The sequence below is a fragment of the Calidris pugnax genome, unplaced genomic scaffold, assembly GCF_001431845.1.
Source record: "Calidris pugnax isolate Ruff unplaced genomic scaffold, ASM143184v1 scaffold24, whole genome shotgun sequence".
NCBI classification, from domain to species: domain Eukaryota; kingdom Metazoa; phylum Chordata; class Aves; order Charadriiformes; family Scolopacidae; genus Calidris; species Calidris pugnax.
The window spans coordinates 19,279,458-19,423,636 of NW_015090922.1; positions in this window are offsets into that span (position 1 = coordinate 19,279,458).

The following is a 144,179-nucleotide window of genomic DNA, read 5'->3' on the forward strand; positions in this document are numbered from 1 at the left end:
TCAAAACCTGTAGGTATCAAAACCTGTCAGTGCTTTAGGAGAAGACTGTCCCCATTCAGGTAGATTCCTGTGCTGGGTTGCAAGGTGGTATTATGTGGTCATCATAGAAATAGTTTTGTAAATGTTTCCAGGTTTGAACCCTGTCTGGTCAATTACCAAGTTTTTAGCTGATCTGATGAAATAAAAGTGAAATGCATCCTCTTATACATATCTGGGTAAAATCAACTGGTTTTTTAAATCACTAAATTGTAGCACCAATTTGGAGAACTAAAAGAAGACAACTAATTTGCAATGAAATATATTTGTGGGCTGCACCCTGTTTGACATAGTGACTACTGTAACTGTAACATAACTTTCTTATTTAATTAGGAAGTTTTTTCCTCATTTTTCATGTGTACAAATAAGCAAGATCAATAATTTAAAGGATTTTAAAAGACAAGCCCAGCTTCTAGATAAGAAGGAAAGAGGATCACATTGATGATATACCTTGTGAATTTCACTGAATTTCACTGAATTTCACTGAATTTCTAGAGTTGGAAGGGACCATAGAGATCATCTAGTCCAACTCCCCTGCTGAAGCAGGATTGCCTAGAGCTAGAGCATGTTACTCAGGACTGCATCCAGGCGGGTTTTGAAAATCTCCAAAGAAGGGGACTCCACAACCTGCCCTTGGAATTTCTGATAGAGCTCATAAGGCAATATGATAGGACCAAGAAAAAGAACCAGAAGTACATTGTTAGGTTAGAAATGGATGACAGGTGATTTACTAGATTGTCCAAAATGCTGGTAAACTCAAGTGATATCCTTAAACAATTGGTTTTTTGCAGTGAGATGCTGATAATATAACAGCAAGTCCGAACAAATTTGAAAGCTGTGACACTCCAGAAAGGATAATTCCCCGAGCAGAAGACAGTTTCCATAATCTAAATGCCAAGTAAAAAAAGCAACCTCTGGAGTTTTTCATACAGCAGTTGACCGAACGAAGATATATACTGGGTGTATATCTTAGCTGATAGGTAAGGAAAAGATCAAGCACAGGGAGTCAGAGTGCCTCAGACCTAGTCCCCAGTTACTGAGATAGTCTCTAAGCATCTTATTACACTTTTTATTTTGCCTAATTGTGAGCTTCTTCCAGAAAAAGCTGCATGAAGACATGAATAATTATGGGTTTTTTTCCTTTCCTACTTAAGTCGGCAAAGTTCAGCGTAAACCCAACTGAAAAGTGGGCGAAACTTGGAGGAAGGGGGAAAGAAAAAATTGTTCCAAGCAGGGAAAGGACATTTTGCATACAGCAAAGGAATCTTCACTAGGCAGTAAGTCCACATGACAAGCCCTTACACAGTTCTCCTACTTTACTCCTGACTATGAGCAGTGTGCCTGAGGTTGAGGCTATGGCTTCACACACTCCAAATTTCCTCATCTTGGAGTCTGCTGTATAATGCTACATTTCTTCTTCTTTTATGAAAAAAGCTGGGGACAGGCCAAGCCCTCAGGCACTTCTTAGCCCATGGTCCTGTGGGCTATCTCATTACACTAGCATCAATCCAGTTGTCTACAGCTATGTGCCATCTTGCAGTACATGACAGACCCTATATGTGACAGGGAGCCCTGTGACCCTGCTGTAGCAAGAGACTGTGGTGTTCAAAATTAAGTCTCCATCTCGGCAGGTACAGCAACAGCCAGGCCTGTCCTATCTGTAATGCAGATTTCAAGAATATGTTTTTATACCTTGGTGCATCTGAAGATGGATGCACTGCTTGCATACCCTTCTGGGAGCTGTGGACACAAAGCAGGTCTGTCTACAGACAGATCTCAAATTTATGTTTGAAAAGCAAAGTGAATGGTGCTCCAAAGGTGGCATTGCAGCTGATCTTCCATGAAAGCCCACGTTCCTTCTGTATTATCACAGAGATCCAGCCATGGCAGGATGGCTGTATGTCCAGCCCGTGAGGTCCCTCATCTTAGTTTGATGCTAAGCCTGCTTTGAGAAAATGCTAAAATTTTTAACCTCTCTTTTTGGCCTAAATTTTTCTAGCATGGTTATGTGAATGGTTGGTCACTATGTTATGGTCTCCACTGTGGCACAGCAAAATGCTGAAATCCTGCTTTTTTTAATCACCTGATGGGTTCCACATGGTCACATTATGGTCAATACTTTAAATCAGATTGATTAAGTTCCTCCACCTGTGTGCTTCAAATGATTTACTGCAGTTGAAAGTGTAAGAACTCACAAGACAAGCAAAATTGCAGAGAGGAGCTTCTAGCAGATGTCACTTCAAGGGGAGCCACCAATCTCCAAAACAATAGGAAATAAGTTATTACATGAGCCAGCCAATACACACGACATGTTGATTAAAAAGACATTGTCTAGCATAACAATCGATACTCTCAGTGAATTAAATCCAATATGAAGACTAACTTCAGTTTCCCTTCTGTGGGAAATTAACATTATCAGAACCGAATATAAATAGGTGAACGGCAGATGACAGATTTCGTAGACCTGTTTAAGGTAATCTCCTTTTCAAGGTTTATTTGTTTTTTAGCACTGTGCTTCCCTTAGCATCACTGTTAACTATTTGCTAGAAGATTCCATTTTTTTTTCCTTCAAGAGCTTTCCTTGCCAATCCAGCCATTCAGTCTCATCTGGCTGCGATCATGCTTTCTCATGTTTAAGTTTCTATTTCTTTCTTCTACTTTTGTCTTTCATTTAGAAATATCTAAGACCAATATGCCACTATAAATAACACACTGGCTCCATGGATTTCTCTCTGGTAATTTCTTAGGCTCTGGGATGCTTAATTATTGGATTTTGTTTTTAACTTGTCTTATGGTTGTATTACTATTTTTCAAACACAGCAACGAAAAATACCAGAGCAGTTTCCATTACAAACATGAACCATTAGCAAAAATGTTTTGCACCTTGGTAACGCCTTCTGTTTCAAATGCTGTCCCACAAAAAGCAAGTGATTCTTCATAGGGTAAATTTTGGAAGTGTGCAGAGATGAGAAGAATCAGGTACATGTGCTGAGCACATATAATTGTGCTTGTAGGGTATCTGAAATTTATTTCCATGCCTAATCTTCACTACTAACCTGAGCAGGAAAAACTAAAGTCACTACAGTCAGGCACCTTTGCATGTGTTACTTCTGATACCCCGAAATACAAATAATAAAAAGGACTGGTTTGACTTTTGTGTTGTTTTGAAAATAATAAGAGGGAAAATGCAATCGTGTGAATGATGTAATTTCATTACATAACAGCGTAGAGGTGGAAAACCTTGGTAAAATTGTTCATTGGTTGAATTTTTGTTAGTTCATTCAGGTTTAGTTTCATATTTTAAATACTACTAACAGACACATACAGACAAAACCCTCCAAATATATATATATGTATATACGTATGAAACAGATAGACTGGCAGTTACCTGGAGTAACAGACTGCCACAGGCATAAAGCTTCTGCCAAAGCGCTGGAAGCTGAGGGCTGGCCACTGCTGCTGGTGCCAAAGGCAGGGTAGGGGCACGTGGGATGGTGCCTGCTGCTGCAGGACTGTTTAGTGGCAGCTGAGCCAGTCCTGACTTCCCGTGGCTTGCATCTGGTCCCCAGTGCTGCACCCCTCCTGCAGCAGGAGGCTGAGCCAGGGACCTCAGTAAAGCCTGGTGTGCTCCTTGGCACAGGTCTGGATGTCCACTTACAGAGATGGCAGCTACATGAAAGTCTGTTGCCTCAGTGCCTGTAACTCCCGTATTGCCTTGCAGAATCAGCTGGATGGTCATGGCCCTAACTTCCCTCCACAATTTTATTTCTCTGGTGAGTTCTGACACTTTCAAATTATAGTCAGTCATTTAGAGCACACAGATGGAAGGAAATTTAACTGAATTTATTTTCAGGCATACAGACCATAAAGGCATTCCCCATTAGGAAGGAAACTTCAGGCTTTCAAGCTCTCATTTTGTAATAACTGGGACCACAATCTACTGACCATGCATTTTAAATAACATCCCGGCTCCCTCCTTCCTTCCTGCCTCTTTTCTTCCCAAGGCAGGACTTGTGCAGCCACAACCCAAACCAGAAACCTCATTTAAGGGAGGTGGAAAATTCAGCTTGCTTAAATTTCTGAGAAGTCTTGCACCACCTCTGAATTCATCATCCCATCATACCTTTTTATATAAAAGGCAAATGATGGCCAGTGACAAAGCTGGTCGTGTTATGAATAAAACATCCCAGACAACAAAATATTGCAGAAGCAAAACATCTACTTTTTATTCCCACTAAAAGTCCCTCTGTTAAGTGTATAAGCCCATTCTGATGATGCATATCATATACAAATAAAGTGAAAATTATATTTCAGGGGTTTTTATTTGTTGGAGACAACTTTTCTGAATGAGCATAAGAAATGTGAATCGGGTAATGTCTCAGATTCACAGGAAGACTTGCTTTCCCAGGCCTGACAGATTTCCTTGACTTCATCTAAAATGTTGTGTCAAGCAGTTTCCCTTGGTACCCTTCACCTTTCCAAACTAACCTTGTCCTTTCAGCCCAAGCCACGTGGTACACTGTGGGAGAAGTCTCAGGAGAGCCTGGCCACTGCAGTGCTCCACAGGATACTTGCACCCTTCCTGAAGATGTGAAACATGACAGGGAAGGAAGAAGAAGCAGATGGATAGAAAGGCTGAGCTCAGTGGCTTGACAGAAAGCACTTGCCCGTGCCACCAAGGGTTTTAGAAGAGTTTTTCTATCCTTGTGGTGTTTTTGCATGCACCAGCATTTGCTCTGACTGTAGTATCACTATGTTGGCTATGAACAACATGGAGAAAACAAACAGGGCTCAAAACAGTCACTGAAAGGATATTGCTAGGAGTCTGAATAGGAGTTACGCAGAAGGTAAGGTATGTCAGGATGAGGATATGCCTGGACTGACTGGGAGAAAGGGGCCATGAGGCACGGACAGAGGAGATATAGTGTGGCACCCTGGGTATCTACCCCACAGCTTTGGCTACATATGCAGCCCCCAAAAGGTGGGGTTTAGCCTTCCAGGGGGTAGAAGCTGCTAACAGGAAAAGTGAGGACAATTTTACAATTTTCAGAAGATTTTTGTAGCTAGGTGTTTGGAGCAAGTGGATACTTCAGAGAGCTCACAGCCATGATGAAATCTTTCTGTACTTAAAATTTTTTTACTCAGGAAAAAAGGGTTTTAAAGATGTAGTTTGGGCAAATGCTCTATACTTTTGATGCTGAGAGCAGCTCCTGACTTTTCCTCCCTTTGTTCCCTGTACTCCCTGTAGCCCTATGGCTCCCTGTCCCTTTAGGCATTGGCGAAGCCTCAAAGACAGGGAATCTCATACAAAAACTGTAAACGAAAAGAACAACAGATAAAGGCCAAATGCTTTTAAATGAGTTATTCTTCATGATGTTTTTCTGTCATGTGTAATAAAGTCAGCTGCATTCCTTGTCATCTGGATGTGTTCCAGGGAAATGCAACTTGTCACAACAAATAGAATAACTGGGCAAGAAAATGGTCTTTTCAGGCCACTTCCCCTTGGGATGTTTCATTCAGTTGTTTCTTTGTGTGTTCACTTTCAGGTAGGTGTGTGAAAATTCACCTTGCTCATCCCAGTATTATATCTTACTGCTATAAAGAAGGGATAGCCACTGGGAAACTTTCTGCTTCTAAACAGTAGCAGGTACTTCATGTTAAGTGATGGATTTTAACTCCTAAGAAGCTGAGAGATGACTTCTGTGAAGCTTGGAGGCAGAGCAGACTTGGTCCTCCCAGATAAGGTAGAACATTTGGGTCCAGCTTCCAACTCTGGTCCATCCTTGTCTGTGCTCCTGGGAAAGACACTTTGCTTTCCCTGACCAGAGCTCTCTTACAAGCTCAGACAGAGATAATGTATTGACAATTGTATATAGCACTTAGCTCTGTGGGTCCTTAGACCTATCCAGGGCCTCTTGACACTGTCATAGCACAAAACATTAAAAAATAAAAAAATCACATGAATCAGATAGTAGTAATTAATTTGATGACTAAATAAGTTGGTGTTGCATTGTACCTATTAGACAAAGCTGTGCATTTATGAACCTGAATTGAAAATATGTTTTCTTACCCAGCTGAGAAGCTGGATGTATTGAAGTTCTTTCTGTGTTTCACATGAAAGCTTTTGTCCTGGATGTGATTACTCTGCATTCTCTTCTGACCATTTATTGTTATTTATCAGGCATTTCTGAGGTGCTCTATAGTAGCCCAAGTCATAGAAAATGACTGTGCTTGCTCAGCACCTATAACTACAGAACAGCTGAACAAAAGAGGGAACCTACTGTTACAAAGCTTACAGCTTGTGAGCACAGAGCAGTGCAGACACCATCTAAAGGAGCCCAAAGTCACTGTGGATCATCAAGGTAGGCAATGGTCTCCGTTAATCTTGTCTCTGGGAAAGGGAAGAGAAGCTGTCTGACAACAAAAGGATCACAGGTGCCTAAGGACTATTTCCAAGGCCAGACTTCTCATTTTCCCTCACCTGCCTAGATATTTCCCCCTTCAAGAATCCATGAGGAAGGTTTTGTGTGAAGTTTTCTTCTGTGCTCTCTTTTTTATTTCAAATGCTTTCATAGTCCCTGCAGTCTCAAATACAGGATGTGTGGTCTTGTAACATGTCAGGAAGATCACTGCTTCATAACAGAGACCTGTTACACTACTTTTGCCATTCCAGATGCTTGTGGCTTCAGAAAATCAAGAAACTCAGAAACCTTCAAGCCATGATGGACAAATGTGTGAAGATCCAAATGCTAATATTGCTTATGAGTCACTTGATTGAATTGCTGGGGTGACTTTCAGGGGCCTTTGAAGGGACCTTGACATTTTCCACACATTAGGTGTGACAACAAGTAGAGGTGTACGCCTGCCATGAAAGCAGAGTCCAGGGAGTGTATTACCTAGAGTGAAGTAAATAAAGGTAATACCAGTAACATTGTTTAAGAGGAAGCTATTACAATTCCCTATTCTGACTTGCACAACAAGAAGCACAGAGTCTAATATAATCACTCCTGCACTGGGTTAACCCTTTACTTAATGCTCATGGGAAGAGAAGTGGTCAGGTCGTAGCCTGTCTAGACGACCTGCCAAGCTATAGGTATAACTAAGTCAGATCCATTGAAGAATTTGCTTAGATGTGAAAAGACCTGACCATTTTTCATAAGCTTTACAAGGAAGCCAGTAGACTGGAATATATAAACTGCAAAAACTAATCACTATTTTGTGTAACAATGGTATTGACATGTGCAACTTGCACAACCGAGACTGACAGTTCTAAGAGTAATAGCACCAGAAAAATCAGACAATCGCAGATCATAAAATGTTTAGGTAAATTTTGATTTATATGATAAACCAAATAAGCCTTCAACTTTGTATGCTATCATAAAGAAGGAAACAAAACATGGGAGAGGAGAATGAATACAGTAGAAATATGGAAGAGAGAAAAATAAATGCAAATGCAGGAAAAAAAGTCAGAATATGTTTGATAAAATATTCAGATGGCTAATTATCCTGACAGTCAAAATTTTTCCATTATTTTCACTTTAATCTTACTGATGTCAAATTTCAGCCATAAGCCATTGAGTTTTGCTTTTAGACAAAATGCAGGGTTTTTTTTTCTGTTAATTGTGAATAACAGTATTGCATGAAAGCCTCTATCAGAGAATTACCTAGAGATGCAGACTTCCTTGACAGAATGATGGAGGAGACATCGTGCTATTAAAAACAAGGACCTTCATTTTAAGCTTGACATAAATGATTTGGTAAACTGTCAGGGAAGATACTGAATAACTCTGAAGTGTCCTTCAGAAGGGTAATTGTGATGAAACCAAAACCCATGGAAACCTTGTTAAGAAAGAAGAACAAACAAGCTCCTATGGAACTAGATAGGGGCTTAATCATGCTCCAGACTTGATTGGCCTAAGAGCCGGGTTGCTCCAGCTGCAAATTTTCCTCAGCAGGAGCCTGTCCTTCTCCCTGTAAGTGCAAAAAGAGCCCAGAGTCTCACTGGTTACGTGCCAATCTGATGTTCCTAAAGCTTTCCAGTGACTGGTCAGCAACTCAAGTCCTGCTGGATCAATTTAACAGAGCAAGTATGTTAAATTCAAAAACTGTAGTAAAAAAAAAAAAAAAAAACTAAAGAGAAAGATGAAAGGGAAAAGAGAAGATACTATCTATATTGTTGAGGAACGCATTAGGTGGATACATAATGTAAAATTACAAGATTAATAAGTTAACCATCATAAAACCAACGGCATCTGACTGGAGGAGGCACTCAGTAAGCCATCTGCTCCTCCTCCCAAGCAGACTGTGGAAGCAGGAGCTAGATAGGGGCTTTGCCTGCCTGCTTATGGCCCACAGACTTGGGCTAAGCTCTGGTGCCAGCCTGCTGCCCAAACTGCAGGGCTGCCTGGGCACACCAAGAACAGTTCGAGAGAAAAGTTTTATTTTATTTCGGATGTGTTAGTGATCTCCGCCCCTGAGGATCTCTGCTCCCAGGTTGTTGCTCCCCACCTAGTGACCTGCAGCAAAATTACAGGAGTTTCTGGTTTTTTCCTGGAGGATGTGCATGAGCCCTACCAACCTAGACCCTGTTTTTTGTTTAGGCACTTATTTTGTACCTATAAATATAGTGAATGGGTGAACAACATATGCCCTGGATTAATTAAGCTATGCAAAAACTTCATTAAGCAAGAAACAGATCTGAAGAAATAGCCTAAAGAGACATCTTGTACACTCCTGTTTATCCTTTGCTTATGCCGTCTATTTAAATGTAACATAGTTTCTTCTATGTCAAGTGTAACACCGAATAGTTACAGTTCTTATTGAATAGAGCCTGACCTTTTGCCATAATGGATCATAAAGAAGATATCAATCAAATTTTCGACTAGACTGTGACTCATTCTTCATTTCTTTGAAAATATCTGTGCAGTGGAAAGCAGGTTTACTTAATTTGTTTTGAAGACATGATTAACTAATACATTTGAAGCATGATGGCAAACTGGGTTTTCAGATGCCTAACTTCTACATTCATATAAAATGCTGTTCATGTGCAGGTCTGCTGGTGTAGCTGTCTGAGTGTGCAAGTCGCTTGTACTTAAATGGAAGTTGTGCTTGAAAGCCTGAACCTCCATTTGGCTTTTACTACTTAATAAAATAGTTCAATGTGCCTTATATATCTGCTTTGCTGCTTTCAAGGTACAATAAGAATTATTTTTCAGCCCATTAACGTCTTGTGGACCTAGAAGAATATGCTTTAAGTATTTTGATGGCTTACTTATGTTTTAGTTGTTTAAATTCAACTTACTCGTTTAGGTTAGTTTAACACTAGTTATTCCATACTCATCTACATAGAGAGATTTTTATTACTTCTGTTCTGCTCTCTCACCCTGAATCTCAAGTCAAATATCTAAGCAAAGTTAAAGATATTCTGAAGGAGTTAGTGATAAATCTACGTATCACAAATATGTGCTGTAGAAAGATTATGCTATTCCTTGCCTTTTGGATGTTTAATATTGGATATTCCAGAAGGCAAAGCTATGTGGCTCAAAGAGTTAAAGTCATTAAGGGTCCATGAAGGCTGTATGTCTGCTGAGTACCCATTTTTTGTAAGGATGCCTTTGGCACTACACTGGGGAGCTGAGCTACTGCTCAGAGCCAGTTTGTGAGCCTTAACTACTTTATCTGTATCTCAAGATCCATCAAAAGCAGCAATATTTTTAGGTATGAAGTGCCCTTAATGTTCAAAATGGTTTTGATACAGAAAAGAGGAAAAGGAAAAGGAAAAGAAGAAAAAGGAAAAGGAAAAGGAAAAGGAAAAGGAAAAGGAAAAGGAAAAGAAAAAGAAAAAGAAAAAGAAAAAGAAAAAGAAAAAGAAAAAGAAAAAGAAAAAGAAAAAGAAAAAGAAAAAGAAAAAGAAAAAGAAAAAGAAAAAGAAAAAGAAAAAAAAAGAAAAAGTAAGAAAGAGGAAGGAAGGAGGCTTTCCAGTCAGTGTGCTTTCATTTGTGATGTAGCAGTAGGAGCAAAGGGTCCTTTCTGGGGTTAGAGTTACACACCTTTTAAGTGAAATGGCAGTTTCCTTAGAAGTGTGAAAACTAAATTCACACATTGAAGATTCTTCTTATAAATTTTTCTGCCTCTGTGGTTTCCCAAACTTGGTAAATGAGAGCAGAAAACATCAGAAATGATCAAACCTAAGCCTACAAAAAAATATCTCACATGCTTAGAATATGTGGGTTAAAAGCATAGTCCTACCCATAAGAGCAGCAAAGCTATAAAATTTGACTTTTGTTAGGGTCAGGGTTCAGGATTTTATCTGCCCTGTAGTGAAGGTATTTGAAATGAAATCATTAGGATGTTAAATATGTTGGCAAATGACCCCATCAAATACAATGCAATTTAAACTTCAGCACCCTTAAACTAAGCCTAACTTCTCTGCTTTTTCAAGGGCAACTGTTTTTTAGATGCTGTCTATTCAAACTTGCTCAGGGTAGGTGACTTTTAGACTGATGTCAGTTTGACATCTGTACCCTTTGCTAGCATTTATCAAGTGTGACCTCAGCATGCCAGTGAATGAGGACTCACTCATCTGATGTATCCGTTGCCACTAACTTGTCCCACTTGCTTCTAGCTTTGAGCTAAGGCTCCAAGCAACTAACTAGTTATGAGGCAACATAAACACCTGCATAGGTTTGCAAAAATATGAAGGAGCAAAATAGATATCTGAAGAGATCTGTGAGCTACATATCAGCTGAATAGAAAGACTTGAAAACGCTGGTATTTTATTAGATGTTTAACTGAGCATACAGAATTATGCTCAAGTACTTAAAGAGATCAGCCTTTGAAGCTGGGGTCTAGCCAAGTTCCTCATAGAAAAAATTGAGAAGGAAAAAGTGTATATGATTTTAAAATACAAGTAAAAAGCTAGAGGTCACTAATGTCAGAGACACAAATTAATGCTTCCTGTCATCAACACGCAGGGAGTTTAGGGGCCGGTATGGGCTCTAACAAAACATCGCTGATAAAACAGAAAAAATAATCACTTGCTTTCTAAGACACATGTATTTCAGTTACAATAATGCTACTTACGTGTGTAACAGGACATATTTACAATGTTAATGATATGTCAAAGTAATATTTGAATATTCAAATGTGTCCTATAATGCATATAATACACGTTTTTCAAGGTATGTCTATCGTTTTGGTCACTAGTGTTTATTTTTTTACACTCAGACAAATATTTTATTTTCTTCATGCAAGAAAGACGTTTAAATCATAAAAATATACCCAGCAATTAAGAAGTGAGGTAGACGAGAATATTGGTAGAATGGGAACACGTTTTTCACATTCTATATATAAAATAGATATTAATGTCTCTGAAAACCTGAAGCTTTTTTATTTCTACTATTAAAAGACCCTAGAATACGTAATATGTTAAAAGACTCAGAATAGAAACTACGTAGCAGAAGCTGGAATACCATTTTGTAAAATGTAGGACTGAATGGTAGAAGGCATTTTGAATATTCAAAGAGTTGCTGTAGATACAAGAACAGGCAACAATTTACTTAGCACTTTAAAAGGTAGACTGCCCTGACTTTGATATAGGATGAGGCAACATTTAGAAGCATATAATTAGAAAAGGGGCAGCCACTGTATACTGACAAAGGGGAAATTATAGATAACAAAATCAGTTGGAGTAGTTTGCTTAACTGGAAAATTAAGTGGAACCAGCTGAAATACTTGGGCTTCTTGGAAGTTTCTGACATTGGAACAAAGAGAAAGGTCCTCTACCAGGTCAGTCAGCACAGTCAATAGGACAGGAGTATTACCAAGAGATTAAACACAGAATAGCTGCAAACTGCCAATACAAAGACGGAGATCAACTCTGCTGTGTAATGTTCATTTGTGTGCGAGCTTGGAGAAACTCTGCTTTCAAAACGAATTCAATAAACACAGGCAATCTAATTTCAGTCAGTGGGGCTTCTAAGTGAATACATTATTTATGTAATTGTATGAAAGTGGGAAATGGAAAGTACAAAGCCTAGGAATCAAAAAAAAAAAAGTAACAGTGTTACAGTGAGATTGAAGTGCAATACAAAATGTCAGTGACAACTGGAATGTGTTACTTCATTTTGTTTCCTGCTATCTAGTAATACTGTAAGTATACATTGATAGTTTGATGAAATACGTTGCTCATTGGGTACACTATATGAACAAAGAAATTATAGTCTATCTAGTTTAATATTCATGTTAGATAAAATTATAAAGAATGTATAAAACTACCAGCATGTTCAGTAATGATGACAAAGATCTGTTATCAGCTTGTCATGTAAATTAAAAAGAGGCAGGTGAAACTGACAGTTTTAGATGATAAACTACAGTCTTTCACAGAGTGACAGATACCATTTCTTCTGGCTAAATTAGAAACAATACTTGAATGTCCTAAGAATGTGAGTGTGACCATTTTTGTCCCTTCATTCTTCTTTCATCAGGTTAAGTAAAAATGGAGAAAATTGTTGCATTTAAAACTTCTGAGTTAATCAGTATAGTCTACAGAGATTTCAATCAAGTCTTAATTCAACATATCTCTTCTGAAACATTTCTCTCTTTTCTTATCTGCCAATAAGAGATCTTTTAAGGATTTAATGTCCTGTCACCTTTCTATTTTTAGAAAGATGAAATTGTCTTTTTCAGCCCTTGGTATTTACATACAATCACAGAAGGGTTGAGGTTAGAAGGAGCTTCTGAAGGTCATCTTGTCCAATCTCCTATCTTATCTCAAGCAGGGCCATCTAGAGCCATTTGCCCAGGACCAGATCCAGATGACTTGTGAATATCTGTCTCCAAGGATAGAGGCTTCATGTCTCTGGGCAACCTGCTCCAGCATTCAGACAACCTTACAGCGAAAAACTCTTTCCTGACACTCAGAGGGAACCTCTTATGTTTCAATGTGTGCCCATTGCCTCTGGTCCCGTCATAAGCACCATTGGAAACTGTCTTCTCTATGTCTTCTTTACACCCTTCAGGTATTTATATACACTGGTAAGATTCCCCCTGAGCCTTTTCTTCTCCTGGTTGAAGGTCCCAGCTCCCTCAGCTTTTCCTCACAGGAGACATGCTCTATTCCCTTCATCCCAGTTACTATCAAGAGCCTTCCTTGCAGCCGCCCCCACTGGCAGCACCTTGCCACAGACATGCTGTACACCTTCCCTGGTCTTATGCAGCTGCTGTGTCAATGTTGTCCTCTCTAATTCTCTGCCCTCCAGTACCATGCCTGATAGGTAATGGGGATAGCTCCTCCTGCTGATGTCCCAAGGTCAGGGTACGCACCCCAAGACAGAAAGCTTTCTCTGAGTACTTGCTGGCTCCCATTTCTAGCAACTGAATTTAGGCACTTAAGTACTTTCTGAGGGTTTGACTCTAGATAATTTCTGGAAACTTAACCCTTACTAAGAAATTAAAAATTATACCTTCTAATGAACTTTGGTTCACTCACGCCTGGGGAGGTCTCCTTTTCATTTTAATAGGGGTTTGCCCAAGTACAAGGAGGAACTTCCATATATGACCCTGTGCTTCTGTTCTTTCAGAATTCCCAGTGCAATGTCCTCATTAGTAACTCTAGCAAAGGATATTATTGTCCCTCTGTTGTTAAACTGAGAGGAGAAGCTTGAGAAGTGCCTTTCATTTACTTACCCATTTCAGTTGCAGAGAATAATGAAGACTTGGATGACTCCGACTAGTATTAAGTTAAACATCTTTGATCTTCTTTGTTTCCCCTCTCTTTATTTCTTGCATTTAAAAAATAAAAAGACAAACTGAACCAAACAGAAAACCCATCTAATGCTGAGTCTCGTGGACAAAGGATTTGAGAATAAAGTGGAAATATAATCAGAATTACTTAAAATGTCACAGACTTCAAAATAAATAGTACTTCTCTGGATCAAAAGTCAAAACAAAGTTGTTTTTCAGTGGATCCCACTGTGACACTACAACTGCTCTTTATAGGACTGAAAGGTTTTGCAAAGAATTATTTCATCGTAGCTTTGTTATTTATAACCTTTTTTCTTTTTTCTTTTTTCCTTTTTCTTCTTTTGGTTGATTCTACAGCACCAAGGGTAAGAGACATGATTCAGAAATCCTGAAATTCTAAGTGTGGGAGGGGTTATTCCTGTTGCACGAACACAATAACTGTGGAGCTCATAGTGTGGAAGTAGAGTATAAGGAGCCACCAGGGGTAAAGCCCCAGAAGTACGTGGTAATGAAAGTGTACTACAGTGTAGGGCACTGCAGCATCAAAGAGAAGAATCAAAGGCCCTGAATTAGGTGCCTGTAGCCTTGTGATTAAGGCAGGCTTCTAGAGCACAGCAAGCATGGAACTTAATCTCTTGTATTTGTTGGGGAAATTAAACCCAAGTCTCCCACCTGCTGAGAGAGCATTTTATATAAAATCAGTTATTTTTTATGCCCAGTTCTTTATAAGAAGTGTTCCTGGCTTCCAGATAGACAGAAGTGCCTGCATGATGACTCAAGAGAGATGTCAAAATCTAGGGAAAGGAGAGGAAAGTGAGGCCGTGAAGCCTGCTTTCCTGAAGGTTTTTCGGTTGCCAATTTCTAGGTGGTTGCCTTCTCAGCCTCAGTATTTAAAGATTGTTATCATAACACACCTGTCTCTTCCATTACATTGCACTGGGATCTATGGCTCTGGCCTCTGCATGAATAACCAGCAGGGAGAGGGCAATTGTGGTAGGACAAGGAACAGGGAAAGCAGGTACCTAAAAGCTCTCTGCTGCAACTCTGACATTTGCATGCCCATCCTTTTCACTAAATCTAGTTCTTAGCTGCATTCTCCCAAAACTGAAGGAGAAGGTCAGCCTTATGTTTGAAAAATGGCCAAAGAAAGGGATCTGAACCATTCCTGGGAGAATGCTGCCACCGCATCCATTCACAGAAGTGACATCGCCCATCCTGTAGTTCTGGAGTGAACTTCTCATCATTTTTCTCCTGAACAAGACAATGAGCAGTCCTGATACCAAAGGAACATCTTTTTAAAAGAATAGGTCTTTGGAGTAACTTAAAATGAATAATAATCACATTAAAAAGTACTGATGCTTTCTCTCTTATTTCTTCTACTCCCCCCTCTTCTTAGCTTTTAGTGTCATTGAAAAGAACTGTGTTAGTTATGAAGTTATCCCTTTTGAAACCTTAGGGTTTTCTTTTGCTATCTAAAATTTTTACCACTTAATAACTCCTTGTGATTCCTTTATAGTTACCTTCAAAGATTTCTTAGCAGGATTGAGCTGAATATAAGGTTTGGGACATGCCAGTATTTTCTTTCTTTCTACATGAAGGATGTGATTCTAAAATAATTCCATTTGTTGTCATTTGCTGGTTACATGTTTTACCCTGTTGCAACCTTTTCTTAATTCTCTGTGTGTCAGCAGAAAGAAACGTATACTTGTTTTATAGTTTGGACATTTTTTTATTTTTTTTTTTTTAAATAGATTCCCCAAATCAATTTTCTTCAGCCTTTTCTCAGCATGTGAATGAGCATGAAACTCTAAATTGCTTTTCATTGCTTTATATTAACATCCTCTTTCTCTTCAGTCTCAGAAACTAAACTCTTGGATCTTTATTTTCTTCACACTTCATTCTGTATGCTGTTCTGGTCACCTCTGCATTGTTTTGGAAAAAGCCAAAAGTTTCTCACAGCAGTATAAATCACAGGAAGGTTTCCCTTGCTTTCTGAAGGATGATTATCAGGACATGCTGAGTGATCTTGCATGTCAAGCTCATAAGACCTTTACTTGCTCATTTTAAGGACACAGTAAATCAGGAATTTATCTAGCAGCTGTTTTTTAAATGACAGATACATTCTTCCAATAAGACATTTCTCTTTCAATGAGAATATACATTTCTGACATGACTATCCAGAGTGTCTTTTCTGAGCTGGGGACTGTTTTTTCATAGTTATTTTTCCATTTTTTTATGATATGGTGATGACACGAGGATAATTTCCGCTACTTCTGTTGAAAGTGGGAAACAAAGTTTTTTTGGTTTTTTTTTTTCTTTTCATCATTCCTCATTTAATTTATCATTTTCAACAAGTGAGCGAATGCATTCATTTTTATAGCTAATCAAAATTTTACATCAGTACACTATTTACCGTTACGTAGTCACACATATCTAAGGAATATGGAAAGACGGGAATAGAAATATTTGTTTGGGTGAACTGTTCTTCCAACCCAGCATCCCACCTCTCACAGCACACAGGCACCTAGGAATATTTTTTTTAAATAAATGAAGTGCAGGGATATTCACAGTGGACAATTATGAAGAACCTCGCCCACAGTGAGAAGTTTGGCTTCATTAGTTAATAAATTACTTTGTGACTGGAGACACAGCGATTTCATAAGTTACTTACTATTTTTACTGCAATGGATATGATATTGCTGATGTCTACATTACATGCTTTCAAACTGCTGTGCTTGAGCTCCAGGATGGAGCATTATCAGTTTATATTCAAACCTTACATCTTTGTATGCTTAACCTATCTTAATAGTGAGTGATAACTATTTACTTCCTTTCCTTCTCCCTGTCTCCACAAGAAATTTTCCTGCACGGCTCTCATCTGAACCAAGCACGGAGTGTCACTCGGGAGCCACATCTCATATCTGGCCAGCACTGCCAGAGATAATGGGGATGGGGCTACCGGAGGACGCACTGCCCCGAAGACACAGGTGAGGTCCCAGGCTCCAGGTACTGTGCACCACGGGAATGGCAGCAAAGGCATTCGGGTCCTCTCTGCAGTCTGATGGCTGCCTAAACCATCACAGAAATGGTGCCTGTTCTCCTTACCTCTGTAAGTACTTATATGGTTCCAACAAAGAGCTAAACCTTAAAGTTCCATGGCAGTGAGATCTACGACTACGTTTTGCATATTTTTTCCCCCCTCAGAGTTACGTTGATTGACTTTCAGTTTCACTGAAGAATTGCTTTGTGGAGAAATGTAACTTTAAAGAAAAATACCTGCATTTTTTTTCATGTAACATTCAGTATTTTATGTAGTCTTGTGATATCCTTTCAAATTCATCTTTCTCCCAAGCTAGACAATCTCAGTCTTGGCAATTTCTCATCATAGAAATTGTGCCATGCTCTTAGCAATTTTCATCACCTATTTCTACATCTCCTTTATCTCTTTTTCAAATAGATTGACCAGGATTGTGCACATACTGTAGCTGAGGGCACATCACTGACATTATAATACTTTCAGAAAGACAGTCTGTCCCATCCTTTTACATGATAATACCTTATTTTTGCTTTGGGTTTTTTTGATCACTGCTGTACAGATCTTCATTCCACAGCATCTGCTGTAAATTAGGAAAGCAGAATCCATCTGACTTGTTCAAATAGCTGCTTATGATTTGCAGTATCACCTTTAGACAAAACAGTATTTCATCTGTCATCATATTGCTCATTTGACTCTCTGGCATTCCCTGCCCTTTCATTTATCTTAGGTTTTATCTTATTTTACAAAATGTTATTTTGTTCTTCTCCTCCATTTAAGAAGCATGCTCCACACCGTTAATACAAAAACCACCCTGCTTCCAGACTGTTTGTTAAAGGAGATGGTCAACACGAACAGAGTTACTACAGGAATTTGTGGTTCAACATTGCCCATCACGAACTTATTTTGAGTTTTATTTAAGTGGTTCAGGTGTGAAAATCTGATGCCATCCAGACACCTAGCAGCTTGCCAGACCCTGTCAGCCTAGTAAAGCACTTGTATGCCCAGAAGGATAGCCTGGAGATGTGTGAAGATATAGGTGACAGAGCCAAATAGAGCATCTGCTTTTCATGTCACTGTGAGAAGTTATTCCCGGCTCACTGATAACCCAGGCAGGACTACATCTAATTACTTTTTTTTCTATTCAGTGTGATACAGTATATCCTCTTTGATTCATATGTTGCAAGTTTGTAAAACTGCTATCAGGCTGATTCTGTCTCTTCAAACACTTTTTGAGCTGTCATTTCTTTCTCAAAACCAATAGTTAATAAAATTTCTCCTCTATTGCTATTATCTATCCTAAAGGTAGTTCTGTTGTTGGGTTTGACATCTCACCCTTCCAAGTGCAATTTTGAATCAATGGGTCTCAATATCCTACCAGTGTTGTGGGATGTTTTGACATACTTGATGATTTCTGCAGCCAAACCCAAAAGTTAGTACTTCAGCTATGTGCTTTCTTGGATGCCTCAAATAAGCATCTAGTTTTGATACCCGTATTTGTGAAAGGAGAAAACACTCTGTAAATACGTCATGAAACCAAAAGTTTACACTAAGTCTACCTTTGCACGGAGTGGATTTCATTTAGATACAGTGTTTGTCATACATTAAATTTACAATTCTAAAGTCCTTAAAGGGAGTAGGAAATTTTATATAGGAGACTGAAGGAAAAAAAAAAATCCAAACCAAATGACCTCTATATTGATAAAAAATCCTAATTAGCTTTCTATTGTTTTGTATTGCAACCTTCAAGGTTAAAAAAGAGTGTAATAGGAATGGTCTAGACCATTTAGACAGCTTTTGCACTCCTTTAATTCCTAACACATGCATTGACTTTGCTAAGGCTGAGATTGGTACAGATTGTCCAGTCTTGGACATTTAAGACTCGACATCCAGACTTGTTGATAAAACCCTGATTTCCCCTGTAAGGCTATAAGCTGCTTAAAGATAATCAGTCAAAAAATCCATAGCTTCTATAGTGCTTCCAAGATTCCTTTATTCCAAGATTTCCCTTTTTTCATCTGGCAATGTTTCATGATTAAAATAAAAGCAATTTTTACAATGAACAAGTAATGGTGCTGCAATATGTCTTGGATTGTGGAAAAACTGGCATTTAGAAGAGAAAAATCAAAACTTGTGGTTGAATCAATGGAAGACTTTTCAATTGTCTTTCCTTTCAAGAACCACAGAAAAAAAAGAAAAAACAAGGCCCAAAGGGTAGACAAGAGTGAATAATGGATACCAGAACTTTTAATGCCTTCTTCTCTGTAAGTTTTAGTTAGGAGAAATGCTTTAAGTGCTGAGAACAGGGAGGAGTGTCAGTCTTGTACTTCTATGATGACATTTCAGAACCCTTTCAATGAGTGCTCTTCCATTTCAATTTGTCGCAAGTTTTACCAGCAACCAGAGCAGCATTGCTGGTGCTCCATCCTCTCTGACAATATGGAGATCAAATTATAAGTATCCTTTGATTGATTCTGTTAATAAAATACAGCTATAAACCAGATATTAAGAATAAAACCTCTTTTTCTCTGAGTTTCATGGATAGCCAAGTGTTAAATGTGAAAATTTTTTTGACATTTTTTTCAGTCAGGATTAAAATTCAAGTGAAAGAATTAACCTATCTGCCCCAATGCTCCACAGGGATTTTTATTATTCAGATTTATTCATTAGAAGACTTGCTATTCATGTTTGCTCTATTTGCTTTCATTAAATGTTTGGCATTAAATGTCTTCCTGTTGCATTGCTAACTAAAAAATAAAATAAAAAAGTCCAAGTACTGTGATATAAAATTCATATATCCTGACCAATATAAATGATGTATTCTTTTAATAGAAAACAGTAGGAAGTAAACAATAGCAGGCAAATACAAATTAAAAAAAAAAAAAACAAACCCTATACTGAAGATGTTTATGGTCACCAAAGTGTAAATTTCTTCTTATGGATACACATATGCTGCACCTGCATCATGATTTGTATTTTGAAATGCTGCAATTCTACTGTTTTTCATTCATTAATTGCATTTACAAGAACCACAGTTAATTCAAAGAGATATAAATGCATTCTTCTTCTTTCACAGGCAACAGAATAAATGTGGCTCCATGTATGATATAATACCAACCTACACAATGCTTCTATGAACCAATTAAAAAAATAATGAAAAACGGTTGTTAGTGAAAAAAAATCCTCCAACTGTTATTCCTTCAGAGTGAAACTAGTTCCCTAAAAGTCACTTGAAATTTTGTTGTTCTTTTCATTTGGACTAATTCCTGCCCGGTTGGGCGGCTCACCTGTACCAAGGTCACTGGCTTCTCTTGGGCTGGCTGCAGTGGTCTGTCAAACCATGTGATCACCACACCATTCTCCCCTCAGACTTTTCTCCTGTCATCCACAGCCTCATAGTGTCATGCTGTCAGCATCATTAGATGTCCTCAGTCAATCACAGAGGATGCTTGAGCTCCAGTGGTCAGTCAGTGCAGTTGAATAGTAACTCCTGGTAAGCGAATACATGTGGGATGACGTTTAAAGTGCTATTCAGGGAGAAGAGACGTATTGAGGTGAAGCTGCTTAACCCCCATTGACTCCCCAGCAATCTCCAGGTCAAGTTTGTTCTCATAAAACGTAGGTCAAACCATTTCTAAGCAGCCTTGTAAAAACAAAGGCTGTGTGTGGGGAGCAGCCAGCCCTTGGGTGCAGCCCTGCTGGCACCGTGGCAGGGGTACTGCCTCGTTGGGGCAGGGTTGTCTGAGCTAGCGCTAACCCTCCACCTCATCTGAATACACTTGGGTTTAAACGGCACTAAATTGGATGGGTTGTGTATCTGTCATTGGAGCTCATATTTCCCTGACCTTTTGCCCTGGTGCTTTCTTATGTCTACTCACTAACCGGTGAGATATATGTAAGGGCAATGCTGTCCAAAGACTTTAAACTGCTTTTCCAGGATAAAGAAGGCAATAATGAATCAAGCAGCATTAAAGAAGGGCAGCGAAACGGCGTTCAACCACTCTCCCCTCCCAGTGCTTGAGTAGTCATTAATGTTAATAGGAGTCTCCTCCGTGCCCCTCTCCTCCACGTGCAGAGAGCTCATGGCACGGGAAGCATCAGGACAGTGCTCTTCAGGGCACCTGTGGTCAGCTTCAGCCCCTCCACCGTATTCCCAGCAGAACAAAGGTTAGTGCAAATAGAAAATCTCTATTAGTTACTTCTTAAGCGTATATTCACAACATTTATTGCTACCTATTTTGGTTCAGTAGGATGAACCCAGCAAGGCCAGCTAAAATGAGGACCTTCTGTTAAAAAAAAAAAAAAAAAAAAAAAAGAAAAAAAGAAATCTTAAGCGTATATTCACAACATTTATTGCTACCTATTTTGGTTCAGTAGGATGAACCCAGCAAGGCCAGCTAAAATGAGGACCTTCTGTTAAAAAAAAAAAAAAAAAAAGAAGAGAGAGAAAGAAAAGCAAAAGAATTTTAAAACCAACAGTGATAACAGTATATTTCCTCAAAATAAAATTGTTAGTGTTTTCATACAATTAAAGAAAAGAAAAAATCCCTGGATTCTCTAAGTATTTGTGTAAGAGAGGTGAGATATTTTGGTCACTTCATTTGTGTTATTTTGTCACTTTTTTTTTTTTTTTCTACTCTAAACAGGATTGAGGGAAGCTCCTATACTAGTGATTACACAAATGGGAATCTGTTAGTCAAGAGTCAATTATTCTGGTCACGTGAATTTCTAGGAAATTTTACACATGAAAATATGAGGTTGCTTAAATGCCAGGGCAATCTCAGTTACTGTCTGTTGCTGTTCTTCTCAATTATTGCCAGCTTTTGAAAAAGAAAAAAAATAAATAAAACAAAGTCCAGACCAAGAAAGAAACCCACGTATGGGAAAAGGCCATTTTCCAGTGAAGATGATGCAACTCAGAACCCGATGCAGCTCCCAAGAGGAGCAAAGTGAACCTCTGGCCCAGAGCAGCTGATGGTGCTGACGTTTCAGATCAGAAGCCAGGTGAAGGTTTCATTGCTTGAGCCTTTGCCAAACATGAACATCAATTCCTGAAAAGCACAAATATTTGCTTTTAACTTGTCAATCAGAGGTCACCAGAGACATTAATGCAGATGTCAAGGACTTGTATTTTATTTCAAGTTCAGTCTTATGTCAATATTAATTTAATTGTTGCCTTTTTATTTTCATAGTTGTACTAGCATTCTTGGCAAACTGTGAAATTATTCATATTTATGTGTGCTTCATAAGATAAATTATATAATTTTTGAGAAAATCACAGTGATTTGGAACAGTATATGCATTGTAGAATCCAAATTTGCCCCACAGACCACATCTGTAAATTGGATTGCAGAAGGTGTCCCTACCCATGGCAAGGGGGTTGGAACTAGATTATATTTAAGATCCCTTCTTATTCCACCCATTCTATGATTCCATGATACTTCCCACCTTATTACAGTGTTTCTTCAAATAATATCTAAAGGTTTTATATGAGGGAAGAAGGTTATTAGTTCCCAACAGAGGAGATATATCAGACTTGCCAAGACATTCACAAAAAATCTACATATATTAATACTGTATGTATGCTTGGTCTGTGTTTTTTAAAAGAGAGAATCAGGAAGTGATGGAGTGAATAAGAATAAGATTCCCAAAGGGTCAGGAAGGAGGAAGAGAGAGGACTCTTGGCAGTAAGTGCAAAATGCAAATTGTGACTAGGAAACAGAAAGTAGAAGCAAAGAATGGGAAAATTAGATACCAATGCCTGATGTGAGGAAAAGGAAGAGATGCCTTAGGGACTTGCAGGTGGCATAACAGAAAAACAGAAAAGGTGATACCACAACTCAGAATTGTACAGGAGGGCAGGTATCCAAGCAGAGGAAGTTTAGAAGAGAGGAAGGAAAATGAAATAAAAAGATGAAGAGGCAGATGGAAGTTTAGAAACAACAACAAAAAATAAAGTTTAAAAAAAAAAAGTGTGGGAATCATAGGGGAGGAGGAGAAAAGTAAAAATAACAGTGACAAATGGCCAATCATTATCAGCAGAATCATGAATCACAGGAGCTGTAGACAGGTGCAGTACCAAATCTGTCAGGTGATTGCACAATCAGTAGGCATCTCAATAAAAGTACCGGCAGGAGATCAGTATGCCAGAGGAGCCAGGTTCATCTTTTACATGACTCGAGTGAACTCTCTAGATTCGTACTCAGAATGAAATGTGCCCCAGGAGATCGGCTGCTCAGGAGATTTCAGATCAATAAGCACCAGGGTGAATAATTGATATGGCAGTTAATAAATGGGGATTTTATGGTAATAACAATGATCTCTATGTAATGAAATCATCTGTATGGCAGCAAATCAACAGCAGCAGATGACTGTAGCAAACCACAATGGATTATCTGAGAATGAAATATAAGAAAATCATATTCCTTTCAAAATCTATTAGCCACAAACAATTAAAATGACCCCAGAAAGAAACTGGACACAGATGTTTAAAACAAATTAAATGGCAGGGTAATTAAAAGCAAGTAGATGTAGGATTTGCCAGGTTATCAGAAGTGACAGACCGGACAAATGGTGTAATATGAAGCTTGAGCTGATCACAATAAGGGAGAGGTCAGAAGAGAAAGAGATGAGGCACAGTACATCCTGAAGAAGAGCAGAGCTCACAGCACAGCATACCCAGCATGGGCCCTGAAGGCTCATGTTCTGAGGGTTGTGGGAAAAACATAACTTTGCTGCCCTGCAAACTGACAAAAATCAGGTTGGACCAGTTTTTTCACATTGTGTATTATGGTGGAGACTGCTGGCTGTTTCCAAGTCCTGTGTTGGGTGCCAGGGGCTGTTATTCTTACTTAAGAATATTTTCTGAGATCCTTGCAGTCTACTTCCCCAGCACAGCTAACAGTGAAAACAAGTGAATATATTCTTAGGTAAAAGCACGCCTGTCCCCATGCAGGGAGGTTCCCATGCACTGGTTTGCAGGCAGCAGGCTGCCACAGGGAGGCACAGAGTGCTCTGAGGGCATGCTCTCAGCACCAGCCCTGGCTCCACGCTGAAGCTGCCCATATGCATTCCCCATTTGCAGTAGAAGCAACCATCCTGCGGTGCCCTCCTGTCTAAAAGAGAGTCAGGGTGTCACTTCCAGCTTCCTATAAACATGCCCAGTCACCAGGTTCCTGACAATTGTGACAGACACTTTCATTGCTCTATTTAGTACCATTCCTGCGTGGGATGGAGAGCCATTCCTAATTCTCTTCTTCATCCCAGTAATTGGCGAAGGACATGAAAATGCTGTCAGCAGCAGATGCCAGTATTAAAATACTTCAAGGTAAAGAGAATTATTTGAGATTCAGACAATAAAAGTTACTTTTGCTTCATTCAGAGCAGAGGTTTGCTGAGAGTTTTACTACCATTTCAATCAAGACAACGCCCTCACCACGTGTGCAACGGTGGGTATTGAACCTGTATTTTCAACGTTCCCAGAGAAACTCAAATCACAAAGGGACCGGGTAAAAAAGGGAGAGCTATTCCTTTTCTCCTGGCTAATACGTGAACTGAATTGTAACTGATTCATAAAATGAAATAAATTATTTAAAGCTACCTGCAATGTTTTGTACTGAATTATATGCTCATATGATTCCTTTTTGAGATGGCAGAGAGGGAAGGGTCAAGGCCTGGGGGGAGGAGATGGGAGGAGGAGGAAAACAGCCACAAATATCTACTGTTGGTTTAATCAAAGAGTGTTTTCTGAGATAGCAGGCAAACCGAAACATTTCTTTGAGTTTTCCTGTGTCTAAGATTTTCTTCTATAACACAGGTTGAAACTGATAACCGTGTTGACACAATATTTAATAATATTTTTATAAAATGGAGGGCCTAGCATTTTTCATGAAAAATAGAAACATCTCTAACACTGGACATTTTTCAAGTCACATTTTTTGTCTCACTCTAGTACTTCCCAAGGAACATTTCTGTATTTCTTTCAGCTTTTTCGTCATCTGAACCCAGAAGTAAGCTCTGACCAGCTGAGGAACCACAGACAACTTTGCATGCATGCTGCAGGGCTTCCCAAGTTTGATGTGCGCCTGTTGCAGACCCTGCAGGCCACAGCCAGCTGCCTCTTCTGCTGCCCATGTGTGTGCCGTGCATGTGTTCTGCCCCAGCCGTGGGGTATCTGGGGCTGCAGGCAGTCAGGCGTTTATCACGGTGCAGAGCCATGATCCTCCAGGGATTCAGATTGGTACTGAAAAACAGGAAAAGAGGGCAGCCAGATGGTGGATGCCAGGGTCTGCTCCCAGCTCAGAGTGGGGTCCAACAGCCTAAAGGTCCTGCTTGTGGGAGCTGGTTGATGCCTCCTGATCTAAGGGGTTTAGACACAGACCGTGAGCAATAGGATATACTAATAAAGATCACAGAATCATAGAATCATAGAATGGTTAGAGTTGGAAGGGACCTTAAGGATAATTGAGTTCCACCCCCCCTGCCATGGGGGGTTGGAACTCCCACTAGATCAGGTTGCTCAAAGCCCCATCCAGCCTGGCCTTGAACACTTCCACTGATGGGGCATCCACAACTTCTCTGGGCAACCTGTTCCAGTGTCTCACCACCCTCACAGTACAGAATTTTTTCCAAATATCTAATCTAAATCTACCCTCTTTCAATTTAAAACCATTATCCCTCAACCTATCTCTACACTCCCTGATAAAGAGCCCCTCCCCATCCCCAAGATAATTTTTTTAAAGCATTTTCTCCACAGTCACTGTATTTCAGTCTTTTTCTGCTAACTATTCATGCAATGCAGTCCTGTCATGGGCATGTCTCACTGCTGCTCTCACACCTCCATTACTTGCTCCACAGGAAACTTCCTGGAGTCCTAATCCCCCAGTTTAACTGTGCATTGCCTTAATGGAAGGCAATATACAAGCAGCACTGTCTGGAAGAAATAAAGGCAAATAAACTGCTCACAGGAGCAATGAAGGAACCTTATACTCAAATCTGAGGAAAACTCCAGCAAAGGATGGGTCTGTCCTTGCCATAATAGCACACTATATTTCACAAAGACAGTAAAGAAACAAAGCTGACAGGCTAAATATTTCTCTGGTATCTTTAGTAGCTCCAAGCCTGATGGCACATTTTGGTTTCAGATCCTTAGAACACACATAGACTCCCTGCCAATTGATTTTTGGAATGATAAAGGGAGAAGAATCAGGCAGTTTAGGTGCTTGCAATTAGGTGAATATCAAGTCTATTAGAACAAAAAATCAAAAGTGTTAGTCTAGTAGAACCCTCTGATAGATTTAGAGTCAAACCTGGAAAGACAATTTTTGAAACTTTTAATATTCAGATGTGACCTTCAAATTTACCCAGTGACAGCTGGACTTTGCTCCCACTGGTCAGTACAAATAATCTTGTATAAGGCAGTTCTGGAAAATTTTAGCCCCCTTGCTGCTTTCCCAATAAAAACAAGCAAATTTCAAGTAAGTTTTAAAAATTGTTCCCATTTAATTTAATAGGAAAGGGTGACCTTTTTGGTAACAACCTAAAGAATCCACAGTAGAAGCACAATTCTACAGGGCTTCCTGTAAAATTTCATAAGCAAGACTGTCATTGTTTTTATTTAATTAAATCTTACTACACTCTTCTATACGGACATAAAGCACTACAAGAATCCCCAGACTCCACAGCTGAGAATAATTTAATTTCCTCAGATAAAGGCTGTCTTTCCTGGATTTCTTTTGAAAGCTTGAGAATCACAGACACCATTAATTTTGAAAGAAGTCTGTTGACGCTCTCAGAAAGGGATTCACATAAATCCAGTGCTGAGTGCAGTCATAGGGGTCTCCAAATCACACAGCTTTTCCTTCCTTATGCGACAGACATCTCACACCAGGAAATGTTAATGGGAAAGTGAAAGAAGGATTAAAACCTCGTTAGGTCCTCCTTTGCTATTAAATCCCTTACTATAGTTCCCATTGAATTTACAAGTATTTGAATATTGCATAATTGCAATTTGAATATTGCATAATAGAGAGTCCTAATAGATTCAGCTCCACTTCTTCAATTGGTGTTCTGTTTCTAGGACTGATGGGTACAACAAAGGAGGGAATAAAACTTATTATTAATAAAAGGGCTCTAATTGTCTGATCTAGTGGAGTCCATTTTGTTGAATCTGATTATTTTGAAAATGCGAAGTGCAATTTTTGCATCTGAAGTGATAAAAGTAATATTTTATAAACCTGGTATGAGAAGAAAAGTAAAAATACAATACTGGAAACACAGAAAACTACAGTATTTTCTAATTATTATTTGTTTGTATTACACTTGCAGCTGGTGGATTCAGCCAAGTTCAAGGTCACATTGTATGCTTTTCAAAAGCATAGACAGTAAATCAAGCCCATCAGGTCTTAGTAGAGAAGATGGCTAAATACAGGCTGTGTAAATCAGATGCAGAAATTTAATCAACTATGTCTATAATACCACAGCAGATTACTAGTATTGCGAGGAATAGACCATAGGTTTTCTGAGTTTTAGTTCCAGGGTCTTCCCAGACTACTTGGCTTCCATTTTTGCTTTAATGTGCCCGTTTGCTGTTGGGATTTCCATTCCCTTCATATCATCTCCTCAGTCTCAAATGATGCCTTTGCTTTTTTCATCAGGTGTATACCTGCTTCTGCCTCCTATACTGTCTTACACCTTTTTTTCAAGGGAGGCTTGTTTTCACAGCTCAATGAAACACAGAACTCTTTGTGCTCTGTTTTTAAGCATGAATATTTAGTTTTAATATAACAACTTCCTAAATTATACATGAGTTGACAGCAAGAAAATTTTTCAACTAAAACCTGAAGACATGAATGAAGGAGCAGTGCCTGGCAGATATAAAGGGTTTAAGACGGAGACTCAGTAAATTCCCTGCACACACACACGCTAATAATAATAATAATAATAATAATAATAATAACAGCAACAACAACTTGGCTGAACATACAATTTTCTCATTTATGATTCAGAACTCAGTCATTGAATGAGTGATGCAGATGTAAAAGGGCAAATCTCAGAGGAAGGATCTTCATGGGACTTATAACCATGCTTACAGGCTATGCATCCATGGTACACCAGAGGATTTAAAGCTTCATAAAAATATTTGTGAGACTGAGGTCTTATGCAAGTTTGCAATTACCAAGATATTTAGAGATGTTAAAAGGTCAGAGTTTAGCAATTTGATATATGATTTCTGTCCATAATAAACAATTATTATTTTTTATTGCAAAGTTACTTAATGTTTTAATGTGGCTTTAAATCCTTGTAGAAACATCACAATACCATGTGCCATTCCTTGTAGAATTCAAGCTGGTTCTAAACCTCCAGTCAATTGGTGGGACTATTACAGGGACAAATTTCAGACCATCTTTCTTTTCTGAAAAATTAAGCTCAAAATGTTCCAGTTTCAGAGAAGCACTGTGGAAAACCCTTTTACTGATTAACTATTCACATTATTAGGTCCCACTCTTTTAAGTACAGACTGGTCTTTTAAAGGAACTCAACATATACTTGAAGCTGATTATATGGTTATGTGATTTCTTAAAGAAGAATATTTTCCTGAGTAAGAATTTATAAAAGCAATGCAGGTGCAGCTTGCTTAAAGGTGGTTTTCTTGTTATGTAAATAATATAAATATATTCTAACTGAATTGTTGATTAGCAATGCAGTACTGCAAAAATGGTATGTGAGCAAACCAGCTTTACTGCTTGGAGGCATCTGTCCATCTTTCTGTAGAAAATTTATATATTTTTACATTAAATTTAGTCACCAAACCAATAAAATTGTTGAATATCTGTGTGATATTTGCACAATCCAAGTATGAGCTATGAATACTAGGTGACATTATGCAGCTCTACTATACATATTGCTGCATGATTAATGCCACCCTCTAGATTTGTATCGATTTACCTGCATTAACAGCAATTATCTTTGCAGACTAGTTGCCAATGGGGAAGATGTCAGAAAACTGAAAGTGGAAAAGAAGGAGCCCATCTTTGTTCAATGCAAACTCAAAAGCAAAGAGAAAAGCTAGAACAAGTAAATAAAAGCTATTTTGAAACATGTGCAATGTAATGAAGTGATAAAAATAGTTACTATGAATTTTTGAAGACAAACATTGCCCAAGCAGTCACATTTGTTTTGGCAAAGTAACTGTGCTTTTGGAAAGATGAGAAGACCGATGTAATGTATCTGTACTTAGGAAGGCTTTTGACATAACCTGCATGACAGTCCCGCAAATGGAGTAAATATTAACTAGATGGAATAACATGTGTTAATGGATAGTTGAAAAACTCTGCTTATTAAATGGACAGGTGTGGGTCTCTGTCAAAATGCCAGAACATTTATCTTGGGATTCTACAAGCGACTTACTCTGTTTTGGCATGTGTTTTTTTCTTAGTCTGAATGATATTTTTACATGACACCAAACTGCAGAGGGGGAAGAAATGCAATGTTCCTTTCTGAGAACTGAGTCTGACTTTAAAACTATCTTTATAAACTAGAGACATTTTTCCAAATCAAAAAGATTTAAGGATAAAATGCTGCATGTAGGAAATAGAAACATGTAGAAATACCCAACAGGGAAATATAGCATGGCAGCACTACTTCAGAAAAGAGCATGGTCATGCTATTGAAACATCAAATGGGTACGATTCAGGAATATGAAACAGTTGAAAAAGAAGCCAGATCTTGTTCTTGAACATATTAATGGTCAGTGTTGTATGGAAGATAAAAGAAGGCATAATTTTATGAAGCTGTAATTTGATGTCTAGTTATGAAAATCATATTTTAGGAAAGAGGGATTGGATCAGAGATTTTCTAGGAGAGAGACACAGACATTGCATGAGGTTTAATAATTCCAAAGAATAAGCAGAAGGAACTGTGTTTGTTTAGTTGAAGAAAAAGGAAGGATCAACGCAGACCACCAGATCAACCATCAATCATCAGACATAAGAGATTGATAGAAAGTTCTTTTTGTAAACTTAGGACCTGAGAAAAATCTTGTTTTCCAAAAGAGATAATTTTGGACTTCAGGAAAGGGGTTCTCCAAAACAGGAACTGTAGGTTCACCAGAACTGAACATTTTCTCCAGTTGCAACTATTGATCAGGAGTAACGTACACGTATTTAATCTTTCCTGAGAAGCATGGATTAGCTGAATTTCCACAGTTCCTTACAATTATACTTTACAGTGAAATATTTCAGATTTTACAATGTTAATTCTGACTTGCTTCTCTTTTATTTTTCCTTTTTTTTTCCTCCTTTGGTCTGACTTCCTAGTGAAATTAGGCTCATGTGACAATGTTTCCTGTTTGCTCATCTACCCATCTTTGAATTCCTCCCTTATCAATGACTTTCTCAATTCTGTTGACCACTTCAAAATAGATCGATTGGAATAGATTGGAAAGAGGAGAAAAAATCAGTGTCAGTACAGGAGACAAAGTAAGAAATCAGTACCTGGACAGGCAGGACTCGGCTTCTGGTTGCTCCACACAGCAATGCTTGGCTATCCAGTTACGTGTTTACTGGTCAACCAGTTACCATGCATATTGCTCCAGGGCAGCTCTGGCATGGCCCTCCTGTCTGGTGATGGCACCACAGAGAAGAGGGATGTGGGAGAGAACCAGGGAAGCCAAGCCACTGCAGGTTGAAGGATAAAATATCAGCAGGTCATGCTCAAGCACCCAGGTTTCAGGGCTTCACACCATTCTTCCCAACCAAAAGCCCCCAAATTCTCTGACAAGACCCAAGGGGCTGGTGTCGGGCTCCCTGCCTGCTGGAGAGGCAGATACTTGGGGCAATGAACAGGCTGGCATGGGAAGGTTGAAACACTATGAGCAGTGCAGAAAATGGCAAAAGATTTCCATTCTCTGGTGCACTTGGGTAAATAACTGTGGTCCAGCTGGTAAGAAATGCATTGGTGATTAAAAAGAGTGGGACCTTTACAGAAAATTGCTAATTCTATTTCTCATAATTCAAACAAATTAGTGGAGCCGGATTCCTGTTTTTGTGACAATGATGAGAATATTGAATCTCTGTAAGGGAGATAAAAGAAGCAACCAAGTCTAAAAACAGAATGATACAGGAAAACCACTACAAGCATAGGAACAGGCCAATTATTATAGCTGAAATTTGTTTGGAGAAGCACTGTCTCAGCAGCTTAAATAAACACTTTGGAACAACTAGCTTTACAGTATGTAAGAGGTAATTCATCTCTCAGTCTAAAATCACACAGAGACATTGATTCAAAAAGCAATTACAGCTGAAATCAAGAGTTCGCTTGAATTTGGTGCAAAAAAGAATAAGGTAAACTATGTCACTGGGTGTAATTCTAGTCCTGAATACAGGGAGGCAAAAAGGGAGGAAAATAGTTGTAACAGACAAAATTCAAGCTAGCATTTAACTATATTCTTGAGACTTAGTGTGGGAATTGCATAAGCAGAAAAGTCTAGATTTAGGGAAGATGCATATCCAATTTCTTGAGAAAAGCATAGGAAAAGCTGAAAAGATTAAAAACCTTTCAGAAAGCCTGGAAAAACTAGGCTCAGGATTGAAACTCGGTTACATCAATTTAGAAATCCAGGCTAGGAGGGGCCATAAAGGAATGTAAACAGTAGTAAAGTGTGACAGAAAAACATGAAAGGTAGGAAGGAATTTGTAAAGAGACTGAAAGTGATAAAACAATTACAAAATAATTTAATGTATAAGAAGTTGATAGCCTGAGGGAGAGTACATGAGTCTTATGAACTAGTCAAGAGTAACAGCTGCAGTGGAGAGGGTGAGGGCATAACAAATAAACTGATTATTTTTTTTGCATCAATCTTTACCTCATGTTATATGAAGAAATGTCTTCCATTAACTCCTTTTCTTAGGAAATGAGGTTAAAGTGTTATTACAGTTTTAAGCATCAATAGAAAAGGGGCCAAAACAAACTTAATCTAGAGAAGAACATGTCACCATGGCATATAATATATGCTTAACAATTTTTAAACAAGTTTTAATTAAGCAGTTCATCTACAAGTAAAATTTGCCAGAAAACCATTTGAATCACCTACATTATTTTACTTGAAGCAAATTGCAATAAGTAATTTGCATATGGATCTCCTTAGAAATATATAAAGCTCTGTGAAATTTTACTAACAAGCTAAAATCTCTATATATCTTTACACACTTTATGCAAAAAATAATTTACTTTTTTACTTGCTCTAATTAGAGTAAAATATATAGCCAGGGTTGCTCAGAAAACAAAATATCTGTGAGAAACATTTTGAAGAAAAAGTAGTACTTTGTGGAATTTCACTGTGCACATCTTCAAGGTCTTTCCCACACAACTTGGAGAGGATGATTTTTTTTAGTAGAAAAAAGCTTTTCAGCAAACTCTGTAAGATACTCCATCTCTATATCCCCCTGAATAATCTTGTATTCTGCCAAAAAACAACTTCTAATTAAAAGACCCCCACAATTAAACATTTCTACTATATTTGCTATTTCCTTGTCAATACAAAATAACTGACACATTTTTAATGTGTAATATAGTTGTGTAGACATAGAAAGTTAAATGGGTGTTGGTCATGAGTATCAGCTCATAGAGACCCTTCACAACCAAATTAAATTAATGAAAGTACTCCAATTGATCTTAATTCACACTGAAAAGAGGCTTACTAATAGGTGTTAAAAACAGATTCCTTTTTAAGCTTTTCCATTCCCATGATAGGGCTAAAAGTTTGATTCTGCATTTCCTAATTGAGGGCTCTCATGCACAAACTTGAGCACTAAATAAGCTGGGCCTAGGATGTTCTGAAAGGAAGTCATATGAAGTTGCTTTTGTAGATAGTGTATAAAAGAATTAAAAAACCCTGATTCACAATAAGAAAGCAAATTAACCTAGAAAATATCAATATATTTTAAAGTGTCCATAATTTTAAATAATAATAAAGTGTCCATAATTTTGAGTTTTCCTTTTTCATAGGTCCCTCCACGAAGGCATCCTACAATAGAAAATATCTGGGTTATATTATATGAAATTGATTCCTGTATTAAATCACTAATAAAAACTACTAAATCTGTGTAGTAGGCCAGTGTTTCTAACATGCAATTTACTGCAATATAGTGATAACACCAAATTTAGGTTTAGCAGAAAACTAGCTATAATGGTATGACAATCCTTCACATGACAGTAAAATTATCAGTTTCCTTTAAAAACCTTGGATCTGTACAAATAAATCTATATATCACTGTGCAAAAGTGTTCTTTCAGCTTGATATCAAAAACTATATGATCACAATGGAATGAAAATATTTCCATTTTCTTACCAACTTGAAGAAAATGAGGGTTTAAATTAAATTAAACATGTTTTGAAACTCAAAATCAAAAGTTTCAGTGTAAGACATTTTTTTAACCTTATGAATTTAAATTCAGGCAAATTTAGTCTTAAAATAAGAAATGAAAAATCAGAATGTTTCGCTTTTAAAATGTAGAAACAAAGTTCCATACCAGGTCATACAAGTATTTCTTAATTTGCATAGCTTAAAATACACTTAATGACTTAAAAAATACATGACTTAAAATACACTTTCAGGTGAGCAGACCATTGAAATAAAAAAGTTCACCGAGAATTACTACCGCAGTGATGAAAACTTTTACATACACTAGTTTCTTAATAAATGTTTGTGCAGCTGATCAACTGCTTCCACATAATAATTAAGGGGTGACACACATGGATATTTTCCCAATGCAGGAATTTCGGTGGTTTTTCCAGCTCAAAAGTCGTAACTTATTTTAAAACAACTGAAGTGTTACTGCACTAAACAAACCTCATGCAAATGCTTGCATGCGATTTTTTTCAAACAAATGGAGTGTAATGGCTATAATTAAATTCAATGCAGAGTAAATTGGAGATAAAGATCAATAAGCAACTCTGAAATCTCGTCATTTATTGATTCATGAGCCATTCATCTCCTCCTGCATTCCACATCAAAAGCAATTATCAGTTAATGAAATCACACAGATGCAAATCAGAAACAGGAAAAATTATTAACAGTGCCCCAAAACTGCTACAAATACAGATTTCTTTACAATTTACAGAATTTATCTTAGTCAGGAAAAATGTGATCTTGTTGTGACTAGCTCTGGTTAGGAATTTTTTGATTAAATAGTTGGAGGGTTTTTTTCCTGTTTTCCTTTTTTGTTTGTTTGTTTGTTTGTTTTTAAAGTTAACTTTCTCAAGCAAAGCTTTCTTTGTCAGAATAGAGAGACTTCAATTAACCACTCTTTAAGACAGACCCCTCTACTCCATCATAATGTACAATGTATTTCATTTATAAACATAGTCAATATTATTTAGGTAGTTATGATTGTGTTTCAAAACTTGTGTCTTCTGCAGACAAAAAAACATTAGGGCAAACAACCAAATGCATATTCAACCAGATTTAATTTAATGATAACATTTACATATATTTTCTAGGATTTATGGCATTTAATAATAAATTGTTACTACAATTAGAAAAAAAAAGAAAAAAGAAAAAACAGCAAACCTTCAACATTATAAGCTTTTAAGTTTCTTGGAAAGCATTTTTTGTGTATTGTTGCATACGTCCTGAACCAGAAAGAGGGAAGTTAACCCTGACATTCACAGTATAGCCTTCAGATATTCCAGGTATATGCATGACAAGAACAAGAAAAGAGAATAAAAAAACTCACCAAAGTGTCTTCATTCTGTGTCAGTGTATGCCTCTTGTCTGAACATATACAGATCATGTCCATTTTTGTTTCACATTTAGATCTCACATGGTTGCTTTTTTTGAAAAACAAACCAAAACCCACTGTATAACTAGTCAGATTCAGCTAGTATCTGTTATCTGACAGCATGAATTATTATTAGTAGTATAGATCAATAAAAATATTATTCTAAATTTCAATCAATTTACGGGCACAAGTTGGAACATAAGAGGTTCCACTCAAATATGAGGAGAAACTTCTTCACAGTGAGGGTGACAGAGCCCTGGAACAGGCTGCCCAGGGAGGTTGTGGAGTCCCCTTCTTTGGAGATTTTCAAGACCCGCCTGGATGCAGTCCTGAGTAACATGCTCTGACAAGCTCTAGGCAATCCTGCTTCAGCAGGGGAGTTGGACTAGATGATCTCTATGGTCCCTTCCAACTCTAAAATTCAGTGAAATTCAGTGAAATTATGTGCAATTGTATTTCTGCATTTGGCATTTTCAAAACAAGGTGATTACTGTTATCATCTCTGCTTCCAGGCGAAAAGAATAAATAGATAATTAGGTGTCCAGAATAAAATGATAGGCAAACATGAGGGATCAATGAGGCTTTTGATCAACTGAATTTTGGTTTCTTTTTTTTTTCTTTTCCTTCAAAAAAAAGTCATGGTCTTTAGTCAGAGGAAAAAACATCAGAGAAATCCAAGGTGACTGGATGGCAGTGGACAAGCAAGGCAAGGCTCTACGGGGCCCAGACTTCCAGACCTGGGGTTGTACTTCATGTTGCTGTTGCATAGATCCCTACTACCCTACACGGAAGCACCCAGGCTCAGTCTGACCCTTTGGAGGGCATCTAGGAGGAGGGTTCATTTCAGGAACTTGTGAAGGATCATTCGCCAAAATGCTTAAAAAGATTCCCAAGAGAAGCAAAACTTTGAGAGCCCCGTTACCTGCTCTGGTAACAGGAGTGGAAGTGAGAAATCTCGCATTGTCTGCCTCTGTCTCCCTTAACACCTCACCTGAACAAAATCCTTAACTGTGTCAAGTCCTTCTTTTAAAACCTGAGTTTAGCTGAATAACAAAGTTAGAATCATTCTTTTCAGATGGGTAATGAGTAGAAAGCTGTAAAAGAGAAAAGTAGTCTATATTCAGACTTAAAACAATAAAAAAAGGCTTCTTTCAGGTTTTACGTACTCTGCCACCATTCACAAACCCTTCACTGTCAGCCAGACCTATGATAAAAGTAATTCCACATGTTTGGGAATGTACTTCAATCTAATTAAAAAAAAAAATGTCCTTAAACATTTATCCATTTTGCCAGGCATGAAATACTATTATCACCAACAGGGTTTAGGGGACAGTGAAACATTTCGTTATCGGAGCATTGAAACCTTCTGAACCTGACAATGTGCTGAACTGACAGATTCAAACATTTCTATAAAACCCGATAGTTTCAGAGCATGGAAACTCCGCTTCCTTCTACTGCACACACAAGTTTTTGGTTTGGTGTTTTTTTCACTGTTGCCATTTGGTAAGTAAGGATATAAGAGGAAGTAAATCAAGCTCTTTTTTTACTATTATGCTTTGGTATTATAAGGTCAAAAAATAGTAAAAATCTAGCGCATAAAAGCATTTAACACAAGAAGTATGTGCTTAGTTTCTTGATCTCATGCCAATAATATCTCATTAAGGTCTGTATATGTATAGTTGTCCATCAGACAGACTTTAACACTTTCTTGTGAAACATCTGGCATTGGCCAGGCCTAGGCAGAGGCTACTGGGCCAAACACATCGCTGATCTGATCTGGTCTGGCAATTCCGCTGTTACTACACTATCTTTTTGATATAAACTGGCCAGTAAGAATTTCACAATATTTGGTCTCCAAGGCAAAAGATATCTCCAACAGAGAAAGCAGCTGCCCCTCCCCTTGGTTCCTTTTCCCTTTTCCACACATCCTGAGCCAACAGCTTATCCGGAAAGAGAGGTGTTAGATTTAACTGACAAGCCAGAAGGGATAGAAGTACATTTCTTGTGAAACTCGGAAGTTGTTGCTCAGAGTTTCTGATATTTTTTAAATCCTCTGTACACATCAGGGTCTAATGTAAATTCATTTTTGCCATCTACATGCTGCATATTGTGGCACCTGTAACTTGTCCTGTTTCTTGGTGTCCTTATCGCAGATTTCATATTTTAAAAGAAATCATTCAGAGCATGTTTGATTACAAAAATACAGAAATAAGTCGATTAAATATTGCACACTTTATTAATCCTTAGGAACATTTGCTCTACATTATGATCCATTTGAATAATACTCAGAAATTAATACTTTGGGATGCACAGTTAATTAGTGCAAGGAGTAGGATTCTTGTTACCTAACTTTAGTATAACTTGATCCAGGTCATCCAGGCTTTCACTCTAAGACACTCATTGCTTTTTATTGACTGTAGAAGCAACCTAGAAAATTATCTTAGATCAAGCCAGCTCTTGGGTTGCAAGAGAAAAGGGAGATGAACTGCTCTGAAAGAGAATTACATGCATAGCATTAGTCACAAAACGGAGACCCAAAGGAGAAATCCTGTATTGCTGCTAGTTGCAAAAATCAAGGTTATCACAAAGCCCATTGGTCTGAATCCTCAGTGGAGCTCTGATGATTTATGGCATTATTTGCCTTGCATGTGTTGCAGTTAAATCTTGATTTATGGCATTATTTGCCTTGCATGTATTGCAGTTAAATCTTGATTCAGCAAGGGGCTTAGACCTGCACCTGAGCTTAGTCATGAAAGCAACTTAGGGCAAAGTGCTTGAGTCTCAGAAGTTAGACACATATTTAAGTACTGTGCTTCACTCGAACAATATGCAGACTTAAAACGATGAAATAGTTTGTTTCCACTGGATCTAAAGAAATGGAAACGAGCAGGACAGGCAGGTTCAGTGATCAAATAGTTGATTAAAAAGTTTTACCATTTGAAACAGTATGCCATAACTCCTAAAAGAAAAAGCAGGGACTTTCTTCAGATAAGAAGATGGAATTTATGACTCTCTCTGCAAAAAAACCAAACCTAGGGAAAAGGCTGAAACTGTCTTAACTGAGGATGAGGCAATCAAGATAAAATAGGTAAGGAGACACAAAAATCAACCCCAGCAGAAACCTATCTGGGGAAGGACCAGGGAGAAAAGCTTATAGCTACCAGCAATTTAAAGAAAGTTACAGTCACATTAGAAGCATTTAAGAGAAAGAATTGAAGAGGTAGATGATGAATCGTTGACTGTTTCAAATTCATTGCCTGGCAAGTTATTGTGTGCCGAGCCATTTCTCTTACTTACAATTTATGACACTGTATTGAGAAGAGAGATGAAGCTAAACATGGGAATGTGCTGCAAATACATTACTAATTGCTTAGATTTTCTCTAGGCTCAGTGGTTTTAGATGTAGTGAGTGCAGAATTTGCCAGTCTGTCAGTATGGTATTTTACTTTTTCAAAAGAGAAGATGAATACTTAACCATTTCAAAAGCCAGTACTTACAAAAATATTTACATACATGTTCATAACCTACCATACAGAACTGTAAATAGTCAGAAACTGGCAATCTGCCACTCTGATGATTAATACAAGAAACAAATTAATAGTTGTCCCAGAGCATCCAGCAATTATGCTTTTCTTCTATTCTTGTTTTTGCTTTTTTATATGTTGTGGGTAGCTTTTGACCTATTCAACTATCCAAAGTCCTTTTCCCCTCTAATTCTTCAAAAAAAGTGAAAAAGTATACTAAGCTTAATAAGAGAGTTCACACAGGTGCTTCTATTAAAAATGTTGAGCTTTGAATGAAAAAAAATATTTCAGAATATATTTAAAACAAGCTTATTATTACCTAGACTTACCAGTTTGTAAAAAATAGAGAATATAAAATGACATGGTTAAATCAAAAAGCATCTCTCCTCTCCTCTCCTCTCCTCTCCTCTCCTCTCCGGTTACAATCAAAAAGCATGTCTCCTCTCCTCTCCTCTCCTCTCCTCTCCTCTCCCTTCTTTATACTGTCACATCAACAAATTTACTAGGTGCAAAATTGTACTTTCTTTCTGTTTTCTACTTTCTACAAATTTCTACAAAATTGCTACTCGGTTCTTTCCTTTGCTTTATTATCCACATTAGCCAATGACATGTTATTGACTTGCACATAGAATATTTTAATAAGCTTTAGATAGTTGCTGAGAATTGTTATCTGTACATCTCAAAATGCATTGCAAAGATAGGTGCACATTCCTAGTTGCATAACTGTAGGGGACAGGAAATAGGAAAGTTTATAATTTCATCTGTTCATCTGTCTGTTACACACCTTCACTCTACAACCTGCAAGTGTGTTACAATTTCTGATTTTAATCCTACACTAATAAGAGATAACTCTAGCCAAAACTCTGAATCAGAACAATTTCAAGACTTGTGAGGTATGGAAAATAATTGTCAAGTTTGGCCTCTTGTGTTATATAATGAGTTATATACTCTCCAAGCTCATGGAAACTACAGAATTTAGATGAAGTTTTCAAAACATGAATTCAACCTCTTATATAATTACTAACCCCAACCAAGCTACTCTAAGTATTCCAATTTACAAAGTAAAATACCAGCCCTTAACTTTTAGAGGCTTCCCTCCTCACCTTCCTAATGGTAGGATATTCTACTATTAGATAAATTTCTATTGCAGATATGCAAAAATAACATTTTGTAGCATTGAGTTCCTTTCCTTTATAACCAACTTTCCTCAGAATAATCCTCCAGTTACAGAGAGGTTTCAAACCAGAATATACTCAAACTGAAGAAAAAAGTAACTAAAATATAATTTGATTAAACTCAAAGTAGACTCTAATTTTTCCCTCTATCATTAACAAAAAGTAAACTCTTTAGTATCAGAAGCCCTGTTAAAAGGCATTCAAGGTATGCCATATGAGAATGCTGTTAATGTTAAAAAATAATTAGAACAACTTAATTAACGTTAGCATATCAGCTGTCAGAACTGTTGTTGCTATGCCTAACCCTTAATTAGTAATGAGTTATGATTGATTAATGGACCCAAAAGAGGTTTAATCTTGGTCTATGTAAAGTGTATTTTAAAAAATGAAAGGGGCCTGTACGTTCACAGACTAGTTAACCTTTCAGAGATACAGCTTTCATTTTGACATCTTCAGAGGTCAAAGGACATCCCAGCTGCTTTTACAGCAGAGCTCTTCACTTAGACAGCCAACAAGAAGCAAAGATTAGGGAAAAGTTTTATTAGAACCTAGTAATTAACAAACCCTGCATACATGCATTCTTATTAGACTGAAAATTAATGTGCTGCTGAGTCACGTTGCCATAATTAACATTAGATAAAATTTCAAATACTTTTAGATTTTTGCCTTTTTTTCCCTGCTCTTTCCTTTCTGAAGTATGCTTTTTTTTTTCAGAAGTATAAATTACAAGGTTCCCATAAAACGCTAAATTTGATCATTAAGCTACTGCCATTAGTAGGTTGTGCTGCCAAGCCATTTGCTTCCGTCTGGCAGTACTTGTTCTTTGAGACCAGAAGAGGATTCAGGAGGATAGTGTCAGAGGTGTTCAGTCTATCTCAAAAAGATGGTGGCAGCCACAAAAAAGGGTATGGGAGTAGGTAATAGAAATGAAGAGAGGCTCTAATATAGTTTTTGTTTGAGCAGAAAATGCCTAGGCTTTTCAGCCAGATACCAATGGCCTGGTAGTGTCAATCAGACTGAGTCTGCTAGACTTAGTTTAAGGATTTACAGACAATTTCATAAGAAACTTTTCACATATAAATCTAGGATAGCATCTTTTTTGGATGTTCTAAAGAATGAATAAGCAAAATGGGGATTTGCTATACTTGCAACATCTTCTGATCATTACCTGTAAGTGGAAGGGATCTAGCTGTAAAGTAGAAGAGACGGGAACACTTAGAATTTACCACCATTTTTTTGCTTTCACTATTGCTGACTCTCAGTGGCAAATAGATCATACACCAATTTTAAAATCATCATGTAAATAAAAGTAGAAAAACCCAAACATTCAGCAAGCTAGCTTGCTTTGGTAAATAGGTTGTTCTCAATATTTGCAACATCATACAAATATTATGTCATAAAACATATTGTAACTGCAGTAGAAGTAAAAAGTCAAACCAGTGAAAATATGGCTCATGACTTTGAATATTCGTTGTTTTAGGCTTCTTACAATCCTAAAGTATATCTGCTTAAAAATCTCAGCAGAATAAAAGAGTCCCTGTGTAAACTAATGTTAAAACAATGAGTCAAATTCATGTAATATATATTGGTCCACCTTTATTCATCCCTCAACCTTTTCACTATCTCACCATCACTTAAGATAACAAAGCATTCAACATCTCTATATGATTTTGTCACTCTTTTTCTTGGTTCCCTGAAGCTTGGTGCTTTTCATCTTTCATCGGTGACTTGAAATTTTCCCTCAGTTTTGGTTACAATTGTTTCCATGGCTAGTTTCCATGGGAGCCATAAATATGAAGCAGCATGATTAGTATTTTGTTCTTCAACTGGGAATTTTTTTTAAAGGCCCACATTGTGGAAACATATTCTTTTCCTGCCGTAAATTCATTTTAATATATAAATTTAAGACAAGAGTGAAAATTGTGGAGGGTGTCTCTGGGCAATACCATCACTCACACTGTTACCACAGAAATCTGCCTCATTTGATTGGTGTTTTGTCAAAACTAACTTGTTTCCAGACCATTTTTTGACCACTGATGGATGAATATTATTCAGTGGCAAAATTTTTTATGACAATATTTCTGTGAGTTTCAAACTCATTTAGGCTTTGAGAATACCTCCACTAGAGGTCTCCTCCACTATTTTCATGTGTCCGAGTGACTTAGGCAAGTTTACAAAATTGCTTTTGTCTAATAATGTGGGAAATTTTGCACTCGATTTTCTTTCCTGTTCTGATTCAGGTAAGGAACAGAGTTATGAAGAAAATTTTTCTGTTAGTGATTTTCTGTGTATGCTAGAAATGGGGAAAGATGCAGTTATTAAATGCACAAAACTCCTGAAATATGCCTAGTCCCAGAAGAGAAATGTTAAAGTACAAGAGTTTTGGTTTTATTTTGCTGTGGTTGTAAAAGAAAATTCCAAAAGCTTTAACAAAAATACCACCAAAAAAAGTAAACAAAGCAAGCAAAGCCATTTGGTTTCTTTAATGAGGAAATCAGACTGCATAAGAAGATATTACATTGATTTATAAGATGATATTATATTGATTTATAAGATCATAATACATTGATTTGTGTTTTTATGTATTACATTGATTTAAAATAAATTACATTGATTTTATCATATTTCTATAAAGGAATAGAGCCATTGTCTTTTACCTTGCATTTGGTTAGAGAGTGGTTGCGTTTACATGACATTCAACAAAGATGGGCACTAACTTTTTGTAGCGTGAGAGAGAGAAAAGTTAGGCTGGTTGACTCCTCACCCTTACAGAAAAGCTTAAATAAACCCCAGATTCTGTCCTGCAGAACTGTCATTTATCCATTTTGAAGATGAAGAGTAAAAATAAGGGGGGTGAACAACAGCTTCCAAGCCATGTAGCCAAATTAGCATTTTTATAGGAAAGCAAAAGCTTTAATTTCTGTTCTAATCCTGGTTTTCCCAGAGTTCTGGGCTATAACTGCAGACGTATGTGGAAAATAAATATGGCCAAATTCTGACCTCAGTTACACTTGTACAGTCCCATTAAACTTAATAGTTCTCTATGGGTGTAAGTGATGGCAGGGTCTAGATTGTAACTGGAATTCTTGTCAGAGCTGCTCAGCTGGAGGGGACTAAAATATGGAATGTCTTGATGTTAGAGTTTCCTGTGCTCGGTGAAAATTCTATGGAACAATTTTATGGAACAATGCATGTCTGGAAAAACAAATCCCACAGATCATTTATAATCCATACCTCATACGTGCTTAAGCATGTCATTCTCTTTGCCTCCATCCCTGGCCCTGAGGAGCCAAGGAGGAGTGTCCTGGGACCACTGCTAGTTCCACATCGGTGCTCAGGCATAGCTGCTATTTGTGAAGTATCTTAAAATTACATTTTCAAAAGCAATTGCTTCCCTTTGTCACAGCAGTTTCCACTGAGAAAATTACATCTCTATGAAGCACATCAAGCTATGGATATCCTGTGGGATTTGGGAGTGTTTCTCAAATCTAAGGTCTGGATAGTCAATTTTTTCAGTGTGGGAGGAGACTTGAGTATTCATGTCACCTCCCATCACTCACTGAGTTCTATGGGCAGAAACTCCTCATATATGAGCCACAGTGTACTCCAGCAGGCCTTTTCCCAGTCGTTTAGAAGTAAAGAGCGCAAGACAAAACAAGGCTGCCCCACAGATGAAGCATAGACAAAGCTGAATTGGTGTTATAAATTTGAAAACTTTCCAACAAGTATTTGTGCATGATTGGTGTTGGGGGCTCTCACTTGCAAGTTTTTGTCATCTACACCTGTATTATTACAGCGTATAGCTGTACAGGCAGAAAGCTACTCCCCCCCTGCCCAAGCAATTAGAGTCGTGTACATTTGGGTGAGAGCAACAGCTTTGCCTGATGTTTCCTTTATATACTTATTGGCTTGCTTATCTTTGGTGAAGTCTGTGCAGCTGTATCAGTTCCAGTTTCTGGTTGGTAATTCTGGATGACATCTGATCCAGCTGGAGTCAGTCCTCCCTGTCAGCTTGAAAAATGACAAGAGAGGGTGGAGGCTCTCCACTGTCATTCAAGGAAAAACATGGCATCTGCTCTTGTTTATACTCCTATTTCTGTTTGGTATTTGTATATCCTTTGTTTTCTGCAAAATGTTGATGTTGTATCTTCTAGTACAATTCTGGTATTGATCTTCCATTCCATGTCTGACCTCACGATATGCATATTTTTAGCAGACATGGTTATACTTTTGACATACATGGCATGATGTGCCTTCTATCATGACATAGGTGCAAAGAGGGGTTGAGGTGGCACACCTATATCCTAACAGTTATACCTTAACTAACCCTTTGAGTTTGGTTAAGGATAATTAGTCAATGCTCTCCATCGAAGTTGATTTCAAGCAAAACTGAAAATACAGTGTGTCCTTTACCAAATTTGGAAATATCTGAGGTTTGTCCTGCTCCAAAAAACATTGTAGGTTTTCAAAATCTTGTCTCTCAGAAGCTCAGCGGGGTATATCTCCCTGGCATTTTGAGTAGGGCAGCTGAAAAATTAAGCCTTTGTTTGCTCAGAAACTTGTATATATTTGCTTTGTTTTCTGCTACTCTAATACATACATATATTTCTTCTCATACTCTGTCATTCAATTTTTATTTTTATTTCTCTTTTTGAAAACAAATATTCAAGCATATTTGACATATACACCAGAAGAAAAGCACTTTCTCTGAAACTTTCTTCAAATCCAGACTTTTCTATGGATGACCTTTCCGTCTTGGTAAGCTGCTTAATTTCTCAGTTATTCAGGCAAATAAAGCTATCATATCTTTCCTTCTTTCACACTATATCTTGTTTATTTAAAATCTCAGCATCAATAAGTACATTTTATTAGGGATTTGTATAGTCCATGGTGCAAGGGGATATAACATTGGCTATGACCTCTAGGCAGTCTTATAATATAGTACTTGGTAATAAATAAAATTTATACTATTTGTTATAAACTACTCTAAGTTTTCATTACTGTACAGCTCAGGAGACCAATATGAAAACTGGAGAAAGCTGCAAAGCAACATACCAGAGGAAAAAGTCATTCCAGCGAAGCTGGTACGCTGTTGAGAGAGGAATCTCTGAGGGTGTAAGGGTGGCACTCTCAGCTGTGTCATTATGGTTACCATACCCATTTGAAAACAAAAGACAATGCTATGACTGCATATCTAAGAATTAGTGCCCTAAACTAAATTTCAAGAGGATTATTTTTATGTCAAGTTACCCCTAAGTCCCTTTGCATGTCTGTAGGGCTAATGTGGACAGACCATCCAGTGATTGGGTCAGGCTGCTGATATTGATACTTTGTTCTGTGAAGTCTCACTGCCAAAGAGATGAAATTCACTCCACCTTCTGGTTTTTTATGGGGGGGCAGGAGGTGGAGGAGTGGCAATTTGTGCATGCATGTATGTGTGTGTGCATCTGTGTGATAAATTGTACGCTGTGGTGAAAAGCCCCCCACTCAGAGACTGGGTACATATACATATAGAATGGAAACATCAGAGAAACAAGGTATGTAACACAGACTGAAAGGATACCTAATTGGAAGTAGGATGAATAATGACAACAAGAAAGGCAAGTAGTACATATGTAGAATACAGCCATAAAACTCTTCTGAAAAGGTGAGGAGAAACAGCAAATCAAGCGATAAGATGTATTTGAGCCTCAAGAGTTCATGTACATTTAGCTACTGGGGATCCTGAGCACCAAAAAAGAAGCAGGAGTAAAACGGAGGAGAGTATTCAGCAGCTGTTTACCTCTTCAGCTGTCTTAGGAACTGAGATGTCAATACAAAGAGAAATGTGGCAGAGGCACAGAGAGCCCTGCTACCCCATTTTCCCTCAGAAACCATGGGACAGATTCTGCAGCTGCAGGGCAGGAGCAGCAGAACTGCGAGGGCTCACTCTTCTCCAGCAAAACAAAGTGATATAGAGCAATGCAAAGGTGGTAGTAAAAATGCTATTTACAGCTATTTAACAAACTGCTCCCCAAATGATATTCCTCTCATACAGATGTAAATAAAATGCTGACTTTTATTATGCTGCACTGAAGAAGGCAATGCGAACAATCCCATCTAATAGCTAACAGTAAGTTGAAACACTCTCTACCATAAATTCTGTCCATTTTTACTGCAGTTTTGGGTGTGCTGATGCTGACCACAACATTTTCCAGGGTTCTGTTTTTGTTAAGGATCCCCAATGGATTTCAATGAGTTATGTGGCTAGCGCAGCTTTGAGAGCACCATTACTTGAATGCTTGGAGGCATCAGTTAATTTTTGAAGGCTATCAAAGGGATAAAATAGGCCACTAAACAATCACGGGAAGATTCTATTTGGTTTTAAGAAACTATTTTTCCCTTCTGTGACACAATCTGCTTGTCTTGCGGTCTTTCATTGAACAAATAAGCAGCTTATCCCAGGTTGATACTCATTAGATTTCTTTAATATTCACAGTAAAATCTCTGATGCCATACTGCTTCACTGGTCAGCAGTTCCATGATTTTAAATAGCCAGGCCTCTGGGTAGCAGTGCTGAGGAAACTGTTCCTAGCAGTCCTAGGATGTGCTAGGTTGATTCTGAAGAGCTCTGAGCATCCTCATCTGCTGGGGGCACCCATGGGCCTCACAGAAGGTGCCTGCTGCTTCTACTCCTCTAGATTCAGGATGGTATTCTGCAGAACACACTGGAGTCAGTGTGAGCTATTTGCAGCCACGCTGAAAGCCTGTTTCTTCAGTTAATTACCAGATAACAAATTGCAAGGTACTACACTGACGTCTGTGAGTTACATGAACTTAAAACTAGTCTGTGGGTAGAAGTGCGATTCCTGGCACCATTACCAAGAATAAATAATCATTCTTTTTAAAATCAGACCCAGTATTTGTGTCCTTATTCAAGGTCAAATGTACAATAATGAAAGAAAAGTAAGTTCTGTTACTATGGAAAAAATACTCTGAAGTGTTGTATCTTCCTTCTTCTGTATGTCTGATAAGAGTGTAAGTTTTTTACTTTTTTTTTTTGCTTCCAGTACTGCGTATAGATACATTAAAGTATGTCTCTCTCATTTGGCAATGATGTGTGAAATTGTTCATAATGATTAACCTCTGCAGGGACTTCAGCGAACAGAACTACTGCAACTTACAGGATTCTCTTGAATTCCCATGGAAATTTACTGCCTCCAAGGAAGTTTTGCTGAGGTATATTACCTGATGAAAGACGCATCTTGTAGAATATGCTCACACCCCAAAAACCATCTTTTTCACTATAACAATGGGAGACAAAACTTTCTGTATGTGCTGTAATCACTGTAATTTATTTATGACACAAAATTATACTGATTTCTAGATGCTGAGTATCTGACATTTTTCTTTTGTACAAATATTGTAGAGTTTCAATTAACTTTAATAACTTTCTAATTGCTTCCCCTGTTTCATTTTCTTTGGCATCTTTCTTCTTCCTTCTCCCCTGTGGAAAACAAACAATCATCTCAACAAACTAAAACTGTTCTTGTTGTATATGGAACATAGACTTCTGTGTCACAGAGCTCTGACATGTCCAGTAGATGTTCTCCAGTAGCTGTTTACATCCTCAAAGTTCCCTTCTTAAGAGAACATCTATAGAAGTGGTTTTTTACACTTTACATAAGTGTGTATTTTTACAGAATAATGTAGAACAGCATTTACATTAAAATAGAAGACATAAAGTAAAAAAACAAAGAACATCACAGACCTATAGTAGATGAGGATACTGTTATCAGATATATTGAAGTGTAATCAAGGCTACTGCCATGGCAAGATTTTAGGGTGTTTATTAACATCTCTGCATCTTTCCATGTATGAATTTTCTCACAAGTAAATATTTCTTATTTCCTCCTGCAAACCACTTATTCTTTCCACTATCAGCACCTGTAGGAAAACAAAAGGATCAATTCAAAATGCAATCTAACATTCTAATAAAATGCCAGTATTTCTTAAGAGCATACCTGAAGTCTAAAAATAATTATGCTGAGTCATATAAAAAAACCAACAGCCTCAGAACAACAGCACTGCCATTATAGCTAGTGCCATAGCAACTGCCTTTTAATGATTTCCCAAAGACTAAGTTTGAGGTAGATAATTGGATAAGCAACTTTTAATGTTTCTGGAAGCAGGACATAAGGAAATGCCTCTATATGAGTATCCAACAACTGCCCCCTCCACACATAATATCTCTGTCAATGGAAAAGGTTATTTTTTTAGGTGCTCTCCCTATGCGTAGACCTCATGACTCAAAACTTGTCTGTTTCACCATCTTGTGTTTGTTCAAATGTCAGGCAGATCTTTGGAGTAGTTCCGTGACATCTTACTGGCTTTTTACTGACTTTGTGAAAGACTGAACAGAAAATTGCTAATAGAAAGTCTGATGGTCAGCAGTGCACCATGGGATCCATATTTCCATTAATATCAGTATTTCTAAGCCATCAGTAGGCTTCTTAAAAAAACTGCAGATCCACTTTGGCAACCAAACTACTTGTACAAGAAGACTGACGAATGTCAATTGGACGTGAAAATGAAGGCAGATATCTTCATTTCTATACAAATGGAGATAAAGCAACTTCCAACATCTTGCTTCAGTGCATTTTACTCTCTCACCCTCCCAGTCAATGACAGAACAGAATGTATGCTTGAACCAAAGGCATGAAAGGATTTTTAAGACATCCCCAAAACCATTTGTTTACTCAGTAATGATGACACTGATTCACAATCCGTCACTCCATTTCAAAATTCTTGTAAGCATAAGATGAATCATCTGCATCAGCAAAATAACTCTGCTTCTATTCACTTCCCCCAAATCTACAACAGTCACAGGTTAAATTAACTAGTCCTATTTCCAAGTTCACCAATCAGATTCAGAATCCCACTAAACAGAGCCAGAAGCAAAGACCTTACAGCACCAACTAAACTCATAGAAGGAAACAGCTGTGTCCAAATCAAAGGGTAATTTGCTCCACAATGTAGATGAAAAATTCTTAACAGGATGAGAGCAGCTATAACAAATAGGGCAATCTGGATTTATTAGGCAATTTATTTAATTTGCTGAAAAATTGTTTTGCAGCACTCATAAAATGCAACTATTAAAGCCTATTTCCTTGAAGAATATATCAGAATTTCAGATATACATGAAATTAATATTTTGCTAGAAAATTGAAATTATTTAAGGCTAAAATTTAACACTGAAAAAATTAATGGAAGAATTTTTTTAAAAATTAGGCAAAGAAATGATTATATGACAAATATTTCCCCCACTTTATGTACAGAAAGAGAAGACAAACATGGCCTTAAATGCTCAGATTTATATATGAACTCCAAGTTAATAATACTTTAAGGTCTTTGATAGAGTTTTTCAGAGGTGGTACAATACAGATTTCATCACAATTTCATATCTAGTATTCATCTGAGCCTAAGCTTGGTTTAGATAGTTTCAGCATTTGCTTACCTTTACCATATACAGATTCTGCTTGATTGGTGAGTGATAGCAGTGTCCCTGCAGGCTGCTAATTGGATACACACCTGAAGATACTGGCAAAAAATGGCTGTGAGCTAGTGACAGGAAGCAATGCATCTTGAAGTGATGGAAGATTACAAATACAGGCAAGACTCATATATCAAATGATGCATATGTTCCCAAAAGAAAAATTCACTAGGGAGTTAACAGATTTTGGTTTAAGGATATTTTTCTTTACTTGAAAATATTGTATCATCACAATTCTCTCATGAAATGTTTCATTTTAATGGTATTGATATGAAATTAATTTAGCAGAGGTTTTTGTGTTGCTACAGAATCTCCAAATGTTCTACCTTTTTGTTTAGAAAAACTTTTTTTTCTGAAATTTGACTTTTCACTGAATCGTTTTTCAATACCACTGAAATTAGTGTTTTAAAAGTATTCAAAGTGCATCATTTGAGCACATATATACATTTTTATCATATTTAAAAATGTATGAAATTATTAGTTGTATATAATGCAGCATTTTTGTGTTTCATCCTTGTAGGTAGAAATAAAACTAGATTACTTAAGAATCTAATGGGATCAGAAAATCAAAATGATACCAAGAAGTGTATGTACAGAAATGAAGTACATAATAGGAATTTTTTTCTTCCTATGAGGAGAAGGTGAATATAATAGTCTTAATGGAGAAAATTACTGAAGATATACTTCATTTAATTACTTTTAATATTGATAGAAGTGTCTGATTGGAAGGATTCTTCAAAAGAAAAAAGCCATCTGAAAGAAGACTGTGTAGAAAGAAAATAAAATGTTTTAAGAAAAATGAAACTTACTTTTTTAAAGATTGTGAAAAACAGCAACACTTTTACGTTCTTGTTTTGCTTAAGTCTATTTTCAAGGAGCTTGAAAGCTAAAATATTGCCCTAAAAATGAAGAATATTTCCATTTGTTCAAAGATTTTGTTTTGGTCAGTTTATTATTTTTTTTGCTGAAGTTTTCCTTCCGTATGTACAAAAGTAGTATGAAAATAATATAAAAAGCTAGAAAATAAAAACAAAACATAAAAAATATATCTTTTAGGTATTTTGAATTGTAACAAATGCCTATAGAAGACATGTGTGTTACTTCTAGAAAAATTTCTACCCAAACGAAAGGGAAAAAATAATTAAAACAAACCCATCCAAAACTGTGATCTTTTTCTTTGTTTATTTTAGTGATGCTCTGTGACTGTTTATGGTGATGTCATAAAAGTTCATCATTACGCAGCCTGTTAATGCAATGTGCTAGAATCTTAATCTCTCTAACTGCCAGTTTCACAGAGGATTCAGAGGATGGAGAATGAATGGACAAAATGAATGATTACAAAATAATAGCCTAGAGAGTCTCACATTAACAGACTTTAGTACCAGAACAGCTGTCACTGAGGACTCTCTTCCTAACTTACCATTTCAGCTCCCGTTTAACCCTCAAACCATTCAAGACACTGACATCAAAATACAGTGTGAGTTGCTCCTGCAAATACAACTTCTAAGAATCTAGCAACAGTGTTAAAAACAACTGGTATGAATAGAAGTTGCAAACTTGATGCTTAAAGAAGAAACAAATATGGTGTATTTGATCAAACTATTAAAACTCTGGAAAAGTTTCATTTCACATCTCTATCTATGAGATAGAACTGATACTTCAGAGGTTTCTAACCAGATCAAAACTTTCTAAACCAAGCAGGATTTTTTCCTCAATTGGAGAAAGACTGTACTTGTGTTTTACAGGTGTGTTTCATATATTATTACCCCATGATACAGTTTTATGACTTTACTTTTATTTACACCAAACATTACCTTAAATATTATAGATTACACTAAAATATTGATATTAAATGGAGTTTTTGATCCAACAATTCTATTTTGTTGAAAAAGCTATTTTTTTTCAGGAAAAAGCTGTAACATGAATTTATTTGATGAGAACACACTATGTCAGCTTATACATAAGTTCTAAAGTTGGTCTATTTAAAGCTCTGGATATGGACTGATATGTAGCAGTTGTATTTTGCAAAAGAGATAGGCCTACCCACTTCTTTAGGTTTACTTGTAGATGATTTATCTCTTAGCTATCTGATATGTTCAGCCTTTGATTTGACTGAATTAAAATTGCAAAAGAAATATGTTTAGCTCTGCATAATGCACAGCTAACCCATACTGACCTCAGAGAAGGTAATATTCCAAAATAAAACATTCATGTTTAGACTAGCAATAGGTGTGTCCATAATAATATTGATATGGAGACGGTAGCATGAATCTGACTCCAAGGAAATATCTTACAACTACAGAGAATTTACCCAAATGTATTAGTGATAAACTAAACCCACAATTCTCAGGTTGTTCTTATAAAAGCCCGGCGTAACTGCTCTGTGCCTGTACCTTCAAGGAACAAATGAGAATTAATCCAGCATTCAGTTAGACAGTATATGAAATGTAGTCAGGGATGTTAAAATTGATTCAGTCAGGTGTAATTAAAGAGAAGAACTACACAAAATGAAGTGATTGGCCAAATAATCAAGTCTGCTTTGCCAGTTTTTACGATGCAGACTGAATCCAAAGTAAATGTCATTCTACAGTGAGAAGGGACAAAAATCTTAAAAAAGGTATGCCACTGGACTAAATACGTGGCATACTGGTGTGTTATCATGAGCTGCAGCTGTCTGAAACCTGTCAGATTACATTGCAGGAAGGTTTGCAGGTGCATGTCTGTATGTAAAAACAGCTCTATTTGCCATTTCGTTATCATGCAGCATTAAATAAACAATGTTCAGGATTGGTCTACTCAATTGCCCCATTTGAAATGCAAAATAACAATTGAAACAAATTTTTTCTATTGTTTTTAACATCTACTTGCTGCTTAATAAAAGCTTCAGGTGAAAAAAAAAGTACCTAAGGGAAAAAATGCTTCTATTCTTTTATCCATGGTCCATACATGACTGCTGAAGTAACACCATAAAGGTCTTAATATTGTACCTATAACAATTGGAAACACCACTTGTGCTTTGGAAGTAGTGACTTCTCTTGGGTATATTAGCAAAGCTATACAAGATGGAAAGGCTTAATGTTGGCTTGTCAGGGATACGTTAATTTTTCTTAGAGTTTTATATGTTTGTGGAGGGGGAGGGGGGAAAAAAAACCAAACAAGAAATTTCAGAAAGCTTTTATTGAGTCAGCAGAAATATTCCTATTGGTTTTATACTGGACTGTATACTTCAAACTCTACAGGGTGTCTAAGGCAGACTTGGTCCATGACATATTTGATTGAAGACTAGGAAGCAATTCGGAACTGGCTACTGAACTAAGTAAAAAAGTTATACATTATGTATCTAGGACTCAAAATGGGAGCAAGAAGCTGCTAGACATCAAAGGGGAAAAAGAACCCAGTTATCTCATCATCTAAAAGATGAATCTGTGTCTTGCATGTCAAGCATGTCACTGAAAGATGTCACTGAAGTAGCTCAGGAGTAAATTTTTGGTTTATTTTTATGTGACATTGCCTGAAATATTACTTAAGTGTGAAATATTAATGAAGCTACCTTCATGATGTCCATTCTGGACAAGAGTGCAAGAGACGGATAGAATGCATTACCCTAGTGTTTCTAATCTGGAATTTTAGAGCAGTTGCAGCATAATGTCCTGTGGGGATTTTTTCAGTTTTTTGGTTCAAGAAGAGTCAGTGGCAAATTGTTACCCACAAGCAGAAGGAGTAGCCTGAAGACAGTCAGAGGCTGCAATATATCTGTGTGTATTCTACAAGGCAGAAGAAAGAAGACTCTGTCCCTGTTCATCTGTACAACCCCCTAGCAGATTGGACTCCTTTGCAACAAGGGCACCTGTGTGGCCATTTCCCCTGTCTGTGCTGATGTTCGTGGCTGGGAGAGACTTAAAATAGAGACAAGGGGACAGGCTAACGTGAATGCCTGGGGAGAGAAAGCATCACAGACTTTACCTTCTTTAAAGCAAATTGTCTGGCTCTGTGTCTTGGGAGACCTGGAAAACCCTATTTTTTAAGACTAATGTCTTTTTAAGACTAACATACAGATGTTGAAAAAAAGTGTTTACATAATGCTTAAAACTTATCTAAGCTTAATTAAAGTTCTAAAACATCCAAATAGACTTGGCATCCAGACTCCTGTAGAGCATGTAGAAATCTAGCCTGATGTCCTTCTGCCCATTTTCTGTAGTTTCAAAACATTTTTTTTCTTCAGTCTGCTTCTCCCCCATGGCCAGTGAAAAAGCATCTAAAATGCTTTAGTATAAGTGTCTTCTGTATTCTATCCATTTAAATATTACTCAGAGTATTTACCTCCATGTAAGTATTCCTCATAAATTACAGCAGGTATCACTCTAATTATCTTTCCCTTTCATTTCAGTCAGTTTTCCAAAGCACCATTTTGCATATTTTACATTGAAGAGTCCCAGTAGATTGTCAGGTCTTTCAGCCAATAACCTACCCATCCCTGGATGAGGACTTTTTTGTACATCTAACTCTTTCACTTTAGTCTGAAGAATGTGCCTCTCTTGCTTGAATCTGTGCAGTTCTCTGCAAGCAATAAAATTGTAGAAATTTGTGAAATTTCTGGATTAAGAGGAAATAAGACTAACAGAGAGTGAAGCCAAGATAAAAGCCCCGCAGGGCAGCAACTTGGAAAGACTACTAAATGGCCTCATTATCTCCCATAGCTCTAGCTAACCAGACAATTAGAAACAGCCTCCATGGTGGCTTAAAACCAAGAAAAAGGGTTGGCTGGTAAAGAGGATGGAGAACATTGCAGAGCAATTTCAGGCCTATAGAAGCAGTAATGTTGCTGGTCATCAGAAAGCAGCTTGTGGCACCCATAAAGAAATGTGTTCTGAAAACAGGATGAAGTGAGCTGAGACCTCATTTTCTTCTCCAAAGGGACAGATGGATACAAAAGACCTGACAGGGAAGAATCCCAGCCCAAAGTGGTCCACTGGCCTGCTCAGTGCAGAGAATTTGAGTTGCTACCTCTGAGGGGAGCCAACTGCATGAAAAGAGAGGTTAAGCTTCCTTAAAAGCACCTTCTCAGCAGAAGTACCCAAGGGTCAGAGAAAAGCAGCAGAGAGCCTGGCTGAGCTCCTTTGGCAGAGTAGCTATCGGGACAGGGTCCTCCTGAAGGAGTTTGCTGCAAGTGTGGACAAGGAAAGATGTGGAATGAACCCATGGCAGTGTAAATACATGAAGATGAAAAGTTCTGCATTAATATGTCTCATGTCCTCCAGCAGTCTGTCATCAGATTTTTTTCTCCAATTTCAGGACATCTGTGGGTTGAGAATAAGCCACCTGTTCTGCACAGGGCAGATCCAATTTTCTCACTGGGACAATTGTAAGAACTTGGAACTATAATTTCTGCTTAACTTCTGCCTCCCAGAGGTTTTTCTACTTTATATTTGCTGCCTTTTATTTTTTTTTTTCCAGTGTGCATTGTAACATTTCCTGCTTTCCAAAATCCAATGCTCTGATCATCCAGGTCTATTTAGTAAGGAGAGCTACTGCCAACAGATGGATCACAAAAGCTTATGTGCCTTCTAATGAAACCAATCTTTCTAATTTACTTTTCCCTGCGGAATGTTTTTATGCTTTCCTTATTTCCTTAGAGTGCAACTCTCAAAATCATCTGTTTGACCATGTTCCCAGGGTGGTATTTGTGATATAATAAAATATAAACATAAAAGAAGATAGCCATGTTTAGTTTAAAAGTCAGACAGGCTTCACAGGTGTTGCTGAAGAGGCTTTAATTACTTAGAAGTGACACAATACCATCACAATTACTGTTACCTTGAATGAATATTCATGAATGGATTAGATATTGTAGTAACGCTAAGCAAACTTCAAAAGGCTTAGAGCTAAGTTCTGATGCAGAGAAGTATTCAAAGGTTTGGATGCTTATCTGAAACAGCAAACTTGCCCCAGGTTATGACTGTCATGCATGAATTTGAGAGGTTTGAAATCAGTGCAAGTTAGACCTCTGACACAAAGATCTAGGGCTAAGTCACTGACTTAACTCATGAAAATAAATTGGCTGTAGAGCATAGGTCCCCCAAAATAAGAAATCCCTGTGAGACACACAACACCAATTTTCAACCCTTCACGGTACTATTTTTCAAAGACATATCTATGCCCTTCAAGTTCAATGAAGTTTCCCACCATGAAGGTGATAGAGCTTTCTGGACCTCCCCTCTCCTGTCTCTTCTCAAGAAATTGTGGTTACGTTCCCTCCCTGCTTTCTTGAAGAGATAAGGCAATAAAACTGCATTTCATCACCTACACACAGCATTGAGTTACTTGTCCGGACTTTATGGAACTGAAGATCTGTTTTACCCAGAAAAATCAGTTCATGAAAATACCTGCAACAGGATGACTAGAAAAAAATTAATTCAAATTCCACCTGTTTGATGCAACTTAATTGCAATGGCAAAGGCCAGCTTTTATTGGTCTTTGAAGCAACAGCAATAGAGGTGCAATCCCCTTTAAATGTCCTCATCTCAGACTTGCCTGGGAAGTATTTTGGCATGAGTCCTGGCTCTGGTCAGTGCATCTGAATGTCAACTCGATCAAGGAGGATGTTATATCCCTCTTCAATGCAAGCCATCTTCAGCACAAACAGGAAAGCAGCTGTGCTTCCACTGAAAGCACATTGCTCTTTAGGTTTCACAATTGGAAGCTCTAGGAGATGCCATAGCTCCGTAGAGCTAAGTCCTTGCTGATGTCTCCTGTATTAATCAACCTTGTGTAGTGAGTTTCTGGGCCACGCCAGACTGTCTTGAAATTATTTAATTAATTGAGTAAAGTATGGTGACTGAACATTAGCCAAAGGTTTTTATCTCAGTTCTTGGATTGCAGTTAAATTTCTTTGATTGTGCCCAGAATTTTTTCAAAAGTTGTTGGATCTTCTTTGTTTACCATGGATAGATATTAAAGAGGCACCAACCTCTTCTAATACAGTTTTTTTTTCCTAAAGAAAAAACTCATTTCATTACTAATGTTTCCATTTTATCCCTTGAAAGAAGACAACAGTGGAATTTACCACCTGATTAAGATTAACGTACTTGATTAAGACTGTTGGTGTTGGTATCATGTTTCTGAGGATGTCTAGAAACTGATTCTTCAAAAAGCTAGGCAACAAAAAAAAATAAATTGTGATGATCTCAGCTTTTCAGCTTAGGAAAGGAGGAAGTTCAGAGTTATTTCCTATCTTTAAGCAATTGACTAATACCCTAAAAAATTACTTGGAATTTTAGTCTCAAAAGTACCAGCTGACTTCTTTTCTACTGGCTATATCAAGTATTAGACATGTAAAGAGGAGTCCACTGTTAAAAGGAGTACCTTAGACTTTCCAAAAACACAGTGAGGAATGGGGAACTGATTAGCGCTTATTTTTGCTATGTGAAACCTCAAGTGCATGCACTCAACAACAAGAAAAGTATCAAATTACCACTCTTGTGGCAATAATATCTTCTCAGTCTTTTATCTATTAAAAAAAATCAAAGGTAAAATAAAAGGTCAGGCTTTTGTTCATGCACAGACAGGCAAACAAAAACTCTGTGCAAACTGTTGACAATAGTCTGAATTTCCTTCCAGCAGTACAATGTCACAGTGGCTTCACCACAGACAAAAAGAACAGCCCTGAACTGACATGCAGGGAAAGCAAGATCAGGATATCACCCGTGATGAATGATACATATTCAACCAGGAGAGCTGCAGTATAAATTGACAGCAGTTTTCCCAGATGAAAATAGATAAACTCATTGAACCTTCTGGCAAGGATCCACTGTTTCATCAGTTACGCAAATCATTATTTTATTCATTGGAAAACAATGAGATGCTCCAAAATGAAAAAATTCCAGCTCCCCAATGAAAATTTAACACGCTACACATGTATTCATAAGCAGTAGAATCATTATGAGGTTTTAAGTTTCCTTTCAATGCCTTTTGCTGTTTTGATGAGGTGCTAGACTGACACAAACCGCTTGAAGTTTATGCATCACAAGTCCAGTGAGGAATTTGAACCTTATGTCCTCATGAGTTCCTGGATTCCTTGTGAGAATCCCTCAGCTAAGGAGAGGCTGCATGTGACTCTCTTACGCATCTCGTCCCTGAGGAATTTTCTTATAATTTCCAGCCTGCATAACACTTTCCACTGAATCAGCCCTTCAAATAAGAGACTTGACGTTTTCATGTCTACCCTAACTTCATTTTGTAGCTATATTTTTTCATCTGAATGCTCCATTTTACAGTTCCTTGGACATAGCAACACTGGTTTCTACACACTTATGGTGTCATACTTTTTTTTACCACTGGAAATAACTACGTCTCCCCTATTCAACATTTTCATTGCAGTCTCTCTCAAGCTGAGCCACTGTTTCCTACTGTTCTTTACATTTCACTGTCTTTCCACACCCTGTCTTGGGCAATTCATGTGTGGCACAGCACTGCTGGAGTGCCTGGTAAATTCAAAAATTCTGCTGTGGGCTGTAAAAGGGCCCCTCTCCTCCACGGTTGAAGGGAAAGCCTCACAGCTCACATTGCATTCATTGTAGTCCCCATGACAGGGCTCAGTTTGAAAACTATTGACACTTCACAAGATAGTGAAGTCTCCTTGTACCCTATCAGGTAAGACAGCAGAGAAGTAGCACCTGCAAACTAATATTTTTCTTCCTTATGTGTGTTCAGTTTGAAGAGGGATGTGAAAAAGATTTGTAATGTGCAGACCATTCCAGGTAGAGGTAGAGAAAAAAGAGAATGCTAATGGTTTCATTTGAAAAGAAAATAACTGGAAGCTAAAACTGAAATGACAATACCATCTCAGTGAGAGAATAGGATAGAAAATACTTTGCATGTAATCTTTAAGAACTAAGGTTGTGTTTGGTTTACAGCCACGATTTTAATTTGTAAACCATTTTTGTTGGCTCCAATAGGTTCATCAGCAACTTCTAAGAAACGATGAAGTAAAAAGTGCCCAAGTCAGTTGGGGGGGAGCGAAACTGAAGATTGAAAATCACTAGTTCAGTGACACCTTTTTGACTGCCAAAACTACGGCATCATGGTGGTTTTTTACTACAACACTACCTTGAGGAGAAGCTGTGTAAATTGTGCCATTTCAACTGTATTATAAGGTTGTACATCTCAGTCACCACCGTGAACACTCTGCATCTCCTGGAGAAGAGTGCAAATGAAGGGTCCCTGTGGTCTTCATCCTGTAAGTATAGCAAAGATTGAGACCTTTAGGTCTTCTGAGTTACATGCAAATTACTTATCTAACTTCAGATGAAGATACTATAGAGCACTGAAATGTTATTGATGACAAAGAGCAGATTTAAAATAGAGCTGTACATGCATGCAGTGATTCTGCAGAAAGAATAATAACTGTTTTCCGGACTGGTTTGGGAACATTTTTTGGTGGTTTTTTTTCTGTTTATTTCTTCTCCTTTGACAGGGAATGGGAATCAAGACAACTCTTCTTTGTCTTCCTATCAAAAGATACACTGATAGGGAAGACAGGGGAGTAGGAAGAGAGTGGTTCCACACTGAGATCTCCACAAGCTCTGTTTTCTTTTTTATCCAAAGTAAAATAGGAACCTTCAAAATCATACATCCAAACAAAACTAAGCCCAAATCCAAGGTACTAGAGCCAGAGAGTAGCCAACTACTGTTTTGAGCTGTGTGATGACTAGGAGACAGAAAATGAATATGAGTTTCCTACAATGTCACCATTTCTAAGCTATTGGTGAGAGTGCTGTGCCTGTCTCCTCTCCCTCCAGGAACTCTGTTGTGATCTTAGGAACTTATTCGATGAAAATCCTATTAAAAAAAAAATAAAAATCCATTTCAATTCTACAGAAAAGATTTAAATAGGAAAAAAGCTGATTTCTTTTGAAATAGTCCCAAAAACTACTGTGCTAACAAATCCACAAAAAACACTCAATCTCAGAACAGAGGTAGTAGTGGGAAACTGTTTGGAAAGACTGCATTTAATGCAGTATATTCAGAGCAGTTATTTAGGTTTCTAAGTCATATCTCTTCATATTGAACAGACAACACAAAATGTGACAAGACAGTTGTGTTTGTACATATACAAATTCAGTTTCTGGGATGTGACAACAAGGACATAGCTCACCCTGACTCCAAAGACAAGTCACTTCACTTCAGGAATCAGGTCTTCAAATCACAGCTTTGGGGTGAGCCCATGTCATCAACCACCACCCCACACTTCATAGTGCTTGATTCTAACAAGGGACTGAAAAGAAAATTTTCTACCTAAATTCCTTAGTTCTTATAGTCCTTTTGAAAAGAAGTGAGAGAGAGGCTTTTGGGTTACTTAAGACTGTTTTAAACCCCAACTTTATGCCTAATGCTCTTTAAATACACAAATGTGATATATTTGTACACATATAGAGATGTGTACAAATATATACTTTATATATATATACGTATATATACTTATATATAATATATATACTTATATAAGTTTAACTTATATATATACTTATATATATACTATGTATATAATATATACTTATATTTACTTTAATGAAGAGCAATGAAAAAGGAGTATCAAGTAATAATGAGCCTCCAACCTTGAGGTGAGAGAAGAACAAATATGGGCTTTCATATTTGAATATTGTACTTCTGTATCCTCAGCCTGGCACTGTTATGAAATGCTTATGCAAGTACATTACATTTTAATGGTAATTGAACACTATTTTTCCTTGGTTACATGTTTAAATTAATATGTAATTCCACTGGAGGCTAAGAAAGTCTGTCTCCTCAGGTACCTTGGTGCACCCAGGCTGAGAGGCAGGGCACACTAAACAGTAGCTGGGACAAATTTTCCGGAACGGCATCTAGTCTCTTAATCAGAGTCCATTACAGGTGCAATACAATTTAATTCTCAGTAATAAATTCTCACAGAATTAAATCAGGAAATAAACTGTTTCTGGAGAATAAAGTATATGTTTTCTGTATTTAGGTTCTTTTTAAAATTTCCATTTCCAAACACACTACTATTTTCACATGTGTTACTCCTGTCTTAGGAAACAAAAACATTATTCTAAATTCCTGAAAGAGAAATGCTGGAATAAGCCCTAGCAGACTCAGGTATCAGGGTATGGAAGGGAATGGGAGGGAAAAAAATGGCAGATCTGGGGGGCTTTTGCAAGGCTTGGAATCAGGGACCAGGAAAATATCTGGGAAGAAGGGGCTTTTGGGAGCGCTTCCACCCAGATAAAGCTCACATACAGAACCTCATTAATACTTCGTATTTCCTCTGTTTGCATGCAAAAACCATGAGATACACATACCAAAACATGGTTTATTTTGGCACATATACTTGGCTAAACCTTCAATAAAAATGTTGCTTAGATCATCCAGACAGATCACAGCGGTTGTCTTTATGGGTTCTTGTGGGAGCGAAGATGGTAACTAAGATTGCAGCAGAGTTAAGGATACTGAAACATTTCTAACATTAATTTCTGCTGATTTCTTGAATTATCTTTAAACTCTGATTATCTCTGGGCCTGTTTTCCTTTTTCTCAGAGCAGAAGGGAAAATAAATCTATGCTTCAAATTTAGTGATATTTTGTAGGCATAAATCAAAATACTTGTGATAGGTGAATGAAGTCCCTTTCATCAGGTCCCTTATTATTTGCAACCTATTTTCTTCGGATATATATATATCTGGAAACATAACATCTATATTTATAAACAAATGGACATCTGTTTTGATGCTGATTAAACACCCTATTGTTAATTTTTGAGGGCAAGCACTGCCAAAAACGGTGGTTCAATTGCATTGTCACTTCTTCTATAGGGATAAGGAATCCTCTTAACAGATGGACAGAGTTCAGTTTGTCAGGGACGTGATTACGTACAATTTAACAGTTTAACAGCTGTGTAGGGGCTTATGTTAATTATTTGCATGAACAGTTTATCAACAAGGTAGCCTACAAACTTTACTGAAACTTCCTACAGTAATGTTTAAGAAAGTTTTTTGCATTATTAATTTCAGCAGTTATTAATTAACAACGTTTAATTTTGCTACAATTTTCTGACACAAGGAACACTTTGAACTGTAATTACATCACATATTTATCCAGCTATTCTTTAACAGCATCTTCATAAAGAAAAATTGGCAGGAGAAGGAGAAGGCTGTTTTTCTTTCAGGCTGCTCTGTGGAAGAGTACCCCTGAAAGGAGCCAGTTCAGGAATGTCGGGATGTAAACCCAGCAGGCAACTAAGCCCCACACACTTGCTTAGTCACTCCCCTCAAAGTGGGATAGGGCAGAGAATCAGAAGAGTAAAAGTAAGAAAACTCATGGATTGAGACAAATACAGTTTAATAGATAAAGAAAAAGCCGTGTGTGCAAGCAATGAAAAACAAAGAATTCATTCACTACTTATTGACAGCAGGAAAATATTCAGCCATGTCCAGAAGAGCAGGGTTCCACCATAACGGTTACTTGGGAAGACAAACATCACCACACCAAACATCTCCCCCTGTCTTCTTTCCCAGCTTTATATGCTGAGCATGATGTCATATGGTATGGAATAAGCCTTTGGTCTGTTGGGGTCAGCTGTCTTGGCAGTGTCTTCTCCCAGCTTCTTGTGGCCTCCCAGCCTGCCCACCGGAAGGGCACTATGAGAAGTAGAAAAGGCCTTAAATCTCTGTAAGCACTGTTCCATGATAGAAAATTAACTCTATCCCAGCCAAAAATTGCACAAGGAAGCTACTTCTGATTTGCTGACAAGAAGCTCCTCAGGATACAAGAGATTAATTCCTTGCTCCATTGAAATAATCTGTATTATTTCCATTGATACCAGTGCTTTCATAATTTCACTCAAAACACTTTCTCATGTATACAAAAATGTGGTAGATTTGCTAGTGTTTTCTAGAGAAATAGGAGTTCTTAGGTGTACAGACTGTTGTCTTTCAGATAGTATTTTCATAAATATGGGTGGATGCTTTGTTCTTTTTGGCCTTCTATTACAACTCTTGCAACACACTGAAGAGTGTAGTTCAATAGCAGTAATTGGTGAAAATCTGAGGATGGCATCCCACTTTTCACTGTAAGCCTGCAGTTTGTTCTTTGTTGGTTTTTTTTTTCACCTTTTATTTAGCCAGTTGAGACTACAGCAACAAAATTCAGCTTTTATACTAAAGTGTCATTTTTAAATACTAAGAAGCCTTTGCAGCCATAGCAGAGGGGAATGTGTTGCAATTTGGTACAGTAAATATCTTCCACAAGAACTAATCTTTTTCTCGTCTTAAAAGAAACACTTTATGACAGCCAGGTAGAACAAATCTTCCAGATGACATGACATTAATTCTTGAGCTCGTTCAGACACAATACCATCTCACTTTTATAGAGTGAAATACAAAACAAATCTGCAAAAATCAAATTATGAACCTCACCACGAGGCACCATTGATCTGTGCTTCTGGGAGTATTCTGTAGATTACTCTAAACCAGCAATTTCTCACAGTGATGTGGGAAAATGCAAGAGGAATAGTAATGCTGCACAGTAATCCTCCCCACACCCAACAACCTACCACAGCCTCACACACCCTTCACAAGTTGTGGCAAGGTATGCTAAAATGCATATATTACTGTTTCTTTAAAGCCAAAGAAAATAAGAGACTTCATCCCAAGCCATTCTGAGGTCTTACTCAGGATCTGAACTCTGTTGATTCATGATTCATGGCACCAGAGCTCCTCTCTGTTCTCACTGAATGGAAGTACCTAGAATCATAGAATCGTAGAATTATCTTGGTTAGAAGGAATTTTTAAGATCATCAACTCCAACCATTGACCTAACACTGCCAAAACCATCACTAAATCATGTCCCTAAGCACCATCTACCTGTCTTTTAAGAACCCCTCAGGGATGGTGATTCCACCGCTTTCCTGGGCAGCCTGTTCCAATGCTTGAAAACTATTTCGGTGAAGAAATTTTTACTATCTAAACCTCCCCCAGCACAACTTGATGCTATGTCCTCTTGTCCTATCAACAATTACTTGGGAAAAGAGATCAACTCCCACCTTGCTACAACTGCCTGTTAGGTAGTTGTAGAGAGCGATAAGGTCTCCCCTCAGCCTCCTTTTCTGCAGGCTAAACAACCCCAGTTCCCTCAGCCACTCCTCATAAGACTTGTTCTCCAGACCTCTCACCAGCTTTGTTGGCCTCCTCTGAACATGTTCCAGTACCTCAATATCTTTTTATAGTGAGGGGCCCAAACTTAACTTATTTGAGGTGCAGCCTCACCAGTGCTGAGTACAGGGGGACAACCACTCCCCTAGTTCTGCTTGCTGCACTATTTCTGGTACAAGTCAGGATGTTGCTGGTCTTCTTGGCCACCTGGGCACACTGCTGGCTCATATTCAGCTGGCTGTCATCCAACACACCCAGGTCCTTTTCTGCCAGCCTTTTTTGCCAAGCCTGCATAGGGTTGTTATGACCCAAGGGCAGGACCCAGCACTTAGCCTCAGGGGAAACTGATAAGACCTTCCTAGAGGATCATGGTCATCACAGTCTGATGGAGATTTAAGGGACAATACGTGGTGCAGTCACCATTGTCGAAGTCTCTGGGTGCTATATGGCTACCTTATACACAACTGGACTTTCAGGCCTGTAAGCGAAGCTGCCCATTTCTTCTAAGCAATTCTCCAGCCAGGGACTCAGGGTAAACTATGTCTAGCAATGTCCTTAGCAATACAGTTTAAAATCCAGTGGAATCTCACCTGGATTAAGCTGTGGTTTACTTTTTTTCTGCCTCACCTTTCCACAAAGATTCTTCCACTTGACTTTTATTTCTGTTTTCCCAGCTGGCTCTTCTTTCCCAGATATGTCCCATCTCACACCTGCCCATCCCCCTTTGCCCTGTGCACCCTCCTGCCCTCCCTACTGCCTCCTCATCTACTTCTCTTTCTGTTGAACCACTTGGAGAGGGTCACTTGGGGTTGGGAAACCTCCCTTGTCTCAGACAACCTGCAACAGTCTTAGAAGTCTCCCATTCCCTGTTCTGCATGAGAGAAACTCTCAACAAAAGAAGAAATGGGGAGAGGCTGGGACAATTTCTGGAAATAAGCCCCCACAGCCTTCTCACAGTGGTTTTCCAGATGGGCTAAATCAGGATGTCCAGCCCTTTACACCTCCCTCCCCGTGCACCATGCCAGTGTGATTAACGAGCTAGGTCTGAGGTAACCAATGGCAGACTTCAGTCTATTGTTTTTCAAATATTGAACATAATTAACTGTGTTTCCATGTGCTGCATCAGAGTTTATTTTGTTTCTGCTGACACTCAATATCCATAGATATTAGACAACAGAGCTAGAATAATTTCTTGGGTAATTTACTCTATCTGTCTGCACTACTAAAATTTGGTATTCATAGATTCCTACACAATCCCCGTTAGTTTACCCTGATTACATGCAATGACAGTGATTCGGTACCTTCCTTCATCTGACTTCATTATAATGTATTATTTATAAGACTGCTCCAGTATCCATGGCATGGTATAATCAAAGCAGGGACACAACACTGCCAAAAACACCCTAACAAATGCAGCAGGCACTGATGGTGCCTCAGTTCAGCAGGAGAAACAAAAGGTACTCGGATTCCACACCAGTGTGAGCCCACTCCTTTCACAAGCTGTGAAGGATACCTGCACACAGCTTTGTGGTTTCAGGTAGCAGTTTGATAAAGTAGCCTGACTTTATTGTATTAATTATTTTTTTTCCCATCTGCCTGATTTCACCTCCCAAAAATCTCTTTTAATTCCGGGTTCAAACACAGGCCATAGCTGAAAAGCAAAACCTACTGACAGTCTAAAGCACAGGTGCACACAAGTCTGAAGACTACATAAAGATGTCTGGTGACACAAATTCCCCTGAAATACTGGGTTGGGAATCCCCCATCAGATCCATAACTATCTGTCTCCACAGAGCCTGCTTCCCTCCTCAGATCTTGTGTGTCAGGTTGGGCCTCAGCCTAGAGCTGGCTCAAATTTGGGCCAGGTGCCTCTCCAGAAAAGGAATGCTGTTTCTGATACCAAGCCAAGTGTCATGCTCTTGGTAAAGCACCAAAACCCAGTTTATGTTTTGTACAGATGTGTTATATACCTGATTGATTTCTAGGTGGCAAGAGCAAAATCCAGGGAATTCCCCTCTTAACAAATCATCTGAATTCCCCTACATATATCACTATCACATTTTTCCACCCATTGTCTCCATGAAAGGAAGGTTAGAATTCTTTTCTTCCGCTCTAATATAGCAGTAATAAGTCTTATCACAGTGAAAATATGATGAAGAACTGCTGACAAGACCAGAAACTTTTTTAACTTTGGAGACTATTTTCTCAGGAATCTGGTTGAGAGGCATGTGGAGGCATGCTGAACATGCAAGTTATCTGTTTCCAACTTGAGCAGCCCTAAGGTAGGCTTAGGGTATGCCTGTAGTGGAGAGCAAAGCAATAAGAACAGAAAGGCAACCATACTTAATAGGAAGTAGAAAAGCAGTAAGGAAAACACAATCCTATACTTGGATCCTGATCTAGAAATAATTTTATCATTGAGGCCAGATTTCAGATTAAGGTCTTCATTCTGCAGAGGACTTATATTCACTGACTACATCTAAGAATTTGAGATTTCAGACACTGATTTGCATGTGCGTTATGTGCTGCTCAAGAAGGCAATGTTGATATACTAAGACTGGCTAAAAATCTCATAGCCATTACGAAACCTGTCTGGATTAACATCAGCAAAATCTTGTTCTTGATTACCTTACAGAATTCCTCATTATCTTACAGAACCAGTAATCTCAAATGTAACGTTAATTACCTTTTCCCCATAGTTTTTAACAGATGAAATATATAAGTAATAAAATTAGATGATGATTCCTTGTCTCTGACACCTCCCTCTGGCATTTCTTACCTCTTTCTAAGTGCTTTCCTGGTTTAACTAGTAATTATTCTAAATGCTTAAGAGTTTTAAAATGCCTGGGCTCAGCATTCCCTCAATTTATTTGCTCATCCAGACCTCACAAGCTGTATATTTTATAAGCATTTAAATAATTAAAGTTTGAACCTGCAGGGCTTTCCTTACTGAATTTTGAAAAGGGGGAGAATTTAATGGGAAATCAACTTTAATTGTATTATCTTAAATGGAAAAATTATTTGTCAATGTGCATTACCAGATTTTATTTGGCAACACAAATTCTTTCAGTGAAAAGATTGCGTTGACTGATTTAACTAGGCATACTGCAGCAAACATGAATAACTTCAGAAACAGATAACGTAATCATCTTGCATTATTGACACAACAGTTTTTCATGCTTTGTTGAGACTAAAAATGTAAATCCAGCACTTTCAACTATCATTAATTTGTAAAATTTTTGTCAGACAGAATCGCACTGTTTTTCTGTTATCACCTATACCAACAAAGCAATCCAGGTAATTAGACTTCTAATGTGTTTTCCCTGAAGTCTCAACTGAAAATCTAATCCTGTGGACTTTTGTAAAAGCATTTTGCATTTTTTAACTTCATTGCTCTGTTTTGCTTACATCATCATACTTATAATAAAATGTAAACTGAATCCTCTGTAGAGTTCATTTTACGAAATGCAGTTTTCAGTCTACGCTATTTCTGAAAGGGAATAGTTGGACAGGAACTATCCTAGCAAACATTAACTCCTGGAAAATTAGTAGCAAAAGAGTTTCCTTGTCTCTGTCATTGCAACAAAGTAGAAACCAGGTATTGCCACTCCATGATGTAAGGCAATATAAAAGCAGAAAAAGATACAATTCTGTAAATGCATATGCTGGGGATTAAAGGAGGACACAAAAAACCATCCAGAAAACAGATCAAAGCTGGAAGAAAAGAAGAGAATATCAAGACAATTTGTTCAAAGCCAAGACAGGCACAACCATGTTAATTCCTCATATATATCATATATAGGAAACTGCTACAAGCTACTCTCCATTGTTATTTTCTATCAGTGAGAACTGATTAAAAGGAAGGAAGGACAGAAGGAAGGAAGGGAGGAAGGAAGGAAGGAAATCAGCAAAGCTACAGAAATGGATACACTTGGATACACTCTGATTTGTGTCAGCCAAGAACATGACCATGTGTGTAACTGCGTGACCATGTTTGCAACTCGTACCAGCTCCTGCTGGTTTGAAGTACTTCATTGCCTTTAACAAAATTACCCAGCCTAAGTGTATGGAATATGTCCTACAGTATTGTAACCTTCAAAGTAAAATCAATATTTAGAATTGATAGAAGAACCAATATTTAGAAAAAAGGCACAGATAGTTTTATAAAGAATTCATTCCCCATTTGAAAAATTAAATTTCAGTCTTAATGAAGGCAGGATCAGTTTTACACTGACACAGAAGCAGCAGAGGTTTCACCAATTTAATTTAGCAGGGATCATCATATTGATGAAACACCTATTTTTTTATTTAATTTTCAAGAGAAAGAAGAGGAAATTCATGAAGATAAAAGTCAAGAAATCTGTGCTTTTAAGTTGCAATCTGTCCCAGAAGAATACTTTGGTATCATAGCGGGATTCCAGTTATAGAAAAAAAAGAGCTTTTTCCTTACTAATGTTTTTGCTCTACTTTGCAGTAAATCACACCTGCTGGCAGACAGTCTGTTTTTAACTGCATGTAAATGATTCACTCAAGTGCTTATGCTAGAAGATAACTTTCCTTAAGCTTGCAAATTGCCTGAAAGCTATATTATGAGGTGTTTTTTGTTGGCATAGATAGTTAGAAAATGTGTAGCTATAAAATATACTGGCATATGTGATTCTGTATGAACACTTTATACAAAATCACATCTGGCACAAATCAGATTTCAATCACATTAGAAGGGCACTTGTGCCCTGTCGATGATACAAACACAACAGGACAGAGGCATAGAGGATGGCCATTCTTAGTTCACTTTGTGGTAGGACAAGGTGGTTAGGGAAATTTATAGAAAGCATTTACTCCTGCCAGTGCTGTTGAAAATATTGGAAATATAAACACAAAGTGAAGGGACTTAGACCATCCCTAAAATGCTGTGAAGGTACTTTTCCCAAAATCCGATTGAGTTCCTTTTATTTAATCAAACATTTTTCTATCTGGAAGGGAAGATCTTAGAAGATCATCAAGAGCTTTGATTAATTTTCCCTTCCAAAAGAGGCAAAAAGTTTGGAAAAACCTGACTGACAAAATCCAAATGTGATGCATTTCGTCATGTCCAAGAGAGTGATACAAGCAGCTGACCTGCTAACACTGTGTAATTCTTAATGCCTGAAAAGTGGCATGAGAGTTTTCTAGGCACCTAGGTGTAGCTATTCATGTCAACTCAATCATACAATGCCCATGGTACACAGGCCCTAAATTCAAGCCAAGCTTTGATGTGATCCAGAGCTCAGGTGGTCCTATGTCTAAATTCTTTGAGGGTCCCAAGCTGGGTCCTATGCTATGTCTGTTTATTCACAAACTATAACACAGTGGTAATTTCATACTCTCTCATGTGCCTGCAAGTTCTTGGTTTACCTTTCAATGCAGTCCTGCCCTATCTGCTAAATGCACTGGGAATCCAAGTGATCAGCTCAGGCAGTCCAGATTGGCCCTGTGAGATCTGGCATCTGTATTTCAGACCTTGTTGCACCTAAACAGAGAGGCACTGATATATGTTTTTGTCTGAAATATTTGCTCTTTACATTACAAAATTGGAAGAAGGGTTAGATTGAACTTCTCTTTTGAAATTAATGATAATTTACAGTTTAAAACCCCCACATAATAATTTTTAGGATCCAATAAAAAAAATAAAGAATGAAGAAAAAAAGATGCTTTGTTTACTAACACATTTTAGAGGAGAAACTGTGACGGTGAATTATTAATCCCACACATTTCACTGTTTCCCACGCATTGTATACACACTAGGAAGAACAAGACTTTATTGAACCCAGTATCAGCTTATTTAACACCAGCAGATGCCCAGATGCATAATACAAGTGTCATTTCCCAGTGCTTTTGGAGCACTTGTTTACAGGGGGACAAAATTCCAGGACAACAGATTACACTGGACGTGCTTCTTCTTTTAGAGCAATCTCCTTCACTCTGCATGAAACACCCTAAAACCAGAAGGTGCTAAACAACTCACAATATAAAACTAATGGAGAAAATAATTAAACTAAATCATTCACTCCAGCTACTCAGTTTCCTCTGGCCCTGGGCAGTGTTTCAAACATCTACTTGGGCTTCAGGCATGTACTTAAGAATCTATGTTTGTCCTAAAGATTTCAGGAGCCAAACCAGGACAAGAACTTATACTCACTAATGAAAAGCTCATTAAAGAAAATTCAGAATTATTTTTATTTTTCTTTCAAGGAAAGAATAATAATATGGCTTTAATTATGTCATTACCATGCTGGTTAGATGCAACCAATCAGCAAATTCAGTCCTCCACTTGTTCATTTAAACATAACAATAGCTTTGATTCAGTCTGTATTTCTGTGCTTTGGCCCTGAAATGATTTTGAATTCAGTATAAATTGCAAATGTCAAATACTTTAGGCAAGACAGAACATATACAAGAAGCCAATTTGAAAAAGGACACACTATCCGCATTGTTTAATCTACATCTCCTGACTCATTTGTTAAGCTATATCATTTTAATCTTCAACACATAGTTTTCCATTGCCTTGATGTTTAACTTCAGAATCCAGGTGGCAATGAGGAAGTCAAAAGAACTTTATAAATGTTGGATTTTCAGCTGGTATGTTTTCTGGAAATTCACAGTTCAGGAATTCATAAAACACTTCTGCTATCTTCCTGCACCTCTCTGGGAATTTCAAATAAAAAATCCAGGTGACCTGGTATGGTTCTCTCTTTCCTTTCCCCGCCAAACTCATTGTTAATGCTGTACCAATTTTTGTATACTTTTAGTGGAATAAAACATTAGTTCTATGTAGGTTTACAAAATAAGCAAAGGCAGAGTTATCCTTATATCAAAATCATAATAATAATCATGACTTTTCTTTCTGCCTCTGACTTCATCTGCCACGGACGCAAGAGCACTTGCGTGGCACTGCAAAGGACAAAAGGGTCTCTTGAAGGAAAGAGCTTGCGTGCACCTCTTGCAGCTGCCTCACCGGCTCTGAAGTAGAGTTTGGGATTCTGTGTAGGGGCATAATGAACTTGAGAAGTTTGTACTGAGAGTTCACGTGATCAGCCACGTTTGATTCTCAGTGATGCCCCATTGAAATCTGCTGAGGCTCACAAAGTGCTATTTACTTCAGATTTAAACAGTGACCTCATAGCAGCACTGAAGGTTACATAGTACTTGAAATAACTCTGCTGCTGAGTAGTGACAGTAAAGAAGAATGGATAATGAACATTATCTTGATAACTCTGCCAATACTTAGGTCAAAGTATTGTTGATTATGCCTCTTTACAAGGCTCCTTCTGAGTTGTGAGGACCAAATCTTGTTCTCATTTACACCTCTGCAGCTTCCCCTAAGCTAGCAACCTGAAACTGCATTTACTCAATATTTAATCACAACCTCACAGCAGTGGCAAGGGCTACACTCTCCTCAGTTGCAAAGGAGCTGGTCTGCTGAGGAGTGACAGGAGCAGAAGGAGTGTGGAGGAGCACCTTGACATACCTCAATAGGGGGCTAAACAAGAGTCGACAGCTTTTCTCCCAGAGATGTCTTTTGTTTTTCAGGGCCAAATTCTGCCCTTGCGTATACCTCTTTACCCAGTGAAGGTAAATAGAGCAGAATTCAGTCCTCAATATACAGAGCAAGTGACTCAAATGGGAGTTGTCAACTCTGTTTTACCAAATGGAATTAAAACTATTCAGCCAACAGAGTTATCAGCTGGCTCAGCTGAGAAGCAAAGGAGAAGGCGTCTGAGTGCTAATGAAGCACAGTAGTCATTCAGAGCACATCAGGAAATGGCAGCAAGCTAGGCTGGTGCTATCTGGGAGGAACCATGAGCCCCAGGCAACACATTTTCCAACTGGAGATAGAAGTAACAAGTATTAAATTGCTACAACAGGATTATAAGGTAGTTAAGACACACAGTTATCATTAAAGTAGTCCTTTTGTCTTTTGCCTTTAGAAAAATCATAAGATAAGGTGTCTAGGGAAGATACCTACATCAGTGTTAAGGGCTCAGTTTCATCCCTTGTGGTTTAAAACACTTCAAGTGAAATCATCTATAATCTTGCATCAGTGGAGATGTAGAGATAGAAGGAGGAGTTTACATTTTTAAGGCAAGTAGCACATATTTAACTAAGCTGTTTTGAACAGATTCCTTTATCTACTAAAGTAATAGTCACTCCCCTGAGTTTTGTGGATAATTTCTTCAGAATGTATCCCACAGATTTAAAGTGGCTGAATTACCACAGCAGCCAAAGCCTTTCCGTAGCAATATATACATGAACAAATGCTAGTGAGAACAGGCCACTTTTAAAATCAAATTATATAAGCAAGTAGACCTTGAAAGAGCAAGCAAATGTACTCTTGTGAACAGAAAAATAAGATTAAACCAAAATTTTATATATGTATATCATGTCCTGGCCTTATCTATTTTCTGAAATTTGTATACTGTGGTAATAGGATTATTATTAAAAATTAGTAACTTCACCTTTAACTATCAATTAGTAGTCAACTAAACATCATATAAGGCACCTCAGTTAGTAGCAGACCTCAGTTAGTGTGTTCAAGAAATTAAATTTAATCCCTTTTAGTTAAATTAATTTATTTCTATTTTTTCCATATTGATTTCATTAAAAAGTGGGAGAGTCTAATCTAAAGGAAAACAGAAAGATGCATTTTGGAAAAGAAACAACTTTGAAAACCCCTTTGAATTGTAAGGTTAAATCTCAGGACCCCTTGTCCAAATGATTCTATGTGTTTTGGTTGTTGTTTTTTATTATTATTATTATTATTATTTATTTTTCCCTGTAGATATTTGAACAGAGGTAAAGATCAGATTTTTTCTAACTATAGAAATAAGAATCTCAAATGATTTTGTAGCACCCATTCTATGAATTATCCTAATCCTGATTGACAGGAAAGCACAAAATCTCAATAATAATTGTTTAAAGAAGCATCAATAAATGCGTAAGTGTAAAGCATGTTTACCTCAGCAGACTTTCCAAAACAGCTCACAGAGATGTTATCTGTGGTGCAATTCATACCAAATGCTCAGTGAGACTGTAATTCAGGGAATCCCTGCAAACACTGAACAGACGAGTGTGTTTAGGACTAATTCTTAGAAAGGAACACCCATTATTCTTTAACACAAGTGAGTGTTTTTGTTTTCCCATTGCTTAGTGGCTTGTTTGGGTGTAGCTTGAAGGTGCACGGTTTGGCAGTAGCTTACAAAGTTTGCACCTCTGTGTATTTTCTGAGTAGCCCAAGAACTTCATAAAAATTTCCTGTCTCTAATCATAGTAAATGGATAATTGTTAAATCATAAGGAGGACTGGACTTACAGAGGCAAAGGCCTTAGAAAGCTGAGCAGTACAAGAAACACAGAACAATAAACAAGGCAGGTTGTAAGAAGAGAAGTGGGTAAAAACATCTATATAGCCCAAATCTAGCTTTTTGCTGTACAGCGGGATGATCCCCTGCCTTATCTTTTCCTTAGCACAAGCAGCCAAATTTAAGAACACGTACGCTAAAACAGCAATCAGTCCTGTTTCCTTGAAGGGGATTACAGGGTAATCTTCCTGCAAATGCTCACTGAAATTCTACCCATCTGTCTCTGGGGACAAAATTATGGCATGATTAATGCAAAAAGGAGGTTTGCCATAGGGTTCAGTGGACCAGGGCTTTCTAACTTCTTCACACCCTACTCACAGTACTGCCAGTAAGTCTCATGATTAATTTTAAAGATGGATTACATTAAAATGTGAGGATAAGTGGCACAATCTGACTTTTTTGTGCATAAGTTTTATGCTGGAAACATCTACAGACAGGCATTCTGTAAGGAAGAATAGACAAATATTCTTGCATGAGAAAGAAAAGTCAAAAAGTTCCATTCATAGAAAAATTTATGAAGACTATTGGGATTTCTCGGTGGTTGTTGCTATTGTGAATTCACCTGTGTTTAGGGTAATATCAGAGGCTACTCACATATGTGGCTTCCACTTTGTGCCTTTGTGCCTTTCCTTGCGTAGCATTTTCCACAAACTCATGAACAGTTTTAGCATCTAGTTATTACATCAAATTTGGTTAACCCTTGCTAATAGCTTCCAAAGCTTTTTTTTTTTTTTCTGTTTCACACACAAAGAAATTATGATGTTAAGATTTACTCCCTTATGAAACCAGAACCCTTATGTAACAGAAAAAACAAGATCAATTTATTTCAGCACAGGTTTGAAAATAGTCGATGTTGTACACTCCCTCTGGTAGGCATAACACAATATTTATAGTGGTTTCAGAGTTCCACAAATAGACAAGGAAACAACAGAGATCAAAATATATTATAGGCCAAGGTCATAATCACTGTAAAATTCTCTTTGCCTCTGTAAATTTAATTCAGCTAATCCACTGCCTTGTCCCCAAGTGAATTAGCAACTCCACTGAAATATAAAATATCTTCTGATCAGAAAGGGCCGAGTTCTTATCTCAGTCACATAAATAAAACACAGCAACTCCAGTTTTTGGGAATAAGGTATCAATGAGGCAGTAGATTTGTACTGATGAAAGAGAGAATAGAATCTGATCCTATACTACTCTGAACAAAAAAGAATCAGGAAAGTATTGCTTTGCTGGCTGTTTTTCTGGTTTTCCTTTTTTTTATTCCTTTAATATTTGTTTAGAGGATACAATCAGTAAGAAGGCTGGTGCATTGCCTGGAGATACTTCGAAAGGAATAATCCCTCTGAAGCTTCTGTGATATGTGGGGATTGTGCAGGTTAAGTGCCCTATGACTTTATGGCCTCATCTCTTCCTGACCACAAAATAGTCAGAAAGGAAATCGCAGAGTGTTTTATCATACCAGTTCTTTGCAAAGAGTAAAGCTCATCATCTCCTTCACACCAAACTGCACACCAGTTTAAGATCCAGGCAGGACATAGCCCGTAGAAGAAATAACATGATCAAGTCTCCTGGAACAAAATTTGGGATGAGTATAGGAAAAGGCATTTGGAAAAGGAGGACCAATTTGGAATCCAAAGGCAAATCTGAATCTAAATTTTACAGCTCAGTTGTGACCTGTGTGCCATATCTGGGGTGCAACTCTGTAACAGACAGCATGTTCCTTCCCCCTTGGGACACTGCCATTAAGTCCTGGGCTACCTGGAGCTTTAGAGCTGACCCTTAATGGTAATCCCTATTCCCCTGGTATAAATTCAGCACCTCTGACTCATCTGTGTACTATTAGGTTTGATAGTAGCCCATCAGACAATCACTGGTGCTTTGAATGAAGAATGTAGAGAATAATTTCTTTGCAAAATAAAGCTTCTTCCATGTGGAAATACTATGTAGAAAAACTTCAGATACCACTCTTCTCTTACTGCCTACACTCCCATTAAATCAGGGAAGCAAATTTTTATTTTTTTTTTTTAAGAAACTTCAAAATGACACATTAAAATGGTTGCAAATAGCTCAAGAAGCTTTACAAGACCAGAGACACCCCAGCTGAGCTTCATGTGATGCTACTATTGCTAAATTCAGCAGGCTTGCATTCCCAGCTGTAGGGGTCCCTGCACCATATCATCCCCTGCAGTTTTAGAAAGGTGGCAGGAGTGTGCTGTTATGAGTGGAGACAATGACAAATGAGTGCTTTGGTTTATTTTACTGTCATTCTTGCAGTTCTCAGGTTTGACAGAAATGAGGACTAAGTAGAAACAACGATGAAACCTAATGCCAGTGCTCTGTAAAAGACAATCTGCTTTCACAAAATCCACAGCATGTCCAACATAGTAAGGTATGTAGCTGTTTGTTTCTTATAAATTCTTTTTCACATATATTATTAATTTTGTATGGATTATTATTTTCTTGCTCATGAGCTGTATGTCTCTGAAAGTAATTGCCCAAAGGAAATGTCCCTGTGGTTCCTGAGTGGATGCAGAATCTCAGAGGATGACACAGAGCAAAGACAATAAGAACAAAATGAATAAAAACCCCACAGAATAAAACAGAAGAATGCATTTCAGTGCATCAATGGGTCCAGTTCTTCTAAATAGTGAATGCCCCCAGTTGCTTAAAGAAGCTATGTCCAGAGGTGCTTCAGGCTTTTATAATGCAGACACCAAGGCAGGAGGATACACTGCATTTCTAGTAATATGAAAAATAAGTGGGTACTGGATATTTAAGTATTCAAGAAGCTGGATCCTGTTGCTTGGGTTCTGAATAGTAAAATCCAACATCAGAGAAATTTGCTTTTCCACAACATATGCTTGAGAGAAAAGGAAGGAGAAGAAAAAAAGATAAAGCAGTCAAAGTAAGAGTTTTGTTTCTTATCTGCAAATACTTTTCAGTCTGGGGAAATAATTGTCCTATAGGTATTAGATCAAACTCACACATGCAAAAAAATAGAAAGAATCTTTGCTGAAAGAATAAATTATAGACCGTCAAATATGATTAGTGTTACCTGATGGGAAGACAGGGGTTTGGTTTGTTTATTTGCTGTTCTTTTTAAATAAAAGAATGTTTTAAACTAAGGGAATATTTTAAAAGAGCAGACCATACCTTTTCTCTGGGGTAAATACACACATTGCTTAGCAACCTTTTATGATCCAAAGACCAAAATATCTTAATATATGAGATACCACTATGAAAAATGGTCAGCATGAGAAAAGAGCCAGCAGCCAAGTAGCTGGATGATTTGAATGATTCATTAGATTAAGATTTATTATCTGGCTTTCTTTTTTGAAATCCAACTGCAAAATGAGTAATGAAGCAAAGCAATCATATAGGGATCATATAGGCGAATAAGCAATGATAGTTGTCTCTAAAAAGAGGAGGAATCAGCAATATTATTCTCAGGGGCTTTCTGTACATGAGATCAGAAGAAATTGCTGCGTAGCTATTATGTGATGAGGGTGCTAACTGTGGTTGAAACAGCCAGGACAAGAATTACTGACAGAGGTGAAGCAGAAGCACGAGGGTGCTCACTCTCCTTCAGTCTAGCTGTCATCTGTAAGGACCAGAGCCATCTCAGTGTCTGGCTGCACAGAGCCAGGTATCAATGTGATCAGCTCCTCTGGTTGTCAAAAACAGAACCTTTCCATTTTTATTAACAAGCATCCTCCAGAGAACCAAAGAAGGTGGAAAAAGGCAAGGAAGGTTAAACTGGACTTCTTGCCTGCTGGATGCATACCAAGGAACCAGACAGGTATGGGAAGGGAAGAAGCCTTGTTTCTCTTGCCAGCTGAGAGATATTCAGGTCTTAGCCTAGATAACATGACTCACGCTGTGACTTAACACTTGCAGAGATGGATAATTTTTCATAAGGACAATTGAGGTACTTGCACATGCGTAAATGTATCTTTCATTATATTTTGAAAGGTACTTCCATTTATATGTTGAATTCTGCATTCATTTGAGTTATTTCGGTCTGTACAAAGGACATTCACGACTTTGACCTCCTGGAAGACATTGACCAAGCTCCTGAAGCCTAAATGTTAAGATATGAGTGAAGATGCAGACCAAAGTATCCATCAGTGTGGTAAAAATGTGCCAAACCAAGCACAAAAATGCTCTCCGCAGCCTCTGTGAGACACTCGCTATAGGAGTAGATCTGGCATTTTAAGGATCTTATTTGTCTGCTTCTAAAGATGGGCGCACACTTAATTGTCTGCCCACAGAGCTAAGCTGGCTGCCTGACCTTATGCCCTGAAACTCCATGGGCTTTCTGAAGGGACTTGGATCCTACTCCCCACTCTTCTTAAAATGGCAGAGGGAACCCTAATGCAATACACCGGGCTGTCTCACAAAACAGCATTGATGTATTTCATTGGTTTTCTTCACAGGATAAAACAATCAGGGAAATATTTACTCACAAAACATTCAGACATTACTGTACTACTTTGATTATTTCTTTTCATATGGGAAAAATTATGATCAGAACACCTTAATTTCTAATGAGCACTAAGATTATGGGGACATTGGCAGTACCCCTTAGCGACACTTCTGTCTGACAATGAGACTGGACATTTCTTTGAGAAATTGCCAGATTCATCATATGAAAATTAAATTCTATATCATTGCCTCAGGACTGCAGCAATGTTTCCAGATTTGTGTTTATGGCTGGAGGATGCTAATCATGAGATAGATGTAAGCAGCACAGTACATACAAAGACTGACAACACAGTTAGGGTTTTAATTTACTTTCCAAGTAGCCTCCACTAAAATCACCACTTCGTTACCCATGTGGCTAGTCCTCCTAGAGAAGTCACTGCAGGGAGCAGAAGCCTTGTGCATGTATATATATATGTATATATATATATATGTGTGTATATATATATGTATATATATATTTATACAAGCAGTGGGCTTAGGAAAGTTCACAAGTTTTCTTCTTTCATTTATTTTTTCTATTCTTTATCTTTTAAGTGAGTGCAGAAGGTATGAAATATTGTGTGAGGAGATAGAACTAAGTGACCTATTGGCTTCCTCAGAGGGATCTACACTTCACAATTTCTTCTCAGAAGACTGTACTGTTAATTTTTACCTTAACTGTCACTTTGTTCAAATGAAAACAACAGTGATCCTTCTGTCGACCTCCACAAGAATCTTATAATGAAAAATAATGCAATAAAATCTGCATTGAAAAGGTAAATAGCAACAGGATGAAAAAATACCTGGTTCTGTGGTTAGTCATGTAGGACACAGCTACTATGTCTCTATTCTGCCAAATGTCTTTATATGCTTGCAAACACCTGAAGCATGTGAATCAGAGTATCCATGTATCCTGTTCCAGTTAATAAAAAGATGGCACCGGTTGGCTTTACACTTTTCCGTATGTGCATGCCTTTTTACGGCCTTTGACTTTTATATCAAGTCACTTGCAAATACAGCTGGTGAAAGTTGCCAGGTGCTCTTTCTAAGAACTACATGGTCTCGATAAGAAAATAGGTGCATAGTATCTTTGGCAAATCTATTTTATTTTCCCTCCTTTTTTTTTTTGTTTAAAGGAAATTGACTCTGAAACACCACCCTGAGAAAAACCAACAAAAAATTTAAATTTTCTAGAATTCCTCTGTCTTGCTCATTTACCAGCTCTGCTTCAGACTGCTGATACCTCATGTGTTTAACAAAATTCTTGTCTTGGGCCTTGAACCTACTCCCACTGAAGTTAAATTGGAAGGCTTCTGATTCCTTAGTGATGACTTAATTAGGCTTTGTAAGAGATATATTAATGTAAGCAGATTTTTTTTGTGTGTGTAACTTAAATTAGTAGTTATAGTCATAAAGCAAAACCAGCATCAAACCCAAGCTTCTAGTACAAGATACTGACTCAGATTTGTTAGTGAGCATACCTTTAAGAACAAAAGATCTTTCAATATCTGTTTACCAAATTTGAATACATTATTTGAAAAACACATAATGTGTCACAGATCAAGAAAAAGAAATAATTAATAAGTAACCAGAGATATTTCTAAAGCCAATGTGAATCAGAAGGGAAAAAAATACCAAATGGTCAGGTCTGGCAAATAAGTTACGTTTAAACTTTGATTAAAAGTGTAAATGGCAAGCAGACTGAAGAAAACTTATAGTACCAAGTGTTGTAGTAAGCACAAAAATCTAAAAGAACACACTCTCTAAGGCTATCACTCTACAGGTTATTACAACAAGCACTGTGCTAAAAGAAAATTAAAATCCCACAGAGCTAAGGAAAAGCAGGAAAAAGTCAATTATTTCTCATGCATTATGAACACCTGAATAGCAAATTATCTTTTGTTTGCTTCTGGATTTTTTTTCCCTGCCCTGATGGGATTAAGATTGAATTCCTGGAAAAAAATATTTTAAGCAAGTATGTCTCCTTCCTGGATTTCATAACAAGAGACACTTAATGGACATCATGAAATTTGTAAATATACTGTATCAGTGCAGAATGAATTCTTCTGTTTTTAAGGTGTAGATTTTTACTGACATAAACTATAGAAGGAATGTGTAAATACTTGTGAATAGCCTGAAGAAACCAAATCTGATAGAGTTGTGAGAGTTAAGGAGCAGAGACATACCAACAAGCATTAACAGATCAGCTTTATACCTTCTTTAATGTAACTACCTTCATTTTCCAGATTTCAGTCTAGATGAGACATGCCTTGTGTACTTAACTGGGGTCAAACCATAGTATTACGCATGGACCATTTCCAACAGGAATCTTTACACTGGCATCCTGTTCATAAACCTGGCCCTGATTAAACACAGCTCCTCCCTTCATCCAAACACTCTAAAACAACCAATTTTCTTCTCCCTCCTCAGACTGCTCAACTATCAAAAAGGGCTTAAAATAAATATTCACCTGTTTTCCATGATAAAGGATCAAATCAGATTATTAGCTGGTCTAAAGAATGCACTCAACCGTAATGAGTGGTAACTCTACCATGAAAAGCAACTAAAAAATATTAAATTATTTCTATCGAAAAGCTCAAGGCACAAAGTTATGTACTGTACTTGCTGGACCTTTAGCAAAGTAGAAAAGGCTGCAGGTTAACTTTTAATGTGTACATAAAATGAAAATTGGTTTTGGCCTTTGTACTGCTTTTATTACAGCCACATGGCAAATCGAGTTATGCTGCTACACTTGCTAACTAAAGTTTAACTTCTCATAAAAATAGCACTTTTCCCTATAGACACCGAAAACAAGAACAGTCAGCAAGAAAACAGGCATAACTTGCTCACAGCTGGTTACTAAGATGCTCATTCCTCAGTATTCAGAACAGGAGGTTTTTAACAGTGACTGTAACAATTCTTGCAAATGCCTTTGAAAGTGTGTCCTCAAGTCTGACAAATTACACAACTGCAGCATGAAGCTGAAAGTTTCACAGCTACATGAAAACGTAGAAATTAGGAGAGGTAACAGCACAAAGATTGAAAAATAAATGAGACAAGAATCAAAACTGAGTCCTCACTGTGCCATCTTAGGCCCCAGATCTTGGAGAGGTGCATATTCAGCCAAATTTGAATTGCTTAGTAGTGTTTTCCACATACAAATACTTTTTTCTCTAATTTTAAATATTCATTAATATATTAATTTGTAACGCCCCATGTTGTAGAAATGAGAGGTAAGCAGACACCTTAGTATCAGCAGAACCACTAGTGAGCCATAAAAGTTTTTCCTGACACTTGAAAAAGCAATCTTCTGTAACTGGAAATTATCCATTTGTTCAAAGGACCAAACTGCATTTCGATTCCTACTGCTTTGGTGGTGTGTGGAGTGTCCTCACACACTGTGACTTCCTTGGCATTTGCAAGCGCTCAACTATGAGAGGGTGAGGTGCCATTGGCCCCATTTAGACTAGGTGATTGTTGTAGGTCCCTTCCAAGTGAACTATTCTACTCTGCTCTACTCTATTCGTCTCTTCCTGTAACCACTTGGAAAGCTTTGGCTGAGCTTGCTCATGGTGATGAAGCAGCTGCACTATCCTTGAGACAACATTTATTTCAGTAACAACTTAAGCCATCATTGCCATAGCCATTGAAAGGTAAATGCCTGGCAGAGTTGCACAGGAGCTTATCTGCTTCAGGCTTCTTATTCTTGCCCCCTTCCTGTGATGATGTTTCCTGCCTACAGACCTGTGTGTGGGACAGCTTGACTAGCACATCCCTGATTTCCTTCCCAGGGAGGAGAACTACTGTGGGGAGTTGGCTACTTAGTGCCTATTAGGTAGGCAAGTCACATGCCTAGTGCATATGGGGCCTTCCTCCACCAGGGTAGGAACAGAACAAAGGAAATTCACCATTCCCAGGAGGGCTGTGCAAGATTTATTCCCCTCTGATACCCTAAAAACTGATCAGAACCTGACTGAAAGCTCTGCAGAGGTCACTGCCTGATGGCAAATGTCACTTTACAGGACTGAGAGAGAATTTTTTTCTGGCCCATTAAACAGTGCAATCCTCTGTACTCATTTTCATCAGCAAATCCTGATAAATCTGGTCATTAGACAGAAATGTTTATTGTATATCAATAAAGTGAAAAGCCTAAGAAGGGAACATGAAATAATTCTTTCAATATCTGTTCTGGGAAGAAAGCTTTCAGATAAAAACCCATTGCTGGAATCACAGAAAATGTCTTTTTTGAGCTTCCTGTTTTTCAGACTGAGACAGTAAATACGCTCAACACCATTTTAATCAAATAAAAGCACATTTTTCTTCTTTCCCTTCAGCAATTAATCATATCCTAGCCAAAGGGAAATATATATTAAAAAAAAAAAAAGGCAACCCGAAAAACTCTCCACCGCCCTGAAGCGGTCATGCTAAAGGAAGCAAAGTCAGTTTTCAGAATAATAAGCTGCTTTGTTCAGGCTTGTTTTGCCTTAGTGAAATCTGAAGAAACATGTATTTTCCCCTAGATATGAAATACTTCCTTTACACTTCTTCCTGATTTCATTCATAATGTGGTCCTTATCACCATCCAAGAAAAACAGAAGGATTAGAAAATAAAAAAGCCTATTTCTTTGGGAAAAATTCTTCAGACAATAAAGATGGGAGTAAGCTCTGTAAGCAATTCTAAATTTCACTGCAATCTGAAGTGCCAGATCAAGGTTTTTCTGCAGGTGAAACTTTTTCATATTGAAAGTGAAATACTGCCTTTCTAGCCCATTCAGATCCCAGCTGTGGCCTTCAGGAAAATTCAGTATTCAACTACTACATCTCTTAATATTTTATATTCTCCTTATCTTTAATAAGATCTCTGCCAAGAGTTTTGGAGAGTCGCACTTGAAATTTTAATTTTCTCTCCTCAAAATATTTTCATATCCATCTGCAGAAATTAGGGTTCTTCTATACTTCTCAATGAGAAACTTACTGTGCATGTTTATCCTACTGGATTTCTCCAATATCGCTTTTCTTTGTTTGTTCGAAGCATGGTAACATGGAAAGCAGAGTGGTGAATCTGAGGCTTTAAAGAAAGAGACAATCATATGTAATATGGTCTGTTACCATGAACTGAGCTGGGAAATGTAACTTGATGGAAACCCCTCTGCTGCTGCAGCACTGACTGGTAGTCACCAGGATAGAATTAAAAGGCTTTCTATTTTTCCAAGTCCAAGATGAGAAGTTACTCAAGAATTAAGAATATTAAAAAATCTATGCTAAGCAAAATTTAGCATAGAGGATTAAGTTTAATGTTTGTTTATGTTCCTGGGGTAAAATAAGCCATGATTAATATGAGATGTGATTTACATACTGTGGTATTAATACATTGGACATTACATAGTAAAGCCACGTGGTTCACACTGCTCGGGGCATTAACAGGTTACCCAAAGCAAGTATAATTCATGCATGACAGACATGATTTATCACTCCACTATTTTTGCATATACCAAGTTGCACACAGTAGAAAGCTAGAGTAGCATGGCGGTGAGTCAGTACTTATGGGAATTAGATCGTGAGACAGAACAGAAAAAGCTTAAACACAATCAGTGTGAGAGATGAATAACTAAGAGGAATGTTTGGGATTAAATGTATAATGAAGTGAAGCAATGGAGATAAGAACATGTCTGTACACACCTAGTTAATACATCCTAACGAACATTCACCCCCATTCAAATCAGACAGCTGTGTTGGAAAGAGAGCTTCGAATTAGAAGAAAGACTATGGGGTCTAAAATACATCAGAGAACAATCCTAAATTTTTACCCGTCTATACTGTGAGGAAGTGTATTGTGTCTCTGCTCTCCTGTGCCTTGGTGTAACTGCACCGAGGGGAATTGCCCGTGCTGTAAAGCTAATGCAATGCAGAGCTGTGCCAACCCAATGGACTTCAGCCATAAACTTGCTAACTGCTTTTTAATTGTTCCTAATGACTGCTGCTATGGTTTGGCATCTAATTTACATACATGAAAATGTTAAAAAGGATGATTCATACCAGATTCAGGTCAGGGGAAGGAATACAATGTCATTTTTTTAATAATCTATTTAAGTGGTTTTGCCTAAAGGAAAAGCTTGTGATATTCAGATCTACAAAAGATTCAACCTCCGCACAAAATATGCACTTTTTCATTTGTAAATGTATCAGGACAGCCTCTGAAAACAAGATTTCATGGCCAAATGGCCAAGCATTATAGAAAATATTGTGTTGCAGTATATGGTTGTAAGGAGTAGACACAAAGACTTAATTCCTCCTCCACTTCCCCACAGTTCGAAAACTTCTCATTCAGAAGTCACATGGTTTTTAAATAGCATTTTCTGCTGGTTTAATGTTCAAAAGTACACTTTGTTTGACTGGAAATGGCTAAAAGGTCATAACTTGTCTGATTATGAATGCAATACATTTACAAATTCCTCTCCTTTTTCCAGTGGCTCATACATCTTCGGTAAAGCACTCATTAAACACTCCCAGACCAAAGGTAATTTATTTATTGATGTTAGATAGCCCAAAGTTGCCAAATTGGAGGAGGATAAGTTATTAAAGGTTAAAGCTCCTATAAGGGTGTGACAATTTACACAAATATCTGAATAGAAATTTAAGTATCTAGCTTTAGATCCAAGGGTTGTTTTTTTAAATATTATTGCAGAAAAGCTTGTGCACAATAGCTGTTTTTCAGAAACAAATGCAAAAATCACTTTAGTACATGAAGACAAAATTTCTACCACACTGAAGATGCCCACTTCGAGACTCATCTTGACTCTCTCTATATTAAAAAACATCTCTATTTTCTGTTTTTCTGTTTAGTGCCCTTCAATCTCTTCTTCCTTTTGAAGAATACCTGACAAGGTGATAGCATTATTCTCAGAATATTATTCCAGAATAAGAGAAGATACGATGCTTCTATTTCTTACAGCTGAATTTTCTTCTTCAGACAATTTGCCTCCTCAGATGTTCCCTGGTACCATGTCACATTGTATCTAACATCACATCTAACAGTATCTAATCTGAAAACTTGTAAAATAATGTTTTTCTTCCACACACAAAATCTTCAACTTCCAGAAAAAGAGACAGACTACTGTCTCCTCTGTCCTCTTTCCTCTCCTCTGTCCCAAACACTGGCATTTCTTCCAGTATTAGGCAACTCTGTAATGAATGTTAAGGATTTAGGAGCATCCTTTTTACAGTGATCACTCCTACAGTTAATACTTAAAGAATTCAGTACCCATAACAAATCAGGAGTTGTTGAACCCTTTTAGTAATTGGGTTTAGCATTTATCAGCAAAATACTCATGTTATATTTGAAACATGAGGCTGGATGTGTAGACTCTGTTCCTGTCCTCCCAGGGCGTTTCTCTACACGTAGGTTCTTAGCTTCCTTGCTGAATAGTGTGAATAATACAGACGAACAAAGCACAGGGACAATTTATGGTGACTGCTCAGCCGTCTGCATTGTGCCAAGCCATCAGTAGCTGACCTCTGTCAGCAGCAACTCCTCTTACTTACAAATCTTAGAATCGCTTAAATGTCTGATAGAGGAACCTATTATAACTGTCTGCTTCTGTGTAAACAGCAGACTTGGTGTTCAGAAATAGCCTTCTGTATTGGAAAAACCGTGAGTGATCATGTACAGATTATGTAACAAAGCTGCTGAGGGCAGAAATAAATGAATTTTCGTTAGGATAATAATATTCATAATAATCACATGTAATTGTAATAATCTTAAAGGGGAGGGTGGGAAGGGGATGTCCTGGGTTAGTCCAGTAGACTGACCTCAGCCAGGTTTGTGCAATTCTCCTTGCAGGGGAGGACAGCTATTGGTATGCAGGACTTCAGGCCCAAAAGCTTTTTGTAAAGTACAATTAAAGAAAAGAAAGTATGGGTTTGAGTGAATGGTCTTTGAGGAAATCTCAGTTTTTACCTGGAGTTTATGTACTCTACTTTTTTTTTTTTCTTTTTCAACACACTTCTGGAGAATAAATATCCCTTTTTGCTTTGTGGATTTATGTCTTTTAAACCAACACAATTATATGAACCTTTGAACAATTTTTTTTTGCAGTCAGTTGGCAAAATGAAAGTTCCCTGCAAGAGATGATATTGTAATGCCTTCCTCATCACAACAGGCTACAGGGAAAATACAGACAAGCAGTTCCCCTGCTGCCTTAGATATACCAGGCTCACCAGAAACACTAAACAATCAACTAAATAATAAGTCAAAAAATGTGCTGTAACAGTCTCTGTGTGTGTATAATAGAATCAATAGTTCCTGGAAAATAGCCTTCCGTGTTGGAAAAACAATGACAGTTTATTCACAGATCATGAAACAAAACCACAGGAAGAAGCACAGAGAAAAAATAACTTCCAGTTAAGGTAATCATATTGATATAAATTATGTTTCATTTGCTCAGTCTAAAAATAGGAGGGCAAGAAATGAGAGGGGGAGTTCTTTTTCCTATTTAATTGCCTTAATGAAGCCCCTGAAGGTATATAAGATATGTAGATTAGACTGAGTAAAAATTAAAGGCTCTACATTTTATGAACAGATTATTTACTGTTTGTTACTTGTGTCCCCTTCAAGACAATCACTGTGAGGAGAAGCCTTTGTCTGTACTGAGGTATGGATTTTCTGAATCTAAAGCCTGTTCGTATCCCTCAATTCCAACAACTTGTCAGGCTGTTGGTCAGACATTTGCAGTTTAGAATGAAAAAATTCATCTGAAATGCACAAGCAAAATGTATAAAAACATCTGTTGCATAAGAGAAGAAAAAAAAAAAAGAGAAAGAAAGAAGATAAAGAAAGAAGAGAAAGACAAGAAAAAGAAAAAAGAAAAAGAAAAAGAAGCTGACTTCAAGTCCACAAATGTCGGAGAACATAAAACAGAAGTTCTCTCATACCTGAGATGAAATGTATGGTATAAAGAATGTCCTCCTTTTTCCTTAAAAACCATGACAAAATATTTTTCTTGTTTTCCTAAGTCTCTTCTTTTATTTCTTTTTTTCTTGTATGAGATTGTGAGTCCAAAATGAAATGCTTCGACCACTGACACAGGAGTGATTGGATCACTTCTTATGACTTTGAATAACACACATAATATGAAACTATGAGGAAAGGCAGTAGCTGATAATCAGATTTCAGGCACAGAGTAAATGTGCAAGAGATAAGAAAATCATCATTTTGGCAGGACCATTTTGCTCTAAACCTTCTAAGAATCTTGCTTCCTTATCATTTGTAGTAACAGGAAAAAAAGAATTTAGTCTTGTCTTGATAAAGTATATCCTACTTCATCCAGTGTTGCTCCAGCAATGTTTTCATTTTCCACCCTGTCAGTTTTCTTAATTTAATTATGGAGTCTGTGATTTTCCTCTTGTTTTGATATTAACTTCAGGGAATTTGTCATACAGGAAATATGCTTTCGTACTATTGTGTCTATATCTATTTAAATATGTTTTAAAAAATCTAAATTAGATCAAAGAATATGTAATAGATGAGCACCACCCTAAAATAGATCATACGATTCAGTGTTATTATAACAAAAATGGCAATGCATTTAGTCACCTGACCTGTGAAGGTCATAATCTGCAGGTTTAGAAATGAATTTGTAACAAATCATTAGAAAATTGAATTTTTTCTCAGTTTTTCTCACACATCGGTGGGAAGTGTCAGGATGTTTCTAATAAGTGGCTCATTCACAGAGGGAATCAGAAATGCAATCTGGAAAGGGTAGCTCAGGCAAAGTGCTGACCCATGGCAGGGGGAAGCAGGTGCAGAAGGTAATTTCATTCATGAGCAGAGGTGATTGAGAATGTTTTTCTTCCAAGGAAGAGTTTGAAAAAAATTGAAACTATTTCTAAGAGATGATATGCAGAATCACTGAAACTACCATCACGTCATTGCACTTTATATGAATTACTCACTTGGAGTATTCTTGGTATTAAAAACAATAAGCAGGCAAGAAAGAGTTAGAAGGAAACAAAGAGAGTTTAGAACCATTTTTAATTCATGGCTTCCTAGGTGCTTTACAGAGGAGTATAATATCATCCCCATGGAAGAGATAATTAGGCTAAGATGTGGAAAGGTGAGAAACTTCCCAAACGTCATCAAAGGACCACTGTATAACTATGGAATATGACCCAAGTCTCCTGATTCTCAGCATAGTTTTTCACCAACTGAGTTATACATCATCCCATCAGATTATCTCTGCTAAACACAGATTCAGAGACAAGAAAACAAAGAAACTGAACACATGATTTTCCTAGAAAGAGTGAACTTTGGAACATGAATAACAAAATAATTGGGTTTCATTAATAGTTTTGCAGATCACTGCCACTGTAAAGCATTATCAGGACTGGAAAACATGTAGGTAGCATCTCACTTCTAGCAATAGCACATCTTCATAGAAATTAAATTTATATGACATATCTTGGCAGAATTCGATATCCAATTTCTAGAGCTGAATGGTTGCTGATTAGTTAGTTTAATTCCACTTCCTGGGTCTTTCTTGGTTTTGTTTTGGGTTGTTTTGTTTTTTTTTTCTTCCATCTTACCTGAACTGCGATAAAATACAGCATTTGTTAGAATTTCCCTGTGAAGAGTTTCACAGCTAAAATATTTGATTTTTTCGTCTGAAGAAAGAAAACTGTATTTTGCCTGACATTAAGAACAGATGAGTTAACTTGGAATGTTCAATCCAGTAATGGAGTCTTCCCCAGAAGAAAGATTAACTGAGGTGGACAATGGGATATTATTCATTGAAGATTTGACAGATTTCCTGAGTGTAATAAAAAATAAGAGTTGGTTAGCATACTCTGATTTATAAGCAGCTGTTACTAAATTAAAAGCAATAAAAAGAAAACAAATTAATATCATAGATGAATGGGTAACAGAAATAAGGGACTGGTTTGACCAATACAAGACATTATGAGATGACTACTGAAAAGCTGAAATTCATTGAAAAGAAAGAAAAAGCATTTGAGTTAAGGTATCACAGTCTCAAAACTGTGTGAGAAAAATTAAACACCACAGCAGGAAGTCACTAAGAAAGAAGAGTGAGAGAAGACACAAAGAACTCTTCAAGTAGTATTTCAGAGAAGTTTATTTTAGGGCCTACCTTAAATTAGCTGTTGCTCTCATGGCTGCAGAGCACAGGGAACCAGCAGAGAAGTTATCGTCAGACTTGTTCACGTTCTCTTGCCTCAGTCCTACAGAAGACTTTGCTTAGGAACAAGCATGGCTTACAGAAGGGAAAACAGCTTTATCAAAATCCTTCTGGTGATAACCTTTCAGCTTTGGGTCTTTCAGCAGCTGCTTCCCAAAAGAGGCTGGGCAGAAACGCAAAGAAGGGCACAGGCTCCTGGGGACCCTAGAAGGTCCAGGGGCCAAGCAGCCCCCAGCCTCAGCAGCCTGGGCTAACCAGCCCCACCAGCTACTTCTTCTTACCCCAATATAATATTTCCTTATATATGGAAAAAAAAAAGGTGTATATATATAAATATTTTCAGAAGTTTCAAACAGAGAAACTACCAACAGGGTAGTCCCAAGAGGGATTACCAATAACAACATAGTGTATCCACTGTCAGCTGTTTGTAGAGTCTATTGCTTTATGTGCTCATGTAGAGCAGTAGAAGTCAAAGTGACAGCTCATAGGAACATGCCAAATCCAAACTGTTATTAATTATTTTCATTCTGCATATAAAGCAGGTAAGTCACTGTGCAGGGTACTACATTGCTAAATTTTCGATATGTCAACTACGTTGCATTAAACTGTTTAATCTGATAGTAGTATGGCAAGTTCATTGCATTTTTCATCAGCATTGGCTCTTATCTGTAATTACAGAAGAAGCCAGGAGGTCACAGAGGTTAATTTCAGAGTAACTTTCCAGTTGAAATTTAACCTTAATATGTGTCCCATCTACCAGTCCCACTCCATCCTCAACACAGAACATCTTTAAGGGCCACCCTTGAGATGTCATTTTTCATATCCATTTTTTCCCGTCTAGGTCAGTTAATATCCTTCCTTCCATTCACAGAGGCTTTGCATGGGACCTTGAATCACTTCAGGCTTTTTGTCACACGCTTCATCCACTGCCCGAGATTAGAAATTTCTCAAACAGTTTAATTGACCTGACAGCATGCTCTCAGGGGTTTTTCCAACCAGAGCACAATTACAGTCTCATCTGTCTTGCAGGACTCTTCTCCTAAGAGCTAAATAACAGCTATTGGGATAAAAGTCCAGAAGTTTAATGAGATTTCTTTTTATTTTTTGGGGGGGAAACATCTCTCAAGAGTAAGATTTGCTGAAAACATGACAGCTCTTTAGCTTAAAGCTGTTGGGTTTTGCCTTATGCTAGTTTCCTCTGGCAAGTCTTTGCAATACTGATGAAAACACTCTGTCTCTGCACCTGTACTATGTTGTCCATGGCTGGATCTGATCAACAGAGCGAGAGACCCTGCTTGTTTCAGCAGAGTTGCAATCCTTCAGAGCTGAATAGCTAACACAGGGATGAACTTCCTGGATACCACTTGCATTTTTCAAAGTAATATATAAGAAAAGTTCCTGAAAGACTTTCTAGCTTGCAGACTCTTTTGGAGGGTGGGGGAGCCTCAGCTTGCTTGGTAGGGTCTGAAATGCTCTACAAATAAGTTGACAGGGTTTTTTATCACAATTTTTTTCACCTGCATAGATACTTGGAGGATTGCTCCTTTGAAGTGTTTGGATGTCACCACTCTTTTCTTTCTGATACATTTCTCTCATGTCTTGAAAGCTGCAGGTTCTCCTCACCTTATACATCTCCTGGGGCTCTTCTGGCCCCACCACAAACTGTTTTTTTAAAGGACCTAGACACAGGAGTCATTACAGCAGGGCATACAGCTATCCTGGCAACTATGAGACATCAAAGCAGAGTCACAGTCTCTGTTGCTAGCCATCAAAGATATGACTTTATTGACAACCCGGCTTCAGGGTATATTAAATTAACTGTGCATTGACTGTAAATAAGCAGTGATGGTGAAATGCTTTATGGGATGGTGAAGCAAGGTATGATATTACTGCAGGGCAGTCTGGGTATCTGCAGCATTTCCCAGGTCCTGGTGCCATTCCTTGATGGGACTCTATGTCTCTGCTCCCTTCTTTCTGCAACCCTGTCCCCTACTCCCCTCCACAGGCTCCTCTGGATTCTGCACAACTCATATCTTCTGTTCAGCCAAGGGCTTCAGTCTTCCTTCCCCTTGTACATCTTCCTGCTTGCTACAGAACAAAAATTGCCTTAATATAGTTTATGTTATCACACCCTTCAATGCAAATAGCACATCCTTTGTTACAAAGTCAGTGTCTTCACATTTCATTGCTTGCCATCTAAGCAGTCTGTGTGGGTTTAGGATGAAAATGGAGCTCATTTACATTTTCAAATTTATTTTACTTTTTCCACCAAAACATTGAGATTCTTAATATATGTTAAGAACAAATCTTGATATATGTTAAGAAATACTTTAATTTCACTGTAGCATTCTAGCTTCTTTCTACCATGATGTTTATCTTTCCAGTCTTTATGTTCTTTCAGTAAAATAGCTGCAGTCTTGTTTGGTACGAATACAAGAATTAATGAGATTACCTATTGAAAAAAATCTACAATTTCCCTCTCTGAACTTCTGCTTGAAGAAACCTAACATTTAGCTCATTTAGTTGGTTACAAAATATGTGGTGTCAATTAGCAATTTATCTTTCTAACACTATTCTCTTATGTCACTGCTTTCCTGCAACTGTAGATATTTTATCATTGGCAATAAACAGAGCCTGTGTAAGTGATATTACCTATGTGTCTTGTACAGTCTTCAAGGTTTTAAAGCACTACAAATACAGCACAGTTCTGTGCTTTCCAGATAGTTCTTTATCTTCATTGAATAAATAAAATGTTGATCAACAAGATGTTTTTTCATATCTTTTTCTGTCACAGGAAGATGCAAGTTGCCATCCAGATACTGAGATGCATGGTTTAATAAGACTGTTTCCAGTTTTAGCATAAAACTGCAAGATATGAAATTGCAAGTCTTGGGCCACTATCTGATTTAAGTTGAAATAAGTAATTCAACCTCTTTCCGCTGAGTCATCAAGCCTCCCTATATTGCAGTGTTAATTAGAGTAGGATGAATTCTTCAAACAAATTTGTGAAATTTAAAAACTTAATTTTAAATTATTTTTCTTTGTGAAACAGTGAGAGCCTAAGAGTTGTTTTAAAATCCTTCTTCCCCATTAATACCTTTCCAGACACCTGTAAAATATATAGCTATACATTTCTCTATTGCAAAACTCGTAAGTGTATGGGATAGTATTGGTACTGAATACTAATTTTTCACACACTAGATTTTTTTTTCCAAGAAAAAAATTGAAATATTTGTGCTCAGAAGTCTTGAAACAACCTACAGATGAAACTCTAGTTATGCATCAAATGGAATTTTAATGTCATTGATAAAAATTTAATTATTTTCCCTTAATTTCAAATAATATATTTGGCATATATATGTACATAAAATGTTTCCAGGCCACAGACCAAAATGAAAAACAAACAAGGGAAGTTTCTGCTCCTACTGGAGAAGAAAAGGAGAATATATACTGTTGAAAGCATGAATGTGCACTAGAATTTAATTCTGGTACAGTTCTGTATAAAGCTTTCAGTTGCATCTTTTTGCATTTCTTTGTAGTCTGCTTTTGTTAGGGATTAAACTGATTCACATGAACATATTTACAGGAAGGTGGGAGAGTAGTGAGAAAGAAGTCTTAAATGGGCAACCTCGACAAAGTATGTTATCTTGTCCTAGAAAGACTGTGGGAATTGAGAAGGATCATAGCAGGTATTTTGAATCTAGCCACCAAATGTACCAGTGTGCATCCTTCTGTCATCCTAGTGCCATGATGACTGGTCTTACTGTTTGTCATTGCCCCTTCTGCCTTCACTCCCTGGCAGTGTGTCCTGACAGCCTGGGAATCACATGTTTTGGTCCACGGAGTAAAGAATCCATATATGGAAGAAGCAGTCAAAATGGGAAACTCTCAAAATGCGTTTTTGTTCACTTAAAAAACAAAGACTAGTTGCATAGACCTCTAGTTCTTTCTTTGTTTCTGGCAACAATAATCCCAAATTTAGTCAGAAGATGAGTTCCCAAGAGACCAGGATACATGCCTTTCTGGCTTTCATTCCCCAGCCCCATAACTCTGGGAAGCATGTGGAGCTGACTTCAGAGACTGGAAAAGTTGGTATCTGGATGATATAAATTCAATCCAGCTTTGGCAAAGCTGACTTTAATATCTCACTGGAGGCAGCCTCTGTTGCAGTGCTGTGAATCCCTCATGAGATGGATGAAGTGCCCAGAGTTTTCAGCTCACACCTCCATGGGAGAGCATCTGGAAATTCAGAAACCCCCTTTCTCCCCTTCATCCTTTCTTCCTCCTCCTCTGCTCCCCCAGCTCCCAGCAGCATGTTCCGACAGGGTGGTCCTGGCAGCCTCGTGGACCCTAAAACCAAGATAGCAACAAAAATGGGCTGCCTCACAGCTCCATGGTGGTCACAGTCCCAGAACTGTAGACAAAGGCTAGCTGCCCAAGGAAGAAGGTGGAACAGAAAAGAGGTAAGACCTGAAATCTTATTTGATCAGAAGTTTCATCAAAAACAATACAGTTTGCCATGGTTTTGACAAGTTGGCCCTTCAAAATGAAAATTTCCCAGGTGATTTTTTCCCCTCAAACTGTTCTAATTTGCTGCACTGAGACTTTGAAGGATAAGTTACCTGGAAAAGCTCAAAAAAATAGGTTCCCGAAGACATGTCTTCATGGCCTAACTCCTTGCAACTGAATGAACTCAGTCATATAGGTCTTCTTTAAGCATCAGCAACACTATAACAACAAGGACACATAGAAAGCTGTCGTCACTGGGATATGCTGGATGGATATTCTGGGAGGGGACAAGGGTACTTTTTAAAGGTTTTCTGTATATCTAGCATTGTATTTACTTGATCATTTGTGAAAAGAGCAAACCACTGTTGACATTCATACACAGAGAAAAGTTTAAATTTTATACCCTACTACACCCATTATAGCTCAAGCAAAGTTCATGCTCTCAAGGCCACCCTTCTATGTAATGCAATCAACAAAATCTATTTTTTTATTTTGCTCTTCTGTCACACTTTTTAAGAGAGCTCAGAATTAGTGCAGCAAATGCAGCCACAGGGATGAATTAAGATAGTAATTTGCTTTTCTCTTGCTCAAGAAAAAAGGTGTAGAAATGGGAAAGATTAAATCAAAGAGCTAACATGGATAAATCTGCCAAAACAATCATAAGTAATTAGATACTAGCAAGACCAGCTCTTTTGCTTTAGCATGAGCCTGAAGTAACAACCCGTAACACCTTAAGCAACATTACTGCTATCTCATTTATAAGTGTACTCATTAAAAATAGTAGATTATATTTCCAAAAGTAGCGACTAACTGTTATCTTGGCTCTTACATGTGGACCCTGATTTTCAAAAAGCAACACATTAAGCAATTTAGAAGGCATTGTCCACGGAATAATACTTTTTTTTTTCCTTATTGTATTCTTATTTTTGTTAGTGCATAAGTAGTTTAATGACTACCAAAATAAAAATAATATGAACATAGAGTTTAACCCTATCATAAATAAAGGTGATTTATGAGGGAAAATTAAGGCATAAATAGGCAGATCTTGCTTAAATGACTTGGTAATAGCTGACATGCAAAACTGTTGTAAAAGCAAAGGAAAGATAAGAATTGCTCAAGACACTATAAGAAGCTGCAAAATGAACCCCAAAAGAGTATTATATAAAATAGATTTTGTGGAAATTATGTTAATAATGTAGATTGATTAGACTAAGAAATAGCACCCTAGCAGAAACAAGAGCAACCCTGATAAAGCATTGGAGAACTTACTGCAGAGACCCATAGTATCTTGCCCAGAGAAGTTGTGGATGCCTCATCCCTGGAAGTGTTCAAGGCCAGGCTGGATGGGGCTTTGAGCAACCTGTCTAGTGGGAGGTCTTCCTGCCTGTGGCATGGGGTTTGGAACTCAATGATCTTTAAGGTCCCTTACAACCTGAACCGTTCTATGATTCTATGAAAGGTTTGCCAGCAGCTATCTTTTTTCCTCTCTACAGCTTTCGCGAAGCTGCTTCCTGTGAGCCTTTGATATATTAATTGGTGTTTCTTACTAAGTGCAGTATAAAAGGATTCTGAAGTTTCATCATCCCACCTTTAACATCTACATAGATGTTCTCCACCTGACCAATTACATCTCAAGCTAACTTTCTAATCAAAAGGCACTGAGCTGGAATCTGCTATCTGGACCAGCAGACACACATGTACCTTGGGGGAGGCTCTCTCAGGAGCATCCTTAAGGCCTCTTTAACTCACAATCCAGACTCTATGGAGTGGTGGTCTTGGGGGCAGCAACAGGCAGTACAATAAATCAGTGCATCTTCCAAGTATATAATTTCATGTTTGGGGGTTTGGAGAATATGAGTAGGTTGAACAGAAATTCAATTAGATTGCCACATGGAATACTTCAATTTTTCTCTAGACAATTTTGTAACAGAAAATTTCCTGGGAAGGAAATTTTTTTTTGACATGTGCTAATGGGCCACTGTTTGCCATGACTGTCCCAGGTAAATATAAAAACGCTCTGTTCATTGCAAGTCTTCTTAGGAAGGAGAGGTTGCAGGCTAGTTATGCCAAAACAACTACCTAGAAATGACAGCTATAAAATTCCAACAAAAAGAAAAATAAATGGAGTCATGATTGCTCAAAATTAAAATAATTAATTTGTACTTTGCTATAGATCAGCACTGACTGCAGGAAGCAAAAGAACCGGACAGATAATATAACCTTAAAAGGAAAGCAAAAAGGGAAAAAATATATATTTGAAAATATAAGATTAAATCTATCTTGATATAAAAAGTTAGATTCAACAAAATAAATAAAAATAAGGTTAACTACATGTTTTCTCCTCACAGAAATCCAAAACTGAAGGCATTAAGAACATTCTGTTAGGACTGAAAGTCTTTCATTCATTTGAACAAGCTTTGTACAAGGCTTTTATATCACCAAATAAAAACAGAGATATTGTGGACATATAATTTTGCATCCTTGGTTAAGACGTTAGTAAGTTACACCAACTTCTTTATTTCAGATAACCCTTAATGCTTGAATATGCTCAGAATTATTTTGGAGGCAAACCTTTTAATTTTTTTCTTGAAAAAAGCTATTTTGTGGGTACCGGTCATTAAAAATTGTGCTGGTTGTGGCACATTCATAATCTCACTGTAACAACTGGACTTTCACTGATGGCATTATTTGAAACTATACTAATACTGTAAAACTAGTAGTCTCCAGAGGAAAAAAAAAATATTTTTCTGAGGATTTTCTCAGGAGACACCTTTGATTAGAGATTGCTTACTTCAGAAACATTGTCCAGTAACATTTTCCAATATGCAGAAGTATGTTTTCTTCTTTTTTACTGAATTCTAAATTTTGATAGTTTGAAAAGAGTAACTTATTGCATGGAATTTCTCCCACTTCACATTTTTATGAGACTGCCTGTTTTTACATCCTCACAATTTAAAGAACAGGTTTACTGTAAGCTTTTAAAGTTACTTTGTCCAAGATGAAGAGAGAAAAAATGGAAAGGATGAAGTTATTTCATTATAAGAAAAGGGAGATCAAACTTTCATTCCATGCTGCCAAGTTGTTAATAGGAGGACAATGTAAAAGAGAACACAGAACGTCTCTGAAAATAATTAGATTTCTTGTTAATATTTTAGTATATCTTTGTTACATAAATCTACTTTCAAAAATCTTCAAAACATCAGATAGAAACAACCTTTATAGATAGGCAACAGTTTTTGAACATTGAAAGTAAAAGAAAAAATGAGCTTGAATCTTCTTCAGTAATTTGACAAGCTAAAATATTAAAGCTTAAAAAAATTTCTTTCTCAACATGTATAGCTTAATTTGAAAGAGGGAAGATTCAAAGCTAATTTTCAGAACCAAAACTCAAAATATTTCATATCTCTCACTAATATTCTGTGCCTAAGACAGCATTTGCAGCTGCAGAAGCAGCTTCCAGACCCCCTAAAAAGCCCTGCTGGCTTGGGGAGTACCGGGGTGAAGCCTCCCTTTTTGACACCTCGTGCAGCTGCTCTCACCTTCACTCCCCTCTTTGTACCCACCATTGGCTTTGTGCCTGGTTTGGTGTCTTTGTTTTGGAAGTTACCTCAGGAACAGAGGGAAGCACAGCATTTATGCTTGTTTGCTTTTACAGATGAGAAATGAATGTTGAATTTCAGTGGCCTTCTCCTTGTGAGAGCCCAGATCAGAGCAAGGCTACTCCAACAGCAGTGCCAGTATTACATCCAGTTACATCCTCAACTTCCCTCTTTCGTTCCATCTTCAAAATTTTGGCCAGTGTATAATAACTGAGGGGGGAAAAATAGGCTGATTTAACTGAGTCCTTTAGCTGCAAGTAAGAACAGATTCTTTTTGTTATCTGCTTGATGTTCCTTTTTCGGCATGTCTACATCACCTTTGTTTGAGGTGCACTTTGTAGCAGTGCCTTAAGTCTTGCACACCCTGATTAGAAAATTGTAGGCAGAGGCAATGGCCCCTATTACAGGAGCTACTTGACACTTTCCATCCTATGACTCTGTTTTCCATTGCTCATAACTTCATAAAAATCACAGATTCAGACTGAACTTCCCATGCCTGGTATCTGTCTCAACCTGTGTTTTGGTTTTGTTTTCTTTTTTAAATGTTTCAACCAAAATAAAGTGGCTGTTTTGAAAAATACATTTAAGGAAAAAATACATCACTCTGTCCACACTGAAAGAAAAAAATCCCAAACCAGCAACCAAACAAACAAAAAATCCAAAACAGGAGCAAAAAGCCCAAACCAAGCCCTTGTAACTATTTTGTTGGTTATATTTTGTCCACACTGGAAAAACAAACAAACAAGCAGACAAAACAGCGTGCACATGTGAAAACAGACCCTGCTATTTTGCTGAAGATAAACCATCACTGTATTTTGGAGAAGTAGTGTCAGGCATGCTTCTCTTTCTAAATTTTGTGGGGTGGATCCACAATGAACAAAAATCAAGTCTTGTTTTTGAATGAAAACTATTAATTGTGCTTAAGCCAAAAGAATTTAGCTTTTACACATACTACATCAGTAAAATGACTGCAGAGTAAGGGGTATCTTGGGGTCCATCAGTACAGCCAGAGTAACAACAAATGGGGAAACCCCGAATGGACCATGGAAGAAGGGTGGTTGAGCCTGATTCTGTCTGGGGACTGCAACACTGAGGTTAAACTGGGAAAATACCTCAAAATACCTGTCAAGATTTGGACAGGAGGCTGCTTTGTAGGCAAACTGGTTAAGCTGGACCAGACAGGTATATCCCCGTGTGGTCCCTGACTGGGGATGGTACAATAAGTCCAGTGGTTCCTGCCACAGTGGTGTCTGGGAGGGAGTTAGAATAGTGTTTCTGGGCTCTTGTTAGGTTTAAGGATTTTCATGGTCAAGAAGAAGCTTATTGAAGAAGCAGTATGTGCACACATGCCTCTGCAGACAAGCATGCATGAGTGGGTGTATGCACACCGACACACATGGCATCCAAGGGAGTGAGGCAGGGAGGGGAGAGAGGGAGGGAGGGAAGGAGAGAGAGAGGAAAGGTGAACCAGGGATGTGTCAGCAGCAATCACTTCTCCGGACAGCTGCTTGCTGTTCCCAGCTGGGGGCCCCTGAAGATGAAAAAGTTCACAGCTTGGGCAGAGTGGTGAGAGCAGCAGCACTTTTCTGCCCAAACCTCATCAGGAGCTGAGTGCATCTGTCTTGGGCTGCAGAGCATTCAGCTCCACATGGTCCAGACAAGCCTTGAAGCATGCAGGCAGTGTCTGCTGAGACCTACAGCCCTGGGGAGGGCATGCTCAGAGGTCAGTACTCCTCCTCAAAGTCAAAGAGGAACAACAGAATAGTATATGGTGGGTCTGAGTGGGGAACATCGTGCATAAATGCAAACTAAGGGGACAAAAATTTGGAGTTGCAAAAGAAAATTATCAAAAATTAGAAGTGGTCCTGACAAAGGTAGCCTGTACATCCTTAATGCAGCTCTTTTATGCACACCAGTTCTTTGATGTAAGCAGTATCATATCCAGCCACAACAACACGACAAAGTCCATTCGGTTCTCCCAGGGCTCTGGTGAGATTACCAACCCCAGGATCTCTAAGAAAAGGATAATGCTGAAGTACAGCAAGTTCTTCACTTGAGCACAGAGAACACAATTTATCATTTTGCAGTGGATTCGACTGACAGTCTGAAAAATCCTGCTCTGCATGCCCTAGAGGAGCAGTCAGTGACAGAGAGGGAAGATGTTCACGCCACTGCTTCCCCAGAAAACAACAAAGAGATCTAGGTTCAGTTCCCTTCTCCTCAGCCATGAACAGTAGGAGATTCTAACTTCACAGTGCTAATTAAAGAACTGGACCTCAGCTGTGTTTTCAGACTTTGGGGATTCCTTCATCACATGGATCAGTCGTTGCTGAGTTGCCCAGGTTGTTACTTCTTTTCATTGTGCTCTCTGTTGGGTTTTCAGCCTCTTTGATCCAAATCTTCAACTGGTGTAAATTGGTACTGCTCCCTAGAGACTTAGTTTTTAAAGATGAAAGAAAGGTACTATTTAAAAGCACTGCTTTGTCAGTCTGACTGTGAAAAGATGAATAAAAATGGCTGCTGCTTGCAATACACAACTGGTTGCCTTAGTAATAAAGTCACAATCGGGTTGAAGGGACCCTGCATAGGACAACTAATATCATTAGAGAAGTGGAAAGATAACCCTGGCAGAAAGGTTCACGGCAATTAGATTGAAAATGAGCCTCGCAAGAACAATTAATGTGCTCTTTTGCTGCTCTCCAATTATGATTTAACAAGCACAACTCTGGCTTTTTATATTGGGCTTGCTCAGTAAATTCACTTTACTCATAACAAGAATCATCTGATCAGATAAAGCTACTGCCACTTGGTGCAGAAGGAAATGTAGCGTGGATGGGTTAATCTTAATACCTATGGCAGCTTAAATTGGAATCCCTTTTCCTTGTCATGGTGCATCCACAGTTCTTACCAGTACTGTAACAGCATGTTTCCTTCTGTTAGACATGAAAACACACTGTGAATCACTTTTTGCAGGAAAAAAACCAACTAAAAAACAACAAAAAACCCAGAAAGATGTGATTGTATAGTTTCTGTAGAATTGTTTACTTATTTCTATTATGTGAAGGCACAGTCACTGATATATTTTCCCTCTGGTGTAAACTTTGTCATATGCTATATACCTTCTACATATGTTTAGGCAGTCAGGACTAGTCATGTTAGCCGTACAGATACACTTACGAATCCAGAGAGGATATGTAAGCCAGGATACTGAAACTGAGGATAGTAAAAAGCCTACCTTCTGTGGCCTCGGGTGTTGCAGATTTGCTAGATTCCCACACAGAAGAATTTTAGGAAATTTGTATTCCTTGGGAAATGCATAGCCTAAATGAGTGTCTTTAGAGAGATATACTTCATCAGTTTAAATGTATGTGAGTGTCAGACTTCTTCCTTTGTCCCCACATTTCACTGTTCATGGATTTGCTCTGTCAGGGTCACTGTGTGCCTATGACTCCTTCATCTCTAGTGGGGGCTCCAGTCCTTTAAAAAGCTTCCAACACCTTTTTTTTTTTTTTTTTTTAATTCTTTACAATTTTTCTTCTGTGGGGCTTAGTGTGCTTGAGAGCAGTGTCAGACAGTGTGCTGGGAACAAATTCTCTTTCTCCACGTATGCAAATAAAAAACTTCCAACCCTTTTTTTTTTTTTTTTTTAATTAAAAAGAAAAGTTTCTATCTCCACCTGAAGTCTTGACCTAAAACAGAAGCTGTTGTGTGCTCTGGCACCATTCCCACCTGGAGTCATCCCTCTTTTCCTTGCAGACCAAGTTGCTCCTTTGGAGAATTCCTCCTGGAGCTACCCCACCAGCCCTTTCATCAGCACAGTCACATGGCCAACCAGCAAAGAGCTTTTGGAAAAAGAAAACTTGCCCTGATCCATCCCAGTAATGGGTAAAAGGAGAATGCTGTCAGTAGCTTTGCTGAAGTTCAAATAATGAGCAGGGAATCCAAAGAGAGAACAAATGGAGGCAGACCTGGGGAAGGATTTGTGTGTGCATGGGTGTGGATGGATGGAAGGGATATGACTACATCAACAGTACTAATGGTCTCAGGAGGTGGAGTGCTGCAGACTAACAGGAAATTCAGCACTTCCATGAAACGCGTTTTTTCTCACCTTAGGTCACCTTTTCGAACAGGTGCCTGATACGCATTGTGCAAGAGCAAACTAACAGGTATTATATGGCTTACTTCAAAAATAAAAGCAATCTTTGATAATTTTCTGACTAGAAGCAGCAGCTTCTTCACAATAAACTGACCAAAACTGAAGTATATGTTCATTTAATTCATAAATTCCCTTCTGTCCTGCGCAGAATGAATCAACACATTCCCACATGTCTTCCTAATAGAGAATCTTATATTAGGAACCAATAATAAAGTACATCTGGGAAGATTTAGCCATATGGCTTGGCATAATTTGAATTAATATAAAAGACTGTGTGTGTTCTGGAATTTAATGGACACTGTGTGTTTCCATTAAATAAAAACAGTACTTCCCAGTTATCCTATTTTATTTAAAAAGTTCTCTCTAGGTAGGAAATCTATTTTATAAAGGAGCTATTTAAATATGTAAAACTGTTGTGCTTATATTGTGTGTTAGTTAAGCAATTCCTATATATGAAAGGAGGAATATATAGTCCCTGGAATATATTAGGAAAGAAGTATTCAGAAAGAAAAAAATCTTATTTTTTACTAAAAGTATTTCCAAAACCAAATTCCAGTAAAAATATATCAAAAAAACCTTCTTTAACAGACGTTTCTCTCTGCTTTATTTGGAAAGATTATCTCCTACACATTCCATTTTATTTCACTATCCTAACACACAGGAAAATGTATCAACTATTTTAACTTTAGTTATCGTGAAATTAGCTCTCTAAGGAGCAGGTAACAACCTTAAAATACCGTGTTTAAAAATTATCTTCACTTTCTGCTGTTATGCCAGAAATAATATTATCATATTAAACCTGGTTTTCAAGTATCCATTAGAATCAGAATGTCAAGTGAGTCATTCTTTCAACATAATCGGAAGATTTGGTTATTTTTATTTGTTGAAATTATAATTATTTGCATATACAGCCCTATCACCAGTAGTTCAAGAAAAATGACTTAAGATGTGGTGGTGATTTTAGACAGACTGATTAAACGCATCATTATAGCAAAGTCAGTCAGAGCAATGTTCTCTAGATGATGAAAATCTTGTTCTAATTATGTAATATTTGCAACAAGAAAAATAGACGGCATTGCTCATGACTCTGTACACAGTAATTTCAGTTTACGGATGGTTCAGTTTTATGAGTCAGGTGACAGCTTCTCAGCAGGCCCAATGGATTCCCTGAGAAGTACCAGGGAAGCTCATATCATTTTTTCCCAGTTCTTCTAAATATTACTAATTCAAGTAAGAATATACTTGCTTCTGAAAGTGATGACAATACTCTAGCTGCTGACAGTGAGAAAGTCAGAAATAGAAACCCCACTATCCCCAGTCATTAAATTGATACCCCAGCTGAGTTTACTACTGTAAGTGACCTATTTTATACCTGCATGACAGACACCCTGTTATCTTCATGTGCTTTTTCAGTGCTTTTAACGTAAAAAAAAAAAACAAACTATAATAAATTTGAATTATACCAAACATTGTTAGTTATTTTTTTCATGGAACTATGGGACACAGTGCATGTGGATCCACACTCTCCAGGATCTGTTATTCCTCCTCCTTCATAGAAGACCAACCTTTTCTACAGAAATAAAAGGCACAAAATCTTGTTGATATGCTTTTGGTTATGTATGAGTTTCAGATATCCATAGTCTATTAGAAAAAATAAGCTAACAGCAATTGTTTTCCTGCATTACAGGTACCAGGCCAACCATTTCATATCAATTCCCTTTCCAGTGTTTGTGATTATATTTGGGGATTAGGGGAGGATTTAAGCACCTTCTAGAAATTCATACATTATTAAACGTGTACATGATTGGCTAGTATTTTTTAGATGAGCATTTTTAGCCAAGATTGGGGTGAAAAACATCATTGGGATAGTCTAGGAGCAGAAGGCAGATGTATTACAAGTATCTCCCTCAGATACAACAAAAGACTTCCTTTCAGAATACATAATTTTAACAAACTTTATTCACATGTAAGAAACTGCCTTGTTATTATTTAAAAAGGGGGAAGAAATTTAATCTCTTGCAGGTTGCATTAAAACACCAAAAAGAAAAATTTCTGAATAGAAAGCGTGTCTATGTCACATAGTGTTGTGCAATGGAGAATGGCATTTTTGTGTTACTCATGAGACCCAGGCTTCTCCCCCGTGCTTTGAGTGAACCTTTCCCTGCCCCGAGAGGCAGGGGCTGGTGTCCACAGCAGTGCAGCAGGTAGCTAGAGGGAGGTAAGCAGCACCTTTGGCTTTTGGATGTGTCTTGCCTCCTCCCTGCAACTTCAGCAGGTGTGCTGGCATGCCTTCATCCCCACCATGTTACAAGAGGCAACTTCAAGGGTTTAACACTCTGAATGTAGCTAGCTCCCAAACCTGGACTTTGACCTGCGTGAACCATACCATGAAACTGAGTTCAGGGCTGCAGTTTCATACTGCAGCTATGGTGTGTTCCTGGGTGGTATTCATGGCCATGTCTCTGCAGCTGGTAATCCTCTACAGCTGCCCATGAATATATGTGGGGTCCCAAGAGGCTGGCAAAGCCAGACCCCAGTGAGACTTGTCACAGGCAGCTTGAGAGCCCCTAATAGTTGACCTGGTTGTGGATCCATGCCTTGCTTCCCAGCACTCTGACGAAGTGAGTGGCCTGTTTTTTCTCACCTATTTTTTCCTGTCTTTAAGAAGTTCTCTGCAAGAGAATTTACTGGCTGCATCATTAGCATGATAGCATCGTGTAGTGGTTGCTTTCACCTCCAATGCACTTTGCAAGCATTAGTTTAATTGATCTTTTGCATGAATTGAGGAAAAAAAAAGTATTTTATCAGTGTTGCCTGAACATAACCAAAAGTTCTTCTCTTTGATAAGCTGTTACTGAATATTTCTGAGATTTTCTGGTCTCAAATCTTTTCCTAGCTTGTGTATATAATGATAGCTTTCAAGGACTTACTCAAAGTATTAAAAACTTAAATATAATCACAGCTTGTATTGATTTTCATGGGCTTGTTCCTGGCTATGTGATTTTCATAGCTCTGATATTTGTTCTCTCTACCTATTTATATTCATAGATTTATTCTTTGGATAGCTCAGGTGGGGTTGCAAATTATCTTTAAAGATTTTGTTATAAGAGACCATGTCCTGATGTCAGTTAAGGAGCATACAGCCTAGCCTAAAGATTCTGTGACTGCTGAGCTACCAAATTCACTTTGGCATATACTACCTATGTCAAAAAGTGAACCATATGTGCATTGTTCAGGTGATTACATGTGTAAGCTTCAATTACTCAGTGGGAGTATGCTTGCTAATCTTTAAGATCTCCATATGAAACACAACAGCATCTGTTCCCATCTTTATGAACCTCTAGTAAAAGTAATGCTCTGCACATGCATTGTAGAAATACGCATAATTTAAAAAAAAAAAAAGGGTAGAAATTACCATAATGAGGGTTAAAAAAGAAGTTGATATCCACAAAGTGTGAATTGAGATTACAGAATCACGGAATTGTCAGAGTTGGAAGGGACGTCTAGAGATCATCTAGTCCAACTCTCAATAGATGCTCTATTACTTCCTAATCAAGGAGGTACATTGTCACATTTCCTACATCTAGGAGAATAATAGTTCGTGTCATTGTTGTTACTGTTTCTGTTACTGTAGAATTTAAAGACTGGAGTTTCAGGCTACAAAGCTTCATCATGTAAAAATACACAATAAAGTTCCCCGTCCAAAATAATTTACCGTATGGGAAATAACAGGTAGATGAACCAAATTGGTAGAGACATAACACGATAGTAAGTGGTTAGTGTATCACAGTAAACAAGGGTCATCACATATGCCACCTTTTAGAAGAGTTATTAGATCTAGAAATTGATGTTATTGGTAGGGTTCATATTCATATCATGTTTCTTCACTAATGTAATATTTCAGACCCTCAGTAAATTAATATTTCTCAATTAACTGAATATTTAGTTTTCTATTTCAGTCCTTCAGGGTTTGGAAAAATAGACACGTAAGGAATTTTATAGAGAAGTAATCACACATATTTGCAATACTGATCAAATTCCTGATATAGAACTTCTTACTTGCCCAAATTATGGACGCAGATGGGAAATGATTGTGTGTGACAATATGGTTTAGTAATTTTTATTTCCTATTTCTTATTTAATTTTTTTGTCAGAGTTTGGTTGATGGTTGGACTAGATGATCTTTAAGGTCCCTTCCAACCTAGATGATTCTAAGACTCTATATTTCTGAAATTGGTTTTGTTGGTACTGTAATTTGAAGTTTAAGTCAAAGGGAGCATAAAAAACCTTTTTCTAACACTATGCTTGATCCTCTTAGACTCATGGCTTCTCAGCAAACCTTGCTCCCATTTGGAGGTTTGTTAGGCCCAAAGCAAAAGTATATAATGTAGTACTTTGGATGTGTGAAAATCCAGTGGAATCCAAATTACATTTTTCATCTGTTTATCTTATCTCACACATTCCTTGCAGCTCTGATAGCTCTTAGTCTTCACTCTGAATTTTTAATGGGTTTGAGTCTTTTACTCTTTTTTATTCTTTATTCCCTTTCACTTGCCTTTTATATGGTTTCTCAGGAGAAATTAGTAGTGGTGATCAACGGCTGGGTTGCTTTGAATAATTCTTCTGCATGCAAGTAATCAGATGTGGGATTTCAATAGGATGCCCATTAGGCTAACATGAGTCAATTTAACAAAAAGTAAGAAATTTTAGGTACATACTGAGAGAAACTGGCAGATCTAAGCACTCCCTGGACAAAGGAGAATGATATTTTCTGTGTCGTTGTGCATTAACAACAAAACTAAAGCTAGTGTTTTTGAAAGACTTAGGATCTACAGGAGTAACGAACATCAAAAAGCTTAATAGAATCTTCTTCTTAGTCATCTGAAATGGTCGACGGAGTTTGACTTTTGATCATCAAATGCATACAAAATGAAGCCCACTTTTAACTAGAGAGAAAGTGGAGTTTTTCTGTCTGTACTTTTTTATGGCCAAACGTTTTTCCAATGGATAGCTAGAAGCTTTTTTAATTTTTATGGACATAGGTGGATATTCACAGCCTCATCATCAGAAACACTGTTCCTGTTTCATTTAAATTTATTCATAATGGTAAAATAGTGTTTCCCTGTACCCCAGATTTCTTTTGCTTACACAGGCTCAGAAAGATGGTTTTATCAAAAGCACTTTTGAACATAGTAAGAAGACTTTATATTCTCTGTAGTTTTCCTGAATTAAGTTTTTTTCCATTAAGTTTTATATGGTAATGTTCCCATAATGGATTTCTCTAGAATCATTCAAAATCCTATTTAAAATCTCAAGTAACAAGTGCAAGTTATAAAATATTATCTAGTGTGAGAGGAATAAGAGAGTCTGATGGGCCTTAAGTACTGTAAGCATGAGCTTCAGTATTTTGGTCTTCTATTTTGTTTTTCCTCCCAGTACCCAAGGAAAATACAAATGACATAGAAGTCATAGTTCAAAATGTCTTGAAAGTAAAATAGTCACCATTTGAAATTAATGATCAATGGGTTTGGAGATTTTTTTGTTTGTTTGTTTGTTGTTCTTTTTTTTAATAGTTCCCTTCATCTAGTGTCTGTTAAAAAAGCAAGGTAAAAAAAATCTGGTTTTCTGAAATAGCTCTGTTCTGAGACTGCAATTACTGTTCTGTAGTAAAATACAGGAACAAAACAAGTTTAAGATTAGAAGAGCTCCCAGGCTCCCAAGCCACAATAAGGAGCTACGGCCTTGCTGAATTAGGCTCCTAGTTCCACCTTGGGAGCCCAAGGAGATCAGGAGGCCTTCAGCTGTGGGATGCCTGACTCTGGGGCGGCCTCTGCACTGTCCAGGGCATTGGGAAGCAGGGATCGCACCACAGTGCCACGAAGACCTGCAGTGCCTTGTCCTGGGGAAGACGGCTCAGCCAGAAATTTCAAGGAGTCTTAGACAATTAAATCCCTTGAGGCTCCTTCCCACTGGAGTAAAGGAAGGAAATAAAAGATGGTTATTTCCACTCTATGCATTAAAAAAAAAACAAAAAACAACAAACACTAATGGTTACTTAACACATTGCTTCTAAGACACCATACACACACATCTATAAAATATCTGTATCTCCAGAATATAGAGAACCAGCACTGATCTTGGTAGATTACCTGAAGAACAATGGAGAAAAGAAAGGATATCAGTGCACAGACAATGCTTCAAAATCTGTTGTTTTTCAAAAGATACATGCTGTTATGAACCACAGATTTCATTCCTTCACCTTGCCCTCAGTGCTCAGCAGTGGGGCTGGTCTGTAATGTGGAGAGAGCACTGAGATGGGGTCCAATCTGGCTGGTGTTCAACCAGCTGATGATACCTATCCACACCTTTATGATCTCTAGCCAGTCCATTCCTGGCCAAGCTATCCAAGTGTCCTTGGCCAAGCTGGGCTGGAGGGACACCCCGTTTCTCTGGGGCACTCAGGGACGTGCTTTGCATCACCCCTTCAGGAATTTTTTGGTCACATTTTCAAGCTCTTGCATGCAAACAGCAATTCCAGGAACACTTTTCTTTTTAATGAGAATTTCACTCCTCAGTGAAGTAAATATTGCAAGGAATTTGAGACCCTAGGCATGGGTTTATAGTGCTTCTGCTGCAGTCCTGACTTGTGAACATTTGTAGATGCATTAGCAATGCACATTTTACCAAAACTTGCCTGGTTGTTCTCAATGAGAACCAAGCACAAAAAAACCTGGGTTAATCTAAAGCCCAATTTATCTGAACTTCAGGGCACATAAGTCTGTAAAATAGGCAAGCCAAAAAAGAAAAAACAAAAAGGAAAAACAAACCCGAAAGCCAAACTACTGTTTCTAATGGTGAAAAAAATCTGTGAACACATTAATCTGAACTTGGAAGGATTCATCTAACTTTGAAGGAGCGGAATTGTACTTGTGCCTTCAGCCCTAGCAGAACTAAGCCTCATACCATTAATAACAAAAATATAGCTTTAGCTCACTTTTCAGTTTTTTATTTAAAATGAGAAAGCCCTGCAACACAGAGCAGAGGCCAAAGAGCTTCGCTTTTTTATTCAGTTTTAATAGAGATTGTTATGTACTGTAGCATTATTCTCTGTGCACACTGATGTTCCTGTTTTCTCTCCACTTCTCTCCTTAGTGTGAAAGCTGTCTCTTCTCACTAATTAAATTTCATTACCTCCCACTGAAGTGAAGAGACTGAGAGATTGCTGGCTGACTGCCTATGGTACACTTAATCAATCCTTAGAGAACAAATAATGACCCTTTTTTTTTGTTTCTTTTTAACTTGTAACCTTTTTTCCTGTCCTGAGACACAGTTTCCCCAGTCATTTGAATTTTGTCCATCTTCAGTTTCAGAACCCTAATGATAAGTAATTCTGTGGTCATGTAAGTAATCAATAAGAGGACAGTTATTCATCTTATCTTAGGCATGAATATTAATCTTGCAATGTCATTTTGACTCTAAAAACTTGCTTTGGATTACTCACGGGAAACCCTGGAATCTTGCTATATGGGACACCAGCAACGCTGTATTCACCCAGCCTTATCTAAAAAGTTATTTACATAGAAGTTAGATTTCCATTATAGAGTTTCTATTAATTGTACCTCATTTTTTAATTATGAGGACAAATCAATAAAAAGTGGAGCTCTACTGATTTAGAAGTGACATCACACACAAACTTTACTATAATTCTGAGTTTATGATGAGCAGAACTGGGTGCCAAGGACACTTGTTATCAGGTAGTAAATCTGACCAGTTCAGAAACAATATGTGAAAGAAATAGTAAACCTCTAAGAAACAATTGTCTTTAGTACATTCATTTTTTTTTTTTTTTTTTTTTTTGGGGGGGGGGGGGAAGGGGAGTGTAATGGAGAGGACACCTGCATCACTTTTTTCACCTTCAGACAGAGCACAGCTCCTCTCAGATAAGAAGTGAAGGAAGAAAGATTAGGTTTTTTGTTAACTTAGTAGTATTTCACCTGCCATGTAAATTCGACAGCTCTAACCTAGTGAATCAGGATTACAGCTTTATTTGTACTTTAAAACATCGATACACAGAACATGTGCGTACAGGCCAGTAGAGCTATGGGTCATTTTTAGCCCCTGAAGTAATTTATTTCCGTCCCCAGCTTACTCCCAAAATTAAGTCCTTAAAGAATTTCACTTTGACAGCTGACTGCATGAGACTCCATCCCTGGGGTGAGACTCTGCCAGAGTCAATCACATTTCTGTGAGCGCTTCCCACATGTAAACATGTATGTATCCACTGGCATAAACCACCCAAGTGTCTAAGCCAACAGGGTATACGCCGGTCGGCGAGGCGGCGGCAGCAGTACCGGTGAGCTGGCGGGGAGGCTCGGATCGCGCCGTACGGAGGGGTTTCCGAGCTCAGGGACCGCCACTCACAGCCCGAGCCCCAGCCGGAACCGGAAGTCCGCGGCAGCCAATCAGGCGCGGAGGGGACGCTGCCGCGGAGATGTAATCGCGGTCAGAGCAGACACTCGGTTGGTCGGCGAGGCGGCGGCGGCACCACCCGCACTCGCAGCACCGGCGACGAGCACTAAGGTGCGCTGGCGGGGACGGTCGGATCGCATCGCATCGCGCCGTACGGAGGGGTTTCTGAGCTCAGGGACCCCCCTCCCAGCCCGAGCCCCAGCCGGAACCGGAAGTCCTCGGTAGCCAATCAGGCGCGGAGGGGACGCGGCCGCGCAGATTTAAATGCGGTCAGAGCAGACACTCGGTCCGTCGGCGAGGCGGCGGCACCGGCAGCAGGACCCGCAGCAGCGGCGACGAGAACTAAGGTGAGCTCGTGGGGAGGGGTCGAATCGCGTTGTACGGAGAGGTTTCCGACCTCAGGGATCCCTCCAATCACAGCCCGAGCCCCAGCCGGAACCGGACGTCCGGAGCAGCCAATCAGGTACGCGAGGACGCGGCCGCGCAGATTTAAACGCGGTCAGAGCAGGCACTCGGCCGGTTGGCGAGGCGGCGGCGGCAGCAGCACCCGCGGCAACGGCAGTAGCACTGGCAGCACCGGCGACGAGAACTAAGGTGAGCTCGCGTGGGGGGTGGGTCGGAAACACGCACAAAAAAAAAGAAACAAACACACAAAACGCGAACCAAGTCACTGCTTGAAGAGATCGGATCTAGTCATGGTTGGAACTCCGTCAAAGGTTATTAAGAAAATTGTGGGTACCCAAACAGAGGCCCCACACAAACACGCAGGCACCCAGGGAGCTGGTTGCGGTGAGCGACGGAACCTGGCAATGGCGGGTGATGGAGACAACACCTGTGTTAGGGGTGAGCACATGGTGGCTGAACTGCGGGAAGAAGTGAATAGACCGGCTGAAGTGTCTCTACACCAATGCATGCAGCATGGGAAACAAACAGGAGGAGCTGGAAGCTATCCCGCTACAGGAAAGCTATGGCATAGTAGCAATTACGGAAACTTGGTGGGATGAGTCCTATGACTGGAATGTGGCCATTGATGGCTACAAACTGTTCAGAAGGGGCAGGAGGGGAAGAAGGGGTGGAGGTGTTGCCCTCTATGTAAAGATGTTATTCTTTTAATATCTGAGGTAAAAATTTGACATAACCTCCAACTCCACTGCTGAAGTCAATGGCTGATGAAGTTTTACTTTAGTTGCTTGTTCATTATTATCTGCTAATGTCTACACTGTTACTGTACATCATTACTACTTTCACACCAGTTACAATACTTACAATTTAATACTCCTATCAATATTCATTAAATGTAAATTGGGAAGGAAAGCATCTGTTTTACACAGTGACTAAATGATACCAGTTTGCCAACTAATTCTGAGCAAAATTTGCCGGTTTATGTCCACTTGCTGTATCGTAGGTGGTAAGAAAGAATCATTCTTTCCTTGATTAAAGCTGCATATGAGCAGTTCTTGGCAACTGTGGTCACAATTGCTGCTTGATGGTGCTTGAAAAATTGTTCTTTTTTATTTTAAAGTCTTGTTTTACCTAGCATTGTCAGGCTGTATTTCAGTTTCATTAGATTTCTGGGATAGGATGAAAATGTAGTAACATGTAATAGACAACACATTTTGACTCACGTGCCCAAAGAGATGCAACAAATCATATGACAAATTAAAAACAAAGAAAATTTGAATTCATAACAGTATCAATTTAGTTTAGCATTCATATTTGAAAGAAAAATAAAATGTAGAGTTTCTGGTGTCTGTTCTATTTTTATTGGCATGGTACAACTTTAAAGTAACTGGTGCAAATCACTTTGAGTTTGTCATTGACTATAGGCGAAGGATAAAACCCTGTGTCAAAATGAAAATGCTGAGCACAGTTCCATGGTCCCAGTTCAGAGAAAAAATCCATTTGATTCATAAGAGATATTTGGTTGGGGAAGAATTGGGAAATAGCCACCCTGGCTTGAAATAGCTCCTGGTTGCAAACTCTAACTATGGATACATCTGCATAAGAGAGAGGAAACAAACATACTGCAGAGCTGACGGATAGAGGTATCTTACTATCCTTTTTTTTTTTTCTCTTTTATGATTATATTGTTCACTGCATTGCAGTTTTATGTATAAAGTTTTTAAGTCTTTTAAAACACAAAGTGGGGACTCATAACTTAACCTCAAACTTCTAAACACAGAGGTCAACACCATAGCTGCTTGTCTAGACTTTCTAGATGTCTGGTGGAAGAATTAGGCAATATTGAGATACAAATAATCTCAGCTTCAGACAGATACCTGAATTAGAAGCATTTTATGTGTGATATTATCTTTCTCTTCACTCTTCATAAAGAGTCTAGACCACAGTCTCAGATATAGACAAAGGAATTATAAGTTGGTCAGTTAAATCTCCACTGCTCATACAAATGGAAAACATTTATTAGAACAACAGGTGACAGACTTCAACACTGCAATCCCACCCCAAAAGAGGAAAGAAATAAACTATTTAGCCTTTTGGACAGTAAATATTTCTATTGCTAACACCTCTTACTGCATTTCCCAAGCTAGAGAGGACAAGGCCAGGATTTGTCTAGAAAGACTACATGGTTAGACATTATAAGCACTGTATGTGATAGCAGCAAGTACTAAAAGTGTCAGAAATAATTATAGCTGTTTCACTTTGTTGTACCTGGAACTCGGACATGGCACTGCACTCCTGGGGTTGCTTATGCGAGTGCTTGCCTGGAGAGCAGCTCCATTGCAGCACCTGCACAGCAGACGGGCTTGGAATCCCTCTGCTCTGCCTGGTGAAGAGCTAATGGCATACATGCAGGTACGTGGTCAGAGTTAGCTGTGGTGAGCAACACTGGAACAACTTGGTTTTGATTCTGCTTACATCTCGCCAGAAGGATTATTCCTGCTCTTGTAACTGTGGCACCACTAGTGGTGTCATTTCTTTCAGCTATCCTCACAAATTTAGCAGATGCAGACATTTGAAATGGGATTTCCAATTTATTTCCAATTGAGTTTGAAAAACAAAAATCTTCAAAGAAGCATATAAAATAAATACTAGATTTTAATGACTTAAAATGCAGTGTTCAACTATACAAAATAATCCTTGTGATAAATATGGAATCACGTGAGGTTATCTCAGGCCTGTCAGGCCATATCATGTTATATCAGTGGTGATGCTATACCTTTGAGCTACTGTAATCCAGAATGATTTGATAAAACATGACACACCATGTCTGAACAATGTTATTAGGAAGGGAAGGATTTGTAATCAAAGTATAGCTGTATTAGCATGTGACTAGTTCACATGTACTTGTACCACATAAGCAGTGAACACTGCATGTAAACTTTCTGTGATTTCCCTCTCAGTTGCTTCAAAAAGTGACTGCTACTTGCCCACGGACTCCCTGTCTACAAATATTTACAAAATGTCATCTGTAAATGTTGAAATACAGCTCTCAAACCACCACTGGGTAAGTAGTATCTCTATTTATGGCTCTGTATAATCAGATTTTCTTTTGTAGGTTTTGTTTCTTGTTGAAAGAGAGCAGCTTAATCCCTCTGGCACTAAGATGCTGTTTGTAAACCATTCTGTGAGAGTTTTTTCTGTAAGAACTATTTTGAAAGGACTGAGAATCAACCCCTTTGGCTACCTCACATTTCTGGTTCTCAATTAATTTTAAAGACAAGGCTAAGAAACAATAAATTCAGTCTGGATGCAATCAGTGCAAAAACTTGAGCCTCTGAGTTAAAAGTCTTGTTCCCTGTAGGTCTGGCCTCCAGTTATTCAGGCTGTTGTTTCACCATGCCTAAAATTACAATTTGAGTTGATAAAATGGATTTAACCTCTGTACAAACTATTTCACCAGATACATGGTTAAATATTGTAACCCGAAGCCAGTCCTTGGCCCAAAGAACTTACTGCTTTTTCTGTATCACAAATGTGTCATAAAGAAAAAAAAAAAACCTGTGTAACTTCCATAAACCATGGTAATAGCACTAAGTTTCTCTAGGTAGCTGCTCAAGTAGCACAAGCCATTGTAGCCATCATCATTGCCACAATGACTTTGACACAAGTCAACAGAAGCACCCGTCCCAGTTTATCAGCATGACCACAGCAGGATTGCAGCAGCCAGCCCTGCTATAATAACCAGCCTTGCACATTCTTACATTACACAACCTCAGCTGCACATAAAGATAGATGAGCAGAAGAGTAAAATGCTGAGGAACCATAGCGTGTTACATCTTTCAAATATTTCCTAACATTAAGAAATCTAAATCTGCCACATTCATATTATCTACAATTTTGAAACAACCTAAAATAGAGTTGGGTGCTTATTTAACTCTCCATGGCTTCTGTGGAAATCCATTCATTAACTAGTTACTCTAGTCTCAGTTTAACTATACAACTATATAATCTTTTTATATTGAGAGGTATTATTCAGCATAAATAAAGGTAACATCATCAAATCCACAGATGTTGCTATTTAACTGGACCATGGAGTTAACACATGGTACTTTAATCCTTACCCAAGCCCTAGAACCAACAACCACTTCTGTTAGCACGGAGGAACACAAAGTGTCCCTAGTGGTCATACCCTGAGGGTTTATCTGTTCCTTGTCAAAGCGTTTGGCTCAGAAGCACTGCAAAATCCCAGGGGCAGTGCAATGTATGATGCTAAACAGGTTGTCATAAGGGCTTGATTTTGAGATAGACACTTCAGGTTTCAGGTAGAGATAAAGATCTCAAGTTTATTATAGATAGATAAATAAAGACAAAGGTCAGTTCATGAGTAAAGCAGCTTCTGTGTCTCCCAGTTTTGGCTATGCTCCGTATTTTTAAAACAAAGCTTGTGAAAGCAACACTCCTTTGCATCTTTTCTGAAGAATGGGATGTTTTTGACTGAGTTTTATACATTAGTACTAAAGATGTAGTTCTGACTGGGATGATCTAAAGCATGTAAGGTTTTTATGTTAAAATAATTCACATTTTTATTATAAAAACAACTTTTATATGTGGATATAGTGAGTTGACCTTGGCTGGATGCCAGGTGCTCACCAAACTGTTTCTACTACTCCCCTTCTCAACAGGTCTTAGAGGTTTTCTTTGTAGCCTGACTTTTTGGTAACAACAGGGAGAAAATAAGGTGGGAAAACAACTCATGGCTCAAGGTAAATGCTTTTTAATAAAGCACAAGCAAAGGACGCACATGGAAGCTAAAGGAAAACAAAAGATTAATTCTTTACTTTCCATCAGCAGGCAACGTCCAGACGCTTCCTGGGAAGCAGAGCTTCAGCATGCATGGCAGTTACTCCAGAAGAAAAATAAAACATAAATAATGTAAATAAGCCCCATATCCCTCCCTTCTTTTAGCTTTTATTGCTGAGCAGACAGCGTAGGATATGGAATATCCCTTTGACCAGTTTGGGTCAGCTGTCCTGTCTAAATCCCCTCCCAGGATTGGTGAAGGGGGGGGATGTTGGAGAGACAGGCTGGATGCTGTGTGAGCACTGGTCAGGAGTAGCTAAAACACTGGTGTGTTACCGACACCTACCTAGTTACCAACACAAATCACAGCATTACAAGGGCTGCTATGGGTAAAATTAACTCCACCTCAGCCAGTCCCAGTACAGTGGAAAACACACACAAGGTGTCAAGCCCATAAGTTTTCTGTGAGTCGTCATCACTGTGTGGACACTTGCTGGGGTTTTTTCTTCAAATCATATCAATTATCTACTAGGAGATACTGTTTCCTTACAAATTTTGATGTGCACATAGATCTCTTGCCATGCAGTGCAACATTTTAAAATTCGATACAAAATCCTTTCTAGGGATTTGTTGCAGGATGCCTCGACAATTGTGCTGGCTGTCATCAGCCTCTGCTAGGTGAAGTTATTTAATGTAACTCTTTTATCTACTGAAATAAATGGCATTAACATGGGGACCAGTCAATTCTTTATGTCTCATGGGAGGCTTATCCAGTGACTGTTCGGAAAATATTTACTGGATGTGATCCTAATAATGAGGTAGCTGTAGAAATTTCTTATTTGGACTTCCGGGAAGTTTGGAGCATCAGCTCAATACTTTCTTGTCAGCATGACTAGGTTGTGTTTGGTTATGCAACAACTGCACATATTTCTGAAGTTTACTGGGTGGAAGATCAAGCAGGTAAATAATTTAGGACTACAGAACAGGGAAAGTGGAGTTTAGAGAGTCTAAATGTGGACCTAAATCCCAAGAGAGTCCTGGCTGTAGCCCCCTTTACAACTTCTGCCTCTGTCAAAAATGTCCATGGCCATCAGGAATCAACACAAGACAAAGTATATGCCTGAGAGCATTTTACATGTTTCTTGCCATTTTTTCAGGACTAAGTTAATGCTGTATTGTGGAGGCAAAATGTTATGATAAGCTATAGAAATTAGGGAGTTTTTTTGGTGATAGGATGAAGAATACAGCAATCTCCAAGAACAGGGAACAAATGGTAAAAACATAAGACTCTTTCACAATGTCATTGTACGTGGTTAAAAAAAAGAGCTTGTAAAGTGAATGCTAAAGTGCTCTATAAAACACACTATAGTAAAAGCTATGATAGAGTTACAGTAAAATAAAATGATGTGACAATGAAGGTGAAGTTTTATATCAAATTCTCTAACAGTGTATAACATTTTTTTTTTTTGTCCTCTTCAAAACTCCAACTAGAGACATTTTTTCCCTTATGTTATTTTCAAAGGATAAACCTTTCGGAGTCATAGAATCTAGAATCATAGAATGGTTAGTTCCAGCCCCTCTGCCATGGGCAGGGACACCTCCCACCAGACCAGGTCGCTCAAAGCCCCATCCAGCCTGGCCTTGGACACTGCCAGAGATTGGGCATCCACAACTTCTCTGGGCAACCTGTTCCAGTGTCTCACCAACCTCAAAGTAAAGAATTTATTCCTAATATCTAATCTAAATCTCCCCTCTTTCAGTTTAAACCATTACCCCTCGTCCTATTGCTACACTCCCTGATAAAGACTCACTCCCCATCTCTCCGGTAGACCCTGGCAACAGATAATTTTTAATGTGTATGATAACGATTTCAAAGTTAATGTTCTAGGGAAGTCCTTTGGTTTGTGGTCATAGAACTAAGTCCATTTTGGGTATGTACTCTGTGTGCTTTTGTATGTTTAGAGCAGTGTCAGTGGCAATTATTTAAAAAAGATCCAATGAAACTTTATATTCCCCTAAATTTCTAGAGGGTTAATGCATAGGGTGACAGTTGGTTCACATGATTGGTGTCATGAAAAATGTTTCTGCCTAACTTCTGTTTGATTCAACATTTAAACCATATTTGTGCCAGAAGTGTCATTATTAAGACACTATCTGTGTCACTTGCACTGTCTTCTCTTTTCCATGTTTCCAGTTTGCCTGTTCAGGTGTTTGTTAATGAACCTCCCAAGTTTCAGGATAAATTATTCTTTGTAAAGCCTAATATCTGGGGGGCAGAGAAAGTGTTGCTGATATGCCAAACTGAGCTTACTTCTTTAAGGGTAGAGAAGATAGTAAACAAGTTAAATTGCCTTAAGATCACAAGCCTGGAATAGAAAACATAAACCGGGTTTCACAGTCAGTGCTACCACACATGGTGAGAAGGATCTAACACCAGATTCGAGACTGATCTACATTATGACTAAATCTAGAGTAGGTTCTATTGATAGGCATTTAAAGTAGGCATATTAATACATTTTAGCAGATAAGTGTTTGAACATGGTTAATACAAAAATTGTGGTTGCCATGGTCAACAGTATATTTTATTTTTTTTGAGAACAAACTGTGTCATTAAACTATGCCCTCCATAGAGTGAAAGTTTACAAGGTATTTTGTCCATTTATGACTCTAGATAAAAGCTGTCATGCACTGTCACTCTTCACCCCCCCACCCCTACAACCCACCCGGGGAAGGCATCCTCTCTCCTGTGGGTGGCAAGAACATTACAGCTACACTGCAAAAGCATGTGCAGGGCAGGAGACAGCTCTCGGGTCTGTTCCACGTTACCAGGTTGTCAGGTGGAGGAGGAGTGTGTGAATCCACTCTGGGCGAGGCACATAATTTCTTTCTGCTAGGCAGAACAAGGAAATGTGTATTGAAAATAAAATCCTGTGAAGAGATTTGCAAAAGGGTTGTAGGTTTTTCTTGGTATGAAGTCTTTCTTCCTACTACTTATTGACATGCATTCATGCATGCATGAATCCATCTATCCTGCTCAAGAGTTAGAGATCTAATGGAGAAAGGTTCCCTTGGGCAGTCAAAAAAAAAAATTTAAAGAAAAGGAGAAAATGATCACTCTCTGCGAGATAAAGAAGGGCTCACACAGCTCTGGTCTCTTAGGAAGGATATTTAGCAATGCCTTTAGAAGAAGGATAACCATAGCACAACTGCACAGGCATAGTCTCAAAACCATCCCTTCGCAGAAATGCCTTCATGAGAAGTGCTTCATGTCTTTTGTGATAAAGTTGACAGCATTCTTGCTTTCTTCTTGAAGTGATTCTTAATTCAGATGCCCTTGTGCCAGATTTGTTTCTGAATGGAAACGTCCCATGCCAAGGCTGCCTCTCTCCACAATCCTCATCTACTACTTGGAGACACCCCTGATGCCTTGGGTACAGAGATTGGAAAGCTGCCAACTCACCCACCAGTCTTCCCTTGCCCACCCACCCCTCTGGCTTTTGCTAGTCTTGCAGGCTAACCAGAAGGAGGGGAGGAGACCTGAGGGACAATTGTGTCCTGGTAAAATGTCATAAAGCCAAAGGGAACTCGCTCATTTGGTCTGCTGCTTGCAGAATGACTTGTTTCTATCTTTCTTATCCTCCCTCAGTTAGTCTCCACTGTAAAATATGGGGCTAACATGTTTTCTACGATTGCACTGTGCGGTCTGCTTCTCCCATTTCTGTACCTAACCTGTCTAAGAAGACCATAAGTCATTAAGAGCAAGGCCAATGTACAACTGGGCAGGTGTGCAGTGCCTAAGACAGGCTTTATCTTTCGGTATTGCATTAATAAAAATGACTACTATAATATTAATTATGAAAACAATGTAGTTCATTATCGTACTTTAAATATGCCACAAAATTTGTAAAAGCATCATTCCAGATTCTTTGCCTTTATAGATGCCTTAGATTACGTTCTTGAAACTAACCTTTTAGAATAAGATAAAATTATACTGAAAGGTGAAGCTTGTGTGCAGACTAATGAGAGAATATGAGTGTGGCTCTTAAAGAATCCAAAATTCTCAATGTTATTGCTATACATCAGCCCAAGAAAATTTAAACACTTAAAGTATATTTTCATCTGAGAAAAGTCATAATAAAAATCATATTTAAAATCCACTGCTAGTTTGCAGCAGGAGGAAAATGGATATATCTAGATTGGTCTGTTGAGCAGAGGGGTAATTATTCAGATTAATGCTATTTAAAGTTCTTCAGTTAGTTGTTTTCTGTAAAACTGTTACCTCTAATTTCCACTTTTTTTTGATTAGGGTGAAAAAAATCATACAGCATTTTTTTCTCAACCTATTAAGCTTTTATGCTTTCTGAATAAATTTTACTACATTACACATTTTATCACATAGGTGTAGTCAAGATTCCAAAAATACAGATATTTTTGAACAGATACATATGATACAAACTTAAAAAAAAAGTGCATTATTTTATTACAAATTACATAATGGCTCATAGAACAGAAATATTAACTGATTTCTCTTCAATTTGAACTGGATTGGGCTTCAGTCTTGTAAGACACATGATTACATTTATGAAAGAAAATTTTCTCACTGAATCTGCATTTCAGAGAGTAAAGCCATGTTGTATAAACTACCCATTGAGATAATGATATTCTTTTTGACGGAAACCTTTCAACTGCATTTCTCCAAAATTAGTAGTTAAAAATCAAATTCAGTGGTTTTGCTCAGTTACTGTTTGTGTGATACGGTATTTCCATAAAGATGCAACCATGGGAAAACATTACTATCTAATAGAAAGAGAATTAAAAGCCTTAATGAAAATTTTCATGGATGAATTCGTATACAAAGTATGGCCTCAATAAAACGTATCAACAAAATACATTGTCATCCCGAAGGGCCTGCATTAGTATTTTTAATTTTATTCCGGAAGCACAGAAAGCTTGCCTACTTTCAAATAATGTTATAAAATCTTTAAACAGTGCTACTTGTTTATGTTTAACACAAATTACCACTTGCTGCTCAAATGAAAATATTTATATCTGAATTATTTTGGTTTTAGCTTACATATATTCCAGTCAGATAAAGAAATCTAAAGGATTATCTTTCAACAATAAATTCCTTGTAAACATAGTTTCAGAAAGGCTTTTATGGTTAGCTCTTTCCACACTATAGCATGTTGTGTGACTGTGAAATCTTTAACCTCTATATATTCACTAATAGACAATGGAAATAGAGGGGGATTTTGTAGGCTATGACAAAAAAAAAAAAAAAAACAACAAACCAGAGAGTTTATTTCCTGTTTGTTTTACTCTGACCTTCATTAAGCTTTACATGAATCAGCCATTTGTTTCAGACACAGGATGCTTTGTGAAAATCCAGTTCAGAATATATGAATATCAATGACTGGAAAAAAACATGATGGTCTAACTTTTGCATGTACAGTTATTGCCAATATATCTGTGCCATTCAGTTTTTATTACTGTGTAGCTCTAGCTTCTAGCAGATTGCCCAGTTAGCTAAATCCCTGCTAAATATTTATTTTGATTCAAATCTTGTTTACATGTGAGAATCCTGACTATACAAAATTTTGCATATGGCACCTCTGCAGTATCTGGAAGACAAAAATCTCTGCATGGGAGTCCAACATCTCATGGCCCCCAGCTGTTCTTCCCTGCAGGCTGGCAGCATGGTGGGTGCCCTGGGGGTCACTGGATTGCAAAGAGCTATCAACAGCTGCTGCCCTCAGGGAGAAGAATTGCACAGCAGAAGCAGCTGGGAGAAGCTGGGAAGGGAAGTGGCTATCAGAAATTAGGACCTTCAATGTGCTCAAAAATCTCATTCCAGCTCTAAGTTGCCATTTTGATTCACCAGACCTACACTTGCTTATGACAGCCAGGGAGCTTGCCCCCAGCATGAAAATGCCCTTTCATTTGTTTGCTGATTTTATCTCAGTCAGATAAGTGTTGCTGATACTATAGCAGCCAAGTGCTGCTGCAGATGAAGCTCCCAGCCCTCCTTCAGAACCCACTTAGGCACCAAGATTCTGGGCTGAGGACCATGGTATGGATCTGGATCTGCTAGACACAGAGATTTTCTGGATATAAAGACTGTCTAAAAGTCCATTGGTTGTTGCTCTTTAAAGTAAAAATTAATTTTTTAATGAGAAAGACAAATGCAAATTACTGGTGGAAAGTGAATATATACAACATGGCTGAGCTGCAGTGAGTTTACGAAATTGAAGATCTTTTGTGCTACATAAGAATGGGCTAATTTGTGTAATGTCAGAAGGAAAAATCAAGCTGTGACTCTCAAAGTGATTTTTTTTTAATTTCTGTTGTCTTCTTCAGTTTTTTCTTTAATTGAAGCTGAGAAGAATAAAAATTAAACAAATGTCAAAAACTATATGAAGCTGTTACAGCTAATAGGCATAGCAGGAAACTTTGTAATAGTATTACTTTAAATCAAACTTACTGGCAGAAAGCAAGCAATCACTGTCATTTGACAACTTACCATGAGAATGTTTTTCCAATGGAAAAGTGCTCTTCTCACAAACATGAAATTTTCCCAAGGAAAATTTTAGTTTTGTAAAAAAAAAGCATCATTTATCCTTCAGAAAAAATGAAAATGTCTGCATCCAACTATGTACGTAGCCTTTCATGTATCTCATGACCCTGTGTGTTAGAGGCAGAAAAGTTTCCAGGTGCAAAATTACACACCAGTGTGGTTTACATCAGATTTTTCTGGGTTTTTTTCTTCATGTTTCAAACTGACAAGATATGAAAGTACATTTAAAATGTTGACATTTTTGAGAGAAGAGTCTTACTCTAATCAGATACAGCTTTTTGTCTGGAAATGGTAGATTTCATGATGGTTATTATTCATTGGAATATTTTTTTTTAATGTACTTTAATATTTTTGCAGTTATAATACTTTCTATCAAAAATATGTCAACATTTCAGCTTCATTTTAGTTTTTCTCTCTTTCCATTTTTCCTTTTTCCATTCTGCCTTTGCCATAAAAAGGAAAAAAAAAAAGAAATGGGGGGAAGGAAGGATGTTATCTTATGTTTCATGAAAAGCAAAAAAAAATACAGACAAACCCTTGAAATAAACATGCTTTCTGAAATGTGAATAAAAGTACAATCTTTAAAATTTTTATAACATCTTTGCTTGTTGATGATTACAAAGAATTTCAAGAAAAACTACTCTTTTCCAGGAGACTTCATTATAAAATTTAGTGAAAACCTAAGCCTTTGAGCATCTTCAAAGGACTCTTCTTTTTCCATTCAGTAAACACTTTAATAACAAGCAACAATCCTGCCTTTAGCACAAGCTTTACTGCAGAAATTAATAACTCAACAAATATGAGAGTGTGAGTGTACTTTGAGTTTTGTGATCTGAAGTAAGTAACAAATGTGAATTTGGCAGTTGCCATCTGGTTAATTTGATTACAATTGGTAATGAAATAATGTGTAAAAGTATGAAGAGGAAGAAACCTATGAGCATCTTGTCTAATGAAAGTCTGAATACAAATGACATCAGCCATGTCCTTAGTTAAGTTGCAACATCTGCAGCCTAAATAAAGAGGATGCAGTTTGGCTGGGTGTAAATCAGCATAAAAATAACTTCATTTTTTTTAAAAAAGCATAATAAACTAATTTCATTGCTTTTTCTGGCTAGAAATGCAACGTGGAGGAGAAAGAGACCTGCACAGAGTTCAGATCAATTTTGGCAAAGCTTTTGCCATGGTATCTCATGAAATATTCCATGAAAGATTTCTTTAAATTGGTTTTGATAACAATGTGCAAGAAAAAACAAAACTGGGATTTTTTATGCATGCACAGGGTGTGCTTTGTACTTTATTAGAAAATTTGTTGCTTGTGTGTTGCCAACACTTTTCGAAAAACAATATCTACCTAGACTCATGCCTGCTTTGCCCTTGATAATGCATTTGAAATAAATCCTTGTCACACTCTGTAAGGTACTTTAGACCAAATACATGCTGCCCTGCTAAGCTGATGGTGGCAGTTTTGTTGCTGTTTATAGCGTCTGCTTTGGTTTCCTGCTTTGAATTAAGCATCACCATCTTTCCTCTCTTAAATTCCTACGTTTTCTGTCAACAGTGTACAGGAAAGTATTGTGTGTGTTGACTATGAGTGCTAGTAAATTGATTATGAATTGGCCAAGGGATCAAACACTGAACAGTAATGAAAACTGTGAAACCAGCCTGAAGTGTCTGTGAGTGCTCCATATTATTTATAAAGATGTTAAACAAAACTGACTGCCTTTTGCAGCATTGCCCGTGGGAGCACCACCGCAAAGAGTGCTAGATCTAATCTGACTGTTTCTGTTAATTATTGCATGCAGGAGAAACACAGAGCTCTTTTACCATACAGGTGACAGCAAAGAAGGAAAATGTCACCAAATCTGAAGAAAGAGCAGCACGCTTACAGCTGCATTTTATCTGCCTCCCTTTCCTCCCACCCCCTTTTCTCTGCCCAAACCTGCCTCAATGCAGTTTCCAATACCCAATCAGTGTTGGAATCACCCTGGGAAGACGGCAGGGGTCAGACACCACCAGCACGAACACCCTTGTGACCCTGGGACATGCCCAGCTGCAGTGGCTGCATCCTCATGGCTTCCTCAGCTCTGCACCACAAGACACACCATCAGGCCAGGAGAGGCACAGGCATCTGCACAGCTACACCCGTACATCATGTACACACTCTGCAGAAGGTCAGTTTTAGTGTTTCAAAGGAGACGGAGTAGAGCTGAACCCCTGCCTCACTCTCTGGCTGCCCACTATGTATTATTTTACGTGCATGCCTTTGCAATCCCTAGAATTTGCTAAAATGTGGTTTTCAAAGAGGAATCCAGCATAAGTCACTGTCGTGTCATTTACTGTGACTGTATAACTTTTTGATGCTGCCTGTTAAACTATTTATTAAAAGTTCATTAATTTACCTTTTCTTTAGCTAGAATGGCTTAATTCTTTATGCTGCTGGACTGCATGCAGCCTGGCAGAAAAACAAGGCCTGAAATTGTGTTTGATTATATCTGTTAACAAATAAAATAAGCACAATTTGCTAAAAGGCGTTTTCAGCTTGGAAAGGTTTGAAATTGTCTGCTGGCTGATTTCAGTCTGTGAAACTTTGGCATTTCTGTGAAGTTTCAAGATGCCCAAACCTGAATTTTTGCCACTCTTTATGAATTTTGGAGATGACCTGTAATTATGTCAGCAGGTTCAGATAAGAGATTGTTCCACTATAAAAATGTTTTTTTATCCCTTTCTTTGTCCCTTGGCAATGAAGTTCTTTGCATCCTTCTCACTTGGGGATTTCCACATAAAAGGAGGAAAAAAATCCCTCCCCTCTGCACTGGCAGGTTTTCAGCTGAATTACTGATCAACGTTTTTAGATTTAGATTTTCTTACAATATAAACTTAGGCACAGAATCTGTTCTTGATGATGGCACTCTCAATCTGTAATCTTCCTGCATAAGAAGTCTAAATCTGGACCTTCATTAGGTGGACAGCAGTGAGCCAGACAGCGAAGACTGGCTTTGCACATATATAGACTAAATGTTGACGGTGTCCATCTCTGGGGCTCCCAGCATAAGAAGGACATGGACCTGTTGGAGTGAGTTCAGAGGAGGGCCGTGAAGACGATCAGAGGGCTAGAGCACCTGCCTATGAAGACAGACTGAGAGAGTTGGAGTTGTTCAGCCTGGAAAAGAGAAGGCTCTGGGGAGACTTTATAGCAGCCTTCCAGTACCTAAAGGGCGCCTACCCTACAGGAAAAGTGGGGAGGGACTCTTTATGGGGGAGTGTGGCGATAGGACGAGGGGTAACAGATTTAAACTGAAAGAGGGAAGATTTATTAGGAAGAAATTCTTTACTGTGAGGGTGGTGAGACATTCGAACATGTTGCCCAGAGAAGTTGTGCATGCCCCATCTCTGGCAGTGTTCAAGAACAGGCTGGATAGGGCTTTGGGCAACCTGGTCTAGTGGGACGTTTCCCTGCCCCTGGCAGGGGGTGGAAACTCAATGATCTTTAAGGACCCTTCCCACCCAAACCATTCTATGATTCTGTGAAGTATGTTTTGTGATATTGCCGGTATCTATCTTGGTCTAACTATTGACCCCACAGAGAGAAGGAAACCTTTGGAAAACATTTCCAAAGAGAACATAGAAAAGGATTTTCCTGGAGCAAATCAACATCTGCTTTGATTTTGGCAAAGCTTCACTGATATATCTGAGCCCCTTCACCCACACACATACACACCTTCGTCTGGAAGTAGGGTGCGTTGCTACCAGTTTAACCCTAAGTAGGCAGAACTCTGGACCTTCTGCATGTCAGATATAAATTCCAAAAGCACTGTACTTTGGGTGTATAAATGTGTTCTGAATTCCTTGGTGTAGATTAGAAGTTCCTCTGCAGACCTCTGAATGGTGTAACCATGCCCCCTTTGAGCTTCCAGGCACTAATCCCTCAAGATTTCTTGATTTCTCTGTGTGTATTTAGTCAGAGTACTTTTCAAAAACAGTCCTCATTAGGGTGTTCAGTAGGAAAGGAATATGTCTAAAACTCTCAGTGCAACAGAGGAGTTCAGCAGAGGACACGATCCAGATCTGGGTCTTAGTAGCAATGCAGGAAATGCTATATTGCTTGTCCCGTTATTCTGGATTATATTAAGGCAGATCAAACAGAGACTAAATGCCTTTAAATTCTTTCTTGGTTTTAGTCATTTTGCAGTAGCTCTGCATTAGGGAAAAAAAAAAGGTATTTAACCCTCAGGCTAGAAATCTTTGTACACAACAAATACCATTTTTGAAAGACTTGTCTTGCTGCCAGTTCACCCAGGAGAAAGCTAAACTAAAATACACTTTAGAATTGAAATTCACAGGATTTTGGTCATTCAGTAAATATTTTCTTAGATATTGTGGATGCCTCTTATTGGGGCAATACTTTATATTCAGCCTGTTTTGAGAAAATTAAAAGCCACAGAAACATAGCTAAAAATTTCAGTTTTCACCTCTCATCTTCTTGCCCTTATCAGGTTATGATAAACACGAGGCCACATCCTCATCACCCAGTCTGCAGAGAGCCTGTTGACACTGGCAGTCAGAGCACAACAGGTCTGCTGAAATGACTGAGATCCTCCCTGTATGTTGCTAGCAGCAGACCCAGCTCTTACCCTTTAATTTGCATTGCCTCTGGACAAAAGCCTCCAAAATACAAACATGGAAACAAATGATTTCCCACCACTGTGGAGAGGAACCACCATTTCTTTATGAAAAACTTTCTCTTCTGCTTGTTGCTTTCAATATTTCCTGTTTGTCCAAGAAATTGAAGGACATCATTAAAATTCAAGACAGGACATAACCGGTGCCCTAAATTGAGCAGCTGTATAATAAAATGACTGAACCTTTAACCATATCACCACTTCCTGCTCACTAACCCACCTCTTCTGGGATTGTCCTGATTTCCCAGTCTCATGGCAGCTTTACAAAGCTGCAGCATCATAATATCTTATATTTACAAAAAAAAAATAAAAAATTATATAAGGACACATTTTGTACTTTTTCTCCGGTGCAGTAGGTGCCTACCCAAAATTATGTACCCCTGATGTCTGGGATAGGAAATGCACTGGAGCTAAGCTTAGTCTTTGAGATTTTACAGCCCATGAAGGAAAGGGAAGGTTACGCTTAGAAAAAGCAGAGAAACTCTTTTCAGTGTATTTTCTCCCTATTAGGAAGTAAATTAACTACAAAGCATGTGATGTATTTTTGTGTGTATAGAAATACACACACATCAAAGGGGAGAGACCCTCCTACAGTTCCTGCATGAGCATAGGATGGTCATCATTAGGGAAAAAAAGCCTATTTGCAGCATTATTAAATGTATACCCATGACACTACTCTTATAGCCTGATTTTTAGAAATGTGTTTGCTATTTGGAGTGATTGAATTAAGACTCTCTGGAAACCTATTTCAAACTATGAGACACTTGCAAACCCTTCGCTCCACTTACTGCTTGCAGTGTTTCTCCTTTGTAACTGCTCCGTTCTTCATGTTGTGCTATCTGTTGCCACAGTCATATACTCTTGTTTTCATCTCTGTGTGAATGGCCCCAGGACCACAAAGAGCTTTGAAGACAGTTGTGTGAACAATCTCAGAGAGAATCTGCATGGAAAAAAATATATTTTTTTTCAAGAGTGTGTACATTGCTATCCCTTCACAGGAAAGTTCTCGAAAAAAAATATTTCCTTCCAGGAATATGTGCAAGACATAAATAAAAGGGGACAGAAATACCACTGAAGTGTATTTTATATTCTGCGTCTGAATGAGGTAATTCTTTTCAGTGTTACCCTAGTTTCAGTGTTTGTATCATTATGAAAACAGTTCTCAGATTTTAGACAATCCCTTTTTTCAGACAGTTCTCCATTGTCTGAAACCCATACTCACTCTAGCCTTCCAGCATGTCATTTTCTATGTTCCAAAGTGGCTAACTTAGGCTGCCTGCCCAAACTGGCTTGCAGTAATATTTCTACGAAGATAAGAATGATATGATTCCATGGGTTTTTCCAAAGAAATTCTTCCACAAAACTAGCATAAATTTCAGAAAAAGAACTTTTACATATGGGTTTTTTTGTTCTTCAGTGCTTTTAAATCTTCAAATCAGTGACATGTAGTCTGTCCCCTATCTATCCTCCTCTTAAATTGACGAAATACAGCATAAATTGCTGCTAAGTGATTCATCCTCTGCAGAGGTTGAATTTTGTGCTCTATACATGAAGATCACATTCTATTATACCTGTTAATTCTTTTTCTACACTCATTGTCTGGAAACCCACATTCAATCAGTCTTTTTCCAGGGGGACATGTACTGATGACTAATTCTACACAAGTTCCTACTGTAGTGTATACCTGCTGTTTCATTTCCTTCTTGCTAATTCCTACAAATATGGCTCTCTATCTGCAGCTCTCTGGGAATGCTTGTGAAATTCAGCTTCTGAAAAGGATTTGTGGCATAATATCTCAGTTGGAGATATTGTAAGATAATACTTTTTCTATAGCAACATGGAAGAAATTAGCCCATATATCCCGTGGGATGTTGTGGAAGCAGTTGAAAGGGACAAACTAATTACACTATCTCCTCAGCAGAAAACAGACAGATCAGAAGAGCTACATTGGTCTAAAATTGTCTGGAAAACTCTCACATGATTACATCCTTCTTGTAAATATAAAGTCTTCAGTTAAATTGATAAAGCTAAAATCGGCATGCTTAGAATCAATAAACTAAGAAGGGACTCAGGTGGAATTTTTAAAACCCGTAAAAATAATTTGGTCTACTTATTTGTGTCTGGAAATCACTTAAAGACTTCTTGGAAATTTCCAACCTAAATTATAAACACTACTGCCCAGGTTGTAGTATTCAGTAAATTCTTTCAATTATGATTATACTGAGTATCTTCCAGTCTGATGTATTCAAAATCACTAGATGAGAAGTGACATCTGACAACAAGTGCTTGACAGAATTACTTAAAAGTACCTGAAATATTGCGGAGTAATTATTGACACACATTGGATTTTATATGTGTTTTCACTCTCCCTTCAGATCTGCTTTCTCTCTCTGTGTGTAAATATATGTGTTTGCACAGATAGATAGATATAGATATTAGGAATGTATTAAATTTATTTACATATAAACTTGCAAGTATCTCTCTCTTGCATCATACTACAGAAATCAGGAAAAAAGGCATGATGTAATCAGAATAAGATAGTGGTAAAATTATCTCCTTTACTATTTCTTCAAGTGTATGACTAAATATAATGTTTTTCTTTATATTATATATTTCTTTATTCTTTCCACTCTCCCAAGAACAAAATTTTTGCTTTAAAATTAAATGTGTTAAAAACCCATGCTCATTCAACTATCAGAAACTGGAGAAAATCAACCCACTTATTTATCCAATGCATGGTTGTTATAAAAACTTCTTCCCCAGAGAAAAGAAAAATTATTCATCCCCTTCCATATCTCAGTCTCCTACGGGCTGAATCTGTCTGAAAGGAGCAATAGCAGTTTCCATTTCTTCCTTTGATCCAGGAAAAGTCTGGATCTGCAAAATTGACAGTTACTTTTTGATAACAGGAGCTTTGACAACAGTCGAGGCCATCTGGGATTAATTTAAACAGTTTTGGGGAGGCAATTATCAACTAACACAAGATACTGTATAGAAGGCCAGGAGCAGAGTAGCTGCAGTTGGCTTCAGGGCTTTAGTTTAGGTGTAGTTAAAATATACTCAGAAACTTTGGGTGACTGCTGTAACAAGGCTTGAACTTGTTGGTTTTGTTTCAGTTATATTGTTCTTGAGATACAACAAGACAGAGCACAAGACAAAGTTTACAATGGCCATTTTTATACTACCCTGCAACAGCACCCTGGCAATGTTCATTTCAAATTCCTTGATGGTACATATTGTCTGCTCCTTCAAGTTCCCTGTTGGGCATCCTGAGCATGCTCCAACTGGAGTACCTGAGGAAAACCACACATTACCTGGGCTTCAGAGATGCCACCATCACTCACCAGTTGAGCCAGGCACTCTGGGGAATATTTCTGGTCTGCTCATAAAATAGCCCTCAAATCCATGTGTTTGCATCTGAGCCAGTACTGCTTGGGACACTTTTCTTCCCAAGATGAAGCAACGTTGTAGCTGTGTTGTCTATACACAGTACACTGGGGCTGGAGCAGGGCTGTGCCATGATGTTGTCAATGTACAAAAGCGTGATACTGCAGCAGGGGACCATGCTGCAGGAGTCAATGGTATGAATCCCACTCAGTGGGCCTGAGACTTGGCAGACTAGGGCAAGCATGGGCGAGCTTTTGTGGAAAGGAAGGTTGGACAGTCCCCGCTGCCCTATAAATCACTAAATGCCAGCAGGGCAAGAATCCTCACAACAGCTGTGCTAACTATTCGGGATCTGGCTTAGAGGTACTGGTTAATATCTTTTCTGAACAGTGGGAAATGTTCTGTTTCACTTCATTGATTGAGCTCCTAAATATTCCAGATCCTTGATAACTGACTAATGAGTTTAAAACTGCAGAGAAAGCTTGGTTCTTTTACATTTAAGCAGCTCCTGCTGAGAAAACATTCCCTTTGGCATGCAGGCACCAGCTGCTCTGACAACAAGCAGCCATGGGACAATCTGGATTTAAGGATACCAGTTTGTTAGATTAATTTCTCCCTTCATGATACTCAGCGTGCCTCAAAACACTGAAGAAATTTTATTTTGTCTGAATTTTGCATTTGGCAGCTTTTATTTTTCTTCTCTGGTGCTCCTTGCATCACTGCTGCTGTCCAGCTAACTGGCAGTGTTCCTCCGGTCCCAGCACTGCCTGCCCCATAACCCCCTGTTGCTAGGAGCTTTCACATCTGGAGGAGGTAGGAAACTTATTTCTGCTTCTGGCCTGCATCTTAATTTGTTGAAAGCATCCATCCCTTCTGACCCCTCTGCACTGTAAGCCTTTCTTCTCCTAGGGCTGTACTCTGGTGCAGGAACCTGGCTGTCACTGCCGTGAAGCAAGCCTCCTTCAGCAACTCTTCCCTGGGTACTACTTGGCAACACAGCTGTGTGATGACGGGCAAGAGAAGAAGCAGCAGCATGTGCAAACACCCTGCATAATGTAGGCATCAATAGTACAGGGAATTCCCAAATTCTAAGGAGAAAGACAATTCTTACCAAGAAAGCTGCAAGTGCTGGGCTTTTGGGAGATGTTCTGTGGAGTTTCTGCTGGAGCCCATTGCACTTTCTCCCCATATCCTTGATGAAACATTGTCACATTGTCATCCTTTCTGACTTCGATTGTTAATTGACTCTCTTGAAACAATAAGGCCATTAGAAAATTTCATATGGAAGGGAAACTGGTTACGAAAGCCAGGCAGGTGCTAAAAATTGTTAAGTTCTGTTACTCTCTTCATTAATTAAAAAAGTGACATAAAAATATGAGCACACTTATGTGACCAGCTTTCTCTATCAACTAGCTTTAATAACTTTTCACAAAGTAAAATAGGGAAAAAAGAGACAACATCTTTCTAGGACCTCTTCTGTTGTAATTTTACATTGCCATTTAACCTGAGTAATAGATAAAAGTGTTTAGACAATGTATAATTATTCAAAGCTTGCCAAGCTGAAAATCAATACAGTTCTAGAAACAACATACTTGTAAAAAAAAAAAAATAAGCAGGCAGATTTTGAGGATACTGATTTGAATTTGTACCTTACAGTGTCCTAAGGTGCAAAGTCTGCTCCAGTATCTCAGAATTTAGAAGGACAGAGCCTTTTCCCCCTGCATTCCCACTGACATTTTTCTAGACCCAACAAAGAACCTTCACGTCTTCCTTTTCTCACTAAAAAGTGCTTAAATGGAATACGTTTGCATAGAGCTGTGGTGTAGGTTTTAACCATAGCACAGCACAGTTACTTAACATGACCAAAATAAAAATGATTTGCTCTGTCTGGAGAAATTCCAAAGCTATTCAAATCATTAAATCTTTTAAGCCAATTATTCTTTTAAAGTTCAATTAGTTATATTCTGACCTTTCCATAAATATAATTTACTTAAGGAAAGATTGTACATCATCTTGATTGCCCAAACGATTGAAAACTTTCCAGTGTTCTGAGGTGACAACAATGTTATAAAATTAAAAGAAGAATCTAGAAGACTACTTGTCCACGAATTTGCAGCGAGAAAATATGAAGAATAAATATATATTCCACTGTAACGTATTTATTCTCGTGCCACCCATTCTGTTAGCCCAAAGATCAATTCCCATGCCATATTCATGTTTTCCACTCTGAAATCCCACAGTAATAATCAGCTTCCAGGGCACTGTTCTTTAGACTATCAGTGAAGATTTAGAAATGTACTCACTTTATCAAAAGTCTTCTCCTCCTTCTTTATATATGTTGTGATGTGAAATGACCTTCATGAAGATGAGAATCTGGCTTCTAGCATATAGCCTACTGGATCTAATGCTCTTCTGTCAGCCCCGTCATGTACTATTAGAAGCTGTGAAAATCCCATGGAGATACCAAGGTCAAAGCCAAGGAAATAAGTTATTGGGTTCCGTATAAGTCTGTAGAAAAAAAAAATTATATATGGATGAATTTGCTCTTATTTGCTACTTCAGGCCTTCTTTTTTTGTCTCCTTGTTTTGTTGTCCAAGCAGTGTTCATTCCTTACAGCATTGCTCTGCTGAATTTTTACACAAGTTTGCGGTTTCACCATATGTTTCACTGGCTGTGCCTATCAAGCCAATGCTGTTATCCATCACTTGCCCCACTCACAGCTGCATTACTCTCTTCTAATAACAGGTTTAGAATAAGGCCAAATTCATCACTAAAAACACCACCAAATTTCCTGGAAGTTGCTACCACATATTGCCTTCTGGATATTTATGGACTGAAAAAAACCCATACCCTAATTACAGTGTTTTTCTACTTTGCTTTGGTTAATGTAATGTGATGTAAAAATTAAAACTAGATGATCAGTTGTTCTTGTTTCATATTTACAAGAAAAAATAAAAAAAACTGTGGGGCAACACCTCAGCAGGCAGAAAGCAGTTTGGTATGTTCCTATTTGATTATGCTAACCACCTGATCTTTTTTTCTTTCATATTTCATTCTCATCCCCTTTGATATCCTCTCTCTCTTGTTACACTTGCTTAAGAGTGAAAGTACACTTGATCTGAAAAGCCAGACTTACCACATGAAAACTGGTACCAAACAGTCAATTGTGAAATATCTAATTTTGCTAAAATTTCTGCTAGTTAGTAACTCTGCTCCTTAGTTGGGTTTTGGTACCTGAAGTTATTTCTCCATCTGACAGACCAGCTTTCAGCTTTTCCTTCTTTAAAACCAGGATTTTTCAGCATCAGTCTTGGTGAGGAATATTTACTTCTGCCAAAACATGAAAAACATTACACATAACTAAAAAAAAAAAGAAATCCACAGAATTCATGCTGATGCCTGAAATGAAAAAAACAATCGTCTGTGTTTTCAGAACTTTTGTGTTAACACCTGCTTAGACATCCTGCTACATTTTTACGTTCTTGTTTTTGCTCTATGCAATCAGCCGCAATGCAAAGAAATCTCTAATGAATATAAATACATGTATAAAGAGCGATAAACAAATCTTAAGTGATTTTGCAACCATGTCAACATATAAATTCAAATAATAGCAGAGCTCTATAAAGTGTTTATATCTCATTAACATGCGTACAAGAATATCACCAGTTCATGAACACTACAAATTTTGCAGTTTCATCAGTGCCTTTATGTAATTTACTTGCATTTATAGATTGCTTTTTTAAAGACATAAGTATCTTATTTTTTTCTTTTTCAAGGTGATCTGACTGTTCAAATCACGGACATGTTGCTTTCAGTCTTGATAAAAGAACTTCCAACTAAACAACACTTGTAGGTATTTGTGTGTAGGGCCATCAGATAAGTTATTTTACAAATAAATATTTCATCATGACAGGATATTTGACAAAATTCTTTAATTATGTCACCTAAAAGTTAAGAGATTAGGTATGAGAAAAAACTACAGTAAAGTTGCACCAGAAAGAAAGTTGTTCCTTTATGTTAAAATAAATAATCATCAGGGTTTTTTTTACGGAAAGGTCTTTGGTAGTGACATTCCTTTCTGTGATGACATTACAACCAGCTTGTATCACTAATGAACAGTATCTTAATCTATAATATAAATATAATCTTCCTTATTGCTACCTGAGTATTACAGCTTTGCTTATTCCTGTATGCAGCAGCATTCATTATCTTGTTCTTTTATGCATTATCCAATTTTCCAATAGAGCCTAATAGCTATAAAACTTGTCCCCACAATTTTGTCCTGAAATAATTAAAACATATAAATAATTTTAGATATACAGTTTCATTTTATGGTTAAATCAGTAATTTCTGGTCCATTCTGGGGGTTTTTATGCCCATAGTTAACATATAGATTTAAAGTCTTATTTTCTTGTCTCTTGGTATCCCGCATCTCAGATTTTGCATTGTTATGAGTCACAAAGGTACCTTGCCTTTTCAAACTGGAATGGAACCTGAACACTTGACCAAAAAAACATTTTTATCTTTGGGGTTCACTTGACTTTTGTGGATATAAAAGGGGGAAATAGCTACACATACACACACAAAAAAGGTATCTACAAAAGGCCAGATATCTGCTAAAACACTGAGAAAAGTGCAAAAGTGTTCAGTTCTAATGCTAAAACACTGAGAAAAGTGCAAAAGTGTTCAGTTCTAATGCATTCTGTGAAAGCATGCTTTTGCGCAGCTGTGTAAAAGAGAGACAGGGTACTCTTTTCATTACCCCCCCACAGGACTGTGAGATCCACAGCTCTCACCTGAAAAGGGCAAAACAATGCCCCTTTCTGATGCTGCACCTTTGCTTATTTGTCTGGGAGATGAGGAGGGAGCAAGGTGTGGCAGCCACAGCTCTTCTGGGGCATGAGAGCAAGGTTGGTTTTGGGTGCTGCAAGAGACAATTATCCTTGATGTGGCCTCCTCTTGGAGACACACTTTCTTCCTCGTAGTCACTCCTGGGGCAGTGTCACCATCAGCTGTTGTCTCTGTGCCAGACCAGCAAGGAAAGCAAGATTAAGTCTTTCCGGACAAGGTAATAAAAGCATCCTTTCCTGGGCATCTATAAAACAACTGGATGACAGATAAATTAAATTTTAGGCAAATCAATTATTCAGGGAAGTCCTAAGCTTTCACCAGGAAAATTTCACTGATATACCACACTTGAGAGGATAAAGTTAGCTGTGCCTTGCGCTTCCAGATGAGAAAGCCATCTGTCTGCATCCACGCAGCCACCAGTGAGAAATTCTAAGGGGGCCTGTTTCAAGAAACATGAGACCTCTTCCTACAGTTTGTGTATTTTAAAAATGATGTTGCAAGAATCATGGGCCTGTGTATGTTTGCACAGCACTGTAGGGCAGCTTTATCAGGGATGTGATCTGTAGTATGAACCAGTGGCTCCCTACCAGGGCTGTTCAGATTGGTTCCTCGTCCACACCTGCATGGTGTCCTTTGGGGAAGGCACGACCCTGCATGGGGATGTATGTGCTTTTCCAGCAGCAGAGTGAGGATCAGAGAACTTAAGTCAGGCAAAATGGCAACTTGAAAATGTACCAACCCCCAGCCTCCAACAAAAACAAATCTTGTTTTCTGTAGAATTATGTTTTGTTTTCCTGCTTCTCAGAGTGTTGTTTCACATGTTATCAGCTCTAACAATTTCACACTAGCCATGTTCAGGCTTGCTTGAATAGTGGTTGCTATTCTGCTCAGATTCCCCATCCATGGACACAGCCAGACACCCAGTTAAGCTACGCAGGAGAAAAGAGGACATAAGAAGAGTGCGACAGAGCTCATGCAACCTTCATGGTTGTCTGGAAAACCTTGGCTATATCAGTTTTAGTGGCTCGTAACTGAGAGAACCCTAAAGAGATTATTTTTAAAATTACATGTTCATGTTCCTCTTCATTTTTCAGGGAGCCTGAAACCTGACATCTGAACAATAACGATGAACCAGTGCTCCCAAGCACACACTGCTGTTTTAAATTGCAGCTGTGGGTCTGACTGTTTCCTTCAGGTTTCTTAATCTGTCATGGCACAAAACTGGAATAGGTGTGTGACAGAGGCCCTGATTAGAAATACAGAAGGTGGCACAGGCAGATAGCTTAAAACACAGTAGAATCCATTCCTTTCTGAAACCACCATGTAATTATTTATTTCTGATGACATTGAGAATTTTCTGTAATAATTGTACTGATTACATCAAATACGTGGGGAAAAAATGGTCAGCTTTGAGTCTATAGTAAATGACTGGTAACTTTTGCCAAGGGAAAGCATTTCTTATTTTTTTAAATGTAGCCTTTAGCATGTCCCTAGCGTTTTTTCCATTTAATTATATTTTATATATTTATATCCTTACCCTGCTATTGTCCAGTCCTCTTTAATACAGTGTCAGATCCTATCCCAAATATTGATGTTTATGCCTCCTCACATTGCTTACAAGACACCAAAGTGCTATGACTGTCAAGGGGAAATATAGCTTAAGGTTTGGTGAGCAGCCGCTAGAGCAACCCACAATGTATATATATGTATATATTCCCACATATATACGTATATATTTCCACTAGGAGAACTTCAACCTGAGCTGCCAAAGAGGGGAGGAAGATGAGGGCATTGGTGCTGTTTGTGTTTGTGTGAGTGCTGTGTGTGTTTACCTGCATCGATCTGTGTGTGTAGGGGAATGTGTTGCACACCTGCACCCGAGTGCCTCTGCCTGCCAGGGTTACGTGGTCAGTCTTGTTACTGGTTGCAGCTGGGGCACTGAGCTGCAGCAGCCTCGCCTCTGCCAGGAGGCTGTCTGATTTGGCCCTACTAGTACAACTAACTCTTTCTAATCTTACAAATTGAAAATATTTGAATGAAAGCTTTCACATATGAATAAATGATGGGAGTATAATTATCAGAATATAAATCTTTCTATACAAAGAACTTCATGCTTGTATTTACTGGAGTACCATTAAAATCAATATTATTCTTTCACATAAGTCAGCAGTACAAGTTTTATCCAGTCACTTTAAATGCACTCATGAAGAGAGGCTCACAAATCAATGATCCAAATAGGTAAGAGGCAGAGAACAATAGTTCAGCATGCAGGTTTTGAAAAGGATATATTGTATTGATGCTTCTGTCATTTCTTCTGCTCATAATGTATATTTATGAATGAGGTGAATCAAGGAAAATTGGCTTTTGGTCTTAATTTGAGCTTAGAAGAAGAATCAAGGGCAACTAAACATGTGGCTGGATATTTAAGAAAGCAAACAGATTGTGTACACAGTGTGGTGGATTTTACATAATTAACATAGAAAGCTTTCTGACACCGTGAGCGTTGTTGGCCAAGAATGAGTTCCTTACAAGTGGTCAGCCAAAGCAGAAATATTAAATACTCTGCCGTGGTTCCTCAGAGTAAAAGTACAGATTAATACAGTGTGTGCTCTAGAGCACTTTGTGTGGCATTACACTAATGCCTTAAAACACTCCCTCTGTGGTGTTCTGATACTTAAAATTACATGTATAATTGCTCCAAGGACTTTCTAATATTTCTCAAAATTTTCATCCTTAATTTTTTTCATTCCACTTTCCCCCAGTCCTCACCAAATGTCCAGGCACTAATAGGGGCCACATCCTCAGCCTGTGGAAACCAGTACCCCTCCAGTAATGTTTTCATACACCCCATAGGGAGGACTGGAGTTTCTGTGTACTCTCAGATCTGCTTTGGACTCTGCTGAATTTGCTTTTTCCTAGAAGAAATCCTTTTACATTGTTTTGTCCCCTGCTTTTTCAGTCAGATGCTCTATAGTAGAGCAGAGGCTGACATAGTTTTAGCTTGATCTCATTAGAAAATTTTCCAATACTCTTTACCTATACACTTATGGTTCAAACACCCATTGACAGGCGACAACCTCCCTGCTGCCACTTTTAGCCTTACCTTTTTACTTTCAAGTGCCTCTGGGTTTTCTTAGTGTGATTTTCACTGTTCCCAGCAGCTGCTTGGCTAATGCACCTTTGTCCAGCTTAAAATAGTCAGTGCTCCTTTTCTTTTCAAGCCAATAATCAGGCCAGCTGGGGACTAATTCCTCTGAGCTATGAACTTTGCTGCCATACTTCAATGCACACACTGTGCACACACTGCTTGTGAGTCCACACGTGCCAAGCGATGCCCTCCGTCTTCACTCATGTGTCTCTTTTCAAGTGCTCCCAGTGGCATGTACCACTCCCCCCACCATTTTCCGCAGGCTCCAGCACCAGCCTCTGTGAGCCTTCATCCCCCAGGTCTCCCTCTGTGGTGTTTTGGGATCCCTGTCACACCTGTGGGATTAGGGCACTGTCTGCCTTTTGTCAGCGTCCATCTGGAGAGAGGACTTTGGTCAGTAGATGTTACTGGCTAAACTCCAGGGCTCCCAGTCCTTTGCCCATGGCTTTTTGCCCCTCAGATTCTAGCAGCGCACTTGTCTTTTTTTGGAGGTTTCGTTGCTGCTCCTCCCCGTAACAGTGAGATTGCAGCTTTACTTGTGACAGCAGCGTTAAACTCTTCCAGGATTTCATTTATTTTGCACTTTGCTTAATAACATATTCTAAGTACACAGGCATTCTGCAGACATTGCTGTGTTTTTCAGATTGCAGTGATAGAGGTTCATAGTTCACCTGTTCCTCCAGAGTTAATTGAAAACCATTACGTCCTTAGAGCTGGCCATTGTCAGGAATAAGGACACCTCTGAGGTTTTTCCACTCCACTGGCAGCCCCTGCCTGTAGATACAATATGAAGCTCCGATTAAACCACATTTATGGAGTTTAAGCTCTGCTGAGTGTTTTAGCTGTTCTATTTTTTCGCTCAAGCTATTTTCATAGTTCATTTTACTTCTGGTACCAGGTGTAATTCAGTAACCATTAAAAAGGAGGGCTGACAGTGTTCTGCTTCATTAGGTGCCTGGAGCAGTGGCAGTCCTGCTCATGCCAGCTGCAGGGGCCCTGGGAGCTCCACACGATCCCTTCCACAGTGCCAGCACAGCGGTTCAGGCAGCCACCCAATTACCTGAACTGGAGAACTGACCCAGCTGAAAAATAACCTTGCAAGAGAAAATTATTTTATTTCCAGCTGGCTCAGTACCCTGAGCCTTCTTTTTTTTTTTTTTTCCATAGTCCTCCAACATCTGTGCTAGCAAAGTGGCAGTACAACGTGGGGACAAGCAATCATGGGAGGGACCTGCTGGAGAAAGGATTTCCTCCAAAGAAATCCCTGTGAGACCACAGCCTGAGGGCTGAGTTCTGCCTGGCCTGAACCACTGCAAGACATGAGAGCTAGCTACCATTGCGTTGCCATATGTTAGGGCCTCTTCCCTATAGGAAAGAGGGTTTGGTGGGGTACTCTACTGATGTGTGACTTAAATACTGCATGCTTTGAATCGGAGGAGGGAGGCAGAGTTAGGGGCATCCACTAGGGCACACGTATGAAGATTTTTGTGGTTGTGATTAAGCTTGCTAACAGATCATTAGGACCACACAATCTGAAGGTCTTATTTCCAGAACGTAGCTCTTACCTAGTATCTTGGAAACTTCATGAAATTGTTTGGGTAAATTTGCCTTTCAGGGGATTTCTGTGTGGAACTGGCATGATCAGGCTTTATATTCCTTGTCAAAAGCCAGGTGCAGTATTTTACAAATAAGTATTCAAACAGAAAGCTATTTCATGTTTTTACCTATGACTGTAGTGTATTTTAACTTTCAGAAACTTTAAATGAGAAAGGTACAGTTGCTGAAAAAGCAATGAATCACTCAGGCTGAACTTTAACACCCATTCAACATCTAATTAGTTAAATTAGAGCCACTTTGCAAGAGAGTCAATCAATTCTCTAGCTTTAGCTGCCCCAATGGTTCTGAAATTTGATGATGTTATCATTACTTCAGAGGAGACACTCAGTTAGCATTTTAATAAGTGCATTTTCCCCCAGCACTTTAACTCTGAACCAGGAACTATCGTAAGTTAAAATATTATCTGCAAAATGCAGACTCTTCTGGGCCAGCAATGTGTCCACATCTGAAAACTTTTCTGGTAGAGCTTTCTTATTACTTTCACATGGATCAAGAGAATTACCATCAACCAGAGTTTCATGATGTGCAGAATGAGAAGGTAATTAACAGGACAGAATTTGAACTGAAGTAATACCTTTGCAGAAGAGACTCAAAATGAATTATTAAAATTCGCTATTCACATACGAGTAAATGGTGAGACGAAAGTACCCCCAGAAGGTTTGAACTAGCCTTTAAATAAAAACCAGATGAATACCATGCTACCAGCTTCCTCCAAATTAAGCAAATACATTTTATGTTTCACTGGACCACTGTCAAGTCAAGGCTGAAGATCTCTAAAGTTTGAAGCATATCAGATAAAAGGATATGTACACAAACAGAAAGCCTAGATTGGCTTTATTTCTTGGCTATTTGCACTATTCCCTTGGGAAAGGATGAAGAGGCTCTCGTAGCTCTAAAATTGCTTGATCTTACTTCTAGTCTCTTTATCTTGCTGAGAAATGGTATGTCGGCTGTTGGATCCCTGCTTCTGCTGCAGGACATTAAGAAATGGTTCAGCAGGTAACATCCTTCAAGAAGCTGTATGGTTTTATGTTGGAAGATGTCTCACAATACAGGCTAGTTCTACGAGGAACCAAGAAAAGGCTGATGCCTTTATCACCTCTGAGGCTCTGGATCAGCTGTCTTTGAACAGCCTGGCTTTAAAAGGAGGGACAGATGGGACTCTCCTAAGGCATCTTGTGGAAAAGCAGGAAGCTGGGTGGAGGCAATGGTAGTTCAGCCTCTCAGGTCTGTCCCTTTCCTCTCAGTTGATGCTGTCCCTCCCATCACTCTCAGATATGCTCGTGGCCTTTCAGCTTGAGTGCACTCTTTGTTTTTTTGTTTTGTTTTTGTGTTTTTGTTTTTTTTTTTTTTTAATATTACCCTATTCCCTGTGCTTTCTTGCAAAAAGATGGCATAGTTCAAAAGCACTTGAGAGCTTTTCCACAACATTTTCAAACCCTTTTAGTGAACAGTCACGATGGACAAATTCAGTTTTAAAAGTGAAAGTTTCAGAAAAATTGAATTAATGAAAGCAAAGATTTATAATGAAATTGTTGAGTGTGTCAGACCCACCTTCATTTGTTGGACTGTTGCAGAGCTCTGCCTTCTATTTCATGCTTCGTTTGAGTTTTTTCATATATGATATAGCATTGCATAAATGTCCCTACCACATTCGTTTCAAACACACCCTCTCTCTGGAAGTCCATGTTCCATACAAATCTCACTAAACCTCAGAGGTCTTGGAAAACAAAACAATGCAGCATTTCCCAAAAGTGATAATATTAGAGGATACCATCTTTCATCTCTACAGCATCCCTGTCTGCGTTAACAGGTTGTTGTTTTTAAGGGTTAAGCAAATGTTAAGAGAGCAGAGTGATAATATGCCTGAAACATCACAATGGTGGGGAGCAACAGTTTAGTTCTCAGTTGCTGCCTGTGAAGGGACAAATCAGGGCTGGTTTTGATGCACATGCATTTCAGTTGCTGTCAGTGGAGTTACTGCAGCAAAGCAGGAGTTACAGAACTGGGGACCTCAAGAGACCAAAACATAGTGGAAAATGGGCTGGAAGATTTGCACTGAAATTTGAGTAAAAAGCAAAGTAAAAAAACCATATTGGTCATGCAGCCAGTGGGGAACTGTGCTGAGAACAGAGTGGCCAGACAAGGACAGAGGTTGTAGCTTTAACCACTCTTTGAAAGTAATGGTATTCTCTAAATTACCACAAAGCTATCATTAGCTTTTACCTGGTTAATTAAGGTACTAACTTAATTATAACCTTGCTTATGCATCCTGGAAGTGTTACTATTTCCTCAGATGTAAGGACCAAGTTTTACACAGCTCTCATTGTCCTTTTCAATCATGGAATTGATGGACTATGATATAATTACTCCTACAGGATCGCCATGCAGGAGTCATGAAACTGCTATTTCTCTTTTCATTTGTGAAGTGGAACCTAAGCAAAATTTCCTGTTAAGTTTTTAGAAGTTTTAGGTCTACAGTTAGCAATTTAGGCCAAAGATGATGCCAGCAAGCTACTGCAGAGCAGGTGTTTTAATTCAGGACCCTGAATTTTTAAGTAACTCCTCTAACTCTGGAGCCAGGGGTGGTTTTTATAGTGCTTATGCAAAAGGTTATAAATTCATGTAAAGCCACAATAAGGTCATACATGGTTGGTTTTTGGCCTCCATTATATTGATCAGCTGTACCCACCTCTTCTTTGCTGTGTGTCCCCTCAATATTATAGAATCATAGAATGGTTTGAGTTGGAAGGAACCTTAAAGACCATCAAGTTCCAACCCCCCTGCAATGGACAGGATATGCTTCACTAAACCAGTTTGCTCAAAGCACCAACCAACACTCCCAGGGATGGGGCATCCACAACTTCACTAGGCAACCTATCAGGATCTATCAGGTATTTTATATCAAATAACCAGCCTTCTGAGAATCCTAAAAGACAAACATGAAAAAAGGAGATGAGGCCATGAAATGAAGGGAGAAACGTCTCTCACTAAAAAATCAGCTCTTCAGTCACAGCTCTGGGTAAAACCATGCATTTAAATCTATTCTTCTACACAGAGTTTTTGCTTCCCCTCCCAGAAAATGCTCTGATATCAGCACAGTGATCCTGCACATGCAAAAGCAAAGTCCCAGCCTACACCTATTGAGACCTCGTGGTAAAATATACTGATCTCCGGAGAGGAATGACAACAACAAGCCACAGACTTGGTTCAGCAGAAAACCTAATTCTCCATGTTAAGCATCTTTATGAATTGTGACTCACTCAGCTTAACACATTTGTCCTTCACATTCATGGACAAAACTTTTTAAAGAAGAAAAATGAAAGATAATAAATTAAAAAATAATATGCAATATACTGGAACAGCACATCTGTTTTCTCTCTCAGTGTAGGTATGAGACTTAGAAGAAAACAACATGACTGACACAAGTTAATTTGCTCTCCCTTCTCTTCCTGTAAAAGGCTATGAAATAGTGTATTATAAAACAGCACATTCACAGTAGACTAAAATCACTTTTCATGCAGGGAATAATAAGTGTTGAATAGTTTAGTATTTTAAAAGATTTAGATGTTATTCTGGAGAAAATACTTGTACTTAAAGGTATGATCAGAAGCAATTAAAGTAACAGGCTTTTACTCCTTTTTTACATTCCAGTCACTTTAGGATGTTTATATGCTGTGGCAGCCAGTCAGAAGTCAATGGGCCAGATCTAAAATTTGCAAGAATCAATGCAGAAGTTAGCAGGACCAACCAACTTTAAACATGCTGGACATTTGATGAAGGATCTGTTATGAATGTCCCCTATTTCCTTTTTTTCTTTTAATTTATTTGCAATCATTTTAGGTCTGCTTTCTGCAGAGTTTTCCTGGTGTGCCTTGGCTATGCCAGGTATGTCTCTTCCCAGGAGGAGATGGTGGGGAGTTTGGCCCGGAGGCTTGTTGAACGCAACCCTCTCCAAAGGCCAGGCTGGTGTCTCTGACAGTGGTACGCTAGGGAGGAGGACCATAGCCCCCAGGAAAGCCTGTGTTAGCCACAGGATGTTTAAATGCAATTTTCCCAAGGGAGAGGTGTGAAGCAGTCACTCTGCACCAGCCTAGTGGCCTGAGCTTCTCTACTGAGGGAGAACTTGCTCAACTTTGTTTAGTATGACATTTTGAGCCACCAGAACAGCCTTAAAAGCAGCACAGGCAGCTGTTCCCGAGATCACCCTCTCTCCCTACTCCAAATCCCATGTAACCCCACTTTGTTCTGATTTAAAACTCCTACAGATCCCTCTACTAGGCACTCGGCTCCCTCCCTGTGATCTTAAAGGGCTTACGGCTCTCCCCCAAGCTTTTCAACAGTTGACCTGTATAAGTCATATAACATAACATATAAGCCTATATATATAGTGCAATACAGTGCAGTGAAAGGGGAAGTTATATTTTATCAGTGTGACTTTTGGAGACACAGAGTCTTCAGAAATTAGTGTTATAAATTTGTCAGCAGATGATGTGTGGCTGCAGAATTATCCCAGCACTAATCCTTGTGTCCTTTGGATGAAACATTAAAGAAGAATGGAAGTTAACTATGCATGAGATGCACTAAAATTATATGCTTAAATAGCACCCATCCATTGTATTTTTCTATTTCATTTTAGGTCACTTTTTTCCAGAATGGAAATTCATAACCAGGTGAACAAGTATTTTCTTCCTGATTATGTTATTTAAATGCTTGTACTGTGAGTCTTCTGGGTCTCAGAGGAGAGCAGCTTTTTACATCCTTGTAACAGGATCGAAACATGGAAAGGGCAACAATTTTATGCTTACATTGCACAAGGCCATCAACTGCAAAATAGGCTAGATAACGGAGAACGTTTACCTTCTGGGCTTGATTCAGATCTCATAGCAGGGTGATTTCACTGTGACTTCCCTTCTCATGTCCCCCACAATAACTCCATGACATTACAGTAGCTTACCCAGGAGTATCTGAGCCACATGCACAACCCACTGGAACAAATGGAAAGTTGCCCTTTTCTTATAGCGCACACAGGCAGGAAATTATCTGAACACAAATGAAAATACAAAATGTTTCTGCCCAATTTTTATGGTTTATCACATTTCCACGTAAAATAAATGCAAAGCTTTGCCCACTTGAAAAAAATTATTAAAAATGATGGTTTCTATTGATTTAGCTGGAATATGCAGCAAAATGCAAATGCAGGTTTTTGTTTTAGAGAGTTTCCATAAGAAATTTTAGATATAGTTTATATCCCTTCATTTTTCTGTTTCGGTATTTCTTTAAAATTATTATAAAGAGACCTCATAAGAAAATAAATTAAGAAAAATCAGATTGAATCTGGAAGGTTATCTTTTTAATTTGAGAAAATATTTCTAATCAGGCATTTTATTTCTATTATATAATATATAATAGAAATAGATATATATTATATTTCTATTCTATATATCTATAATAGAATATTATTATATTATCTATATAATCCGGCATTATATTTCTAATCAAACATACAGGTCCTCAGTGAGAATATTAACCTTGATAATAAAAAATAAAAACAGTGAATGCATTATTAATGCAGTATTAAACATCTTTATCATTTCGAGAATGGTGGTATGAAGACCATGGATGCCTCCTCTTTGGTGAACTGATTCACTTCTCTGACACTGCAGTTTTCAGGTGGGGGGAAAAATGATGCTTGAATTAACATGTAAGGACTTTACAACTCATAAAAAGTCATAAAAGGGATGAATCTTATGTTTTGAGACTTGAATAGCTTCAGCATTTTCTGTGAGTTATGCTCTATTTCCTGCTCAACAGCAATGCAACAGTATACCTGCAGCATATATTTGTTGTAACTTAAGACTTCATGTACAAATCAGAGCCAGGCAAAGCTGTAGACGTGAATTCAGGCTGACAGCTGTCTCTAAA